General features: G+C 42.1%; 2 protein-coding genes across 8 annotated transcripts; both read left to right on the forward strand.

The window, feature by feature from the left end:
* Window positions 1–627: 627 nt before the first annotated feature.
* LOC144060903 (mid1-interacting protein 1-B-like) lies at window positions 628–2,423 on the forward strand. The gene is made up of 2 exons (XM_077580829.1): window positions 628–732; window positions 824–2,423. Exon 2 carries the CDS (start codon window positions 1,146–1,148, stop codon window positions 1,641–1,643), a length of 498 nt encoding a protein of 165 aa, XP_077436955.1. The 5' UTR covers window positions 628–732; window positions 824–1,145; the 3' UTR covers window positions 1,644–2,423.
* A 4,500-nt stretch (window positions 2,424–6,923) lies between these two features.
* Window positions 6,924–111,869, forward strand: LOC144060939 (cyclic AMP receptor 4). 7 transcript variants are annotated; one of them, XM_077580902.1, is made up of 13 exons: window positions 6,924–7,260; window positions 11,276–11,328; window positions 13,087–13,141; window positions 16,908–16,964; window positions 17,070–17,130; window positions 23,640–23,727; window positions 38,089–38,178; window positions 38,610–38,648; window positions 50,629–50,707; window positions 59,794–59,841; window positions 72,195–72,277; window positions 97,702–97,849; window positions 108,420–111,869. In XM_077580902.1, exons 1-13 carry the CDS (start codon window positions 7,180–7,182, stop codon window positions 108,588–108,590), a joined length of 1,053 nt encoding a protein of 350 aa, XP_077437028.1. In that variant the 5' UTR covers window positions 6,924–7,179; the 3' UTR covers window positions 108,591–111,869. The 7 variants fall into 7 exon arrangements, with proteins under 7 accessions (XP_077437028.1, XP_077437029.1, XP_077437030.1 ...); XM_077580903.1 differs by having other exon boundaries at window positions 16,911–16,964; XM_077580905.1 differs by lacking the exon at window positions 6,924–7,260 and adding an exon at window positions 7,495–7,820.
* Window positions 111,870–124,934: the final 13,065 nt, after the last annotated feature.

Genomic DNA, 124,934 nt, shown 5'->3' on the forward strand with positions numbered 1-124,934 from the left:
GTCCTGCAGCCTGCAAATGCCTCCCGGGCCGCAAGTTTGAGACCCCTAAATTAGATACTATCCATCCATTCATCCATGTCTATATTTCTGTTTGAGATGCGTAAATTGGAGCCTATTCCAGGTGACTTTGTGTAAGAGGCAGCTTATTCACTAAACTAGTCATGAAACCACTGTAGAATTCACATTTGTACTGATAAGGTTTTATGTTATGGGTTCTCTCAAGCACTTTGTGACAGCTGCGGCTGTTTAAAAGCGCTGATTAAAGATGACTATATTTAACGTGAAATAATATTGAAAATGCAAAAACCGGAAACTGCACCCTCATTAAAATGGTCATTATGGAAGCATTCTTTTTTACATCATCATGTCGCACCCTTTGAGGCGACTATTAATGAAATTAACTGCGAATTACGCCATAAGCTCTTTAGAAAGTGACTACAGCACATGAATCAGCATCTTGTTTTAGAAACTTTTTTTATTTTTATTATTATTTTAGCATTACAAAAAGACGGTTCTACACGCCTTTGTCAAACTTCAAACACCCATACTTGTTTTGCATACGCGCCCTCTGATTGGCTCAGAGGAGTCCAGCGCAGGTGGCCTGATGGCTCATGAATATTCATATCAATTGCCAGTTCTCCCACGCACGGATGTGTCATGTTTGGAGAATGTAGGCTGAGTTGCCGCAACTAAAGCCTTACCGCAAACGGAGTCGGGACATTTCAAGCTAAGGTAAAAAAGGAACATAAAAAGAAATGAGTGGCTGTTGTTGTTGTGTTCTTATTATTGGTTATTTACGTACTTTTTTTTTTTTTTGGGGCAGCTCGCTGTCACTTTGGAGCCCCTCCCCTCTTCGTTCTGCTCTGCCGGGTGCTATTTACGGTCACCCCGGCTCCTGTTAGGCTTGATTGAAGTCGAAGAACCGGACAAACAGGTCGAGCAGTTTGACGCTTCCTCTATTTAAAGCCGTTGAGCATTCTCTACTTAAAGCGGGGACAGAAAGTTAAACGTCAATACAACGACCAGGCGCGAAACTAAAGCAACCGAGTCCGGCCAACAGCGTGCCTTCCTCGGAGTCACAACCCGGAAATTAACCGCCACTTCAACTCTTGTTGGAAGTACAAGCAAAAACTCCGCAGACAAAAATGATGCGACTGCTTCCCGAGACGCCCGCTCAGAAAAACTCCCTCTTCAACGCCATGAACCGCTTCCTCGGGGCGGTGAACAACATGGACCAGACGGTGATGGTGCCCAGCCTGCTGCGGGACGTGCCGCTGGGCGACGACTCGGAGCTGTGCGGCCACAAGTCTGACGTGGACGAGGGCGACGTGGACATGTACAGCTACTACCAGCTGCTCAAGTCCCTCCGGCGAGACATCCAGTGGGGCTTGAGGGTCTCCCCGGTCGTCAAGGAGACGCCGCCACGGCTCACCCGCATGAACTCCATCGCCTCCACGGCCTCGTCGTCCTCCTTCGCCTCCTCGCTGTCCTCCGGTTCGTCAGAATACGACGAGGATGAAGAGGAGGAGGACCTGCAGAAGCAGTTCCAGTACCACCTGGCCGGGCTCCAAGGGGTTCTGAGCAAGCTCACCACGCAGGCCGACTCCCTCACCAAGCGCTACAACCAGTCGATTGGACTCTAAAAAGCAGATTGTTTTTATTATCAGGGGCCATTTCTAGTCCTTTGAGGGCCACTAAAGTTATGATGGAAATGGTTGCTACTGTATATCATGAGCATTTGTGGGTTACATGTTTTGTGGGGCTTTCCTCTAAGGGTTTTAAACTTGCAACACCTAAAGGCCCATCCATATTGTTACATTTTACCTTTGAAACTGGTTGAAGTTGAAAATGACTAACCCACGAATGGACAATGGCGGAGAAGATGGCAGCCTCCCAACTTTTACAAGTACGTTGGGTGTTGGCTTACTGGATTGAGGATGTGTCGAAAGTGAATGCGACTCGATGCTTTAACAATTCTTTTTGCACTCACGGGCATTGAGAGTTTTTGCTTTGATTTGCAGGTGAAACATATTTAAAACTGTTATTTAATGTGTAATTTATTACCTCAGGGCATGTGAATGTTGAGTTCAAACAGCCAGTGTGTGTGTGTGGTATGAATCGCCAATTTGACGATAGCTAATGTGTGCGTATGACCATGCAACTTCCACGCTGATGTCTTAAAACTAAAAAAATAAGGAAGGAGGCATCTGCTTAAAAAAATGCCTGTGATTTCCTCATTTCAAACTTTGGTCAATGTACTGGAATCAGCTGATAGTTCTGCTTTGAGAACAATGACGAATTCCATGAGATCACTTTGTATGTCAACAAACTGACTGGATATGTGCCTAAAAGATGCATTCTTTGCACTGTTTTTCTACTGATATGTCAAAATAAAGTTTTGTATTAACTAATTCAATTTTAAATGGATTCTGACTTCATTTCATGCAAGGATCTTACGATCATAAACAAAGTATACAAATTCAATATTAGCTCATTCACTACCATTGATGGTTATAGAGACGTCAAATATTAATTTTTAACTATTTTATATTAGTTTAACATTTTTTTCCACTTTTGTTAAGAGTATGAAAACCTATTTTTTTATTGTACATTTAGAACAGATATAATTTTTTTGATTAATCATGAGTTAACTTGTGAAGTCATGCAATTAACTACCATGAAAAAATTTAAACTTCCGACACTTCTAATTTTTAATAATCTTTTCTTCTTTTTTTAAAATTGAATCAGGCGATACATTTTTTTAATTGTAATTAATCGCATGACTTCAATCGTAAACTCATGATTATTCATACATTTTATATCTGTTTTAAATGTCCAATAAGAAACATTTCTAGGTTTTCATACTCTTAACAAAAGTGAGGGAAAAATGGCAAACTAATAGAAATAGTTCAAATGAATTTTTGACGTCAATAGCCGTCAATGGCAGTGAATGAGTTTAGCACTAGCAATCAATTATTCAGCGAAAGTATCCAGAAAATCGGACATACTTGCATTTAGTTAACGGCACAAAATATATGCAATATTCGATTTTTGAATGGTGACAGTTTAAACCAGCAACTGATTATTTCTAGTTGCCATTTATTTCCTGTGGGGGAAAAAGTGCTCAGAATAAATCAGAAAGCAGTTGAGAAGTCTTTTGGGATGTCACATTCCACGCACGAGACTAAACAGACAAAATAAAAACATGTTTTTGTTTTTGGGAGCGCTGCGTCGGTTACGTCCCAACCGCCTTAAATTATTAATCACTTGAAACGACAGCCATTCAGCGACGTCTTATCCGCATCGTTAGCCACTTTGTCGTTCCATTTCTGTCGTCTTTCTAGTGGCACAGTATGTTTTTATCGCGCTCATTGTTACGACGCCGACAGCCTGAAACGACTCTGGATCATTACCTCACTCATTTTCATGTCATAATTATACCCATGAAAAGCGTGCCCGACCGGACGAGTGCATTCTAAAACGTCTGCACAATATGGAATGTCATTTTCCAAAAAGGGGAAATCCAGTCAAATTTTTTCTTTACAAATATGGTCGATGTGCTCCCACTAGTCTGAACACGGCATTCTGATTAATAATGTGTTTGTGGAATATGATCTAAGCAGCAAAATCCACCCCTTTTTATCCATCTCAGGAGGCGGCCATTTTACCAGTTCACTGCGACTGAACATGACATCACAGTGCCAAGGGCTCAGATAATGACCAATCACGGATCACCTGTTCTCCGGGTTTGGTCATGTGACGTTGACAAGCTGAGCACTTATGCTGCATTCGAAGAAGGTGGGAAGTCGGACTTATCCCACTCGGATAGTCCCAGTTCCGAACTCAAAGCGTTCCAGGTGAATGTAAACGTGAATGTAAAGATGGCTGAATATCTTATCGTTCTAAGCATTTTATGCTTTTCACTAAATAACTTAATGCGATAACAACAAATCTTCGCACAGTCAGTACAAATTACGTTGTGTTATAATTTTGAATAACCAAATTCATTTAACTCAATTGCTCCCAAAAACGTTCTATTTTAAACATTGCCATGGTCCCAAAAACGTACTTATACATTTTTTAATGTTTTTTTTTTTAATGCTTAGAGCATACAGAAGGGTTTGATGCAACCTCTGACTTGAAGAGGTTGCTTAAAGCAATGGTATTTATTACAAAAACGGCCAGCAGGTTGCAGCCGGGTATAAGAGATCAACCAGGACCATGGTGCAAAAAGCTCATTTACCCAGTTTTAAACAGATTTGTGCATAATGATGAAACTTAGCTATATTCTAATGCTAATTGCTGCAAAACGGAAACAGATACAAATATACTGTTTTTCCCGAAAAAATAGACTCTTATCTTTCTTTTGGTAGGTTCTATGTTTTTATAGCAATATAAGACAATATTCTGTGCGCCTGGCAAAATCTGTCATAATCCAGTAAAACAACCGGGAGCAAAGGGGGTTGCTTCAGTGAAAATGGATGGTAGTCAATGAGTTAATAATAAATGAAGAGATAAATGCATGTTTTTAATTTTGTAAATCATATTTTGCCATTCACATTCTTTGTCCCAACAGGGGTCGCCATTGTTGAGTGACGTCGGGTTGAAGCCGAAGTTAAGTGAAGGGTCTTTTTTTTTATTTCTTCCCGACTATGCAATTCAGACCACCCACTTCAAATGGGCGTTCCAGTGCACTTTTCCTGGTCAAAGGTCAGAAAAACCTGTCTTCCCACCTTCCTCGAATGCAGCATTAAGGTTCTGTGTTGTCATTTTTAGTCGTCAGCAAGTGGCAAAATGGCCGCCCCCCTGAGATGGCTAAAAATGGGTGGATTTTGCTGCTTTGCTACAAAATTAATTTAATACAATTTCTTGTGGCTAGAAAAAGGCCTTAATTTACATGATTTTGTAAAATAAAAAAATAAAACTCAGAAATGTTTTAAAGTGATATTGTTTGGCAATATTTGAATTTGCACATTTCAATTTTAAATTTGAGTCAATGCGCCATTTAAAAATTAATTAAGAAGTTACTCAGTACTTTAAGTTTTTTTTTCTTTCTGCTGAATACTTACTCTTTCTCAAGTAATTATTTGGAAGACTACTTATTTTTACTTGAGTGTTTTACTTTTTTAAAGTAACAGAAGTCTTACTTGAGTACACATTTTGGATACTTCCCTGATCATTCCCCCCGGCGTGCGTCCGCGTTTTACCTTGTTCCTCATCAATTTAATCAGGCCTGTTGGCCTTCTTGTCTCCCTTCCAATCGACTCCCTGCCATCCCTTGTGTTCTCCCAACCTGTGTCTTTGTTGTGTGCCATTAGTCTTGTTGTACCTAGTTAATTGGTTTCTTTCAATCTGTGTCAGATCCTTTTGTTCATCCTGTAAATTCCGTTGTGCAGATCGCCATTGTCTAACGCTAATCTCTGGAAGCTTTTTATCTCAGGCAGCTTTATTATTTATATATATGTTGTTTGTAGAGGTGGCTTTTTTTAATTTTAATAAGGCTTGTCAGCCCTTTAGCTTTGCTTGTAAATTGGAATGACCAAGTTCCCAAGTTGTACAATTTCTAATCCGACCCAAAATTCTCGAGTGCCATTTTGAGCTAAACGAGCACCTCAACTATGAACTCTATAATGTGTTTAGACAACAGTGATGAAAACACCAAGAATAGGAAATGGAATTTATTGCACCCAGCACTCTAAAACAGTTGGGTCAAAAATTGACTGATCAACTACTTTGGTCAATTTGGCCGAACTTTCTGGGTTGTTTTGCACAAAACAACAAAAATTGGTTCCTTTTGTATAATACCCCCCCCCCCCCCCCCCCAAAAAAAGGATGGTTTTGTACCCAACAACACAAAACATAAATAAATCAACATTAAGGTTAAAGAAAGCATTCATGTAAAAAGACTCATTTCCCAGGTACTTTCCTCCATCATTTAAGGGTGAGTCCACAATCTATATTTTTGTTTTCATTTGATCTACTCTGAATAATATCCACAAAGGTTGAGTTATTTATTCAAATTTACCTTAGTCTTTTGTTATTTTTACTTGTGTATGTTGTTACTGCTAAAAAGCATGATTCATTTATTGCCTTAATCAGGTTCACCAAGTTTTCTCAAAGGAAGAGCAGTTTTACTTTTACTTTTATCAGATGTAATTATCTTATTTTTTTACACTTACAAAAGGCATTTAACTGTGCTAAAATGTTTGATGCATGAAGCTAACTGCCTTACTTTTGCACTTGTATGACAGTAATAACCTTAAAAAGTGGGATGGATGTCGTCGACAGCCTCACTGCAATCCTCCATCTCCAAAGAAACACTACGCCTGCTAATGCGTCAAGCATTGAGAATGGACGAGTTAGTTTTTTTTCTTTCTAAACACTTGTACGACTGTAAATGTTACTTTAAAAGATTGCAGTTCATAAAGGTTTTAGGATGGGAACAGTTTTACGCTGAAACACATTATTTGTATTATTTCCTAAGGGAAGAAACTGTGTTCAACGGCATTTGTTATTTTTGGTCTATTTCTTGCGATATAATCAACACATCCATCCATGTGTTGCAATTTCACCTGACCTAAGGGGGGGCAGCTGAGCCTGAAACACTCACATTGTCATTCTAGCGCAACACGTCAAATTGCAAAGTAATTAACCCCCCAATTGTGCAAATAGCCCTCGGACATTTTCAGCAGACACACCCTGTGTGTGACATTTCATTCTCTTCTCTGATTCTCAATGTTTTTCACTCACAGATGCCACCGTTTTGGACAAAGGTCACACACGCATTGCTACATTTGACTGTAAATGAGCTGGCTTGTTTTGGAATCATCGGCATGTGGAGAAAGCGCCACCGTGAATGGAAGGGGGAATGCCAGAGATGTTGCTGGGGCAGGCCAACTTCTAACTACCTGGCATTTGAAAACATTATGTCTTTAGAAGAACTGCTTCTATTTATAGCCAGGCTCTGCGTGTTTCTCTACTTAATGCAATAAAGCTAAAACGAGTGCTGGTTAAAAGAAAAATATCGTGCAAACGAACGTTAAGAGAGGCAAAAATTGTTTGCATTTTTAGTATTTTTGTCCTTCGCGCGTGCCGTAGACCAGGAAATGGTGTGCGACGCACAGCCCAAAACCTAAACAAATCGAAGCTGAGTTTGTCAATAAACGCATGTGAGGTGAAATGGACAATCCAAATATAAAGCCCGCTATTAACGACTCACGCTGTGTAATATTTAACACGCAATCTGAGGACTATCGATGCGTAAGTAGCGGTTTCAGTTCTGACAATTAGCTCGTTAGCAACATGCCTCTGCATCAGTGGTTTCTCTAGCTGTGGCAACACTAGCACCGGTTTATTAACAGCAGAATTATTAATTTGGAGGTTGTTTTAGTTAGTCAACGGTTACAGTTACACATAAAAAGAGCAATACTATGTGGCACGGCCATGAAAGTAACCCAGGTGTTGCAAACCTGCACGCTGTCATTAGTTCCTGGTTAACCAAAACACTTTGCCTTCGGATATTTATAGCTTATTTAGCGAATTATCTGCTCAGCTTTCACTGGACAACACGTTTCCGCTCTCCTGCTGGAAGCAATTTATTTGTTTTGGCAAGATTGTGAAAGCTAATAACTCCTTATCTGCTCGAAACGATAAAGTGAATTCAGCCAGAGAGGACTGGGAGGGCAACGTGAGTGCACGCTGACCTTTTATTACCAAAAAGTGCTCATTATAGTTTGTTTGAAGTGCAGATATTCGCTAATGCACTCTTTGGTTTTTCCAAAGTTACACTAATAATATACCAGCAAGTCCTCTCAAAGAAGGTAAGCAAGTAATTAAATCTCTCTCCTTATGTCAAATATTACAGATGAATGAATTGGTAAAGCTGGTTTCTACCTCAAATAGAGAAACAATTGTTTCACTATTCCAAACATGCAAAACTGCAATTTGAATTATCCATGGCTGTTGGTTTAGTAGAGTATCTTGTTCTACCTTAGACAATTTCATAATGATGTTATTTAATGTTCCATTGGAGGTCGCACGATGGACTAGTTTGTCACAATTTGGTAAAATTAGGGTTTTAAAAAATACTGTAAAAAAAAAGAGGAAGTTAAATGGCAATAACATGTAAAATCAGGGAAAAATAAATGATACCACAAAAATGAAATGCCACATAAACCTCCTGTGAGTCTGCTTGAATCTGCATTTACTCATTTACTGCCATTGACGGCTAAAGACGTCAGAAATTAATTTTAACTATTTCTATTGGTTTAACATTTTTTCCCACTTTTGTTAACAAGAGTATGAAAACCTAAAAAAAAAATTGTACATTTAGAACAGATATAAAATTTGTGATTAATTTTGAGTTAAGTCATGCGATTGATTACGCTTAAAATTTTTAATCGCCTGACGACCCTAATTTTTAATAATTTTTCTTTTTTTCTTCAAAAATTGCATCAGGCGATTAATTTTTTTAACTGTAATTAATTGCATGACTTCAATAGACTCACGATTAATCACAAATGTAATATCTGTTCTAAATGTACAATGAAAAAATTCTAGGTTTTCATACTCTTGTTAACAAAAGTGGAAAATATGTTAAACTAATAGAAATAGTTCAAATACATTTTTGACGCCTGTAGCCGTCAATGGCAGTGAATGAGTTAAAGACGCTTTGACCACATAAGGTCTTTGATTGTGCACACTGCACAGGTTTGCAACATGCAGTTTAATCAATCAAAGAGATTGTTTATTTAGTTGTTGCTCCTGTTTTGGTTTGCAACAGAATTCAAATAGGCTCAGCAGTTAACTCTTGTATATGCATTAATGATGAACTAAAATCGTCACAGTTAGTACCTTTTTGTGGCATCTATTTGACAAAGTCATTTATTTGTGGATAACAGCGACTAATTAGGACATGGCATCCATTAGAGTGGAAATTCGGTCATTTTGGGCCATTGGCTGTCTTATTTCCTCCTTTGCCTGCCATGGTGGTGTAAGATAAGAATGATAGCGGCTGTGGGGAAAAGGCCAAAGCAGCGGCAACGTAGCACAGGTGATCATGCAGATATTGGCGCTTTTAAAATGCAAGACTGCCGCCGGCGCGCCTTTCATTTCCGGCCAGGCGCGCACGTTTTTCATTCTCGTCATTCCTGCGCTCGCATGTTGAAAACGCTTGTCTGTCTCTGGTGGTAGTTATCAGATCAGTTTCGGGCTGCTTCTAAAGACCTGTCAAAATAAGCTACATATGCATGTGAAGGTTACATTCAAACATTGTTTAGTGTCTGTTGTATAACCACGTTTGCCTGAATGGAAGGAATGATTTTATAGTGCATTCTCGAGTTGTTATGCTCTTCTTAATTGGTCGGATCAATTGCAGGCTGATAGCGGGTCACGTCTCGGCCCTCTTCACTTTTATGACTTGTTGAAATAGGTCACGCAAGCATGTAAATGTGGTTCAGACATACTCGGCTCGAATGGGGACGGCGTTTATTGTGAACTCTCTCGTTGTTAAGGACAAACAACCTCGTTGATCGTATCAGTTTCATGCCGGTAAGCGTCAGCCTTCTTGGGTTTTATGATGTAAAAAAAATGGGCTCGTAGGTACAATTTTTGTTAAGTGTTGGTTGTGAAATGTGTGTGAATCCAGTGATTTGTTTTATTGTACGTTTTGTAGCAGAACAAGCACTCGTCCTAATTGGCCAGTTCAGTTGCAGGTTGCTAGCATGTCACAGCGATCCTGAGTTTGATAACATTCCGAAATAGGTCACATAAGCCTGTAAATGTTGTTGTTAAATGCTCTGTTTGAATTGAATGACATTTATTTTATTGCATACCCTTTATTATTCTGAACAAGGGACCTTGTTAATTGGTCAGATCACTTTCGGTTGCAATATGAAAAAAAAAGGCTATCACAAAATAGGCCATTTTATATCACAATGACAATATGCCACAATGTAGATATTTTCAGTTATACATATAAAAAAAATATAACGCACAAGACTAGGGGTGGGAATCTTTGAATGTCTCATGATTCGATTCCGATTTTTGGGTCTGCGATTCGATTCATAATCAATTTTCGATTGGCAGCGATTTTTGGTTCGAAATGATTGATGTGCAAGGAATCGTAATGATCTACTCCAGTCTGTATCGCTAATGCTAATTAGCGGGCTACTCGCGGCACTTTTATCACTCAAAAGCACGGCTCCACGCTGGGAAAAAAAGCTTTTATCTGAGTAACTTGATCGTTGATTTCTACAGAAATTGCACTTTGTCTAGTTAATATTATGGGTTTGCTGTTGTTAAAATTGACCAAAGTAGAAATATTCGTTAAGTGCGTTCACCCATCATGTCATTTATATATTTATTTAACACAACTGTTCGATTTAGTTTTGCATCTTAACTTTGTCATGTATGATCATGATTATCACTTCCCTAGTTTATTGTTCAGTCTGCCACCTGGTGGCAGCTGTGTGGAACATGCATGTTAAGTAAAATATGTTATTGTTCAAATAAGCTCCTTCTGTCAAAATTATTATTGACCATTTGCGGTATTCCGCCATAAAAAAATTAATTATTCACCTAAAATATATATCGTCAAATCGCCTAGCTCTAGTATTGTTTGTCGTAAACACGTTTACCCGAATGGAAGGAAATTCACTCTTTGCACTTTGTGGTTATGGACAAAAATGTTGAATTGGTCAGGTCATTTGCAGGCTGCTTGCATGTCACAGTGTTGCCTGCTACGTAGAAATAGGTCACATAAGCATGTAAGTGTGACACAAACAAGCTTTTGCTTGAACGGAATGACATTTGTCTATTGTGCATCGTTCTACCTTATCAATTGACCCTATCAGTTTCCGGTGATTATTATCACCCTCTCGAGTTGTATGAGATGCAAAAAATCACAAGGCAAACAAACACTGTAGTGTTGATTGTAAACATGCTGTGTTTGCTTGAAAAGAAAACAATGTGATTGTGCATTCTCTAGCTATTATGAGCAACATTCTTAAAGGATTAGATTGGTTTCAACAGGGAGTGTCACGGCGTTTTTGGCCTGTAGGAGTATGCCATCAAGAAATAGGCTCATGGACACAGTTTTAACTGTAAACATATTTAGCTTGCTTAAAAACCACGTTGTAGCACATTCTTCACTTATTGCTACGGACAAACAACCTTCTCATTTGCAACCGCTGAGGTTACGATCACTTACAGCGCAAGCTTGCACACTTTATTTATAGTAAGAGCCTCATAATAACTAATTGCTTCTCATTTCCAGGCGGTGATATTAACAGTGAAAAGAGCCACGGGAACGTTCTCATTGGTGGGATGGTGAATATTACTTTAAATTACCTCTCAATGATTCCTCTCGGTGACCTTTATTTAGTTTGGTAGTTACAGCGGAACTCTTCATAACTGAGCGTGGTTAACAGATAAAATCCTTGCTCATCATTATATATATATATATATATATATATATATATATATATAAAATCTTTTTTTTGTACAATCTTGTAATTCACTGGCCACAATATTAGGTACACCTCCACACTCTAATGCGATCCAATACATATTGGTTTTACAAAAATAATAATGCATATGGTGAACTTTTTCTCTATTTATCTACTGATAAGTAACTTTTCCTTATTTTTTTTTTCTCGCTTGCTTTTTGGTAGAAAATGCTTATTGCCGATATGTCCCCGCTATAAAAACAAATGTCCTTTTTGTTTTGAATAAAATGAAACATTTTTGGGAGATGCATGTTTTTCATTGGACAGTGCTGCCATTCGCTTTGTCCAATGAGATCATGTTTCACCACATTTTTTATACATGCTTTATTTGATCTGAAATGCAACAAAGAGCTAAATCAAAGATTATGAAAGACAGTGTGGACTCAGGTACTTTTTCGTTGGCATTTTCTGTACTTGTTTTTCGTTAGTTTTAATTATGCAGGGGCAGACATAACAAGTTTTACTTTTACTTTCTGTCCCTATTATTCTCTTGCTTTACTTTTGGAATTGGAATATTGCTTTTTATTGTCTTTCTTTCTTTTAACTCATTCATTGCCATTGACGGCTATAGACGTCAAAAATTAGTTTGAACTACTTCTATTTGTTTAACATTTTTCCCCACTTTTGTTAACAAGAGTATGAAAACCTAGAAAAAAAATATTGTACATTTAGAACAGATATAGAATTTGTGATCAGTTGTGAGTTAATTAGTGAAGTCATGCGATTAATTACGAAAAAATTTATGGCCCTAATTTTTAATAATGTTTTCTTTTTTAAAAAAGAAAAGAAAAGATTATTAAAAATTAGGGGCGTCAGGCTATTATTATTATTTTTTTACCATAATCGCATGACTTCACTTGTTAACTAATGATTAATCAAACATTTTATATCTGTTCTAAATGTACAATAACAATTTTTTTCTAGGTTTTCATACTCTCAAAAGTGGGAATTTTTTTTTAACAAATAGAAGTAGTTCAAACGAATTTTTGATGTCTATAGCCGTCAATGGCAATGAATGAGTTAAAAGAAAGAAAGACAATAAAAAGCAATATTCCAATTCCAAAAGTAAAGCAAAAGAATAATAGGGGACAGAAAGTAAAAGTAAAAGTAAAAGTAAAACTTGTTATGTCTGCCCCTGCATAATTAAAACTAAAGAAAAACAAGTACAGAAAATGCCAACAAAAAAGTACCTGAGTCCACACTGTCTTTCATAATCTTTGATTTAGCTCTTTGTTGCATTTCGGATCAAACAAAGCATGTGAATGAGCAAAAAATGAATGCAATAAAGTTGATTGATTGATTGATGCACATATTATCTTGAATAATAATCAGAATTTAAAAAAAAAACTCAATTCAATTTGATAATAATAGGACAGACACCCATGAAATGAGCTCTACAGCACTTTATGTTGTGCAGGTGTACCTAATATTGTGCCCCTGGTGAGTCTTGCCTTAACAATGTGTTACATAAAGCATTCTTTTAACATGTTACCATAGTGCTTCTGTCTACTCTAACACAATTTGTTTACTGCTGCTAACTGTTCATTTGCCCCCCCCCCCTCTTTTTTTTTCCCCACAGCATGTTCATGCTCTTTGTGATCTGGCTGCTCCGCCGCCACCACTCCTTGGCGCAGGTGAGGTGGCCTGTCTTCTTATTTACGTTTGTGTTTGGCGTCGTAGCCACAGCAGATGTGCTCAATTAGTCCTAACAAATCCTTGGGCGTGTTTGAGCCCAGCTAAATGAGGAGATTAATCACACGTGTGGGGTTAATTGACTGGTGGTTGTTCCGCGATAACGACCTGTAGCCCTTCAGCAACCCCCCACCCCATCCGCAAATCCTCGCTCTCTTTCTTGATTGCAATGCTTTCCATTTGTCCTGTGTGCATGTATATTAATTTTTCCGGACCTGCAAAAAAAAAAAAAAAAAAATGCCAAAAAGCTTTTATTAATAAGGAAAATAACACTCTGTTATTGTGCTTTAAAATATATTTATATTGTAACATTTAACATAATTAAATGGGATGTAAAGAATTAAGCAGTTCATGCTTCAATGCCAATGACATTGTGCTTCTTCTGTTGTGTGTGTCTAGGCCACCGGGGGGGCAGTAAAACAAAGACATACATAATACATGAAAAAGAGTTTCACAACTAGTAAAATTAGACTCCGTAAACTGCAGTAATATTACTCGTTTTTCGCAGAGTATAACCTGTTAGTGTTGTTAGATGCTAGTTTCATTAGCGCATATTCAGCCTTTTGCATTGTCTGTTAGCATTAAGTTAGCATTTTGGTTAAGTACACAACATGTATATTTCTATGTATAATGTTGAAACTACAACTGGGAACGTCCATAAACACTGCAAAAAGGACTGTATAAAATATAGTAAAATAAGAAAATTATTACTTAAAATAAGCAAAATGATCTGCCAACAGAACAAGAAAATTTTACTTAAATTTACCTGTTTTGAAAAATAAGAAAATAATACTGGGCCCATATCAACCACTGCGGTCTTGAAAATATTTTCAGACTAAAAACAAGTAATGTTTAGTAAGTAATTTTTTCAAGCTGTAATAAATCAAACTATTTTCTTAAAGTATTTGAGGGTTTTTTTCCCCCCGCTTGGATAACTTAGCCTGAATGTCAATCAGGGATTTAACAGGTCCCATTTTCTTTGTCATGACCCAGCCAGGAATTGAACCCACAACCTTCAAGTCTGAGGGTAGGCACTCTACCACTAGACCACTGAGCTGGTACTGAAACAAGGAAAAATGAGCTTAGTAAATATAACGAAATGAACAATATTGCACTCGTCTGATTGTTTTCATACTTGTATTTTTTTCCCATTTATCTTATTACAAGATTATGTAACATCTTAAAATAAGAAAACTTATGAAACCCCAGTTCAGGGCCTTTGATGTTAGTTAGTTATCATCTTAAAATGTGGAAAATGCTTGTTTTAATCCTCACGGTACTTAAAACTGGCTGTTAACACTCAATGCCAAGACTGCTTGATTAAATAAGATAATTAATAAGTATCATAAAATAAGCACAGTGATCTTGCCTGACAATTTCATTTTAAGTAAAAAGAACTTGTCAAATCAAAATAAGCAATTTTAGGTTAAATTTAAGAAATTATATCTTACTTAAGATTTCAGTTTTTGCAGTGAACAGCTTGGATGGTAATGACTTGAAGAAAGCTTTTGTATGTTACAATTTAGCCGCCTCACTTTAGCAGTTTCTGTTTGAGTGTTCTTTTTTCTTGGTTTTGATTATGCATTAGTTGGAGGTGTGGTGTTAAGTGTTCCCTGCTTATGTTTTCACTTACACTTACAGTATGATTAATGCAACAACAGCGCAGGTGAAGTTATCCCTTTGAGTTTGCACTTGCTGCTCTGCTCGGCTGTTAAGAATATACTGTTGTGTATTTTTGTTTTATCTTTTTTATCCAGCTGTGAAAGCACAGATTAATTTAACGTGTCTTAACGTTACTTCTTTGACTTATAAATCGTGCTGTTATGTTTTATTAACATGTCTGTTTTATGATAATTTAACATATTATGTGCTAATTGATGTCACGCAAATGCTAGTTAGCTTCTTCTTTTTAACCATGCTAATAGCTTAATCAGAGTTTAACGCGAGTTAACGTTCCTAATCCGACGTGTAGCCTACAGACCACTTCCAATGACGTTGGATTGTATTAAATATACATAAAAACAGAATACAATGCTTTGTAAATCATGTCAACTTATATTTAACTCATTCACTGCCATTGACGGCTATAGACGTAAAAAAATCATTTAAACTATTTTTATTAGTTTCACTTTTTTTCCCCACTTTTGTTAACACTAATTTTTTTATTGTACATTTAGAACAGATATAAAAATTGTGATTTATCTTTTTAGAGTGCGTTAACTCGCGAAGTTATGTGATTAATTACAATAAAAAAAAATAATCGTCTGACACCCCTAATTTTTTAATAATCTTTTCTTCTTCTTTTTTTATTAGGGGCATCAGGCGATTACATTTTTTAATTGTAATTAATCACATGACTTCACTAGTTGACTCACGATTAATCACAAATTTTATATGTGTTCTAAATGTACATTAAAAAATTTTTCTATGTTTTCATACTCTTAACAAAAGTGAAAGAAAAAAAGTGAAACTAATAAATAGTTTAAATGGCAGTGAATGAGTTAATTGAATACACTACAAAGACAAGACAGTTGTGGGTTAGTTATGTAATGTTTTGCTTAAGTTAGCTTAAAAAAATTTCCGTTGCTAACAGCGATAGCTTAAATGACAATTTCCCTCAAAGTGAAATTTTATTTTATGTCTCTGACTTGTTACCTAAATAGAGGTCTGTGTATCCTAATTACGACTCATGTTAATTTATGTGACACTAAACATAGACTTACCATAATTTGAGTTAAATAAATAAATAACTAAAGTTGGATGCCTGATGTTCAGCTAAAAGCTAACTTGCTTTTTTGTCTCTGTACCGTCGGTAACCTTGGATGATAATGATTGCAGTTAACGGCGCTGCCACATTTGTTGGATCTGAGTGTCAGTCCACGACTGAAATGAAATATTTGTATAAAAGATGATATAAGACAAGGCCGGTATTTATAGAAATCTGGTCAGTTTTATCCGCCATAGGTGTGCTGCTGCCGTGTGTTTATGAGCAGCAGGTTTGTCAGGTTGAGCCGCTCTCCAAAGTCATCCTGGTAATCTGAGGTAAAATGACAGCTTAACACGACGCTCAGGATGGATCCTCTTACCTCCGGACTAGGTCGCCACGTCGCCCCCTCTTCCTCCTCCTCCTCCTCCTCCTCTTCCTCTTCCTCCCCCACCTCCATCTCCTTGCAAAGGTTATCCGTCAGTCAATAGTCTTTAGTGCTCTCTGGCTCTGCTGAGCTTGTTTCCTCCCCCCGTCTCCATCCGGCAGCCTTGGCGAAGGTCGCCGTTGGACGCGTATTGATGAAAGATCGTGTTTATTTGCGTGCCTCACTCTCCGCTGGGCCCCTGCCAGCCGCGCGCGCGAAGCCCGCTTAAAGCTGTCGATTATTGTGATCACGCAACCAAATGAGTTCAGCGTGCGGCGGAGGGGGAAACGAGGGGAGAGACTCTCCTCCAACGGAGCTCGGAATGACCGCATATCCTGTTTTGCTTTTGTCTGCCATCATTTCCCGCGTCGCCGTTTTGTCCGTTGCCAAATTCTCGGGGACTGAAGGCCCTTTCTACCTCTGCCAATTGGTGCATCTATTTCGAGGGCCAGATAACTCACGCGGCTCCGCGAGCATTGTGTTGTAATTAGCTTCACTCTGATTGGTCTTTGGAAAGCGGTGTTGACAGCGCTTCTCACGCACATGAGACTCATTTTGTCCTTTTATTTTGTCACAGAAGATGATTCTCAGCCTGACTGTCGCCGCCTTTTTTGACAGCCTAGCATATGTCATGGTCAGTCTCTCTTTGCTTTTTCAAATAAACACACAATTGTTCATGAGTCCTCCTGCCATCCACCCGTACTTTAATGTTCCCCCCCCCCCCCCCTACTTTGTATAGGGTGAATCCCATCCCGAGGGACCCCTCTGTAACTTCCAGGCCTGGTGGCTAACATACTTTGGTAAGATAAAGCTCCAGGAGACTGGTAGACTTCCATTTTGTTTTTCCCACAGGAAGTAACAGAAATAGAGATATGTTCCAGAGTCAGCCTTGATGGCATACCACTGCATTATACTAACAGGAACATAATAGGAATCCAGGCTTGTCAGAAAATACAGATTTTTATATACCAGGAATTCCTGATGATTTGGAATAATCAAGTAGGAACTATGTTCTTGTTTGTGTGGATACTACTCAATTGAACAACAGTCAAGGAACAAAAGTAATGGGACACATACTCCCCTGTGCACTTATGACAGCTCTAACTATTTTGAGAATTTTTTTGGCGTGCGTGTGTGGGAATTTCTGCTGGAACAGAAAAGGGCCTTCCCCAAACTGTTCCCACACCAAGTTGGAAGCATTCATGTCAATATAGTGTATTCCTCACACTAATCACACTTTAAGCAAAGTGGGAAAAAATTGCCATGAGCGAGGGACTTGCCACCACATGTGTTGACATCACTCTGGCAAGTCCGCGGGCTTTTGCGTTTTATAATCTAATTGCCGGTGCACTTTAGAGCGCAAACCTCAACTTGGCTCAGTTGAGCACAATCTGTGACGCTGGTTGAGTATTTGAATGGGAAAAAAAGCCTCACATTGTCCCATCTGCTTTTTTTTTTTTTCCATTGAAAATATTTTCCAAGTGTTTGTGTTGTTTGTGATATGCTTTTGTCAAACTACACTTGGGATCAAGAATGATAGCACATTTTACACACCCTATCTTTTGTCTGAAATTAGCCCCTTTCTATACTGTACATCGCCTCTTACTGCTGGGCCAATGGCATGTCCTACTGTCATTACCATGACAACCGTAGGCGGAGCCCAGGCTTTGCCAGTCGGTGCGGAAAAAGGCAAGTGCCTGTAAAGGTACTTGTGGAGGCAGAAGTTCATACACTTCGCCTGTGTGTATGTGGCGCATGAACACATCACCTCACAACAACACGACTTGCCGCCACTAATGCATCAACAATTTTACACCACTTATAAGATAAGATAAAATGGCGGTAATCTGTGCATCTGACAAAACTCAATGCAGCTTTGCTTACCTTTTGGCAACCTGAGGGGGGCTGTGAATAATCCTACATGGTAATGCCTCTGTATGATGAGTAGTAGTGTAGTGGAAATTCAGAATTGTTCACTCACAGACACATTTCTAGAAATGGTCAGATGACAAAATATTTACTTGGTTGTGCAATTTGATGAGGAGGCAGGCACTCCAGAGACACTATTTCTATACAAGCAATTTAAAAGTCTGTTTTCCGTAACATGGCCTTCATGGCCATTGTTATAGCTGTACAAGCAATGTTTTAACATGGCATTCAAGTGTAAGGTTAACTATTCACATCACATAGTAGTCTCGTACCTTTGAGGCAGATTTTTTCCACAACCAAAGGTGGCAAATCTAGATCCAGAAAGTAAAAACCCTGCCACAGTTTGGCTTTAGCCCCAGGTGCTTGCTAGCTAGCCAGCTAGCTGCCTAGCTAGCTCCCATGGTGCTCATTTACCTGCTAGGGAGCTAGCTATCTAGCGTCAATAGCTGGCTAGCTAGCATCAGGGGCTAAAGCCAAACTGTGGCAGGGTTTTTACTTTCAGGTGCTAGCTAGCTAGCTCACTAGCTAGGGAGCTGGTTAGATAGATAGCTAGCATCAGGGCCTAAAGCCAAACGGTGGCAAGGTTTTTACTTTCTGGACCTGGATTTGCCACCTTTGTCCACAACAATATGGATGAACTCTAAATTGCTCAGTTTTGGAGGTTCCACTGTATAAAAAGGATATCTGCTCATGCTTACTCCCAGTCTGTTCCTTTCCCACACAAGTGGTGCATTATATCCTGACGTTCCCAGGCTAAAGGAGCACATATGTGCTCTACATTTGCATAGAAAGCCTATAAAGCAGCCATTAGGGTGGTGATGCGGCACTCGACTATTCAGCAGTTTTCACACACCCTCGTCAGGAATGCCACGCCCGTGGGGATGGTGTAACACATGGGAGTGAACGGTGGGCGCTTCTTTATGGAGAGATCATTTTCCTCCAATCACAAAAAAGCAGACACCCAGGGCGATTATCATACCATACACCAAAAATTTAAATGATACCAAAATGTAACAAGCCTATATCGTGTGAGTTTTCTTGTCAATACAGACTAAGGGTGGGACAAAATATTGGTGTGATAATACCGTATATACCACAGGGGTATTCCGACCGTCTATGGATGTCGTCAATATTTGTCAACTGTGTGCATGTGAAGTCCTTTGAGACTCTTGTGTGATTAAGGGCTATATAAATAAACTTGACTTGACTATGATCTTTCAAGATCCGATGAGATGTTGATTTAGCCCAACAAAATCATTTTTTGTTAGGATAATTATGTTTATCTCTATGATTTAAGTGCTTCAAGTATTTATTAGATTTATGTTTCTTTATACATAAAAGGTGTCTCTCAACCTGAAGTTGTGGCGTTGTTCCTCAACCCTTGAGTGACTTCCCCAATTTTTTAATTTTTTTTTAAATTTTACTCTCTTTAAGTCTAAATTTGACTCTATTTAAGGTGGGACCAAATAGATTCGATTTAGAGTCAAATTTACTCTACAGAATTTACTGTGTAGTACGAAACCTGACCTGTGAGAGGCAGCAAGGTGCCACAGTGCATCCAGGCTGCTGGAATATGCAAAGAAGAAAACGTTAGCCTGACTGTTACTTTATCTGGTAACTGCATACAGCACCTTGTCATTTTAATTGCGTTGAATGACTTGACAGACACGTCATACACACATTCAACACAACCAGTTGCTCCTCTTTTTGTGTATTGAAACAGCACAAGCTTCACGTTGCTTCCTAATAAGCTATCGTTCCATCAGCGATCTCAGGTTCGTCCATTTTTCATTCAGATAAACTAGGAATTTTTTTTTTTAAAGTTTTTTTTTTTTTTTGCACAAACCCCACAACAGCATTATTAGTCAGGTTAATCTTTCACCTGTTTAAATTTTGTGGTAAAATGTATTACCCCTTCCTATATTATGAAGATTTATCCCAAAAAATATGATAATACAGTTTTGATGCCATATCGCTGCACTGCCATTCCAATTGCGTCATTCAGGAACCTATTGCAATTTAGATGTGTGAGCGCCTTGTTTTTACACTAAAGCTGGCCATTTTGACGGCAATTATACGGCCACTTTAGCCCCGCCGATTAGCATTCGAATTCTTAGTTAGGGCTCGGTGCTAATACGCCTTTTCGACGCTGCTCTTTTTTATTGCTCTCACAGGCAAACACGCACACTGAGGCGGCCGCGGCGTAATGGGCAGTGAGTTAGTGCTGCAGGGTTGCCGCGTGTCAGCTCGCTTTATCACGAGCATCCTCACGCTGGGGACAAACGGCTGTACATAAACCTGAACAGGCACTTTGTTCTGTGTGGCGTCGAGCCTGGTGGGAGCTGCACGGCGTAGCGCTGCTTTTAAATTCACACCAATAAAATGTTATGAAATGTGTTGGGAGACGGGGCAGGTGTGCTTTGGAACGGGTGGAGGAATCTTTTTCAGGGCCTATTTCAGTTTTCATAAAGTCGTCTGAGGGCCATACAAAATTTATGGAAAAAAAAGGATTTATATATTATGAGTATTTGTGGGTTAAATGTTTGTTGGACTTTTTCATAACGTTCCTCTGTGGTTTTACTACCTCCACCAAGTGTAAGAATGGAAAAACTTTGTTTCTTTGCCTCTTTTTTTTGAAACAAATGGAGAAAATCAGAAAATGTTGCATAGCCTCGTATGTTGGTGAAAATTTTCTTTTTTTTACGCATCCAATGCCACCCCCCATAATTGACTAGCTAGAGAATTGCAAAGCGGAAATAAAATTGCCCCCAAGACTAGTTTTACAAGATAAAAATGCAATAAATGTGTTACTTTAAACATTTTTAACTATGGCAAGAAAAAGTTTTAATTTCCCGAATATAAAGCTGTCATAATTTTATGATAACAAAATTATAGGTTATGAATTTTTTTTAAATATGAGAAAAATGTACTGCTACGAAAAAAGTTGTACTTTTACTAGAAAGAAGTTGAAATGTTCAAAAATATATAGAATAGTATGGTATAAAAAAAGTACTATTTTAACTAATTCACTCCCAGCCATTTTTACAGAAGCAATCCCCTTCACTCCCGGCCGGCTGTTATACTGGATTTTGACTGATTTTGCAAGGCCCACAGAATATTGTGTTCTATTGCTATAAAAACATGGAACCGTCCAAAAGCAAATTTAGAGACTCTTCTTTCATCAGCCAAAAAGTATATTCTATCTGTTTCCGTTTTGCAGCAATTAGCATTAGAATATAGCTAAGTTTCATCTTTATTCACAAATCTATTTAGAATTGTGAGTAATTGAGGTTTTTTTTCAACATGGCCCTGGTTGATCTCTTTTGCTCTGCTGCCACCTGCTGGCCGTTGGTATAACTACCATATCTTCAACCGTTCTTTGCAGTACAGAGGCTACATCAAAGCCTTCTGTATGCTCTATCATAAAAAAACAAACAAAAAAAAACATATAAATACTTCTTTGGGACACTTAAAACATATAAAATAGAATGTATTTATACGTTTTTGGGAGCAAATGGGTTTAGAAAAAAGGCAATTTAATGAGAAAAAGGTTATTATATTAGGAGAAAGAAGTTGTGTAATATTACAACAACAAAAAAAAGAATGACGTAATATTACAAGCATAACCGTGTACCTGCGTCACGTTAATGGCCGTACAAATTTGTTGATGTTTTGTTTGAATCCCCACTAGTTTTGGGAGATTTTCAGCCATTTCCAAGGGTTGTACTTGAACAAACTCCTCTGAGGGAATTAATCCGATCTTTCATCATTGCTTTCTCTCTTCTTTCTTCCTTTTCTTTTTTTGTATGTGTGTGTGCTCATTAATTCACCTAAAACCTATTAAAAATCCCATACCGTTCACCGAAACCGAATACTTCAGAATCTCGCTAGAGTCGTGAAGTTGTCAGGAGACCCGAGGAAGGATCAAAGAAAATAAAAAAAAAGTTAAATCCAACACCGACCAGACATCACCTACTACCAACCAGAATCTTTCACCAACCCCAGAAGCATCTAAATTCCAACAAATTAGGGAGCCCTCAAGAGACCAAAGGAAAGACTGACGAGAGGAAAGGAGGATAGATGAAGCAGAGTGAGATCCACAGACACCAGCCTCCACCGATTCAACGACCAGAGGAAGAAGCAGATTGTGTTTGAATTTCGGTAGCTGCTCGTGTGGTGGATCTGGCATGCATGAAAACCTCCACCAAAGAGGGGAGCCGTCGACCCCGGCCAGGACAGAGCAAGCGCCACCCCTCAAGGACCCCCAGGCCGCGGCAGCCCAAGGCACAACCCCGGGCCTCACAGGGGCAACCGGCCGGGGTGCCCAGGAGTGCCCCCCACCCCAACAGGGCCCGCGCCCCAAGCCCAATGCAATCATTTTTCCGTGGCACACCTGATGGTCTTTCTCTCACGGCACAGTAATGTGATGCCCTAACCTTCGCTAACGCAGCAGTATAGCTATGATTACAGTAAATATTTTTATGAAAAACAGTTCCTGGGCATAAATTTAAAACAATCAATTTGAGTGAGGATAAGCTTGTACAGAAACCGAATGGATGAAAAACACCAAGTACGGCGCTAACCTTTTTGTGCCGCGTAATGATGTACTGTATTGGTACGCTACTGCTCAAACTTGATCACAGCGCACAGTTTGTCACTTTGAAATGTCAGCAGCATCAAAAAACTGACGGCCTCCAATATATGTCGACCAGTTGTTTAGGTTGCCCACCCCTGAATTAAAGCACCGATCTGGTGGCGTTCCGATTGCGTAAAATGCATTTGGCTTGTCCCGGAGACGGTGATTTATTGCGAAAGATGACAGAGACAGCCAGCCAGCCTACTTTCTCAGTCACCGCACGCTGCTCCCGCTTCGTTTTGGTGCGCGTGGTTGTGTTGTGTGAAAGCGAGTAAGCTGAGCACGCAGCTCCGGGAATTCATCATTGTGACGAGCGGCCTTGCCTGTCCTGTCAAGAAAAAACACACGCACACACACAAGGACACACAAACAAAAAAAAAAAAGCAAGGCTGAAAACCAAAGTACAACAAAAGACGCGAGCGCTTTGTTTCACGTTCTCCCTTTTTTGTCAGCCTCTTTACATCCACCATGTTGGAATCCCACCATAGTCTCTCTGCAGCCCCCCGCCCCCCACCACCTTCCCACGCACCCACGCCGCCGTTATCTCGCTCGGCTTTTTCATAGTTCATCATTATCTCTCTCCGAGCTCCCCCCGCTCATACATCACCATAAGCCACAGGTTTCCCTCATATTACTGCAGAATGGGCTTCCATTCATCAAAAAATGTCACATATACATACGAATGTGTGTGCGTGGTTGGGAGCTGTGTTGCATTCTGACCTTGTTGTTTTCCCCCCTCTGCAGACTGGAGTGCCTTAGCCTGGGTTTGCCTCATCACACTGAACCTGTACTTCAACCTGGTCAGGGAGATGAGCACTAACGCGTACGAAACGTGAGTAAAGGGTCACATTGTCTGCTTTACACAAACACGCACACTACTTTTTGGAAGGGTGATGTTTTGATCATTTGTTAAGTCATGAGCATGGAAACGCCAAACCCAACCGCGATCGATTTCCTTTAAGCCCTCAAAATGCATATTGAAGAATTTATTTCCTCTTTTTTCTGTTTGAGTTGGGAATTATTCTCCCCCCCGCTTTAGAATGCTAATGGTAGAGTCCTGTCCGGCTAATCCGAAAACCTTACATCATTCTCTAAGCCGCTTTCACACTGGCTTTCCCGTAAATTGCCATAACGGTAGAGCCGGGATTCATTCTCCGTCCCTTTCAGGCTGAACTGACCTGTTTCAATGTGGAATGCAGGAGGTACATATGAATTCTGTTGAAACAGGTCTGTGATTAAAATGTTCGTATTCTTCAAACTAATATGTGCACTGAAATGCAAACAAAATCTAGGTGTTACTCCATGATCCCCCCCCCCCCCACACACACACACACACACACTTCACTAAATGAGTTATTCATTATTTAAACTTGGGAAGTCATTATTTTTAGATCCTATTCGTCCGACAGAACTTTTTGAGTCCCGATCGTTCGCATGATGCTCCACAGGGTTCAATTTTAGGCACCCTGCTGTTTTCATTGTATTTGCTGCCCTTGGGTTCCATCTTAAAGGCACTTTGTATACAGCAATGGTTGCTCTAATAAAAGTTGAGTCGAGTAGGGATGGGCGAATTGGGCCGATACCTGGCTGTATTTCAAGGTAGTGATACACGGGACGGTGGCCGATGCCAGTACCAGGTAGATACTAAGCCGTCCTCTGGTTGACATTTTACAATCATTACCTTGTTCCAGTTTTACGGTCATTCCCTAGAAACTAGAAGAATAGAAAATTGACATTAATTTCATAAAATTTTAACTCATTCAATCCCAGCCATTTTCACTGAAGCTACCCCCTTCACTCCTGGCTGTTTTGCTGGATTTTGACTGGTTTTGCAAGGCCCACAGAATATTGTGTTCTATTGCTATAAAAACATGGAACCTACCAAAAGCAAAATTAGAGTCTCGTCTTTCATCAGGAAAAAAAGTATATTTCTATCTGTTTCCATTTTGCAGAAATTAGCATTAGAAGATAGCTAAGTTTCATCAATATTTACAAATCTATTTAGAATTCTGAGTAATTGAGGTTTTTTCCCTACATGGTCCTGGTTCATTTTCTATGCTCTTCTGCCACCTGCTGGCCATTTGTGTAATAACTACCGTTTCTTCAACCGTTCTTTGCAGTTGAGAGGCTGCATCAAAGCCTTCTGTATGCTCTAGCATGAAAAAAACGTATGAATACGTCTTTGGGACACTTAAAACATCTAAAATAGGACATATTTATACGCTTTTGGGAGCAGATTAGTTAAGGAGAAATGCTATATTGTAACATGTCTTTTATTAAAATTACCTCATTGGTTTTTAGAGGAAAATTTTATGCTTCAAAAGTACTAGTATCATTACTTGGTATCTGTGTTGGTGACTACTCAAGAGTTGAGTACTCCCACTGTTATTGATCTGGAAAAAAGTGGCATCGAATAGAACATGCCTATTATGGCAGCACGGTGGACTGGACTAAAGTTCATCACATCTGCCTCACAGTGGAGAAGTTCTGGGTTTGAGTCTCGGCTGTGTGAAGTTTGCATGTTCTCCCCATGCTTGTGTGGGTTTTCTCTGCTTACCCGGGATTCCTCACACATTCTATACACATGCATGTTAAACTCACCAAAGACTCTATATTGGCCATGGATGTGAACATAAGTGCGAATTTTTGTTTTTCTATATGGTGCCCTGTGGTTGACTGTCCAGGGATCATCCCGCCTCCCACCCAAAAGTCTGCTGCGATAGGCTTCAGTTCACTCGCGAGCACAATGAGGACTTTTTGTGTGGCTTCGACATAAAGGCCATTCATTGTTGTGGATCAGAGCACATGCCACTGTGTGCAGAAACGGTACTTTGACACAATGTGCTCGGCCAAACAAACACAAATATGGAGCAACAACAGCTTTTCATTTTTGGTAAATGAATAAATAAATACATTAAATTTTCTGATGTTAAGTTATGGTTGACTTGAGGGTTCTTGTTGGCGTCTTTTGCTTTGCAATTTCAAGATTATTTGATAGAATGTTCTTTACCATCTACTGCCTCGTTCTTTTTAGAGCGCACATCGCTGATTGCAGAAACAACCGTCATCATCCTCTTTACACCACAGGCTTGTTGGTCCTTTGTTTACTCGCAGTGTGTTAACTCATTCAAACCCAAAACGTATAAATATGTTTTTTAATACTTTGTCCTTCACTCCCCAAAACGTATTTATAAGTTTTTTTGTTTTGTTTTAATGGTTCAGCATACAGAAGGCTTTGATACAGCTTCTGACATGAAGAGGTTGCTTAAAGCAATGATAGTTATTACAAAAAATGGCCAGCAAGTGGCAGCAGAGTATCAGAGATCAGCCAGGGCCATGTTGCAACAAGCTCTTTTTGCCAGTGTTTGTGAATAATGATGAACTTAGCTGTATTCTAATGCTAATTGCTGCAAAACGGAAACAGATAAAAATACTCTTAAGAGACTCCAATCGTTCTTTTGGTCGGTTCTATGTTCTTATAGCAATAGAAATGCAAAATCTGTCAAAATCCAGTAAAACAGCCAAGAGCGAAGGGGGTTGCTGCAGTGAAAATGACTGCGAGTGAAAGTTAAATTGAGGACCTTTTTTTTCGTTTTTACATTGTTGCATTTTGTGTTATTTTTATTGTCGTTAACAGTTGGACCTTGGAGGAGGTCTGCTCTCCATCGGGTGCTTTTATATTTTTCTGGTTGAGGCCGGAATCGCCGCGTTGCTTTTTTTCCGCCTCACAGCTCCGTACAGATACGCGAAGTGGGGCTGCCGATGTAAGAACGGCGCCGGCACTGATGTCTGTGTAATTGGGACAGCCTTGAACGGCGTAGCAGCTCATTAAAAACGCTGATGCGAAGGCGCTATTCAAATTCACCCGCTGGGGCGCCATATTGCTGGCGTTGATAAGTTCCGCATAAACAAGCGAGGCGGAATAGCGGTTGGACTCGCTTTTCGCCCCTAAAAGAAGAGACTTATGTGTCTTCTTTTGTGATGGCCGCTTCCCCAGGAGTGCGCCCGTGTGCGTGCGTTAGGCCTGCCAGAGCATGTGTTTCCCCGCAGCGCCCTGACAGCCATCTCCCGTCCGCCCCCCCATCCCTCCCTCCTTTTCCGTTCCAGCCAGCCGCCACTCTAATTGAAAAGGGAGTGAGTGTCAGCCGCTAAGTGCGAGCTTGTGTGGCTGCGTGTGTGTGCGCACATCTTCACGCTTTGTGGCTCGGCGTCCCTGTCGCTCAAACTCCCCTGAGCGCTTTCCGCGGAGCAAGTGTGAATTTATTTGTGCGTGTTGGACGTTTTAAAAAATGAATGCGCACCGTGGGTGGAAGAACAAGCAGCTTTAACAAATTAGCAGCCACTCTGTTCGCCCAGCCAAGTCGATTGTTCCTGCTCCTATTCTGTAGATGTGCTTAGGTGTGCACACTTGTTCGACACTCCCGTGTTTGTGTGCGTGCGAGAGGCAGGTGGGGGTGTTGGGTTGGGCCCGCCAGCCCTCCCCTTGGGAGTCCCCGTGCATTGATTAGCAATAAGCCGGAGGATATAATGGCGGTATAACTCAGAAAGAGACGGGTTTATGAGCGCAGGGATGATGCCTGCTTGGGGGTCCAGAATGGGCTCACTACCGATGCTTATCAAGAGCCCCTTTCACACTGCCTGTAATTGCTGGCATTTTCTTTCCCGCGTTGCTGTTCTGTATAAACGAGCACTCGCATAATTGCATCAATATTCTGCCTTGCTTGGTTCTGCAGAAAAATCTTCTATTAAGGGTGTGATGCGCTCATTTTGTTGGTGGTTTTTGTTGAAAGTGGATCTTGCCTGTTAAAACGCGCAACATTTCAGCCTTTTCCTGTGGCGCTTTTCTGTGATAACGTCACAGACACGGAATGTTTGGGCGGGAGAAAGGCGGGGCGGGGGGGCAGTGATGACTTGACAACTTTACACCCTCTGAGGTAACGTCAAAGGTGCTGTTCCTCAATGCTGGTAGGCCATGCGATGTTTCACAACCGGATTACACTTCTCCTGTGTTGAAAGCAAATGTCACTCTATGAAAGGATTTTATGCCACACTGAAGGTAGCTCAAAAAATCACCAGTGACTTTCTAGGAATGTTAGATGTGATCATTTAAAAATGTAAACAATGGCAGACATTTATAGGAATAAAGTGTTGATTAGTCTTCCCTCGTTTATCGCTTGGGTTACGTTCCCAAAAATACCCGCAATAGACAGATTCGGCGGAGTAGTCAGCTTTTGCAGCCGTTTCCGTACGGCATCCGCACAGACTGCAATTCACACCGAGTGCGTTGCGTGAGATCACGGGGTTCAATTTCAAGTTCAAGTTTGAATTCACGCGATAACAACCGTGTATATAGAGTCTTATTGGTAAACAATAGTCACGCTTGCCTGTCATCACATCAATATGCTTTTTGGACATTATTTGACCATGGCTCTTCTACCATGCATAAGTACGTTTTGTGTTTAAATAGTGGTATTTTGTCACAATTAATTTATTCTGAGCTTGTTTGTTGTCTTTTAAATGTCTGACTCATGTCAAGCTATGTATCTAGCTTCCGTCCCAAAAAACGAATTCGCAAACGGTTTTATTTTGAAATATACCGGATCTACCTTGATGCCGACACCTGACTTCCTGTCTGGCTTGTGTAATTTCTTCAGCTTCATGAAAATCTGTAAAAATTTGAAAGCTTGGGTAAACCTTCCGCATCCGATCCACTCTGCATATACACCGCACTGCAGCTGGTGTGAATTGACAAGCATACTCAAATGCTTTTTATTCCTTGCGGCGTCCGTATGGATGCCGCTCCGCATCCGTTCTGTATTCAGTGTGAATTGGGCATCAAACCCCTCACCATACAAGTTTTGCACTTTTCTCTCGTTTAAGTACTCTCGATTTTCAGACCTTCATAGATTCTAAAAGAAGTACACTACTGGTACGTAAAAAAAAGCATACAAAAAATCGAGGTCATGAACAGTTAACCACATTATAGCGAGGGAATACCATATTTTGACATTATTCAGTTTCCTTATTATTGTGAGAATTTATTACCCCTGCAATTAGATGCTGTCACAATTGTGACGGTATCCTGCTTCAATGGTTTCATTTTAAAAGTTGTTCCGTTAACTCATTTTGCTGGGTCTTTTTTGTGAAAGGGGCTACTGCTGATAAATGCAGAATTTTTCCACCTTTGTCCATGGTGTCGCTAAAGTTTAACACTTGATACTCACCCCTCCCGCTCTGTTGTGTCAATGTCTGTCACACCAGACGCTGGCAGTGACATCAACTACCAGTAATTATGTGATAGCACCTGATGTGAAAGTTCGCACAGTCACTTGGTTTTGTATAAAAGGCACAGGCGGATAAATGCCAGAGCGTCTATTAAGGCTGCGATGCGCTAATTGTGATGGGTCTGGCTGTGAAGGAGTTTTCTGCTTGTAAATGCCAAAACCCTAACTCATTGACATGGAATGGGGGGACAAAGTTGACCTGGCAATTTCCTACTTCTGAGGCAGTGTCAGACCCTAAACAGAGGCACTCAGTAACATATTTGATGTCATTCTTGCCTTGTGCAGAAATATATCGCTTCACTGTGTTTTGTAAGAAAGGTACCAGCAGATATTGTAAACCATCTGTAATGCGATCGTTTTGATGGAACTTTCGGTGAAAGGGGCTTCAGCACATGTCCTGCCCTGTTGTGTTGTAAGCATTTGTCAGTGTTTGTCACTCCAGACAGTGGCACTAACGTCATCTGATTATCGATTGCGAGGCGCCGTGTTGCTGTATGAAAGCCTGCACACTTGCGGCAGTATCCCGCGTCACAGGGTATAAAAAACACAGACCGATCATTGCCAGAATTGAAGCTGTGATGTGCTTATTTTGCTGTGTGAAAGAGACTACTGCCAGTAAAAGCCTGTAAAAGCAGACAACTTGCTGTTCTGTATAAACGGCACTGATGCAGAATCGTGGGACAAAGTCAATAATGCAATTTTCTGTTCCTGCAAAACAGGCGGGGCACTCCTGTGTCTTAAGTCCTGGTACGCGTTATTCAAATATTGAAAGATTTTGTTTGTTTGTGTAAGACCCCACACATGAAGATAGAAAACCAGTTTTGGACATATTTGTGTGTGGTGTACAACTTGCTTTGGAAAATACCAATTGCCTTCATTGTAACACACTTTTATACAAAAGAATGAATCAGGTAGGGATTTTTTTAAATTTTATTTACCGCCGCTGCTGCTTGATTGCTTGTCCGGCAGGGCGCTTCTTTGATTGGCTACATTCTGTTGACGACACAGAACCACTGAATCCAATGACTCTAGAGCAGAGGTGGGCTTTCTGTCAATATTGGCGGAAGGTCCGTCAGTCTGTCCATGGCGGCCACCCATTTTGGTGACGAGTAACGATTGACGAGAAACTCCGAAGAATTGACAGACTAAGCATTGCCAGAAGTGGGTTATCATTCATTAATGTAATCATCAATAACCGGTCAGTACTATTGCTGATGAGTGATGAAAACATTGACGGACGTCCACTTCTTCACTGACACACTGCAGAATTTCCAACATATCATTAACATTGACGGTTTCCAACATCGAATGACCGAAACTTTGCCGGACGGCCATTTTGCTGGGGGATGACGGATTGATGATTATAATGCGGTTCGGCTTGAAATATTGACAGACCGACGATGACGGAAGGGTGTCCCGACTGTTGACAATTGACGATTGACGGATTCTCAAAATTCATTAGCTCAAGAGTAGTCGACTTCCCCCACACTCGTGAAGGTGTCAGAATAACAGGCCAGCAAAGTGAGTGTAGGGTGTTAAACTTGTGTGTTTGTGTCAGCAACACATGAAAAAACAATTGTGGCTTTAAGTGACAATGTGTTGCGCCTCTGTTATGCCGTTGGTACTACCTCCAAAGGTGGCGATTCCCAGGTTGACTCCAACCCCCCATTCTGTGTGTGTGACAATCAAGTGTTCGGGACTAATGTTAGGGTATTAAACGTCACAATTGCGAATGACCAGAAGGCTTGACAACGTAAGTGCCAATTGCAACTTCTTAACAGACATCCTGAATTGGTAAACGTGTGAGTGAAAATGAAACCAATATGCTTTGTTTATGCTTTAGACATTCTGCAGTTGGAGAGCGTCCAGTTTGCGGGTTGACAGTGGAAAAAGTCAGGAAATTTGTAGCTCTCATTGTCAGTGCTGAAGTTAAATTACATGCCCCTTAAGCACAGGCACCATCCCCCGCCTCTGATACGACCTCTGAAGGTGGGCCAGTTTTCAGGTTGCCCCAACCACCTGGATCCTCATTCCGTCTAAGTAACATGAACAAATGTGAAGAATTTAGTCAATATTTGGGTTAATGTCAATTCCGTTTTTTTTTTTTTCGTTCTGGAGAGCTCAGTATTGTTCATTCGGTAATTTTACCGATTTGACATGTCATCATCATTGCTCTCTCTCTTTTTTTTTTGTGTGCGTGCGTGCGAGTGTGTGTGTATTCATTAGTTCACCTAAAACCTATTAAAAAATCCCATACCGTTCACCTAAACCGAACACTTCCAGCCAGAGTCGTGAGGCCGTCAGGAGACCCGAGGAAGGACCAAAGAAAAGAAAGGAAAGTGAAATCCAGCACCGACCAGACACCACCAACCAGAGTCCTTCACCAACCCCAGAGACATCTAAATTCCAACAAATCAGGGAGACATCAATTCCGGTTTCTGAAACATTCGAGATAACCCGTTTACATGCGTGGCATGTTACTCCCGTATACGTGGTCATTGTGCTCAATTGGAATACATCGTTCATAAGCGCGACACACGGACGTCATCACGTAAATAGACACCATTTCCGCTTTTAACTTTAGACGGTCAATAAAAGACATTAAATTCATGTCAGCATGCTAAACAAAGTAGTCGGTTTCCTCCTCGCTTCAAAAGTGTGATTCCTTTCTGCGTCGTCGTGTTTGTTTATATCTGCTTGAGTACTGCCGGGTTGCGGGGCAGAAGCGCGGACTTATAGACACATACATGCGTGTAGAGATACGAACTGGCATTGTCGACGTAGAAACAAAAAATAATGTGAAAACACCCCCGGAGAAATCTATGTATTCAAGCGAGGCTCGTTTCGTGAGTCATTCATGTACTATAAAGACCAAGATTCCTTGCGACTAGAAATAAGCGTATAAGAAAAGAAGACAAAGAAGAAGAAGAATAGAGCATGCGCACAATGCAAACCAATGCTCCATTCAAACGAGGTATTCTGATTGCCGATTATATGAACCAGAGTTCGGGTTATCAAAGGGATAAGGGTTATCCCTTAAAAACCCGAATAAGCTCTTATTCGGGTTTTGCGTGTAAACATCGTCTTTGTGAAAGCCGTTAGTCTCAAAGTGTTAAACGTCAGGCGTAAACTTACGGCTCTGACACGAACGACCTCAGAAGGCTTCAAATTTGCAGCTTGAATTTTCTGGCTTTAATAGACACTTTGAAATGCTGTAGTCGGGGTGTTAAACCTCGCACCCCTTACGCAAAGGCAGTGTCCTGCCTTTGTCACACCTCAGATACTACCACCAGAGGTGGCAAATTCGTGAGTCATGTCAGCACTACAGGAAGAAAAGGTTGAACATTCCTGGCTTTAATACTCCGAAATGGGCTATAGTCAGTGGTTTTAGACTTCACACCCCTTACACACAGGCAGCATCCCATCTCGGTTACGACTTATACTACCTCAGAAGGTGGCAAATTTGCAGGTCGGCTTCAACTTCCCATAAAGGTAAAAAAATCCCAGGCTTTAATTGACAGTAGTATCAGAGTGTTAAACTTCACACCCCCTATAACAGGCAGTATCCCACTTCTGATATTACCCACTCTGAACGCAGAAAATTTGCAGGTCGACTCTAATACCCATTCCACATTAACGACACTAAAAAAAGGTAGAAAATTCACGGCTTTAATAGAGCTGATTCTCTCCGGAAATTGGCAAATTTGGACACCAGCTCTGCCCCCCCAAAATTCTGCGTGTATTTATACACACCACCACACAGGAAAATGTTGGAAAATTCACGGCTTTTCCAGGCAGTGTAAAATGGGCTAAGGACAAAAGTGAGAGGCGGGGGAGGATGCGCCTTTGTTTTTGTGCGTGCTGTGAAGAAGAATGAAAAAAAGGAACGGTGCTCCGCTAATCGGTTCGTGTGTTAGCGGCAAGCGTCGAGGGGCTTTTTCGTGAATTGACTGCACATACGTAAGCTGTGTGTGTTTAGTCGGGCGGGGATGTGCCTTTCCACGCATGCACAATTACCCTTCAGCCCCCAAACCCTAAGCCCCCTCCCCCCCTCCCTCACACACACACACACACACACACACACACACACACACTGATGGCTCATTGTGATGGTTTATGAATGAACAAATTGCCAGAGGAGAGGGGGAGCCGAGGCGGGATGAGCCAAGACTGATTGAAGTGCATGCAAGAGAGTGAGGGAGGGAGGGAGAGAGAGAGAGAGAGAGAAAGCAAGAGAGAGAGAGAGAGAGGGAGGGAGAGAGAGAGAGAGCGAGCGAGGGAGAGAGAGGGAGGGAGGGAGAGAGAGAGAGAGCAAGCGAGGGAGCGAGAGAGCGAGCAAGCGAGGGAGAGAGAGAGCGAGCAAGCGAGTGAGAGAGAGAGCGAGAGAGAGAGCGCACACGTATGCTAATGCACGTTTGAAGGGCGGATTCAGGCTGAGGGCAGAGAGATGTCAGCAGGAGGAGGTGTAGGGTGCCGGGCGGGTGGGTGAAGTGTGTGTGTGTGTGTGGGGGGGGCGGGGGGGTACTGGGGATGAAGCTGGGGGATATCCAGGCAAGCCATACATGTGTGTGTGCACGTGCGGCCGTGCGCGCGGGTGTGTGCGTAATACGGAACGCGTCGTGGCCCTGCTGTGCCTCATTAAGCCCATGTTGCGCCGCGCTCTGGACCTCGTCAGCTCCCTCTCGCTGTGCTGCGAGCGAGCGGCGCGTGTGTGCGCGCCGCAGCCGGTGTGTCTGCGAGCTCTCGACATTGATTTCCTGACAAGGCGCCCTCCCTCCCCTCTCCCTCCCCTCACCCCCCCTTCCTCCGGCAGGCGTCACACCAGGGAACGACAGCGCTGATTTCACCATTTGTATCTCTCCTGCTGCTGGCGAGCGCCTTCTCACCGTACTTTCTCGTCCCTTTTTCGTTGGAATTAAAGTCTTTTGTCCGCCGCCAACATCCTTTGTGCGCAAAATGTGGGTTTTTACTTGGAATAGGTTCAAATTATTCAGTTACTTTCCAACTTTGCCACTAGGTAGCGCTATTACGCTAATGGTGTTTCAGCCACTTGCTCTTCTTCCCTTTCGTTAGTTTATGTGGAACGCATCTACAAGGTTACCTTGATTTACGTGATTAATTCATTTCGTAACCAAGCTCATTACACATTTTAATCATATCAAATCAATTTTCCCCATTGAAATGAATTGAAATATCATTAATCCGTTCCAGGCTCTTAGGAAAACACTGCTGTTTTTTTTGTAACTTTTTTAAAAATAAATACAATGGTAGATGGACTGCTTTTTACATAGCGCTTTAACTACACCATATGATGCCCAAAGAAATTTTCAACTGAAGCCTCTCATTCACCCATTCACACACCAGTGGTCGGTTGCTGCCATGCAAGGCGCTGCCAGGTCCGCTGGGAGCAAATTGGGGCTCAATGTCTTGCTTAAGGACACTTCGATATGGTCACCATTGGTGAGGATCGAACCCACAACTTCACGGATGGGAGACGACCACTCTACCACTGAGTCATGCCGCCCCATAAATTAAAAATAGCACTGACTCACTTTAAAGAAATAAACTGGTTTTATAAAGTGTTATTAAGTTGAATATTATACACATTTAGAGTTCCACGGTGTACCGGTACTAAAAAAAGTACCACAATGCCTAGCGTCAAAGACAGTCCTGTACCACTTTTTTTTTTTTTTTACTACCGGGGGTTTTAAGATTGACCTTCCTGAAGATGCTCTGTGCATTTCGACAGTGGACAATCCTTCAAATAAGAGGCAAAACCTGCTTGCTTCAAACGATTTGTCACTCTAGCTTGAAGTTTACCGCGAAACCAACGAAACAAAATACAAAGAGCTTTCTCTGCTAGCTTAGCACTAACAATATGCAGCGCCATAAGCAGGCTAGGAGAAATTAACATCAATGGCATGGTAATTACAGTATAAGACCTTATACAACAAAAATGGAGTGGCCCTGTTAGCATCTTCTTCATGCTCTTTGCGAGTCTTTTCATTATACAGGATGTTCTGTGTTTGACTGTTTGACCCATTCAATACATAGAGCTAAGTGCATCAGCAACTGTTGCTTTCCCGATTGGATGTAATCCTCCCTCGTAATTAATATTTTTACTTGCAACTCACACACACAGTGACAATTCTGTCAGTCGTTGTGTCAATTAGTGGATCGCAGTGATCGAGTTATCCTATTTTGTATCGGACCAAGTGGTTCAGTACACTTTTTTTTTTTTAAAGGCAAACAGATTACAATTTAATTGGAACATTTTTTTCTATACTCTTTAAAGTATAGGTCAAAATCCCCTTCTTCATTTCTCATAAATTTAATGAAATTCCAAAATGTAAAAGCTGACACGTCCCAGATCCTCTGTCACAGCTCTGATGCCGTTCTGCAGGCTGCCTGTGTGATAGAGGCTATTGACAATCCAATCTTAGTTTCCGTAAACTTTCAACAAAGCAAGAACAAACAAAAAACAAAACGCTTGTTAGAAAGCCGTCTTTGTTGTTTCCCCTCCCTTTTGTCTGTTTTTTTTTTTTAGCTTTCTCTCACGCTCCCTTGCTGGATCCCAATCTGTGCGTCCCTCTCCCACACTCACCGCCCTATTCTATTTAAACCACCAACCTGCACTTTTTTCTTTTTTTTTTTACGCCATCGCCTCCCACATATTCACACTGGTGTCCATCAGACGGCTGCAGAGGCGGGGAATGCAGCAAAATGGAAAAAGGGAGCTTCTGTGTGTGTGTGTGTGTGTGTGTGTGTGCATGCGTGCCTGCGCGCGCTACTCCCAATCAACACATGCACACACGCGTGTGTGTGTGCTGATTGGGAGTAGCGGAAGCGCGCACACATACCGAATCGAATTGAGTGTGTGTCAGCCCTGTCGCATCTGCTCGATTGACCACGCTCGGAAGATGTCAGGGTAAGACTTCCACTCTATTGACCGGCTGATGCTGCTCGCAGTATAAAGTATTGATGGACAACCCCAAAAGACACACAATGTTCACATCTAACAAACACACATATGGCGCTTGAGTTTTTTTCTTTAATAGCAGTCAATGATTTTTTTTTTTCCTACCCCTTAAGCAGTTTTAGCTCTTTGAGCTTCCTTCAAATGTTTCCATGAAGGTAAGCTGATTAATGTCTGGGAAAAAAAAGAAAAATAGAGTAGATTCTTTCCTTGCCTCGCCTACATTCTTACCTCATCATTTAACCAGCTGAGCTCTTAGATTTAATTATCACTGCAATGGGGGTAATTGCAGGTGGTATTTCCTTAATAAGCAATAAGGAACAATCACAATTTGGATTGGCAACAAATTTCCTACCATTTTCTACTCTCATCTCCTACATTTGCCTGGATTTGGTCAACCAAATTCATCCATTCTTCCTCCGCTCTTTGTCCAGTCTTCCTTGTTACATACATAGAAAAATTGCATTGAGAAGTTTGTACTTCATTAGTGAAGTGGTTCTAATTTCAATTAATTTGACAATTTTGCATTATTGACAACATGAAAGCAAACGGCGATTAAATTGTAACTGCATTAGCATTGTGAATCATGTACGGTATGATGAAAATTTCAAATTTTGCATAATCCTGCGTAACCTCGCCAGCCAGATTGATAATTGTGATTCACTCGAGGGAGTTCTTCACATTATCAATCTGGTACTTCACTAGGCAGACCCGTTCGGGAAAGGCAGGACTCGCTGTACTATACTTCAAGCTGATTGGACGATGCGGAATCTTTGCACATTTGTTTTGACCAATCAAGGCAACGGATGAAAATCTCGTCTTGCGTCTCGCTTAGGGAGTGGTGGAGGAGAAGCACGAACATCTTTACCAGATAAAAATGCACGAAACGCCTCTCGCTGTTCAAACTCAACAAGGAAACGGCGAGTAATTCTGCGAGAACAGAATTAATTGCAGCATCCATTCGTCTGTTAGGCTTGTTTCCCCCCCCCGCCATCGGCGATTATTGGTTTCGTCCTGCCTATCAAACGCCTGATTGGTCCGACCTAAAGAAGGTCGACTGCAAACATATCAGCGTATTCTACGGAGTTCGTGAACTCACAAATACCGCGAGAATTCATCTTGCTGGCAAGGTTAAATCTTTGTATTGTTAGAAATAATATTCCATAAAGTTATTATTATTATTTTTTAAATATGGAACCAGCATTTTGGGGGGCCAAAAGTGATATTTTTTATAACAATCTCCCAACATGAATAGAACTCAAAATGCAATGACCTTATGAACTTGTGATGCTAAGTTTCCTCGCAATTGGTTCCAAAAATGTTATGTAACCCTTCTTAAAGAAAAAAAAAATACTATACAAGCATAACCTCATTTGCTTTCAAATTTAAGTTGAAAATTCAATACAAATATCCTACCTAATCTTGCTGACAAACAAACAGCAATGAAAACATAACTCTTGTAAGTGGAATTGATGAACTGAGTATCATAGAAGTTGGTTGGTAGTTGGTCAAACTTTTAAAAACCCAACAGCAATGAAAATAGAATGTATTAAGCGTGATGTAATGATGCTCAGTTTCCTGGAGGCAGGTTCAGAAATTTGTGCCAATCCTTCTTAGAAGCAGGCAATAAAAAGATAAGGAGCAGAAATAATTTCATTTCGGTAGAAACTGTTTACAAAATATTTCCAAAATAAAAATAACCAAAGCATGAAAACATGACCTCTTAATTGGAAATAAATCTGCTCAGTTCTTGGAATCTTTTTATGTAATCTTGCTCACAAGAAAACATCAATGGAAAAAAAAAACGTCATCGATGGAAGAGATAATGCTTTACTGTGTGCAAATCGGTTGGGAAAATGTTGCTAATAAACTTCTTTGACATCAGAAAGGACTTCCACAATCAAACTGTTGTCGTTGTTTTTGTTTTTATCAGCTTCTACCATCTGATAGCGTGGGGGGTGCCGCTGGTCATGTCATCCTTGCCGCTCTTCAAAGGTTACTACGGCCCAGCAGGAGCCTGGTGGTGAGTCCCAAACCGTCGTCGGCGCCGGCGCCGTTGTTTTGTCGGCAAGCAGCTTTGGCCTCCTTCCAGCTCCCGGCGGGCTCCTTTTTCCCTCATAAGACCCAGCGTTGTAAAAACGGGCAATTATCAGCTCATCTTTAAACATTTGGAAACGCCTGCTCCGTCGGCGAGCAGGAGAGGCATCATTGTTTGTTTGGAGAGTCGTTAAGGGGCTGAGGGAAAAGACGACGTGGGGCCCGAGGAGAGCCGGACGCGGAATGAAAATTGGGACGGAGCCTTAATCTCCAGGCTCGACGCTCTCTTTTTCCACTCTTGGCTTATTAATAGCTACAGCTGTGCGGCGCCCCCCCCCCCCCCCCATTCGCTGTCACAAGCCTCCCTTCCGCTCTCCCTCTCCTCTAACCCCGCTCTCTCCTTCTCTCTTCCTCCAGCTGGATCACAGACGATCACGTAGCCTGGAGATTTGGGATGTAAGTAGACCCTTTCAGCCCCGCCATCAAAGCCTGCTGTAGGGGTGGATGGTCTCTGCGGGGAAATGTGAAGGGTTGCGTATCGAGGGGAGCCTGCGGGTTATTTTTCCCTCCCCTCAGCATGAGGCTAAAAAGTGTGTGTTTTTTTTTTGTGGTTGCGCTTTTTGTTTTTCTTTTTCTTCCTGCTCCACTCCTACATTCCATTTTAGCACCGAAGTGGAAATTTACCATGTTTAGCATATTCAACTTTACCCTACACAAGCGAACAGTCAAATGGTTTGAATATTTAGGGACTTCTTTACAATGGAAACATTGAATAACGCGTACCATTCTCAAGTGAACCAGTTTATTCCTGTTATCTGTTCAGTAATAAGAGGGTGTTAAAATGTGGGGTGGTTTAGGATTTTGGGACCTTGAAGAGTGGAAATGCTTAATTGATCTGAATCGTATTCCTTGGTGGAAAATTCAAATGACACAATTTTCTTTCAATCAGCCTTTGGACAACTGCATATTTCGCTACACGAGCAACACATACCATACTACAAATGAAAAGCTGAATGGTTCAGATGGAAACACTCTAAAATTTGCATTGTACCAAGCTGAACTATACTGCTTCATGCAAGTGGGGCTGAACAAATAATTCAAATAATGCAGTTTTCTGTTGACCAGGCATTGGACATATTTCACGTCCCCTACATAAGCAACCATATTCAGGGTTTCCCCCCAGTGCTTTATAGGCCTGTTGATCGATAAATAATCATAATTCATAGTAATCGCCGGCAGCCGTGCGCACGCCCTTTCTTCATCAACAAACGGCGAATACGAAGCGCTGGATATCAAATTTCTTAGAGAGCTTAGCACACAATAATGTAAATTACAGTTCTGCATTTCCTTATTATTTTGCCACTTCCAGAAATTACTTTGTTCAGGCTTCTGATAGGGTGAAATGGTTTACATGGCTTTGGCATGAGTTTGGCAGCCTATACAGTGTAACTGCTAGAAGATGAGTAGTTCCACTTTAGTAATTTGGGAACTTATACGATGGAAACACTGAAAATTAAATACAAACACATTTGTTGGTATTAGTGGAAATCTGTTACCGGTACTTTGTTTTGTTAGACTACAGATAATTTTAGCACGAATCAGTGAAATGTTCTGTCCTTATCTTTTCACCTTTTCCAGATGTGACTTTCTTTGGACGTCTGCTCGAGTAAAATGGCTTTATGTGACATGCGTTTGTCGACTTATTCTAGTTGACTATATTTAGACCTATTATATAGAAAATCGATAAAAAAAAAACAAAGTGCGCATTCACAGTCGCTACCATTCTGACATGACATGTCAAGGAAGCTGAAACATTCTCATCGTAACACTCTAAGCCTAACTTCAAAATAAAGTTGACCAAATACATTGACGGCAATGCAAATAGCCTTAGTACACTTTTACTTTGAAGTTTGCCCACGTCGTGGCGAAATGGCTATCTTGACTTCTCTTTTAGACGTTTTTTTGAGTGGCATTGTAGTTGTGACCAACATCAACACAACACTATCTCGAACTCATGTTCAATCGCTAATTTAGGATGCCGTCATTGTGGCTAGCATCTAGCTGTTAGCATGACCATTGTGCTTGAGTGTCTGGCTGCCGGCTGGTGAGTAGGTTTGACAGCTAGTACCTTACTTACTTTAATTATGGGACTGCTGAAAGCAGCACATATTACTCTCCACCCTAGAAAATCCCGAGATTTTTCCGCAAAAATGCGGCCCGTACCGTAGATCGCACCGGGACAAATGAGGTATCAAACGATGCGGCTCGATCTGACTCGGTGCGGCATTACTTTTCTAGGAATTCCGAGTTACCATGGCGACGCAATTCCCCAAAAACTCCCAAAAAACTCCCATAGGAAATGAATGGAGAAAGGGGGAACAAATTACAGATCAAGCACCTTTTTCCAAGACACGCTGCGCACGCATACGTTATCCGACCGATACGAATTTTAGCTCATTTTGTAGGAATTTTTCCCATCTTTAGCTCAGTGTCGAAATCTTTTTTAAGGAATGTAAGCTCTCCCCTCTGTGCGGGTTCAAAGACAGTGAGCAAACAGCAGACAAATAGCCTTCTCCCATTATTGTGTATTGCAAGTGCCAGAGTGGAGCAATTAACTTTAGAGTGGCGGCAACAAATAAATGTACTTCCAAAAGTTTCACTTCAACTCGTCACCATGGCCACAATCTTTGCTCACTAGACATCAAATTCTCACATTTTGTAGTCACGAGTGTCTTCTTTCAGACAAACTAACTTTTATTTGGCTAAGGTGTCATTTAGTACCTTTATTTTCACTTTAAGCTCGGACAAGTCGGACGAACTCGCCTATCTCTTCCATGTTAAATTCAGGCGCCTTTACCCCTGCATTTCTGATAAATCATAAGTTTTCAACCTGCTCTCATTTGGTCATTTTTCATCCGATTAAAAAAATGAGAACATGCTCGTGTTCCTCAAACCCTTGCCGTTCTAACGAGCCATTTCTTGAATCTGCAGCTCGAACCGTTAAGTAGTGAGAGGCTTTTGTTCAAGGGGTGCGTCTCTCATACAATCTCAATGGAATGTGGGGCGCGTGACGGCTCCAAGTCAAAAATGTGTGTGCGCTCTTAAAGTGACAGTGAGATATTTTTAGTTTCTGTTGATTATGGTTAACTTCCACATTTCTTGACTGATTTTTGTCGTTTGAATTTTAAACTCTTCAGCTCATTTACATTTTTTTAAATACATTTTCAGGGACAGTGAGATACTTTTAGTTGATGTTGATTATGGTTAACTTCCACATTTCTTGAGCGATTCCAGTCGTTTAAATTTTAAACTGTTCAGCTCATTTACAAAGTCAAATGTGTGTGCGTGAAAGTGCATTTTTCTTAAAGGGACAGTGAGATATTTTTAGTTGATGTTGATTATAGTTAACTTCCACATTTCTTGAGTGATTCCAGTGGTTTAAATTTTAAACTGTTCAGCTCATTTACAAGTGTCAGCAGTCCCATTCAAAATTTCCGCGGGAATTTTTCTAGTTCTATTTCAATATTCTGGACCAAGGCTACTTTGTAATTTACTCTCCATGTTTAAAGGAAGGGAATGTGCCTCAAATTGCACATTGAGGTCTTTTCATTATTAAAAAAAAAAAATAGAACTTTATCTTCATTTATTTTATAAAACACTTTTGCCCATTAAAAAAGAAAAACTTTCAACTGAAAATGTCAAACTTAGCTGTTTAGATTATAGGAACACAACTTTAAGACATTAATACTTATTTTACACATGAACCATGTGAAAATAAGAATGTTTCTGCCTCATATTGCACTTAAAAGTTGTCTTCCTTAATCCTAAACTACTATATTAGACATTTCGGAAAAAAAAAATCATTTAATAGGAAAAGGCGATTTACAAAATAAATGAAGACACTAAATCCTGCACGGCTATATTAGACATTTTCAATTGCTTTTTTTTTTTATTTAACGGAAAAAGTGCTATTTATTAAAAAAAAAAAAAATGTTTATGCTGTTCCAAAAAACGATCCGATCCGTGACTCAAATCCGCGATCTGATCCGAATCGTGACTTTTGTGATCCGTTGCACCACTACTGTACTTGGTAAACTTTATTTTGAAGTTTAGCGTGTTACGTTGAGTATGTTTCAGCTTCCTTGACATGCTTGAATGGTGTCCATGGTGATTGCGCACTGTTGTTTTTTTCCCCCACCAACCAGTCCCACGATCGTGGGCGATCCGAACCGACCACGGATCAATGATGATCCATAGCACCACTAGTTTTACTGCATACTACAATGCCCTCACATGTGGGAAAGGAGAGACACAGTCAGTGATGCAAATCGGGGAGCCTTCGGGTTATGCTTCAATTGGCTAAAAAGTGTTCTTTCCCACCATCAGACAAGTCGCTGCTTGTGTATTTAACGTTCAGAACGGCTATGAAAGATTATTCCTGCTTGGCACTTTTCGCAGCCGGCCCTAAGTCTGCGAGCGCGCCGCCAATCAACCCCCGACACTTTAGCACACACGCACACACACACACACACACAAACGACAACGCTTCGCTATGAGGCAAGGTAATTGCGTTGCTGCTCGCGGCATCAGCAGGGAATCAATCTTTCTAAACAAATAAGCACACACAAGGCAGGCGCATACACACACACACACACACACACACACACACAACATGCTATCAGCTGTGCTAAACGAGCCTGTGTCTCTTTTATCAGCCCTCTTCTGCTCCCCGGCTCTTTCTAGTTTTCCTCGCTGTTGTGGCCCAGGGGGACGAGCCGCTCAGAGGATCAGGGAATCATCATTAGCTCTAATTACATCAAACCAGATGAGAGATTAGAGGCCAAGGCAGCGCCCGTCAAGGAGGAAGCGCACGCGTTAAAACACGCGCGCCGCTGTTGGCAGCCGGGCGAAAGGTTGCTGCATTAAAGGTGAAAATTAGAAAGATGGAAGGCGTGAGAGGGAGAGAGCGGGCATAACTCAGCGGGAGAGGGAGGGAAAAGGGAGGGAGGGAGGCTGGCGGCGCCGTAGCGGAAATGGAGATGAGCCTAAGAGAAATGGATGGCCCCTCGTCTCTGGCCACGCCGCGCCGTGTGTCTTCATCAGCGCTCATCCGAGCACGCCGACGCGACAGGCTACGCTCGGCAGGAGCGAGGCGCAGAGGACGGGGCCTCGTGAGGCGGAGGTGCTGAATTTCAAGGGGTTGACTCAGCGCGTCGGAGTTGTGCTGAGTCAGCGTTCCCGTGTCCCTGTCGGCGGCGTGTCGTTGACCCCGTGCGATACGAATGAATGGTAATGACCACAGGGGGGATTTTAGCTATGTTAGTTATTGGACCAATTGACACAAAGCATTCATGGGTCCTGGAATTTTAAGTATGATGACACCAATGATATATGGATGCTTCCTAGCATTCACAGAACCAGACCTTGAATTCTTCCATGCAATGTCATTGTGACTTAGTTGCGCATAGTTGTCAACTGAGCTCCGTTTCCCATATAAGTTTAGTATGGTAGGCTATTTGTGGAAGGTTGGTTGGGTGCAGCTTGACAAATTCTAGGTAAACTATTCTGGACAATTACATTTTCAAAATGTTCATTAATGTTGCCATTTTTTCCCCTCAAATTGGTTGATTAATATATATTTCTTCATTTTGTTCACTTCTCATCTATCTGATTAACTAATTTGCTCCCAAAAACGTATAAATATGTTTTATTTTAAATGTTTTAAGTGTCCCAAAGACGTATTTTTATACATTTTTTATGTGTGTGTTTTTTAATGCTAGAGCAGACTTTGATGCAGCCTCTCAACTGCAAAGAACGGGTGAAGAAACGGTAGTTATTACAAAAACGACCAGCAGGTGGCAGCACAGTATAAGAGATCAACCAGGGCCATGTTGAAAAAAAAAAACTCATTTACTCACAATTCTAGATTTGTGAATAATGATATAATATATAACTATATATTTTAATGCTAATTGCTGCAAAACGGAAAAAGATATATATATATATATATATATATGTATATAATTATTTTTATTAATTTTTTTTCTGATGAAAGAAGAGACTAATCTTTCTTTTGGTAGGTTCCATGTTTTTATAGCAATATAAATGCAAAATCAGTCATAATCCAGTAAAACAGTTCGGAGTGAAGGGGATTACTTCATTTAAAATGGCTGGGAGTGAGTGAGTTAACTGTTGGAGAGTTTCAGGAACACACCTTAGACAAGTTTGCCATCTTGTTGGGAAGTCCCTGGTTTATGCAAATGTTGTAACTCAGTCTGAACACTAGGGTCATCATGTAAAGTGTGTACGTAGATAAGAAATGTTGACACATGAGAAAGAAATGAGAGATGAAAAAGTAGTGTCAGTAGTGACTTGCTATACAAGTAGATGTATGGATGTTGGCTCTGTGCGTTGAGGTGTAAATAAAATGAATAAAAAAGAAATACTAGACAGCTTCTTAAAAATACCACACAGACCGAACCCGACTCTCCAAACAAGTGGCCCAGCCAAGCGACAGATGTCCCCACCCAAGCAAAGCTGTGGTGTATTTATATAATATTTTTAACATAAGATAAAACAACTTTTATTTGTTCCACAATGGGGAACATTTGTACAAGAAGTGCACTGCACATGTAGTCCAATCTATCAGCAATATTATTTGTTTCATTCAAAATAGAGTGCTGCGTTTTAATTTTGAGTTTTGAGGTCTGATGAATCAGATTTATTAGACCTGCATTATTTACGTTTGAAAGAAGAATCGATCCCTTTGAGTCGAATTGCTGGGAATCAATTCACATCTATAGTTATGATTTTGCGTTTCCATTGATACTTGCAGGATTTCACTTAACAATGATTCATAATCTAGGTAATTTTTATGTGTTGTTTTAAGGTGAAAGTAAGAGAATATATGTCGACCAATCACTGGGCAGCAGTGTGTTCTAGCCAGAGGTGGGGCATTTGACTAAATGTTGCTGATTCGTCATCGTCAGTCCGTCATTTTATTGTAACCATGCAGTTGTGGAGGGATATCACTAGTTTTCGGATCACGGTGACAATGATGAACAATTACCAGAAGTGATCAATTTTGAACGTCCTTCATTCGGCAATCGTCAACAGTCGCGACATCCTTTGGTCATTGTCAATCCGTCAATATTTCGAGCCGAACCGCCAATCCCTTATTCGGCGATTGTGCAGCAAAATGAGCGTCCGTCAACGTTTCCGTCATTTGAGGAGGGAATCCGTCAACATTCTGTCAATCGTCAAATATGTCATTAACATTTTGTGGAATTTATTGACGATAACATTTACGGACGAAAGCCTACTTCCGTTAATGCTAACTTTGACATTTTTTTTTAAAGTTTCTCGTCAATCGTCAACAAAATGGGTGACCGTCATTGACGGATTAAATATTGATACAATGCCCACCTTTGACAATTACTACAACAAAGACTATGTTCACACTGCAGGCAAATGCACCCAAATCAGATTTTTTCTTGGCTTATATGTGACCTGTATCTGATTTAAAAAAAATATATTTTAAAAGTACATTTGTACGTGTGAGTCTGGTGAGATGCAACCTTTGGCCTATACGTGTTCCTTTTTTTTTTTTGTCTCTCAGTTTGTCCCAGCCCTTGTGCAAGTGGTTGAATAGGTAGATTTTGATCTCTGGCGGAGCAGTGGGTCAAAGTTGAGCCGCCGCAGTCGAGCGCTAACCAGGAACGACGGGTCCCTGCTGCACTCTCATCTTCCGCTGAGCGCTTCCATTAAGGCTCCTTTCATCCGCGCCACGTCCTTCACTTCAGAGGGAGGATGGAGGGATTGGGGGGGAGGGGGGGGGGCGCAACGGTAGGCTGAGGCGGAGGGATTCAATCTACGCGCGTGCCTCTGAAGATCTTTCTCCAAGTTTCAAGCCCCCTCACTCGTTCTCTCTCTTTCTCTCTCTCCCTCAACCGCTTGCTCACCAGTCCTTCCCGCCAACTCTCCTCCGCTGTTATCCGTCTTTTTTTAGACATTCATCTCCCGTCAGCCCCTTTACGCCACGCTTGCTCTATTTTTAATCACCCTGCGCCGCTTTCTAATTTCTCTCTTTTCTGCTGGCGACCTACTATCCTCTTGTCCCCCCAATCCCCCCCACCATCTTCACCTTTATTCCTGTCCTCATCTTTGTCATGCCCTACCCACTCAGAATCTCCTTTTCTCCCTGCCTCTATTTGCCTCTCTGCTTCTTTTCCTTCCCGTCTCGCTCCGGGTAGAGCACAGCTGTAGAGCAGGGCTCTAATGGCAGATCATTATCATGCTAATTAGAGCACTTTGTAGCTGCCGCCCGTCATTCTCTCCCTCCTCGCCGCCAAGCCCCCCGCCTCCCCTCGCTCGCTATCGTTAAAAATGCCACCCCCTCCCATTCCGCTCGCCGCCATCCGCCCACCCCGTCCCTCCGTCATTAATGGGACGTGCGCTGCCGTAATTGGACGCTGTTTATTCCGGAGAGCGGGTTATTAAATCACATGAGGTGACGCTCGCATCGGTCCCCTAACACCCCCTTCCCTTGAAATGCTTTCATCATTGTCCCATGCCATTATTGAACCCGCGTGCGCGCACGCACACACACACGCGTGTTCAAAGAGACTCTTCTTTGTTTATTGATGTTTCCTACCAGACTTGAGGGAACGCATATAAAACAGCGTTGCTTCTCCGCGGCGCGTTTCCCGCTGTGAAAATAGTGCCGCCGACCATCCTGAATTGCCGCCGCCAATGAAAAGTTTTGTTTGAATTTCATTTTTCCATTTTAACGCTAAGGGAGTGATATTTACCTTTTGTACATGTTGCTTTAAATGACGGTTTTATTTTTATTCAGACAGTGAAATCTTTGAGTTGAAGCCCCCTAAAATTGACCAGTTTCCAATTCAAGTAAATTTACAGGAAAAATGCTGCCGATAATGTTGTACAAAATCGGACCTTTGTTATGAATGACATTAGCGTTTCACACCAAAAGTCAGATCAGCGTGCATCAATGTTTGAACGTTTTTGGGGCCGCCATTGATGATGTCCCGCAATGTTAACATCACGGGATTTATTTTAATGTTTTTTTTGTCACTGATTCATTGACCTGCACATCTGTCTCACAATTGTGAGCTTGGGGGTTCAAATCCAGATTCCGCCTTTCTGGATTTTCGCCAGATACTCTATGTCCCAGTTGACGGGTGACCAGACTAGGACATAGTTCACCTTTCGCCTGAAGTTAGCAGGGATAGGCTCTGAGCTTACTGTGAACAGGATAAGTAGTCGGCTATGAAAAATGGATGAATGCATCCATCCTGATCCATCCATCAGGTTGGATGCATTAAGATGCGACAGGTGCGGTCTTGCCAAGTCGGCAACCTGCGACTAACTGACTAACAATGCATGTCCGTGCTTGGGCTGCCTACCAATGCCTGAAAGTCTCGTTTGATACATGTACGGCAATATCACAGTATGACAGACACTCGTGCATGAAGACTATTTGTGAATGTATTTTTCGGAAACATCCAAAAGATGACGATGAGCCAAAATGACTTGGTGGTCCCCCTGGCTCTAGTGTTATCATAGATGTCCTCACTTAAGTGAATTCAGAAATGTGTTTTGAAATAAATTGTATATGTCTGAAGGTTATCGCCGATAATGTGCAAAGACTGACAACCATGTTGTCAATTATGGAGATAGCGTTAAACATTTTTCACCATTTCTCGTTTCCAGATTTTTGGGTATGATTAAAAAAAAAAAAGGCCCTTTGTCACACACTTTGGAGTCAGGCATGAGTCTCCACTCCCAAACTGTATCCGTTACTTCTAATTGCAATTGTGTCAACAAGCTGTCTACACCACGAAACTGCATCTTTTTTTTGGATTGTCCGCTTATGCCTGTCCGCTTCCAAGTGCCTTGTTGTTGGCCATGAGTGCACGCACGTCACACAAGAAAAGGCAGAATAGGGTAGATGCCACGGACTTCCGACTTCACACATCAGCGTCGTTTCCGGCCACTGATGGCCGCGTTCCAACACTCGCACCCTTACCCTGCGCCCCCCAACCGTGTCTCAACTCAGTGAAATGCTTCGGACAACTGAGACAGACACATTACACACTCGCACCCGTCCACGAGAACGCGCAACAGAGGGGCACAAAGGTGGAAGCGCAAGAACTGGGAAACAGAAACAAAAGCTGATGTGTGAAAACCAGGAAGTCAGAAGTCCTGCCTCCCCACAATGGGGCATATACCCCATTGTGGGGAGGGGGGTTTCAATTATTATTTTTTTGTCTGACTTGACGGGCTGGCTTGGCTTATTTAGAGCTCCTCGTTGTCAGCTGTGAGTGCACGCACTGCAGAGAAAGGTGTAAAAGTGAGAAAGGGTGAATAATAAAATGTCCAATGTGAAAGTCAGCATGTCGACCAGGCTTTTGTGCTAGCGTGGCTGTTTTAGAGCGCCTTGTTGTCGTTGTGCAGAAAAGCCCCACGGCAAACTGGTAGGATATGTTCCAGGCAATTGAGGCTTTAAGCGGATATATTTTTGCGGCTCAAATATCCAGTTATGTGTAGGCAAAGTAATTAATCCATGTTGGAGTTGCGTTATTTGATTGACAGTTGAACGGGGCGTGGTTTCTACGCATGCAGCAGACACTCCCCGGCATTTGACAGCGGAGAGAATTGCTTGAGTTTCCACAATTTTGAAACCTCACTTTATATACGTGTGGACTTCTTTTTAAAAAAATAAAATAAAATAAATCTGTCAAATTTGACAGGGTTGTTAACAGACGATACATTTATTCTCACGTGAGAGGGAAATTAAAGAGTTAACACGGTATTTCTTGTTGTTTTTTCCTTTGTCGTGGTTAATATTTTCTACACTTGGGTGCCAATTAAGAATGTTCAAATTAGAAATAGCTGAGGTAACTTTAGCACTTATTACTGAAGTTGTTTTTTTTAACGTTGTTATATTGTAGTAAACTTCTTTTTGGAATGTGAAAACTTTACATTAAACCTTGGCCATGCAAACTGATTTATTTCCAATTGCAAAAATGATTTTGCAACTGGAAGTCGGTGAGCGTCCTTCAACAAATTGCTTTTTGAGGTTCCATTGTATTGAACTTGAACTTAAATAAATTTCTAAGATTTCATATTTATGGCGTAATTCTTTACGTACTAAAAAGGTTTGCGGCTCGAGCTTCGTTCAGCTGGTGCCGGATGTTCACACTGGCTTGGGCAAGCCTGTATTTTTTGGCACGGCACTTGTGCAGAACAGACGAGCAGCGTCCGCGAACCTGCCTATCAAAGCGAGACAAAGGCCCCGTTTTGTGATTACAGGGAGAGGTTGAAACACCTCCGAGCTTACATCACCTCCCGAGAGGTTGCATAACACAAAGCTGCCATTCCAACAAAGCCATCACCACCCCACCTCTCTCCCCTCCCTTCGCCTCGTTTCTCTCGCCTGCCTCATTTTTTCTTTCATCCGGTCAGAAATACCTGACTTTTTTTTTTTTGCTACGCAGCGCCTCCCCTTGATTGTCAGCGCTTCATCTCAAAAGAACGCTGTGTATTTCCGGTGACTTTGCCGCCTTTGTCTCTCCGCGCCTCACTAAAACGGCGCCACACGTCGTAGCTCCTGCGACCTTAATTAACCAGCCGGATGAGTACGACGCGAGCGGTCAGTTAGAAGAAGAGTTTTGCGGGTGCTTGAAATTCTTCAAAATGCTTCAATTGTAATAATCCGTTTTTAGGTTTGAGAAGTGCTTAGAAGTGTTTTCTGTCAAAAACTTTCATTTAGAACATATTGTAAGAAATAGCTGAGTGAATAGTTCACTAGTGAGATTTCAAAATGAAATCAAACAGGGATACGGATATAAAATGCATTATCATCTTTAAAGGTAACCTGCTCTAAACTTTAGAATGCACGTCCAACTGTTGGAACTTTCAGTACTTTTTTTCTTGCTCTAACAATGAACTAAATGGAAAAATTCACAGCAGATGTTTGATCAATGACCGTAGGTCGAGTAATCACTAATCATATTACATAGATTGTGCCGCACCTTACAGGAGGCCGCCATCTTTCTGCTACGGGTACCCCAAGGAGAAGAGCTTTGCGATAATGCATGTGCTTCGAACTTAGGTCATTGCATTCTATTAGTTCACTACTAGATGTCCCAAAAAAATTATACATTGTCCCTTAAATATAAATGTGTGGCTCTATGGCTCATTTGATGAAAAAAAAAAAGCAATAATCCAACAAATTCTGTGAGTTAAATGTAGTTTTATCTGTGTTAAGAATTGCAATGCGAGTCTTATCAAGTGCTCTCACGGGTTGCTCACCCCTTGTTTACTGTATGTGTTTAATAATTAAAACCCTTGCATTGGCCCTTCCTGAATCCTGGTTCATGTTTTTTTTTCCCTCTCTGCCGTCACATCGCAGATGGTACGTGCCTCTGTTCACTCTCATCCTGTTGATGATCTGCTGCTACGCCAGGATCATCTGCGTGGCCAATAACCGGGTGAGTGAGTGCGGTCATTAGGCCGCGTCCGTATGCTTTGTGACCTTTTGAAGATGCGTCAAATCAACGGTGAAAATGAGATGGAAGTATGTGTGAGTGAACAGAGGCAAACGCGAGTGCTCAGCCGGGTCGGCGTCCGGAAGTGCGCCTATAAATAACTGACATTTTGGATAATTTGCCTTTGTTGCCTCCTCCGCCAGGTTAGTCTGACCTGCCCGGAGGCTTTCAACACCCGACTATGTTCAAGCTTGCAGCCTTCGCAGAACTTGGCAATGAACCTTTCCCCATAGTCTTATTTTTAAATTCCACTTTTTTTTTCATGACCTTGATTTTTGCGCTTCTATGCAAGCTGGAATAGAAATGAGCTTTTTTTTTTTTGCATTTAATTTTAGTCTAAGAGGTCTATTTACTTCAAGCTACCTCCAAAACCTGGTTTGGACAGGAAAAGCAATTACAATTTGATTTTTTTTCCCCCATAGGAAATAATCAAAATACAAAATTTGTTCCAGGGCGTCATATAACCATTAATAGCTCTATGAGCTTTGTTTAATTCATATTTTAACATTCTTAACTGCCAGTGTAAAAGGTAGTTAACAACTACTAGAACCAGAGCTGTTAAATATTATGCATAATCCATATTTTGTTACAGAAATCACTGAATGATAACTTGTTACGTCTATAACAGATTGTTCTAGATATTTAAAGAGAAAAAAAACATTTGTCACATTGTTCAAACAGTTTGAAAACGCCGGCTTAGCACTGTCATCGACCAGCAATGGCGAATTGAAACAGGGTGTGGCGATATGAATATTTCCCACGTTAGCCCTTGAGTTTAGTTTTCTCTCCGCTTCATAAAATGTTTCAATTCGGCACTGAGTTGGGGACTCGGGAGGAGCCACCGCCCAGCCGCTCCTGGCTGAGAAGACAGGCTCACGAGCTTTCCCAGCTGTGGGTCCCTCATAACCAAGATTATTTTAGTTAACTAAAACTAACTAACTAAAAAACTCAAACTTAAATTCAAAAAACAATTCCATTAATTAAATTAAATTACGAAAATGCTTAAAAAAAATAAAATAAAATAACAAACTACATTTTATGTTTACAAAACTAACTAAAACTATAATTATAGCAAAAATGTCCTTCGTTTTACTCTTTGGTAATCAATTTAATGCATGGGACTTTGGGGATGATTTTAAATGTGATTTTAAGTTTATTTATTTTGATATTAACCGGAACAAGGACGTTTGAAAGTGTGTCACGCTAAAGTGACGTCATCAAGCAGCAGCCAATAAAAAAGCACCTTCAGATGACATTAATCCCATGGTGTTTTTTAAATATTGCGCACAAGTAATACACACTTTAAAAAACAAAACAAAAAAACTAATACTGAAACTAACTAACACTAAACTAAAACTAAGCATTTATGGAATAACTAAAACTAATAAAAACTAACAGAACCACCCTGAAAACGAATTAAAACTAACTAAATTTAAAAAACGCTTGAAAAAAATATTGTTTGTAGTGATACTGCCCCCTAGTGGCGTTTTATAGGTATTGCTAGATGCATTTTTAAGTGTATATCTTTTATCAAGTATTGTATTGCATCAGTCCGCAGATTGCGATGCTAGTACATGACGTGAGTAGGTGACGTTGACCATATTATTTACCAATGTTAGTTGATGACATTGGTTCACGATGCTGATTCATAAAGTTTGTTCACAGTGTTTGTTCGCAACGGTTCACGGCAGTGGCTCACAAATTGGTTCACAGAGTTGAAAACATTGGTTTTCATGTGTTCTGATGTTGCTTCACAACGTTGATTCACAACAATATTAAAGACATTATTTCAAGACATTAGTAGACGGCATTAGTTAATTGAGTCAAAATCTCACAAGTTTTGCTGAAATGTCATGTGGCAGGGGTTTGACCTTCAAGGTATATAATTGTACAGCTTGTGGCATTTGACTGAAGTTTCACACACACACACACACACACACACACACACACGTGTGAATACAGATACAACTACAGCTATAGATGATTAACAGCCTGAATTCACACTGAAAGTCTTTCAGATTGCTTTTCATTTTCCTTATTCCTTGATGCACAGTAGACAGTGAACAATCCAAATCTCCTTCATTCCAGCCTATTGTTCACTCACGCACTCCTCTAATGTAACGTTTTGCCAATTGTCTTTACTCGATAAATAGCATTGCTCTTTGGGCGAAGTGTTTGATTGGATCGATCTCCCCTCTGGCTCGCATCGAGGCTGTGTTCTTTTCCATTGAGGGCGCAGTCGAAAAGCCCGGAGGCGGCATTCCACAAGGTCCGCATAGCTGACATTCCTGCGATATGACAGCACTGTGCACAAAGCCCAGTGGCGCACTTGAGTTTAGAATCCAGAATCGGATTTCTTTTATGGAGAATTGAAAGTGGGGTTCAAGCTACAACAGAAAGCCGGCTTTAATGTTGCACATTCAGTGAGCACTCAGTGTGAGTGTGAATCAAATCTGTTTTTTGCCCATTCAGACATTTTTTAACCTGTATTGATTTCAATTCTCAGACGTCGCTAGTTGTGTAGTCAAGTTGTGTCTTACAAGTGTATACTGAGATGCAGAGCACACTGTACAATTAAGTCCCATGCTAACATTATCTATTTACATTGTGTATTTATATTGCGTACTAACGTTGCATGCTACTCACGCAGAGGTAGCAATTCCAAAACCCTACCCCAGGTGCTAGCTAGCAAGCTCCCCAGCTAGCTCCCCGGGTGCTTGGTTACCTGCTATGGAGCTAGCTAGCTAGCACAAGGGGCTAAAGCCAAACTGTGGCAGACTTTTTACTTTCTGGACCTGCCAGCATCAACATAATTAACTATTGTTTTACTAATCCAGAGCTAACACTGAGCTAACCCTGTAAGCTAACATCATGTGCTAATGTTGTTGACTAAGTGATCGCTATATGCAGATTTTGTTGGACGCTAGCGCCCTCTTTGTGAAAGAGAAATCCTCAATATAGCTATAAAAAAAGCCGCCACCATTTCACACTTTTCACCTGTCTTGCCCTCCCATCTCTCTACCCCGTCATTCTTCCCCCGCACGCTTTCCCGTCTCGCTCCACCTGTCTCGCCCTTCACTCTGCCGTTTTGCATCCTCTATCACATTTATGAAGAGCTGCGCCTTTATCTCCCCCTCCGCTGCAGGCTGTCTCACTTGAAAGAATCTCAAAAAGCTTTGAAAGCGGGGAAGGTAGGTGGCGCCTCGCTCGACGGAGAGGCAAGGAGCGAGCATTGGGAGGGTGGGATGGAGGAGAGGCGGCGACAGCACAGGCTGGACGCAGACGTTTTTTCGCATAGCGAGGCAGCGAGATTGCGGGAGATAATTACCGCGTAGCTCATTAGTCTTCCAAGCCTGTGTCGACGCCGTGGCTTTCAAGAAATAAACACTGAAGGGCTGTGTGCAGCTTGAGAACTAAATTGAATGTAATTTATGATTCCTCCGTCTGTGTGTTCCTCAGTCATGTCCAACTAAAAGCCTTTGAGATTTGTTTTTTGGGTGTTAATTTATCTCGTTTGACCTCCATTTTGCGCAACCAGCCATATAGTCACACAACCATTCGGCCAATCGTTCTTTTAGACGCCTTATCTTATTCAGGTGGATGGTGGGTATATCCCATCTCATGTAAGTTAAGCACACTCTCTGCTAATGATACGTGCTAACACTGAACCAATGGCGTGAACCAATCTCGTAAACTGATTTTAATGGACTACATCGTCCGCAAGGGAAGATTTTGCAGTCAATCATGGACCTGATGTACAATATACAGCCAGACCCTTAACACTCACCACCAAAAAGAAAAAACAAAAAAAAACACTCACCACAACATCTTACTGAAACACAAATAAAGCCTTGTAGCATCTTATTTATATTTTTTGAACACGTCTGCTCAGTTTGTGTCGCAGACATTTCTGACTAACACTCCGTGAAAGAGTTTGTCCTGTTACATTTGAAATTAAGTTTTTATCAGGCCGTTACGGTGGCTGAGCTTCTATCACTATTAAGAGTGGCCCGACTCCAGTGGCTCATCCCCTTCCTTCTTATTTTCCTTGGTATTTTTACAATTAAAATAAAGCCAGCATGCCAAAAAAAACTAATAAACTGGAAAATGTTTCTGTAGCATTGCGCTAATTAGCATGCCATGCATGTATTGCTGGTTATCTTGTTAATTTTACGTTTATTGGTTAATTATTCAACTAATATGGTGAGCTAACGTTGTGTGCTAACGTCGCGAACCAATGTTGTGGGCCAACCAGAGTTGCCAACTTGATGACTTTCTGGCTTAATCTGGCAACTTTCCAAAACCTCATGCCGACTTTTTTTTGGTCAAAAGCAACTAGCGACTAATCTAACATTTTTTTTCTGGTGGACAAAGCATTTAAGTCATTAAGTTATTTTGAGAAGTGAAGTGATGGCCTATTTTAAAGGCAAAATAAAAAAAATTAAAAAAAGATTCATTTGTAGTTCTAAACATATTTAGGGTGTTTTTTTTAACTCACTTTTTTGCCTCTCGCACGACGTTATTCCTCTCTCCTACAGCGGCCATTACAATTACATGCAAATTGCTGATTATGCAAATTAGGCGATGACGTCATTTAGCGATTTCTAGCAAATTTAAGATACTTTCCTTACTTGCAACACGTGGGCTAACATCAGGAGCTAACGTAGTGAACTAAGGTCGTGAACCAACTTTGTGAACTAACGTCTTGTACTAACATGTTTTGCGCAACGCCAATGTATACTGTATTAACTAGAGGTGTCAGGCGATTCAATTTTTTTAGCCTAATTAATGGCATGACTTCAATAGTTAACTCATGGTTAATCCTAAATTTTATATCTATTCTAAAGGTTTTTATACTCTTGTTAACAAAACTGAAAAAACATGTTCAATAGAAATATGGCTGCATTTTTGTCATTGATACAGTAATTTCATAATAATTCATATAATTGAGTTAAAATTAAAAAGATGTAAAACATGAATGTGATATTGATTTGTGTTGTGGTCATTTTTCTGCCACTAGATGGCATAATTGCATTTGTAAGACGGTGTCAGCTCGGTGCATTTTTTTTTCATATTAAGAGCTATCTAATCTTTAACATGAAGTAACTTGCACATTTTTTAAATTGTAAAATGCAACTTGACCCCAGTCTCCACAAATATATTAAATAATTTATTACTAAATTTATTACTGCTAAATTTTGACATGGACGTATCTGCTGCGTTGCGACTGGAATTGCCCCAGTACACGCTTTCCAAGTAAGGGGCAGTCAGTAATCACGTTAAAAAAATTGTGCCGTTACAGGAACTTTAAATTTACTCAAAATTAACTCACTCATTTTGACACCCCTAATATTAATGTTGTGTACTAACTAACACTGCAGTGAAGTCCTGTTTGAACATTTTTGTGCACTTCAATGGATTTCAGTCAAGCTAACTTTATTTATGCTTTTGATACCAAAACATTTTTAAAAATGTGACCCAAAGTTTACATAGTTAAAAATCAGCCATAAGCACACTATCTAATGTTGTTTACTAACGCTTTAATGCTGTGATCTTACTGCAGTGATCTTACTGCAGCAACTACTGGCCAGGTATACATATAGTATTGCAAAATATTCAAACCTTTTTTTATAGGTTCTTGTGAACAGGAATTCTACTATGTGAAACCTAAAAAAAAAAATATGTCTTGTAAAAGTAGCACCTTAGTTTGCAATTTTAAAGCTGCAAAAAAATGTAGGAGGAAATCAGCAAGGGAGCCATTATCAGTTCCGACAGGGTGGTCCTATAGCGCGCTTGAAGTGTTTACGGATGTGATTTGTCCGTGCCCGTTCCTTCCCTCCATCACATCTCGACACTTAATCTGCTGATGTGCTCGCCTCGCCGTGGCGTGGCTTAAGAGAAATTGCGGCAAAGGTCAGGCAGGCGCGTTGGAGACTTGGCGGCGGCGTTTGTTGATTCTGATGGATAGCGGCGCTCGGCGCGGAGGGGGCCGCCGCGCAAACACGCCGTGGTCACACTCGCATTTGCAATGACGGTCAGGGCGCCCGGAAACCATGGCAACATGAAGTTAATAAATAGCTGAACGAAGGAGCCATGCGCATCGTTGCTGCTTTCTTTTGTGCGCGTGTGCGGCTGTGTGTGTTTGTGCGCGTGTGTCACACTGCCCCCCCACCCTCAAAGATTTGCCTCTGATGTCTTGCGTTACATAAAACTTCTGGCTTCCTCCCCCACCGCCGCCTCCATCCTAGCATTACAAATCCCACTCATGTGTTTGGGCGTGCACGTGCGTGTGTTGACATTTCCCTGCATTCCCCCAAGAGAGGAGACAAAAGGAAAAGTATTCCCATATTCTCTCCGGAGGAAGCAGTCTGCCGTGTTTGCTCCAATTCCCCCCCCCTCCCTCCTCTCTCCCTTTAATACGTCTTCAAAGATTCCCTTTTTCCTAGTGTCACCTCGTGAGCAAGGATGCTGATCATTTCCCACTTCATGTCTGAATGCTAACAAGGTGGGAAGTGCTCCCGTCCGTCCTATTCGTCGATGGCTTCATGAGTAAAGGATTTTGCATTGATGCCAATTTCAGGCCCAGACAACATAAAGTCGACCTGAGAATTTTCTCTTTACCTTAACTCATTTGCTCCCAAAAACGTATAAATACATTCTATTTTAAATTTTTGAAGTGTCTCAAAGACCTATTTATATGTTTTTTTTATGTTAGGCTTTGATGCGGTCTCTCAACTGCAAAGATCGGTTGAAGAAACGGTAGTTATTACACAAACGGCCAGCAGGTGGCAGTAGAGTATAAGAGATCAACCAGGGCCATGTTGAAAAAAGACTATTTTACTCACATTTCTAAATAGATTTGTGAATAATGAGGAAACTTAGCTATATTCTAATGCTAATTGCTGCAAAACGGAAACAGATAGAAATTTTAGAATTTTTTTTCCTGATGAAAGAAGGGACTCTAATCTTTCTTTTGGTGGGTTCCATTTTTTTATAGCAATTGAACACAATATTCTGTGGGCCTTGCAAAAGCAGTCAAAAACAGCCGGGAGCGCAGGGTATTGCTTCAGTGAAAATGTCTGGGACTGAATGAGTTAATAGAAGCCCCTTTCACTCTGCTGTTTTTCACGTAGCAGTATCCTGTATAAACGGCGCAGACACATAATTGCAGGGCAGCCTCTTTGAAATGTCCAAAATCAAACCTCCATTTTGTGTCCTTCCTGCTCGGATGCAGTTTTCACACTGCCATCATTTTTCGGGCACCGGCAGGGAATTGGTTCGGTAAAGGTGACCTGCAAATGTTCTGCCTTAATATCAGAGCCATAATGGATGCCCCTTTCATAGGGCCTGTAAAAGCAATGATCTTCGGTTCTGTATAAACAGCACCCACATGGAATCTTGGGACTGCATTTGGAAGGTCCAAATCAAACCTCCATTTTGTGTGGAACTTTCCGCCTTTAGAAGTAGTGGCTAATGTGAGCCCTTTTCTGACTGCCTGTCGACCGTGTTTGGTGTCACTCCTTTGTGTAAACGGCACCAGGGGGAAAGTATTTTTGGAATGTCTGAATCAAACCGCTAATTTGTGTCCTTGATGTACAGATGCAGTCACACTTTCAGTAAAAGCCACCACTTTGTGCATGTATTTTTTTCAATGTTGCTGTTCTGTATTAATGGCGGGACAAAGTCAACCCTGCATTATTTTTTTTCTCCGCCTTGAGTCAGTGTCATGTTCTGTGTAATACAGAATGGGGGGGGGGGGGAGAGATTGGGCTCAGAAATTATCTGATTGTTTCGCGTCAACGATTTTCTGATGACTTCCTCACCACTAACACGGAATAGCAAAGTGTGTTTGGAATGTCCAATTGAAATCTGTGCTCAATTATGTGTCCTTCCTTCGTGGATGCAGGAAGGACACGCTTGCCAGTAAAAGCCACCACTTTCTGCCTTTTTCCAATGTCGCTGCTCTGCATTTAATGGCACAAACACAAAATGGAGGGACAAAGCCGCCAACCCTTCAATTTTTAGAATTTTCGGGGAGCCCCTTTACACACCGTTTGCCACTGTTGCATTTCTGTATCAATGGCATGCAGACGAAACTGGCGGGCTAAGTGTTTTGGAATGTCCAAAAAGAGCTATAATGGATGTCCCCTGAACACTACTTTTAAAAGCAACCATTTTGTTGCTGTTCAGTATAAATGGCACCACCATGGAATTGGGGTGTGAGATGTTTTTAGAATGGCCAGATGAAATATGTCCTCCATTTTGTGGGGAATTTTTACACCTTGTGAGCTAGTGTCAGAGCCCTAACGTGAAGTTGATCTGTGATTTTTATTTATTTATTTTTATTTTATTTTTATTATTATTATTTTTATTTTTATTATTTATTTTTTATTATTTTATTTTATTTATTTTTTATTATTTTTATTTGTATTCTATTTGGGGGGGAGTCACCATCTAAATCAGGGCTGTCCCAACCGTTTTCTTCCGTGGGCCACATATAGAAAGGGCCACGTTTAATTTTTTTTAACTTATTTATTAACCACGGTAAAATCAATGAAGAAATCATACATTGTTTATGTAATGTAGTTATTTTTTTAAAACTGCTAACGGTCATATAGCAAATAGTTCAGGCTTATTTTTGTGTGCCACTATAATAGAGCCAACTCAACATTCTGAACCACAACAAGAACATTTAATCAAAAGCCATTAATGGGATGTTTTCACAAATCGGACCTTGACACTAAGCAGCAAGTGGATGAAACCATTTTTGTTTTTGAAACGGAATTATTTTCATCTCCACAGTGTTACAAACAGTAATTCAGTTACTATTTGGGCAGTAATTTGTGTGTCTTTGCATAGCTAGAAAAGTTATATATATAACATAGCATTGTGGCCATGTTAAAACTTATTTTTAGTATATGCCGTGGACCGGCAAAAAATGTATGGCAGGCCGCAAATGGCCCCCGGGCTGTAGTTTGGACACCACGGGGTCTAAATGAAACCTGTCCTCCATTTTGTGTCCTCTCTAGATGCAGTCATGGCTGGGAACGTTCAACCTGGAGCGAGAGAGACGAAAGGTAATGAATGACCCGTCTGACCGCCACTTCCCCCCAACACGCACACGCACACACACACACACACTGACATTGCGCACACACCACACACACACACACAGTGAACGTGAGGATCAGAGCGTGTGCAGGATTAGTTCCTGCAGTCACGCTGAGCTGGTTTCAAAAAACAGCAGGGAGTGATTTGAACTCTTGACTCGCCTACTGCGCGAGTGCTTTTGCATGTATATGAATGCGGATGTGCACATAAACGCGCGTTTAAATCGGAGCTTGTCGGGGCCTGGTTTTGACCTCGCTGGAATCGCGAGGGGGTGCGGGGGGGAGCATGGCATACAACATGTAAAGGATTCATTCAGTACAACATTTTACTCTGCCTGTAAAAGCCAGCATTTGCCTGTCAATTTTCCGTGCCGCTATTATGTATAATCGGCACCGACACGGAATGAGGGGACAAAGTCAACTCTGCAATTTTTCAGCTGCTGAGGTAGTGTAAGAGTGGCAACGGATGTGAAAGACGACATGTTCCCTAATTTCTGTTTTGCTTTTCTGCATAAAATGCACCAACATGGAAAAAGTTGGACAAAATTGACCCCAATTTTTTTTTTCCCAGCTAAAATATCAAAGTCGTACCAAAAAGCAGGATTTTTTTCTCATTGTTTTTTTTGTTGTTGCCACATTTGCATGTCAACACGAATGGGTGGGGGGGGGGGGGGAATGAACTCAAACGGGCAGTTTTCCACGTCAGCGATTGTAACACAAACTCCTTTTTCACATTTTTCCACGTGTTTTTTTCATATGAGCCGAACCGAAGGAGGGAGGACGACATCGGCGTGGCCATTTTCCAGCTTCGCGGGTGGTTGTCTGCGGCATCTCTTTAACAATACAGAAGTAGAGACGGGGCTGGGAAGCATGACGAGTGACATGTAAAGGATTTATTCTGGACAACCTTTTATGGTGCCTCTAAAAGCCAGCCAGCATTTGTCAATTTCCCATGTTTCTCTATTATATATAAACGCCACTGACACGGACGGAATAGCGGAAAAAGTCACACCAGCATTTTCAGCTCCTGAGTTGGAACCAAACCATATTTCACACTGCCTGACCAAGTCGGCATTTTCTTTATTTGTGTTTGGCTGATCTGCGTAAACTGCAACAACACGTAATGGGGGAACAAAATCTACCCAAATTTTTTATTTTTTTGCTGTCCAGCCAGCCTTTTTCCGTCTTTTGTCTGTATAGCCATTCTGTTTAAACGACACCCACATGGAATGGAGGGGACGAAGTCATATCAAAATGTATAAAAGAGCTAATTTTTTCCCCACTTTTTCTCATTATCAGCAGTGTTGTGACAAATACTTTATCATACTTTATATGTCACCCCTGATGCTGATGCAATGCATGATTGCAAGATTTTGTGTTTTAGTAAGTAAGTACTCACAGTTGCGACAACATCCCTCTTCTCTTTGCATCTAAAGTGCAAATCTTATATTACAGCTCTTAATCGATCATTTTGCAGGAGGCTATTGTGAAACATGATTGCGAAACAAGGCGATCATTATGTAAAATAATAACTGGTTTTATGAAATAAAATAGCACGCATCACTTTAGCTTTTTAACGCCATTAAAATGAGTTCCATAAGCCTTGGCCGTAAGTATCATTGTGATGATGTTATTGGGTATGTCAAAAGAATTGCAGGATTTTGTACTGACCCATGTGACACATATCGATGTTATATCCACCAAGTCTGGCATGGGAAGAAGAGAACTATCAATTTGGGTACTGGTCTGTTTTATACACTTTTAGCCCTTGCTTCCAGACACATCATCATTTCAGACAACCCAAAATTTCTGGGATGAAAATACCTTTTGCACAAAAAATATTAAGCTTTTTTTTTTCTTTTTTTTTTTAGATGCTGCAACTTAATTTGTTACGACCCTCGGGAAACGGACGCTATTTTTGCCATTCAAATGAATGAAAATAAACGTATCCATTCAGCCTAGAGTTAGTCTTTCACAAGTTACATTCCAAAAATATGTTTCACTACACTTCGATGCTTGTCCGTGCACCAGCGGTGACCGATTAGCGGAACTGCATTTCTGCCGTCGTAGGGATAGAACTCCCTCCCCCCTGCATTACAAAGCAGAGCGTTTCCAGCGCTTCAGAAGAAACAACTCGGTCAAAACAATATGTAGCGGCACGCATCCAGCCCCGCCAGCGGGAGCTCACCGGATGCAGACAGAAACGTGACACCTTCCAGGGGCTGCCTAACAACACAATCACTTGCACTTTTCGCTTTCTTGGGAATACGGACTGAAGGCTAATTTAGAGTAAAAAAACTAAAAGATTGTCTTGGCGACCATAAAATTGAGATAGCAACGCTGTGTGATGGCAGGTCTCATTTTAAACAACTGTATAGACTCAGCTACCTTAATGCTAACTTACAATGGGAAACTGTATTTGCTAATAATTAGCATGCGGTAGTGTTGTTACCCTATGTGAGCACAAATGGTGCAGCAACACACATAGACAGCCAATATAACAATACTCACAGGAAGATATTCTTTATCCTCTACGAAGAATGACTATTACTGAGGCTCCAGTACACTATATCCGTATGAATGAGTGAGTGAATGAATGAATTGAGGGAGAAAGTGTGACAAAATGTTTTAATTCTTGTGTATTTAATGTCATTACTGTATGTTTTATTACAATAAAATATAGAGTGCTTTTTTTTAATCATTAAAAAAAAACACATTTTCGGGGCGATGCTGGAACAAATTAATGGTGTTTCCATTTATTTCAATTCAAAAGAGAACGAATGTGGTCAAGCAACAATTAAACTCATCGCCAGAACTGATGCCAAGCGTGTTCACGAACTGAAGCAATATTTGTCTTTTGTTCCTCAACCAATGTTCTTGAACAAGGGAGTTTGTGAACCAATGTTCCACTGTATTTCCATTCCTTCCTTCTGGAAAAAATACTTGTTTGGAAAACCGAACAAATGATCCTGCAATGGATTGTGTTAGGTCGTACAGCCTCCACTGTTTGCTAATTATCATGGCGTCTCCTCTAGCCTCTTAACGTAATCAGGCAGGCCCCATTATTAAAATGTGAACTCCAGCGCGGCCTCGCATGGTTAGCGCAACACAAAAGCGTTGCGCACTCGCTGGCTGGCTCAGCCTCCTCCCTCATTTCTCTTGAATGCACCCTCTCGGCCTCCATGCTTGTGGGGTTAAGGTGTGGAGGGCAGGTTAGGGTTAAGGTTATGTAAATGCTGCCCCTAAGTGGCAGTTGTAATTACTGCATGCTGAACTGGTCTAACCCTGCTGTGTGTGGGTTTGGGGGGGGTTAGGGGGGGGGGGGCGAATTGTGCATGTGTGTCAACAACAACACACTCCTGGGCAGAGTGCAAATAAGTCGGTGCTGGTTTTTGTCTCTTAAGCCGCCGCCCCCCTCCTCTTCTTCAAACACACACACAACCTACCCCACCCCAATCCACCCCTCCCCCCCTCCGCCTCCCCCGCTCTCCCTCCGCCTCTGTCACTCTTGTACGCGCAACCCGGCATGAATAAACCAGCGTGCCAGGTTCATGCGCATGAATATTGATGAGAATTTATGCACGCGCTGCGACGCTTTAAAACAACAACAACAGCCTCGCCGGTTGCGCTTGCCAAGACGGCAGGCCTCTCGTGTGTGTGTGTGTGTGGTTGCGCGCGCGTGTGTGTGTACCAGCAAGTGTAAACGACAGAAAGCGATTCCGGCTGGGCGCACCTCTCTGTCTCTGGCGATTTCCGTTCACGTCAACACGTCTTCCTCCGTCTTTCTGTTTTTCTGAGTCAGCCTGGCTGTCGTCCCCCTCCCGCTCTTTCTGTGTGTGTGTGTGTATATCGGAAGAGCGATGACGTACATAACAAGTGTCGGCAGTTATCTGGGCCGTCAGTCACGCGGCCGCGACACATCTGTGTGTGTCTTGACTGATTTGTTGGAGGTCACGCTTGAACGCACGGGAACTCACACACACCCCCACACACACACACACGCATGCAGCAGAACAGGTCAGCGGCGGGGTATCCAGAATTGAGTATTTAAGTCACACGCACCAGCGTAGTCCCGTCGGGTTGCAGAAAAGCTGGCTGAGCAAACAGACGTCCTCGCTGGTGTTTGTTGTGCTCGTTATCGTCCCCGAGAGTTTGCTCCGTGATCCGCGCCGACTTTGCCTGGAGCGCCAACGCAAATGTAACCATGTCAGTGCGCCTGTACGCGGTGCTCTTCAGACCGTCAAATGCGTTCTTTTAAAGAAAGACAAACCATCAAGACTGGTATTTTGAAAAATGCATGTTTTTCTGGGCCGTGTGGCCTTTTGTCCGCAAACTGCATTTCAGCTCACTGGAATTTCACCCCACCTAGTATGATTATTTTTTCTTAAAATGTTTCACGTACCGCTGACAAATTCCAACTTTATTATTGGCTTTATTTTTTTATTCATTACTTTGCAATGTCAAGACCAATTATCAGCCAATTATCAAGCCAATTATATAGACCAATTTAGATTCAGGGAACTATTTATTTCAGTTACCTTAGAGATGTTCCTGACCCTGCAAACTCTCTGCACCTTTTGGTTTGGTTTGAAATTTAAAAAAAAGGAAGTATAGAAAACAATCTAAAGCAATTGACATGTTTTCATTTAATTTGTTAAGACATGCCAATGACCCCGGGAGCAACTTTTTGTTAGCATTCTTTAACAAAGATGCCTAAAATAATATATATATAATAAATAATAAAAAAAAATAAAATAAATAAAAAAAGAGTGAAAAAAAAACCTGCTCCAAAAACTCATTCACTGCCAGACATTTTAGTAAATTTTAAAGTGTACTTCTTCTTTTTTTGTCCTCTCTGAGAGAGCTCAGTATTGTTCATTTGTTAATCTTACCGATTCGACATGTAATCATCATTGCTCTCTCTTTTTTCTTCTTCTTTTTTTTGTATGTGCAAGTGCGGGTGTGCATGCGTGTGAGTGTGTACTCATTAATTCACCTCAAACCTATTAAAAATCCCATACCATTCACCTGAACCGAATACTTCAGAATCCCGCTAGAGTCATGAGGTTGTCAGGAGACCCGAGGAAGGATCAAAGAAAAGAAAGGAAAGTGAAATCCAGCACCGACCAGACATCACCTACTACCTACCAACCAGAATCTTTCACCAACCCCAGAAACATCTAAATTCCAACAAATTAGGGAGACCTCAAGAGACCAAAGGAAAGACTGAGGAAAGGAAGGAAGGAAGGATGGATGAAGCAGAGTGAGATCCACAGACATCATCCTCCGAAATTTCCAATACCCACATGATATATGCGGACAACAATGTGAAATTGCATATTATTGTCTGTTTCTTAGCAGATATTAAACTTGGTAGTCGCTTTTTTTGAAAAATAATCGCTATAGGGGTTGGAAAATTTGTTATTTTAGTGACCAATCGCTAAGTTCGTAAAGATGACTTTGTTTTGTAATCTAGCTCCTTTCATCCTTTTGTTTTTTCGCAGCCCTGTTGTTCGTGTCAACTGTGTAAAAGCGGGGAAAAAATCATCCTGACGAAAACTGGCATTATTCTATAGAATTAATTAATTTCCCATCGCAAAGAGCTCAATGCTAATATCAATATTTCCACGTTGCCATACTTGTGAAGAGCTCCTCCTTGGTCAGGCGCGTTCACGTCCAGACTGAACAGGTCGGTTTAAAAATCAGACCCGCTTTGTCTCTGCGGGCCGCTTGCACAGGAGGAGTGCTTTTGACAACACACATCTTTTATGGGCATCAGCCCTGCAGCTAGTATATAATCAGCATTAGTGCTCGCTCAGCTGTGTCGTTTTATTGTTTCCGCGCTTGCGCTTGGCCAATTTCCATTTTCTCGCCGTTGTTGTTGTTTTCCCGCCAGAGTCCCTTTTGTCCCCGTTGTCGGACATGTTTGGCATTGAAACTCGACCTTGGAGAGCGCAGCTGCGAAAACAGTCTGAGAGTAGAAAATTAGAGCGTCTGCAAAAGTTTCGGACAGATTGTAAGGAGGTGGAATATATTTTTGAACAAAATTAGAACACAGGCAGATTATTAGAATTACAAATAAGGACAAAAAAGAGCAAAAAAAAAAGTCTTTACTGTATGTGTCCAGATGTATGGGAAGCAATTTACTATTAACCTTTAACCACGTTTTCACGAAAATCTGATTTCTTATCTTATACCATTTTTTTATCATCTACGCTTACAGAAAAAGCAATTGGCAATGGCAATTTTGCTTTTTTTCCCCCCATTCTCAACATTAACTTGCCTCTCATGGCTGTGTATGTGTGTCTAATAATATCCTAAATTTGAATCAAATGTGCACAATATTAATAGTACAACTACTAATGAATTAATAATCAATTACATATACAATTTAGCTGAACAGATGCTAATGTAAATAGCATAGAAACGTGAGGCTTCTTAAATCTCTGTCATGTATCCATCAAGCTTCTTTAAATGTTAAGTTTTATTATTTTTGTTTTATCATGCAATTGCAAACGAGTATAATGCACTTTGGTGCAAAACATTCCTTACCCACATTGAACATATTGTTCTAACTGTTACTGTTTAACTTCATTGTTGATGTTCTAAAACATAGACAAACCTTTATTGTTGCAAGTATTGCTATAAAAACATGGCACCTACCAAAAGAAAGATTGGAGCGTCTTCTTTAATCTGAAAAAAAGTGCATTTGCATCTGTTTTGCAGCAATTATCATTAGAATACAGCTATGTGTCATCTTTATTCGAAAATCTGTTGAAAACACTGGCAAAAAGAGCTTGTTTCAACATGGCCCTGGCTGATCTCTTATACTCTGCTGCCACCTGCTGGCCGTTTGTTTAATAACTACCATTTCTTCAACCGTTCTTTGCAGTTGAGAGGCTGCATCAAAGCCTTCTGTCTGCTCTAGCATTAAAAAAAAACATTTAAAAAAAATGTATAAATACGTCTTTGGGAAACTTAAAACATTTAAAATAGAACGTATTTATACATTTTTGAGTATAAATGATTTTTACATTTTCAAAATGTCCTAGCCTGATGTGGCGTCCCTGACACGGAAGGCTAGCGAAGCAGATGGGCCGGCCCTGTTTCCCGTCTGGAGTCTAGCATGTGTCATTAATGTTGGGACCGCTGCGCCCGCCTCGCATAATTGCTCTTTCGTTCCCGTCCGCTTCTTCAGATGTGCGGGGGTCCACGCTACGGAGGGACTTTGATTAAAAACACGAGGCTCTTTAGCCGCACTCCCTCTTACCCCTCCTCCCCCTCCTGCATTTCGCTGTTGCACATCCTGTCTGTAAGCGCACCGGAATTCCTCAAATGCTTGTAACTACATTTCACCTAAAATTTTATATCACCCTTCTGGCTGCGCTGTGTCTTTTTAAGAGCCGTTTCTGGAACACTACCCCACATCCCCCTCCCCGTCCTGTGGAGGCTCACTGGTGCTGACATTCCCGCAATGTCCTCTATCACGTCGGATCCGTCAGCCTCGTGGTTTGCCCTTTCAGTCGGACGATGAGACATTCCTGCCGGAGCAAGTGCGCGCCAGCGTGCACGCATGCCTCGCTATGATGTCAAATCTCAACTCTTAATAGGCCTAAGCTTCGCATTGGCCCCCAGTGGGGGGGTCTGTCGAAAGCACGCATACGTTTCTCCGTGGAAACTTGGCTTTAAATACTTGCCGCCTAGCAGAGATAAAACGCCACTGTGGGGATCTTGTGATTTTCATTTGGATTGTTTGGAAGGCCTGCGTCGGCGCTCGTACGCCCCCCAGGGTCTTTCTGGTGACTAATTAATTTCCAGCATGCAGGGGTAGAGGCCAGAGCTCGTGGGCCTGCCTCCTGCCACTGGCTGCGTGTTTGCGTGGAGAAGGAAGACGAAGAAGGAAGGGAGGGAGGGAAGTCAGGCTTTGCTCCAGCTTGACTGCTGCGCCTCAGCCTGCGGGGAAGAGGAGGAGGGAAGGGAGGCAGCGCGGGTGGGGGGCGGGGGGAGGTTTTGACGAGCAGAGCGCAGAAAATCGATCCGGGGGCCTCGCTTCTCAGCCTCTTTCCGGACGCACGAGTCCTCGTCTCCCGGGAATTAGATAACAGCTTGTAAAAGCCCTCCACCGCCAGGCGCTCGCCGCCTCGATTCTGCCGCCGTCGCACCTCCCCCACCCCTGCCTGCCTTTCCCAGCCCGCCTGCCCGCTTGTCCACCAGATATTGAATTCATCCCTTTCCAATTGGCTTTAATTGGACGCGCCGCTTCTGCCCATAACTGTGTGGATATTGCATATTATCAGCACGTTAATATTTTATTAGATTTTAATTGGCCTTTGTTGTTTGCCTCAGCGCACCACTGCGCCTGTGAATGCGCCGTCGCCGCTGACGCCTGTGTGCCTTTGTGTGTTTGTGTTTGGAAAATACCAAACAATGGCTTTCCTTCTATGCCTCTGTTGGTCAGTATCCTCTTTCACAGAGGTTCTGCAAAACTGCCATATCAGGGACGTAATAGAAGCCCAGAGAACATTTCTCATCTTGTGCCTTTCACACAGCGCCCACCAAAGCGGGACATTACTTCTGTGTGTGCGTTCACTCATCAATGTGGCATCTCATAATCCAGGGGTAGGCAAGTTTGCTCCTAGAGATGCATGTTTTTGATGTCTCCCTCCTCAAACACAGCTGAGAGGCCTCTACAGAACGTAATTATGAGCTGATGATTTGAAACACCTGGGTTGGAGGCAGGAGACACCGAAAACATGCAGGACTGCGGCTCTCTAGGACCGAACTTGCCTATCCCTTCCATAATCAGATAATTAGATGGCGTCCACATCAGCGTTGGAAATACTTCATACTGCTACAGACAGAAAGCTGGGAAATGGGTGGGTTGACTTGAGTCCCCCATTCTTTGTCAGTACCTTACACACAGAACAGAAATTTGCTACACAAACGGCCAGTAGAATTAAACCTTGGATGTTGAACTTCATACCCCAATGCCAGTTTTCCGCTAGTCCCTTATAAGTGCTGACCCCGCCTCTTTTATACATCCGGCACCTTTGCAGGTTGATTTCAACTCCCCATTCCGTGTTGGTACCTTTCATACAGAATAGGAATGTAAAGTGAGCGTCTCCACTTCCCAGTCGCGGCTTTCCACTGTTCCCTTTCCGTCTCATTTTTTAAACAACAATTGAAGCAGGCAAATTTGTGGGTCAACTTCAGGGCCATTCAATGTCAGTACCCTTCACCCAAACTAGCAGTCTTTGGAAAAAGCTGAAAAATAGTGTCTCATCCATAAGCATAATGGTGTGCACATGTTGAATGAGAATGAGTGCAGTTTGACGATCGACTTTGTGGTCTATGGACCGGCAGTTGCATGTCTTGGACACAGAGGTGAAGCGAGGGCTGGAGGTGTCCATTGGTCACTACTTGGTGGTGTGTTAGCTTTAATATTGTGGACGGATGCGGGTCAGACCTGGAAAGCCTGAAACTAGTGTGAGGATTTACTGGGAACGTCTGTCAGAGTTCCTCGCAAGCAAAACTATGACCAGATCCTGGGGTTGGTCCATGCCTAAATTGTTGAAGTGGCCTACTGAAGCTGGTGCCTCTCGTGGTCATAATGAACAAACCCGTTGGCTGGCACGACAGTAACATCCGTCAAGCTGAAGTCGTCCTTACCGGGCCTTTTTGACTCAAAGGCCTAACAGCATGTCGCTTTGGCAGTTCCTAAGGAAAAAACTGGGATTTTGGTGAGGCCACGGAGAACAACTTTCAAATGGCTTCAAGGAAATTCTGGTTCGCCATTTGGCGGCTCCGGCCCGGGAAGAGGCACCCCATCATCATGTAACAACATGGCTTGCTGACCCCAACACAGGATGTTGTGAGTTGGTGGGTAGAATACTAGAAAGACCCCAATTGCACTGACACGTCTTTCAATGGGCATTCTGAGGTCGGCTGTCCTAAGCTCTGGATGTTATGGGGCTGTCTTGGTTGATATAACTTTGCAGCACCGCATAGACATAAGGGACAGTGCCTCTGGTATGATGGATTGGGGTGGTGTGCTCTAATTTAAGGGGTTCACACACATGACACTTTGGGGAATGAGATCCTGCCCCAAATGGAAGTATCTTCATGAGGGAGGGAAGAAATGAGTGGGAGATTGACATGATTGGTGCATTTTTTCCAGTGATGCAGACTCTGCATTGGTTTGCTGTGGTGAAGAAGGAGTTGAACAGAAAGGAAAAGGTCTTGATTTAGCCGTCGATCTACTCTACCATCCTCACCTGTGGGTACTGAGAGAAAGAACAAGATCACAGTCACAAGCATCCAAAATGCATTTCCTCCGCAGGGTGTCCATAGCGCAGTTATCCAATTGGGGCTCACAGTAGAGCCGTTGTTCCTCTGCATCGAGAGGAACCCAATGAGGTGGGTCGAGCATCTGGATAAAATGCCTGTCTGACACCTCCCTGGTGAGTTGTTCCGGGCACATCCAACCATGAGGAGGGCCCCAAAGACGGCCCAGGACACACTGGAGAGAGTCCTTGCTGGCCTGGGAACACCACGTGAAGAGCTGGACGAAGGCACCCATGGCTGGCGACGTTTAAGTTTTCTCCTCAGGCCGCTGCTTCTGCGACCCAAACCCAGATAATTGGATGGATGGATTTCAGTCCCCTATTTCTTGTCAATATCTTTTACACAGAACTGCAACACTGGAAAGAGTTGTAAAAGTGAAGCCACAGGTATTTAACTTTGCACCCCACGCCAGGATTTCCATTATTGCCTTTCACATAGCTGTGGTCCCACCTTTGACCTCTGAAGCCGGCAAATTTGCGGGTTAACTTTAGGTCACCATTCCACATTGGTACCTTTCACACAGAACAGTGTCATACAAAAATCTGTTCAACAACTAGGGGCGAGAGATGAGCGCCTTCACACGCCAGTGATAATACCTCAGTAGCAGGTAATTTTACGAGTCGACTTCAACTCCCCATTCCGTGTTTGTGCCTTTCACACAGAAAAATATAATCTGAATCTCAGTCCATAGTTTTCACTAGTGCCTTTCACACAGCCATTGTCCCACCCGAGTCATCATCGCTCTCTTTTTTGTGTGTGCGTGTGTGTGTGAGTGCGAGTTTGTGCTCTTAAATTCACTTGAAACCTGAAACCCTTCACCTTAACCGGATACTTCAGACCCCCAATAGAATTGTGAAGATGTCAGGAGACCAGAGGAAGGGTCAAAGGAAGGAAATATGCCGCAAAGTGAAATCAAACACCAACCAGGCATCACCCTCCATATGGGCCATAGAGTTACAAATCCAGAATCTTTCACCAACCCCAGATATATCTGAATTCCAACAAGATTAGGGAGACATCAAGAGACCAGGACCCGGTTGTTCAAAACTCGGTAATATCTTTAACCACTGGTTAAGTAGATTTAACCGACGGTTAACTTTAACGGCACTGCTATCTTGTTGTTCAAAACTCTGTTAATTTTAACCTTTTTGCACCGAGTGCCAGGGGTCGTTTGGATAGTATCCATTTCTTTGACCGACCCGGAAGTAAACAAAACAAGAAATTGTGAGATATATCAATGCTAACCAGTGAAGTAAACGGCATGGTTAACTTTGACGGACAGCGTGACTAACCGTGTTTTTGAGCAGCGCATAATTAACGGCCAGTTAGTTAATGGCGGGTTAAGAATTTAACCGCCGGTTAGGAGTTAAACAGTGGTTAAAATAACCGAGAATTGAACAACTGGGCCTAGAAGGACAAAAGGAAGGACGTAAGGATAGATGAAGCAGAGTGAGATCCACAAACACCATCCTCCACTGATTCAGCGACCAGTGGGAGAAATAAATTATTTTGGAGTTTCAGTCGATGCTGGTGTGGTGGATCTTAGCATGCATTAGAACCTCCACCAAAAGACGGGAGCCGTCGACCTCGGCCCGACAAGGCGAACACATCCCCCAGGGCCACCCAGGCCACGGCAGCACCAGGGCACAACCCCCCGGGCCCCGGGTCTATTATTCGATTGATTCTATTTCTAAAGCCAGAAAAATTGGCTTCACAGTTCACACACGAGACATACTTTAGGGAAAACACGAGATAAAAGTTGCAAAAGCTAAGTGTGAGGTGTTCAACTCAACACTCCAATTCTGGCTTCCACTTTTGACTTGCACTCAACCATCGTCCCACTTTTCATATTATCTCTGGAGCCGTCAAATTTGCCGGTCGACAGCAGTCCACCATTCCGTGTCGGCACCTTTTACACAGAACAACAAGCCGGGGGAAAACGTTTCAGGGGAGCTAAGCATGATTCTCTCCTGCAGGTTTCCCTGGCCGAGGAAATCAAGCCGCTAAAGTGGTATCCGTCTGTTTACCTGCTGGTGTCTATCTTCCCACTCATCAACAGGTAAGGCACGAATGCACACACACACACAAACAAGGCCGCATGTGTAGACCTTCACTCGCAAGTCTTGTTGTATTTGCATATTGGCGTCACTCGTATCTTTTCGCCGCCTCCTCTCTCGCTCTCGCTTATCAGCAGCTCTTAGAAGCCCCGCTCTCCGTGTAGCAGCCAAGCAAGATTGTGTGTGTGTGCATATTTGTGTGTGATGGCCGTATGGAGCATTTTATTGGCTTTTTTAAAGTCGGGGCTTTGTCAGGCGAGGGTTGGTGTGTGGGGGCGGGTGGTCCAGTAAATGATAACCTCGGCCCTGTTATTACTTCTTTGCCCACCCCCCTCACGTCCGCCATGTCTTCCCCAGCAACCCCCCACCCACCCACCCTCTTTCCACGTAGAGCCGCTGGCGTGATTGACAGGTCAGGGTTACTAAGTGATTAGCTGCGGCGGCTCTGCTTGTCGCCACGGCGATGTCGGCAGAGACGCAGGTCAATTACAGGGTCAACGTCTCTCAAAGGCTTTCCTCCTACGCCGCTCGCCCCTCCCCCTCCTTAACCTCTATGTCCATTCCTCCGTCCTGAACCCCCAGCCCCCTCCCGTTGTCATGCCCCGGCTGTCAATTGACGGAGACGATCCCGCCCCCTCCTTCCCTCGGTAAATGTCACTTTCCCTTCCGCTCTCCCTCGTCTTTTGTCGCCGCTCCTTCCCCTAATTTGCGATTTTCCGTCTCCTCTTTTCCCTCTCCTCCATCACACAAAGCCGCTCACCCCACCCCCCACCCCCCTCCCACTCTCCCTCCCTCCCCTCTCATTCTCTCTCCGCCTGTCTTGAGCAAACACGCGCCGCTCTCTGCCTTTCTCCCGAGAGCGCACGGGGGGGATAAAACGGGAATGAATTGCTCTCTCGTTGTCGTCTTCCGCCTCCTCCCGCCGCTCGGCTGCGCCGGCTGTATATATCCCCAGCTCCTATTAATTTGTTAGCCTCCCCTCCTGCACCCCCACCCCCCTCCTCCCCCTCCTATTTACTCGCCTCCCCTTGGCTCATATCCTCCCTCCATCCTCCTCCCTGCCTTCAGCTGAGGGGCTGGAGTGTGTAAAGTGTTTGTCACGGTGCCGTGCCGATGCTGCCGCGTGGAAGCGAACGCACGGGAGACAGCCTCAGTGTGTGCGTGCGTGTGCGTGTGTTTTTTTTTTTTTGTTCTTCCCCGCTGGCGTGCGTAGGCGGCCGCTTGGTTTCGTGTCAAGGCAAATGTGCTGTCGCCGCATGTGTGCGCACTTGTTTGTCTGGCTTGACGTGAGTGCGTGCGTGCTCGCCAACGCGCACGGCTTTTTCATCCCGTGTGTGTGTGTGTGTGTGTGTGTGTGTGTGTGTGTGTGTGTGTGTGTGTGTGTGTGTGCGTGCGTGCGTGCGTGCGTGCGTGCGTGCGTGCGTGCGTGCGTGCGTGCGTGCGTGCGTGCGTGCGTGCGTGCGTGCGTGCGTGTGTGTGTGTGTGTGTCTGAGTGGGGGATTATTTCTATCTGAGCTCCAAAGCCTCCTAAACAGGGCTTAGAGAGACGGCCCAGGGCAGCAGCTAAAGCTGTCGGCTAGAGCGCTCCCTCTCTCCCCCTCTCTCTGCCATTTCTCCCGGCCTGATCCGTCCTGTTAATACGCAGGCACTCCCACACACAAACACACTCTTGTTTTGGCCCTCATCTGCTGCCACACACACATCAAATGCGCAGACAGTCACACGCCACACAAGCAATTTTAATCTGTTCCAAATGCACAGTGGTAAATGTGTTAATTCGACACCAGCTGTTGCGAATTGAAATGGGAAAGCGCTCCTAGTTTTCCTCCTCGCCGTGCTCTGCCTTCCTCTCTCGTCCTCTCTCTCTTCCTGTTTTTGTGTGTGTGCTGCCCGGGCACGCCGACTCCAGTTTTCACAGTCTGCTTCTCACATCGCCTCCCCTGTGTGCTTTTTAGTGTGGGTGTGTGTTTGTTTACAAGGCTTGTCTAGATTCCTACTGTGCGCGCCTGTACGCCTGTTTGCATAAATAAGCCCTCTCCTCGGAAACCTCGCCGCCGATTTCGGTGGCACGTCGCCGCTTGACGAGTGAGTGCTCCTCCCGGACGTGCGGGCGCGTGTTATTTCACCGCATTTCACAAAAGCCCCTTTTCCACCAAGCTTCACACTTTGGTTTAGTTTGACAGGGTACACTTTTTATATTTGGTTTCCATTGTCAGACATTGTGAAGGATACAAAAACAACAAGAGCCGCTTTCACAAACTCTCCAAGGCGGCTTTTTCCGGGCTCGCTGTCCTGTGTGAGGGTTCGGGAAATTTGTATCTGTTTCCGTTTTGCAGCAATTAGCATTAGAAAATAGCTTTTTCAAGTTTCATCATTATTCACAAACCTGTTGAAAACACTGGGAAAAAGAGCTATTTGCAGCAGGGCCCTGGTTGATCTCTTATACTCTGCTGCTGGCTATTTTTTGTAATAACTACCATTGCTTTAAGCGACCTCTTCAGGCCAGAAGCTGTATCAAAGCCTTTTGTATGCTCTAGCATAAAAAAACAAACATTGAGAGTGAAGGACAAAGTATTTGAAAAAAAATGTTTTTGAGTTTGAATGAGTTAATAAACTAAATCATTGAACCAGTTACTGCCCTGGCAAATTAATTAATTTGGAATTTAATGTTTGTGGAGTTTATATCATGTACTTGATATTTAAGAAGAATTGATGCTCCATAGTTAATAAATCGAAATCGAGTCAAATTGAATTCCTGTGAATCAAAATTGAATCGATTGAGGAAATTAGAATCAATTCCCTGCCCTAATATAAACACACACACACACACACACACACATATATATATATATATATATATATATATATATATATATATATATATATATATATATATATATACAGACGCTCCCCACCTTACGAACGAGTTACGTTCCGGACGATTGTTCGTAAGGTGAATTTGTTCGTAAGTTGCTTCAGTGCTATATTTTGTATTATAATTTATGTTTAAAGCCTATATAAGTATATTGAAGGTTTATATACTGTAAGTATGTTTAAGGCTTGTACAAGTAACCTGCATTGGTTTGTACTGAAAAAAACTTAATAAAATGGAGAGAATATGTACAGTACTGTACTGTACTACGTATGTTAGAGAGAGAGAGCGAGACACACACACACAGTATGTACATGTACGTAATAAGATAAATAAAATGAAGTTTAACTTACTTTTGGAAGATGTACTCGATGCTTAAGGAGATGATGGAGGAGGAGGAAGAGGAGGATTTTATATCATGAGAGATTCTTCGTCGTCGCTGGAATCGGCTTCAAAAGTTATTTCCTGCTTCATGGGGACCGCCGTTTTCTTCCTCCTCCTCCTCGCCACGTTGCTCAGCATCCAATGAGCTCTCACAGCGCCAATCGTCGGTATTAGCGGCGGAAAGAAGCACTACGCGCAATACAAAATCTAACTTACAGCATTTCTTTCCAAACATTTTTCGACATACTGTACGCGCAGAAATGTTCGTATGTACCGTTGTTCGCAACTCGAATGTTCGTAAGTAGGGGAGCGTCTGTACCTTCAATTACTGATCTATAGTATAGTACTTTTTGGCGCCCTCCTGTTTGGGTACTGTTATGGCAATATTACAGGGTGTCCTTGGTTTGTGGCAATTCAGAAATGTGCAGCGCAAAATGGATTCTGAGTGACTGTGAATGTCCTCGACGGTTTTCCAAGCAGATCGGGGGAGAAAGAATCACGCTTGTGCATTTCAGCTTTGTTCAGACTCGGGGTGGGTGAGTTAGTCAAGTGAGGCTTAAGACCGCAAACTCCCCCACTCAAGAGTGTGTACACACTTGATTGATAATATTTTCAGCAGGGTTTTTCCTATGCCTTTCTGTCATACTGCCACTGGCTCAATCACTTTTGCTGCAACGTATTGATGTATATTTAACTGTTGTTGTTTTTTTATAGTCATGTTTTGCAAAATATAAATAATACTGTAACACTGGAAAAAAAAAATGCGTTAAATCTACAGTTAAATATGGTAGTTGAGAGCATTTCAGAGAACCATTATATTACAATTTAAGTACATAAATAATAGCATATGGAATTAGATTAGCCCTAACGAGACAAGCCAAAAGAAAAAGATGATACTACATAATAGCCACTCCAACTCTACAGTCTGCACAGGTACTGTAAAGGTGATTGCAGCAGCAAAGCTAAGGGCTGTAAAAAAATACTTCATTTTTATTACAGAACATGCCTTCCTGAGTTTGTTTGCAAGCGGACGATACCTCTTGGACATCAGTTGGCATGATAGCGGTTACACTTCGGCAATCCAAAAGGCAATAGCAAATAGACCTGAAGTTCATTTTGGCCGGTGTTGAAATGACACAAAACAAAAAAAAACACGAATAAACTACAAATATTAACTTATTTTGACAGTGAGTAGGTAATTTTTTCAGAAAAAAACTAATTGCGAACATGAGCTCCTTTTTTTAAAAGTATAAATATGTTTAAAAAAACAACAACAAAAACGTTTTTGGGACCACGACTATATTTAAAATAGAAAGTTTTTATGAGAGCAAATTAGTTAATTTAACTAAATTTTATGAATTATTATGAAATAATCAATGACTAAAAAAATGCAGCCATATTTCTATCAAACATTTTTTGCACGTTTATGTTAAGAGTATGAAAACTTAAATTTTTTATTGTACATTTAGAACAGATATAAAATCTGCAATTAATCGTGATTTAATTTATTGAAGTCATGGATTAATTAAGATTAAGGGGCAGTATTTTATTTTGAAATGGCTTGGTCAAAACCATCAAAAAGCCCCAAACGGGTCACAATACCACCTAGGGGTTAAAACAATGTACTCGCCTGACACCCCTAGTTTAAACTAACTTTTAAGCTTTTCGAAAACAGCGTTTTCCGGATGGACTGGTTTGGGATTGTTGATCCCTGGCGGAGGTCTGCTATGTGCCATTGTAGTTGTTATCTGTTCACGGTTCCTCGTTGTCGGGTTCAGCGTCGGGTTACGCTCCTTTAATGTCAGGCTATCCACATAGCGCCACCTTATCAACATCCCCGATCGAGGTTTATTGTTTAAAACCATACTGTGGCGAGCGAGGATAAGCGCTTCTGGCAGAAAGGCATCTAAAAGCATGCGCTCAGAAAGAAAAAGCTTCCCCAATTTTGGTGATTTTTTTTTTCCCTCCCCCATCCCCCTCCGTTTACTTTTCCGCAAAAGGCGAGGCACGAGGCAGGCGCTCTAGTTGCCTTTGAGCGATTGAGGTTACGCTCCTTTCCGCGGGGCGCCTCCGAGCCGACGGATTGGTCCTGGCGGCGGGGGCTTGAACTGCCGATGTGTCTGCATAACCTTGAGTTCACCCTGTCGCCGCGGGACGCATCCGCCGTCCTCTTCGTTGTCCCTCCATGTTTTTCCCTTTGTGTGTGTGTGTGTGTGTTAGCACACACGTGCTAGCAAGGGAGTTTTGTATGGGCTCCCTGCAAGGCCCGAACCCCCCTTTCATCCCCTCACCACCCCGCCGCTCTTTGGAGGAGATCTGATTTCCCTGCTCCAGGCGAGCAGAGAGAACAAGACAGCGCGTACGTGCGTCGGCGCTTTGCCACGTGTGTGTGTGCGTGCGCGCGCTCCGCCTTGTGTGTGTGCGTGCGCGCGCACGCCGGGGCCAGGCAGACCTTCCCCATCTCCGCTCGGCGCTTTGAAAAACGAGGAAGGAAATCTCAGAGCAGCAGTTATTATTCATCCCTCAAAGAGAACGCGGCGGCGGCGGAGGAGGAGGGGAAGGATGGAGGGAGGAAGAAAGGAAGAGAGAGGCGAACAGGAGGGAAGGTGGAGGACGAGTGGTGGTGGTGCTGGTCGGGATACATTAACGCTTATCGCGCTGTATTTTGCATCCCAGGATGTGTTCTCTCTCTTTCCTCCCCGCTGCTCCCTCTTTCCGACGCTCCCTTCCTTCCGCCTCTCAGAATAACTTGTGCGGCTTGGCGTGCGTTTCATATTTTACACCCTGTAACGTCGGCAGTGAAACGTCTCAGATGCAGAAATGTCCCCACTTATCTTTCTTTCTCTCTTTGTTTACTTTCATTTGACTGTGTATGATATGAATTCAAAAACGTATTTAACTCTTGAAGTATTTTACAGGTTTTCTCCGGACATAAATGCGATTTTCTTTTGTCATCTTAACCTTTTTTTTTATGTGAGAGATCCCACATGACTAGGGGAGGAAATCTGCACACACACAAATTTGCAGGACTTTAAAAGTTTTCAAGGCTTATGTAAAGGGGGTTGTTGTCACATGTAGGACATAGCGAGGACTTCCTAACTGTTGCTGTAGTTTTTGTCTTTATGGCCTGCAACGGCCTGTCTTTATGACTTGACTGCTGCGTTAGCGATTTAGTTAGCGGTTAGCAAGGCTGCCGTATGTTCTGACCGTAGGATTAAAACTCAGAAACCTAGGGCCTGTAATAATAGTGTGTATGAGTGAATCAAAAAGTACATTTCAAACTGATAGCTCATTTGCTCCCAAAAACGTATAAATGTGTTCTATATTAAATATTGCCATGCTCCCAAAGACGGATTTATACGTTTTTAATGGGGGTGGGGGGGTATGCTAGAGCATTCAGAAGGCTTTGATGCAGCCTCTGAACTGAAGAGAACGCTTGAAGCAATGGTAGTTATTACAAAAACGGCCAGCAGGTGGCAGCAGAGTATGAGAGATCAACCATGGCCATGTTGCAAAAAGCTATTTCCCCCACCGTTTTAAACAGATTTGTGAATAATGATGAAACTTAGCTATATTGTAATGCTAATTGCTGCAAAACAAAAACAGATGCAAATATACTTTTTTCCCTGATAAAAGAAGAGACTCTAATCGTTCTTTTGGTAGGTTTCATGTTTTTATAGCAATAGAACACAATATTTTGTGGGCCTCGCAAAATCTGTGAAAATCCAGTAAAACAGAGCGAAGGGGGTTGCTTCAGTGAAAATGGTTGTGAGTGAATGAGTTAAGCATTATGAGTCATTATCATTGTTTTGTCAAATCTGTCGTCATATGTCGCTTTCTTGTGCTACTTTGATCATAATTCCCAAGTTGTAGTTTTAAATGATGAGGCAATGGAGGTCGCCAGTAAAGTCAGAATTTTCTTCATGTTTTGCAACAATTAGTCAGGCTTTGGTGTTTGCCTTAGTAAGAAAAAGCTTCACCATGCTCTGACAATACGTGGGATTGTTGTCACATGCCAAATACGCGCCAGGAATTCTGTTGCTTCAGGCCCTCTTTTCAGCCTCTGTCAATGACTTTTCTTATTTTTCTGTGCGTGTTTGGTTTTAATGGTTTTACTGCGTCTGAATGAACTAAAAATACTGTGCATCGAAAACTTTAAAGAAGAAAAAATGCTGTCTTCTCTCTTTTTGTCTTCATCAGCTTTGATCTACAATCATTATTCCCAAATTGTAATTATCAATGATTTACTGTGTCAATTGAGCGGCTGACACTTGTTACTAAAAAAACTGTTGTTTGTTCATTTATACCTCAAAGGTGTTTTGTCAAAAATGGTTAAAAATGTGTCAACATTCTACTTCTACTTTACAATTTGACTAAATGGTATTCTACACAGATGGCCTAAATTGCAAAGCCCCCCCCCCCCAAACTAGCTAATGTGGGCGGAACATGTTGTCAAAGTTTGATCATTTATTTTGAAAACCAACTCATCCTAAACACGTGTCACTAGTAAACACCACATTGGTAGACATGTCTGTCATAACAGGATGCACAAATAAATGTAAAAAAATAAACAACAAATAACAGACGTGAAATTAAACAAGAAGTCAGCCATTTTAGTTTAAAGCGGCCATTTTGTGGGTGAATTGTAGGACTTGTTCACCAATCAGAAAAGTGTGTTAGACAGTTTGGCAAAGCTCAATTCTGAAGCTTTTTTGCTTGTCATGCGATATAGGTGGAACATGTTGAAGGTGGAAGATCATTTTGAGGTTTTGGAGTGTTTGTCATTTAAAAATCAGACATCTCCAATGAATAGTTCAAAAATGGACAAGTCCAAAAATTTCACATGTAACTAAAATTACACTGAAGTGGTAAGCATGCTTTTTGAAAATAAAATAACAGGTGCGTGTACTAGAACTACAATATCTTGAACTAATCCTTGGCTACCAATGTGTAACATTGGTTACTAATTTAAAAAAAATGCATTATATTGAATAAGCATTATTTAAATTGATTGTTAATTGACATTCGCATGGGGCGGCATGACTCAGTGGTGGAGTGGTCATCTCCCACCTGTGAGGTTGTTGGTTCGATCCTCACCGCTGGTGCCCATGTTGAAGTGTCCTTGAGCAAGCAGCCGACCACTGGTGTACGAGAGTGTGCGGGTGAATGTGCGGCTTCAATTGTAAATATTGTTTAGTTAAAAGCGCTATATAAAAAGCAGTCCATTTACCATTTTTTACATATTCAGAATGCTACAAAAAACTTAAAATACAACTGAACTCAATTTGTAGAGAACCAAAGCTGAAACAAAGTAATGTCCATTGGATCAAACAGAAAAGACAATAAATAAATATAATACACATACAGTATAAATACTAATGCATTTCGATCAAATTTCCTGACAAGTTAAGAACCCCAATTTTTTTTTTGTAAATTGACACAAGCACCATATTTCCTAAATAATGACAGTAATTTCCTTTTATTGGCAGCCTGCGTGGAGTGTGTGCGTTTGTTGTATGCCGCGTGTCGGGTAGCGGTCGGTGTGTTACCGGAGACGAGCGCCCTGTAGCCATTCGTCTCCCGTCGCGCGGCGGCAACGCTCCGCTATTCATCCCCATTTAGCGAGACCGAGCTTGGCCTGCAGGGCTGAGCGAAGAACACGCAAGGGACCTGGGGGAGGGGGCGGTGGTGGGGCAGAGAGATGGGGTGGCGGGGGGGTTGTTTTTGCCCAGTCTGGACGCACAAACACACATGCATTGCAAAAAAGCGGAAATGAATCAGAACTTGGCGACACGGGGTGATAATTAGTACCTCGCAAATCCAGCATATATAGTGAAGGCCGTAAAGATGCTATACGTACGCTCTATACGCGGAGTATGCATGCAGGCACAAGCAGAGACGAGATAGCCTCTGTCACATGCTCGTGGCCACTTTATTTTTGTGTGCGACGCAAGCACACACACGCACACACCGTCCGCTGTATACCCCCCACTACCACCACCTCCCCACCGCGCTTTCAGGCACGTCTTTAAATATTCATCACTCTGGCTGCTCTGAGAGTGCCGTAAACGCTGCCTCACACTCCGGGGAATCGCTAAAGCCTACTCTATCATCTGCTCTACCTCCCTCCCTCTCTCTTTCTCTCTCTTTTTCGCCCTTTCTCTCTCGCTCGCACACAAATTGAGGCACGACGCGCGCAAGGCGACGCTCACGTGCGCAAACACTTGAATGCCCGGGCCGGGTTGTGCGCTGGACACACGTCGGAGTCGTTACGTGAACGCGAAGAACTCATTTGGTATGGGGGGCTACACTGGTCGATTGGTGTTATGGGTAAACCCGCCATTTAAAGTGCCCCACTTCTGACACCGTGGGTTTCTGAGATTGGGCACGTTTTCACATTCCAATCATTTTAGTGTCTCAAGCTTTTCAGAGTTAATTTATGGTATGAAGTGTTTTCAATGCAAATATTGACTGAAGGTATGACATTACGTCTTCATGCTTACGGCATATTCGAACTTACGTACAAATTCTTGTGCAGGAGTTGTACTGTATTGGACCCAAGGACACTGAACTGACGTTTTTCCCAAATGTATTGAAAAATCCGTCTGTCTTCATTTTTTTTGTACCTTCATGATTGCTAAACTCTAGTTTTCAATGAAAAGGCTCTAGTGTGCGCAACAAAAATTTCTTTCATGTTTTTGTAACAATTCGGCAGGCTTTGATGTTTATCTCGTAAGAAAAGTCTTCCGTCATTTCCGCCATACCCAGACAATACAGGCGATTGTTATTACATGTAGGACAACAAAATCGGTATTAGCCAGAAACTCTGTTGCTTTTGAGGCCTCTTTGCGGCTGTCTGGACAGTTTTCTTATCTTTGTTTTTTTGTTTGTTTCTGTTTAGTCCACTGCGCATGAATGAACAGAAAAGATAATACATTATTCGAAATCTTTATTATTATTATGAATAACTCATTCACTCCCAGATATGTTCACTGAAGCAATCCTCTTCGCTCCCGTCTGTTTTACTAGATTTTGACTGATTTTCCAAGGCTCACAAAATATTGTGTTCTATTGCTATAAAAACATGGAACCTACTAAAACAAAGGTTAGTCTCTTCTTTCAAAAAAAGAAAAAAAAGTATATTTGTATCAGTTTCCATTTTGCAGCAATTAGCATTAGAATCTGTTTAAAACAGTGGGGGAAAGAGCTTTTTGCAACATGGCCCTGGTTGATCTCTTATACTCTGCTGCCACCTGCTGGCCGTTTTTGTAATAACTACCATTGCTTCAATCGTTCTATTCAGTTCAGAGGCTGCATCAAAGCCTTTTGTATGCTCTAGCATAAAACATTAAAAAAACGTTTAAATACGTTTTTGGGACACTGGTAATATTTAAAATAAAACGTATTTATAACGGACCTGATTCCCAAACTGTCGTTACGATTAATTCATGATTTCCATTATTTTTGTGACTGGATTCGGGTTTGAATTTCCCGCCCTCTCTCTGTGGATGTGACGTCATGTGCTCATTGTGTACGTGAAGAAGGGTGCAGTTTCATTTGTGGGCCACAGGTGGCAGTAGCGATTCGGAATTTGCTGCATTCAGCAGCTTTAAGGTTCACCTTGTTGGACACCTTTTACACCTTGTTTAGGGAAAAGCGGCAAGTCAATCCAAAGATAGTTTTATCCTCGGAAACATTCCAACATTTTGGTTCACTTCAGTAAATGGCCTTAAATGCGGTCATGTTTCGAGGGAGCTACGGAAGTCCGGAAAGCACACACACCCACCTCACCCAGCAGTCAAGCGTTGTCATGTGTTGCATCGGAAAAGTCCCTTTCATTTAGAGGGTTTGGATTGACTCTTAAAAGCGGCGTTGTGGCCAGCACAGGGACCTCCTTGTTTTGGCATTTTGAACCGTATGATTCGTCTGGAGTGAAAGAGGGGGAAAAAAAGAGAAACGAGTCAGCCGAGGAGAAGAGGAAGTGCAATCAGGGTCAGGATGACTGTTTTGGCCGCCTTCAACTCTCCGGAAGGAGGCTCTCAGGCGAGCGGGCTCTCATTGGCGGCTCCGCGGATGTTTGACGCCACAAACGGGTTCCGCTCGCTACGATACGATTTGTAACACTAAACGCTCATCTTGACTGATTTGTATCTAGCAAGCAGACGAAGAACCACTCAAATGTTTTGAATTCTCTCTTTTTCACAATGATGCATCGCTGCTGACTGCAATGTGTCTTTTTTTCATACCCAATTGAAAAGTGTCAAAAAGCGCCACAGATTGCCTATGCAATAGGATTCATTGTTCTTTTGCTAGCTTTTTTGTACACAGCACAGGTCGAGGTCTTATTTGAAATGCACTTTCAGCTTGGCCAGAAAATGAATGAAAAAAGACTATTAATCGCTCTGCATGGAAATCCACTGTAATTTTTTAATGCCATGATTTTTGTTTTCATCCTATTGCATTTCTGAGCAGAAGTGACTATTCTCGGTCAACCACTGCTGAAAAGTGATAAGAATTGGTTTTAGTGGTTCCCTTACAAAACCCAATAGGCACAACTTCAAGTTTTGTTTGAGGGACCCACTCCTTGAAAACGGTGTCAGAAATGGGATGCCTTAGAGGTGCGTGTTTCCGGAAATGCAGAATAATATAAAGCAAATTGCACTGCTTGGTGGAAATGATGCATTAGATGCAGCCACAAAACGATAACAGGGAAGAGATGGTCTGACTGGCACGGTGTGGGCTACTGGAAGGGATTGTGGGGAAGGATTTTGCAAGGATGAAGCGCTTGAATAAGTGAGCGTAGCCTTCAAAATGTTGTGGCGGTCTCATCGGCTTGACTTCCTGTGACCCAGTGTGCAATTAAAAGCCAGTGACTGCTCTCAAGTCTCAAATGACCTCCAGAACGTGTGGCACCGTCCTCGTTGTCTGACCAGCCAAGTGTGAGGCTCGCTATTGACACCTTATTTGATTTTGTGTCACATTCTTCCTGTTTTGTTTCCAAACAACACTGACAATTCTGTCTTACCAAATAGAGTGCTACAGATCCATTTGTTTGCTTTATAACTGCATAGACCAGGTTTCAAATTCAGCTTCAATTCACGCTCCCAAACACTCAGAGCCTCCTCGGAAAGTCATATTTCAAAACCTTTACACCACCTTTCTTTAGCTTTTGTGGAAAACATCTCCAGGTCAAGGTGAGAAGACAGGATGCTTCCATACACTCTAAAAACAAACCTATTATGGGTCAAAAATGGACAGACTCAACTTTGGGTCAAAATTGGGTCATATTGTATAAAACAACACAAAGTTGGGTCAGATCGTATTTGGGTCAGCTTGACCCACCTTTGGGTCAAACAATTGGGTCATTTTGTATAAAACAACCTAGAAAGTTGGATCAGATCCTCTACTTGGGTCAAAAATTGGTTCATATTGTATAAAACAACACATAAAGTTGGGTCAGATCATCTATTTGGGTCAGTTTGACCAAACTTTGGGTCAAAAATTGGGTCTTTTTTATTTATTTATAAAGCAACCCATAAAGTTGGGTCATATGTTCTACTTGGATCAATTTGACCCAACTTTGAGTAAAAAAATATATATATTGAGTCATTTTGTATATAATGACCCATAAAGTTGGATCAGACCCTCTACTTGGGTTTATTTAATGCAACTTTGGGTCTAAATTTGGGCCATTATGTATAAAACAACCCGGAAAGTGGGGTCAGATCGTCTATTTGGGTCAAGGTAAAAAAAATAAAAATAGGCCATTTTGTATAAAACAACCCAGAAAGTTTGGTCAGATCTGCTAGTTGGGTCAATTTGACTCAATTTTGAGTCAACCTAGAAAGTTGGGTCAGATCCTCTACTTGGTTCAGCTTGACCCACCCTTTGGTAAAAAAAATCGGGTCATTTTGTATAAAACAACCCTGAAAGTTGGGTCAGATCCTCTACTTGGGTCAAAAATTGGGTCATATTGCATAAAACAACACAGAAAGTTGGGTCAGATCATGCGATTGGGTCAGTTTGACGCAACTTTAAGTAAAATATTGGGTCATTTTTTATAAAACAACCCATAAAGTTGGGTCATATGTTCTACTTGGATCAATTTTACCCAACTTTGAGTAAAAAAAAAAAAATATTGAGTCATTTTGTATATAATGACCCATAAAGTTGGATCAGACCCTCTACTTGGGTTTATTTAATGCAACTTTGGGTCTAAATTTGGGCCATTATGTATAAAACAACCCGGAAAGTGGGGTCAGATCGTCTATTTGGGTCAAGGTAAAAAAAATAAAAATAGGCCATTTTGTATAAAACAACCCAGAAAGTTTGGTCAGATCTGCTAGTTGGGTCAATTTGACTCAATTTTGAGTCAACCTAGAAAGTTGGGTCAGATCCTCTACTTGGTTCAGCTTGACCCACCCTTTGGTAAAAAAAATCGGGTCATTTTGTATAAAACAACCCTGAAAGTTGGGTCAGATCCTCTACTTGGGTCAAAAATTGGGTCATATTGCATAAAACAACACAGAAAGTTCGGTCAGATCATGCGATTGGGTCAGTTTGACGCAACTTTAAGTAAAATATTGGGTCATTTTTTATAAAACAACCCATAAAGTTGGGTCATATGTTCTACTTGGATCAATTTTACCCAACTTTGGGTAAAAAAAAAGGAAGTCATTTTGTATATAACGACTCCCTAAAGTTGGATCAGACCCTCTACTTGGGTTTATTTGATGCAACTTTTGGGTCTAAAATTGGGTCATTATGTATAAAACAACCCGGAAAGTGGGTCAAATTGAACCATAAAGTGGATCCGTCCGTTTTTGGTCATAGGACAAGACAGCGCTGTTTAAAATGAATTTGACAAAAATTTTCCTAACAGACGTCATCACCAATGGCGAGTATTGCTGACGTAAGTCTCTAGTGTGAAACTCAAACATCTTTGCATCAAGTTAGCAAAGTATAGTTTTTACCCATACCAGATGGATTTGGAACATGTCCGCCATGATGAAGGGGGTTCACTTGTCCCCTGGTTTTAAATTTGGTTGCAGTGCATTTGGAAAATGGTATCAGAAGTGACGTTGTTCAAATGCAGAGTAAAATGAAACAATTAGGGCTGTCACAAGCAAATGTTTTTGGAATCAATTATCGTATCAATCATTTCACCAATTACTCAGGCAAGCACACGCCCAGCCACCAGCTCAAAGTCACGCGTTTATGTCCCCATCTTCCTGTTTCCAAGCGACCACAGCAACAAATGGCCGTGCAGAAACACAGAACATTGGTTCCGGGCATCGCAAATGTGGTTTAAAAAGTGCTAATTGCTAATGTTGTTAGGCATTCAATTTTGTGTCGACCAATTTTTGTGGCGGACACAACCAAGTAAGTTGAGTTGTTTTCCCAATCCGAAAATCACAACACCATAACTGGAAAGACTTGGTCTGTCAGGGCAAAAATTTTGGAAGAGATTTTGTACGGAATCTAATGGGCAGGCAAGACAAGATGTCTGACACCTTCCGGCTAAGTGTGAGATTTTCTGTTGGCACTTAAATACATTTTGGGGAGAATTGCACGTTATTGTGTTCTTTCGATTCCATTCTCGAACGGAAGTGGTATAGATTAAAAAAATTTGAGGAACTTGTACAACTTTTGTACCCAATAGTTAGAAGGGGCACAATTTAGACAACTGCCTGTAAACTTATGTTTATGGATCCTTTTTTTTTTTTGTATCCTTTACAACTTTTGAAAACCCAATGGACCAGGGATGAAATACGTTTTACTACTCCAACACAAATGGCGTCAGAAGTGGAGCGTCTTAGTTGTGATGCATTCTGCGGCTTTCATTTGAGGAAACTGCTCTGCTTGGCGAAATAGGGCATTAGGAGCAACCGCAAAGTGGTGACTGAAAAGCTGTTGGGACTGGCAGAGCAATACGGGGCTTTCTGACGGGGGGGGTGCGAGGAATCTGACAGACAGGTGAGACGCTGACATTATTGATGAAACGCTTCTTGAATAAGTAACTTGGTATGAGGATGCTTCTAATTCATGAAAATTTGTCACAAAGTGGGATGCCTCAATCTAACGCATGCATTTGCCATTCTCTTCCAATGATTGACCAATGATTAAAAATGATACAGATATTTTGTTTTTTGTACCATTACAACCTCTGAAAACCCAGTAGACCCATCTTCAAATTCAATTTGAGAGTTCTTCTCTGTTAAATCGTGTCTAAAGTTGAGTGGCATTCAACCCTGGGGAAAAAAAATGGATGGAAAAAGGAGCATCTGGTGCATCCGCAAAGCGATGACTTGAAAGGATGCTTCGACTGATATTGTCTGAGAAGCGGCCCTGTGGGTGGGATTTTGCGCGGAATCTGTTGAGCAGGCGAGGGGCTGACATGATCGATGAAGCGCTTCTACAATAAGTGAGCGAGAGTGGCCATCGAGACGCCATCCATTTGAGTTCCTGCGGGCCGGCGTGCGGTTAAAAGGCGGCAATCGCTCTCAGACGAGTGACCTCCGGCACGCGGGGTAAAATTAGTCAATGGACTATATGCCACGGAGGAGGCGGGACTTCCGACTTCCGGTTTTCCACCCATCAACTTTGTTTCCGTTTCCAGTTTGCGAAGTGTGGGCCGCGTCCCAGTTCTTGCGCTTCTGCCTTTGTGCCCCTCGGTTACGCGTTTCCGTCGACGGGTGCGAGGGTGCGAGCGTGTAGTGTCTGTCTCAGCGTCCGAAGCATTTCAGATAGCCGAGACGCCCTCCCGCCGATGAGTGGGAGCGTGCGGTTAGGGGGCGCAGGGGTGGGGGTGCGAGTGTTGGAACGCGGCCAGCAGTGGCGGGAAACTGATGTGTAAAACCCGGAAGCCGGAAGTCCGTGGCATCTACCCCATTGCATATCTTGGAAATGTGCAGTCGACGGCAGAGTGACTGCAAAGATTGTCAGATTGTCATGACTTTGTATTGGGCTCGAAGCGGATGCCGACGGGAGGGCGGGATTTAGCACGACTGACATAATCGATGAGGCGTTTCTTGAGCGGCCTTGGAGGCACCGTAGCTTCGTTTGACTTCCTGTGAACCAGCATGCGATTGAAAAGCGCCGATCGCTCTCATGCGAACGCCGTCCGACGCGTGCCACGCCGTCCTCGTTGTCCGGCACCTGCCAGTCAAGTGTGACATGCACACGCAAACACACACGCTTCTTTTTTTAGCCTGTACAAAGTTTGAAAATCCAAAGACCCGTGTTCAAATTTGCTTTGAGGGTATTCTAACCCGAACCCTTTGGATTGTTGTCATGTTGCATGATCCATCGTCTACCAGGCTGTAACTTCACAAAGGACGGCTTCAGGTTATGATCCAGGATTTCACAATATTCCTCTGAATTCATGATTCCCTGGATTATGTGGCGTTGTCCAGGTCCTGAGGATGAAAAGACAGTCCAGAACTTAACATTCTCACAACACTGCTTCACTGTAGGGAGAAGGTTCTTTTGTTGGTATGCATTGTTGACTTTTCACCAAACATGACTGTTTTAGTTGTGACCAATTTTGGACTCATCTGTCCACAGAAGGAACTTCCAAAAAGCTTCAGTGTTGTCCAGGTACTTGGCTGGCAAAGTTGAGATCTTTTTTGCTTCTACCTAGCAAGCCTTCCATGAATGTCTTGTCGATTGACTTTTCTTCTGTTTGTTGAAACATGCACATGTGTCCCAGATCCAGCAAAAGAGGTCTGCAAATCCCTCGATGTAATTTTCAGGTTGGCTTTCACCTGAATTATCATTTTTCTTGTGGTTCTTTCTGATATTTTAGAAGGTCGTCCACTTCTAGGCAGTATTGTAGTGATTTTCAGTGTTCTCTAGTTGCTGATGATCTGCTTCACAGTGGATGAATGATGAAGCTCAATTTTTTTTAGATGACTTTATAGCTTTCCCCAGACAGATGTGCTGTCACTACCCACTTCCTGAGGTCCCCTGAGATTTCTCTTCCTCCCAGCATGACTGACCTGTATGGGTTCACCTGGGTAAGACTAAAGTGACGTGGTTTTGTCTCTGTTTCAGTCAGTGATGCACAATTTCTTTGCTAAACCTCTTATTTCATTGGTCCATTTCAGTGGTTAGTTTAGCTACCAATTTGTCCTACTTGACAGCTTGTTTTAAGCAATGCAGCTTAGGGTTCACTTACTTTTGCATCTACACGAATTGACCAAAAACTCTTTTTAATTCAGTTTTGACTACACAATTGTTTAAAAAAAAAAATAACAATGCATTGAATTGTTAAACCTACACCTGTTGTTTCATATAAAATGTAATGGTTCAGATTGAACAAAATCAGGTTGAAACAATTGGAAAGTCCAAATTGCTCAAGAGGTTCGCAAATTTTTGAGCAGCACTGTATATGCCCTAACGTTTTTAGTCTTTTTTTTCATAGGGTGTGTGGAAAAGGAAGGGGACAAAATGTGACTTGTTCCTTAAACGAATTTAACTAAACAAGTGTATGCGTTAAAATGTCATTCATGTTAAACACTGATGTTAATTATTTCATAGACTTTGAAGGTTTTTGTATATTGTTAATAAACAGCACATTATCAACAAAAATCTCCTGCATGCTTAATATGTACTTAATATTTTTCAACATTTAGAGACTCCGATTGGAATTAATTTATTATGTAACAAATTATTGGCATAATCTTTGGATACCCTGAAGCATCGTTGCCCCCCCCCCCCAAGACACCCCCCCCCACCACTTTTTATTTTTATTTTTTTTTTATAAAAGCCAGTACCTCAGAGATACAGCGGCGCGGACATAATCCTCAAATTTCTACATTAGCACTTGACTATACCATTGCATAAGACGCCTTATACTGTGTAGTGCGTGTTTGTTTCAGAATGAGACGGGGATGTGCTGTGAGAGTTACAAAATAATGTCATGCAATTTTAAGGAAAAGTACTATATTGGGATTTATAGGTCTGTCTGTTTTGGGGAGGGATTTTTATGTACCAGTGGTATCGATATCTGGTATCAGTATCTGACTACTCAACAGTTGAGTATCGGTATCGGTCTGGAGAAAAAAAAAAGCGGTATTGAACATCCCTATTTCAAATATACGTATCTGTCTTCTCATTCGAAAGCGCCCCACGCCCACCTTTGCCTTCCTTAAATCCGCCCCTGAGTTATAGTACAGATTATTTTTTCAGTACCCTTAACAACATTTTCCGTATTTTGCACGGAATCTGGCGGGCATGCTGGAGACCGACATGATCGACGACGCACTTCTCCAACGGCCTCGGAGACGCCGTTAATGCGACTTCCCGCACGCCGCCTTGCGATTAAAAAAGCGGCGACAGCTCTCATCAGACGAGCCAACCTCGGGCGCGTGCGACGCCGTCCTCGTTGTCCGACACCTGCCAGCCGAGTGTGAGGCACGCTTGACTGCGCGCGCACACACTTTGACACACATTTGTGCACACATCAGCTTGGGCTGGCATCGCCTGCAGACACGCTTCCCACCACTGCCTCCCTCATTCATCTTTCATTAGCGCGGCGCTCACGGGAGAAAGCGGCGCACACGCTCGCTCGCACTCTCACACATCCACGCGCCACCCTCCCTCTATCGCCCGTAATCTCCCGGTTTGTCTCGCTCGTGTCTCGCAATCTGTCTTTTTTGATATCGCTCCTCCCTCGCTGCCTCCTTCTTCTTCTTGTCGCCTCGGCCTCGCTCGGTGCGTTCACCTCCCCCAGGGGCCGCTCAGCGCCATCTCTCTCTCTCTCTTTCTCTCTCTCTCTCGGACCCTCGTTCCCCTTTCGCAGCCTTGCTCTTGCACGTTCTCACCTCTCTTGTGTTCTTCCTCTTCCGCCACCTCGCCCCCCCCCCCTCTTCCTGTGCAGCGCCGTTTCTCTGACACTCGTCTCTACAAACCCGCCGCCGCCCGCCCCCGTCTCTCTCTCTCTCGCTCTCGCTCTATCTTCCTTTCATTTCGCTCTCCCTCGATGGAGGGGAAAGGCTCTTTGCCTCTAATTGCGGCTGTTCCGTTGCCATGGTGCATGTTGCTCGGCGCTGCGCTCGTTTGTGTGTGCGTGTGTTTGTGTGTGTGCGTGTGGCAGGCAGATGATTGCTTGCTGCCAGCTCTCGTTTCCCGGACGCCGATCGCGTTTCTTTGCGGCAGCAGGAGGGGGGGAGGGGGGGGATGCCAGAAATAGCCACCTCGCACACACATATACACGCACACACGCACACACACGCTAGCTTGCTCTCACCGCTGAGCTGTTCAGAGTAGCGCACACACAAATGCACATTCACCGCCTTTTCCTCTCCATCTGACATCCTTGACACATGTGACCCTCTCACATGCACAGACCTTTCTGTGTGTGTGCGTGTGCGTGCGTGTTTTCGTCCTGCGGAGGTTGTGTGGGGACTGCTGATTTATTTCACCTTTAATGGGAAGTGAAATGAATGTGAGCAGCAGCTGCGCCGCTCCTCTTGAGATACGGCGGTTAAGGCTAACCCAGAAAACACGCGGCGCCGCTCGCAGCCAGGCCGCCGCCGCCGCTTTCATTAGCCGGCGCGTTAAGACCCTTAAGACTTGACACGACTGCCCTCGGGTTGGCAGGTCGGATGCGGCTCGCTAGGCCGATTTTCAACCTGTTGCCAACCCTGCGGTGGGCGCGAGGTATTCTCTCTTCTCTCTCGCCGTCACAACTTTTTCCAAAGGTATTTTGGATGGTAAGTGGCGACCGATTAATAGAAAAGAAAACCTTCCAACCTTCTGCCGCAAAAGAGGATAAGAGGGGATTATAAGCAGATTTGCAAAGAAATCTACATAATCATCTTCTGCGCTTGTTCACCTGCAGTTCTGTCTTGAGTTTTTGTGCGTTTCCAGTAAAACATGAGAAAAATCACTAAAGAATAAATACCATTAAACGGGATAAAAGATGTCATGTTGACATTTGTTCTGGATTGGCCTGTATTGAGGCTCTTTGTTTACCTGTTCATTGTGCACTATTTGTCGTAAACCAGGATTGACATGTTCCAAATGTCAACAGCAGGCAGCACTAGGTCATCTTTCTAGTAGAGGTGTCAGGCCATAAATTTTTTTAATCGTAATTAATCGCATGACTTCAATAGTTAACTCACGATTAATCGCAAATTTTACATGTTCTAAATGTACGAAAAAATCTACAATAACATATATATATATATATATATATATATATATATATTTTTTTTTTTTTTTTATATAACTTTTCATACTCTTGTTAACAGAGTGTAAACAATTTTAAACTGTAAAAAGACGAGTGTGATATTGATTTGTGTTGAGGTCATTTTTCTGCCACTAAATTTGCATATATGCATTTGTAAGACATTGCTGACAGCTCAGTGCATTTTTCTTTTTATGTTAGGAGCTATCTAATCTTTGAAGTAACTTGCAAAAAAAATTTCAAATACACCTTGACTTTTACTGCTAAATTTTGACGTGGATGTGTCTGGAAACTGGAATTCCCCCCAGTACAGGCTTTCCTTTCCAAATAAGAGGCGGTCATTAAATGCACATTTAAAAAAAAAAAAATGTGGCGTTAAATTGTGACACCCCTACTTTCTAGTTACTATTCTTTAACTGGATCCATCCCAAAAACAATCAAAAATGCAGACTCATGTTAACATACCTTTATCTCTGGATGTCCTCTTAGATGAATTACAGGAAAACCTCATTTTCCTCCGTTTGATTCGTCTTCTTTGGACGAATATGTTCAATGCAGCATCATTTTTGCAGTTTCACCCCGAGTGACGCAAATCACTGCTGATGATGGCTCAATAGTCAAGCAGATTTGTCAGTGTAATAAGTGTGAGGATGCACGGCTGGAAATGAGAAAAATAAACGCAGGAGGAGGCTGCGCAGTTTCCACTTTCTTGGATGAATTACAAGAGACAATCGTTCGTCTCATTATGACTTTTTGCAGTTTTTCTCGACTGCTGAAAGTTCTTTGTTTTTAATCTGAATGCCAAACTTTGTCCTGCTCTGTTTTAACGAGGCTTTATAAAGCCCTCGACCTGATTGATCCATCCACTTTCCTTGGAGTGTTATGGTCCGCACATTTTTTGATTCTTTACCTAAAAACAAATACAGGAAAGCCTGGTTGTCGTTTTGTTCCGACTGATGCGTCCAATGTTCAAAAGTAGGAACTCCCAGACACTATTTATAGAGCCTAACCTGGGTTCCAAGTAGATTAATCATTGCGCCGTCATTGTAACATTTGAGCATACACAAGGTGAGGATTTACAAAAATAAACACAAATGGTACCATTAGCTTAGCGCGTATGATGTATTTTTTGTAAAAAAGTACATTGAGTAACCCATTTGAGTTGATTTGGTCTCTCTACCTTGAGGATTTCCACCTACGAGCTGGTATGGTTCGTATTCGCTAAATGGGAGTTCACAGAATTTTGGCTACCCTGTTGATTGCGTAATGCGAATAAATACGGAGAAAAAGTGTCAGTGGTAAAAAAAAAAAGTCGCAGCATCGTCTCCAAATGGAGCTTTTGTTGTTTTTCCACGGATGACCAAGCTGGTGTATTCCTCCCAGGCGGCACACAAGTAGCCCGGGGATGACTTTCCGATCGCCGAGGTCAACCGCGGCGGCCATTTATTTTCACCCCGCTCGCGCCGAAATCACCGCCAGAGCCGTACACATTGATTCCCCGGCTAATAGATCGATAAAAAAAACATTAGGGACACGCTAACCCTGCGAGGAGGACTAATGCGAGGTTAATCCAGGGTCAATTGCTGGCCGGCATCCTTGGAATTTGTTTCGACGGAGCAAAGCAACCTTGAGCGGGGCGGGATGTCGAATGGAGACTCAACAGCCAAATTGGCGATAGAAACGGGGGTGATGGGGAAACGTGTGCGCGGGACGGGGAGGATTTGGACGGGACGAGCGGGAAACGGCAGCTGGGAGAAGGAACGGAGCGCTCTGCCACTTTTCCGCCTCTCTGCTTCTCGCCGCCCTTGTAAAGTGCTGCGTGCTGTCGAAGCGGCAGCCAAGAATGTGTCAGCCCAGACGTCTCGCGCTGCCTAATGGGCTCTTAAACGCTGATATAAAGCTCGCCTCGCTCCTTTTCGCCCTCCCCCGTTTTCCTCCGGCTCGCCTCCCCCGCCCTCCCCCCTTTGCCGCCCGCGACGCTCGCTCTCATTACCTCTCGTTTTCACCCTTCCTTCTCGCTCTGTCACTCACTTGTCCTCTTCCTCGCGCTTCCTTCCGGTTGATCTGTCAACCTCACGCTCGCTGCCTTTTCACATCCTCCCCAAATCCCCCCCCCCCCCTTCCTGCTCTGTCTTTTTGGGCTCTATCCTTATCTTAACATTTCAGGGTGAACGGCTAGAAAAGGCAAAAATAAACAATGCTAATGTTAGCCCACCCTGTTGCTGGGCCTTAGCTCTGGACGCTACAGTGTTACACGCCACTAGCTTGTTTTTGGTTTTCAGTTGGGGTGTCAAAATTTGTGCGATAATTTTGAGTTAATTTAAAGTTCCTTTAACCCCACTATTTTTTTTTAACGCGCGATTTACCGTACCTTTCTTGGAAAGTCTGTACTGGGGGAATTCCAGTCACAATGCAGCAGACACGTCCACGTCAAAATTTTGCAGTAATAAATGTAATCATAATGCATATATTTGTAGGCACTGGGGTCAAGTGTATTTTACAATTTTAAAAATGTGCAGAGTTTCACAAGTTAACTCTTTCACTGCCAGACGTTTTCAGAAACGGGTTGTCCCCACTGCCAGCCGATTTAAGCATTTTGAGTGATCTTTCAAGGTCCACAGAAAATGTTGTGTTTGGACTATGGAAACGCGCATACTACCAAATGAAAGATTGGACTCTCAGCTTTCATCAGAAAAAAAAAGTTTGTTTCTACCTTATTTCGTTCTTCAGTAATCAACAATAGAAAATGGTTACTTTCACCGAAATTCTCTCTTTTGAAACAAAAAACGGAGAAAAAGAGCTTTTTGTGAAACGATGTTATTTCATGCACTCTAGTGAATTGTACACTTCTTTTTGTCCATGAATGATGCCACAAACACCTAAATAGTGCTTTACTTCTGTAAAACGCTTTCACCAACAATGAAAAAGTGTTTTTTGATTGCAAAATACGTTTATTTCCATTCAACAGTGTAACAATTTGACAAAACAATTTCGCAAACTATTTCCAAATGTGTGCAACTGTGGTACTACTTACAATTATGTGGATGTTTCAAATACAGTTTTTCCTTTTGTAACGCTCCCCTGCGTGCAAGGAGACGCCGCTGGACTCGCACAACAGTTCACTTTCACTTTCACATTGGTCCGTTTTGCGTGCAAACGTTACACTTTCTTGACGGCCTTTTTTTCCGGGGAATAAAAAGCAAGTAGCAGACTGTACACACTTCCTCCGATGAATATGCATTGGACTCGGGGCACTCTCCGTCGTCCGATCGAACGTCCGCCTGTGCGTGCTCGGTTGCGCTCCGCGTTACGACACCGTCATAGCAGCCGCGTCAGCGGTTCCAATTTCGCCGTCAAGCTCGGATTCACCTTCATCATCATCGAGTATGATCACCGTCGTCATCAATGCACTATTTTAGCGTTGGTCGATGCCTTTCGTCTTGTAAGTGTAGAGCTGCTTGCAAACGCTCGCCATTGCCCGTTCCCTCCTCCATCTAGCTCCATCTAACGTCTTCTACTGCCACGTCAATGCTTTCCAACCACGGAGTCACCCTCATCTTCATCATCTATGATGATCATCGTCAACAATGTGCTTTTTCAGCGATGCTTTTGGTCTTTGAAAAAAACGTCTCGGGTGTGAGCTCCTCGCGACCGGCCGCCATTTTTCCTTTGTCTTCCATTCTCATCTCCTGCTCGACGCTCTAGCTCCGCCTCTACTGACGCCCACCCGATCTTGTCAAAAGAGAGTCATCGCTGCCCTCTAGGGGCCAAAAATAGTCCTTAGGCACAACAGACAGACTTGAAACTTTGACCAGACATGCGGGAGGGTTTCCTCTACCCGTTTCAAAAAAAAAAAAAAAAATCATTGGATGACGTCTTTTGACGTCATTGGCAGTGAAGCGTAGGTTTTTACTTGACGTCTTTAAACGTCAGTGGCAGTGAAAGAGTTAAGTAAAGATTAGATAGCTCTTAGTATGAAACGAAAAATGCACTGAGCTGTCACCAATGTCTTACAAATGCAATTATGCCATCTAGTGGCAAAAAAATGACCAACACAAATCAATATCACACTAATTTTTTTTACAGTACAGTACATCTTTTTCATTTTAACTCCACCCATCCATCAATTATCTACCACTTAATCCAGGATCGGGTCCCGGGGGCAGCAGCTTTAGCAGGGAAGCCCAGACTTCCCTCTCCCCAGCCACTTCAACCAGCTCCTCCGGCGGGATCCCAAGGCGTTCCCAGGCTAGCCGAGAGACATAGTCTCTCCTGCGTGTCCTGGGTCGTCCCCGGGGCTAGATGCCCGAGCCACGTCAACTGGTTCCTCTCAACGTGGAGGAGCAGCGGCTCGACTCTTGAGTCCCTCGCGGATGGCCGAGTTTCTCACCCTATCTCTAAGGGAAATTACTTTTATGCTAACGAAGAAAAGAAAAAAATATTATTGTATATTCTGAACAGATATAAAATTTGTGATTAATCATGAGTTAACTATTGAAGTCATGTGATTAATTACGATTAAAAATCTGACACCCCTAGTTTTCAGTCTTGTTGTTGTTTTTCATGTGACGACGACTTATCGGTTGGCATATTTTATTGGTGTTGCTGGCTAAATTGAATCATGAGTTACTTTGCGATTCTCATTTGCGGATTCACTGGTGATCACTTAATGAGGCTAGGAATGACAATAACTAACACATAAAGTTTGCTAATGTTAGTTTACGCAATTACTGTGCCTTAGTCTCCATTTAGCTGCAGCGCTCCGTTTTCTTGCTGCCCTCAGTCTCCCTTTGATTTGATACAAGGCAATCAATCTCCTGTGTTGTTTTTCATCATGTCTTGTCGTCCATGTTTTTTTCTGTTTCCATCAATCAAGGCATGTCAAAACGTTTGTGAACCTACAGTATGTTGCCATGGTAACCATTGTCCTACAACTTGATTTTAAAATGAAACATTGTCCCACTCTGTTCCGCCAGGCTGCATAACGCCCTCTACCCACTGGATCCGTCGTTTTCCCTCACCCTCTTGCACGTGCTGTCTGCTCCACTGCACGGCTTGGCCAACGCCTTCGTCTTTGGTCTGGATCGGGATTGGTGGAGCCTACTGACCCCCACCGGCATGCAGGTATGTGTCAACCTCATGCTGCAAATCATGACGTTCGTCATTTGTTGCTTGTTTTGTTTTGGTTTAGCAATCATGGATCTCTTAGGAATCAGTTTGGATGGATGGAAGGATGGCTGATGGATGGATGAATGGGTGGATGGATAGAAGGATGGATGATGGATGGAATGATGGATGGATGGATAGATGGATGGATAGATGGATGATAGCTGGATGGATGAATGGGTGGATGGATGATGGATGGATTGGATTGGATTGGTGGGTGGATGGATGATAGATTGATGGATGGATGGATGGGTGGGTGGATGGATGGATAAATAGATGGATGGATGATAAATGGATGGATGGGCGGGTGGGTGGATGGATGGATAAATAGATGGATGATAGATGGATGGATGGGTGGATGGATGATAGATGGATGGATTGGATTGGTGGGTGGATGGAAGGATGGCTGATGGATGGATGATGGATGGATGAATGGGTGGATGGATGGATAGAAGGATGGATGATGGATGGAATGATGGATGGATGGATAGATGGATGATAGCTGGATGGATGAATGGGTGGATGGATGATGGATGGATTGGATTGGTGGGTGGATGGATGATAGATTGATGGATGGATGGATGGGTGGGTGGATGGATGGATAAATAGATGGATGGATGATAAATGGATGGATGGGCGGGTGGGTGGATGGATGATAAATAGATGGATAGATGGATGATAAATGGATGGGTGGGTGGGTGATGGATGGGTGGATGGATGGATGGATTGGATTGGTGGGTGGATGGATAAATAGATGGATGGATGAACAATACTGAGCTCTCCAGAAAAAAAGGATAAATAGATGGATGGATGATAGATGGATGGATGGGTGGATGATGGATGGATTGATGGATGATAAATAGATGGATGATGGATGGATGGATGGGTGGGTGGGTAGATGGATAAATGGATGGATGTTGGATGGATTGATGGATGGATAAATAGATGGATGGATGGCTGGGTGGGTGATAGATAGCTGGATGGGTGGATGGATGGATGGGTCGATGGTAGATGATGGGTGGATGGATAAATGGATGGATGATAGATGGATGGATGGATGGATGATAAATGGATGGATGGGCGGGTGGGTGGATGGATGATAGATGGATGGATTGGATTGGTGGGTGGATGGATGGATAGATGGATGGATGATAGATGGATGGATGATAAATGGATGGGCGGGTGGGTGTATGGATGATAGATTGATGGATGGATGGGCGGGTGGGTGAATGGATGATAGATGGATGGATTGGATTGGTGGGTGGATGGATGGATAAATAGTTGGATAGATGGATGGCTGGATGATAGATGGATGGCTAGGTGGGTGGTGAGTGTGTGGTTGGATGGATGGATGATAGATAGATAGATGGATGGGTGGGTGATGGATGGATGGATGGGTGGGTAGATGGATAAATGGATGGATGATAGATGGATGTATGAACAATACTGAGCTCTCCAGAAAAAAAGGATAAATAGATGGATGGATGATAGATGGATGGATGGGTGGGTGAGTGTGTGGATGGATGGATGAATGATGGATGAATGAGTCGATGGTAGATGATGGATGGATTGGATTGGTGGGTGGATGGATAAATGGATGGATGATAGATGGATGGATGGGTGGATGGATGTCATATTAGCTTAATTTCAAACAATTCTTTCAGTATTACGCAATAGCTCTGTTGTAATCTTATCAGTATTGCTGGCAAAACTATCTTTCCAATTCCCACCCCAAGAGACTTTAACAGCTGCTGTCCTGCCATTGGTCGAGCAGATTTGTCGGTTGCACGGCTGGAAAAGACAAAAATAAACACGCATGCTTGGTCAGTGATGAGTCACTGTTACCCAGCAGACATCAGTGCAGTCAGCGTGGGTTCAATTCCGACTCGGAGACGGTGCGAATGTGAGTGTAAATCGTTTCCTATCTCTGAGCTCTGTGATTGACTGGCGACAGGGCCAGCCCAGCAGGATCCAAAATAGATGGATGGAAACACGTTTGCATTAGCTTAGCCCGTTGCTGTGGACGCTCGCGGCAGTCTTACATGCTGAAGTTTCCACCGTGCTGTTTTTTTAGATGGATTTTTGGTTTTGCGTGAAAAAAGTAGGGATTTTTTATGCCACTTTTCTTCTACTACTTATTGAGTAGTCACCGATACCAACAAACTGATTAGAGATACCACCAGTATATCATTTTCTTTTCCTTGTAATTTCTAGTTTGTGATCATTTTTTGGTCTTTTTTGAGAATTTTTAGTTTTTAGATAATTTTTTTTCTTTTTCCTCCAAAAAAAATCTTTTGTTTTTTTTAAATATCCACCTTTTTTGCACAACTTTTTCATGTCAGCCTCCATTGTTCTTTCTTGTTGTTTGCTAGCATGTGTCTGATTCTGATTTACACGTTGAAAGTGGCGTTGTTTTCAAAGTTTCCCGTGACTACCAAAGCGGCGCCATTTTAGCACCACGTCGACTACAGAAAGCTTCACCATCAACTTGCTTATATTTGTCACTCTTAGTTTGTGCTAGTGAATTAAAAAAAAAAATCCTCAGCCTCACTTCTCTCTCTCTCTTGTCGGCGACCATGTTAGGATGTTTGCGCGTTTGAACCGTCGTCGACTGCACTTCAATAAACGCCGCGATCAATACCGCTCCCCGCTGATTTGTCTCAATCTAGCAACATTGACAGTATTTGCGGATATGAGCCGGCGCTAATATCGAACCACGAGAGGCGGGGGATCAAGTAGTCTCTTGTCTTCGTTTTGAGGACGCGCACGCACGCACGCACGCACGCACGCACACGCATTGTCACCCAGTCCGCATCGCCAGCCGGCCTGATAAGCGGCCATGAGCGCAAACTGGAAGAGAGGAATGTGTGGAATGACCTTCAACGCAAATGTCAATGTTTCGGCGTGGCGAGCGGGGGCGTGAGGGAAAAGAGGACGACACAAGTGAAATGGAATCGCGGCGCCTTCGTAAATCACGGGGAAAATGATGTTTGTGTCAGGGAACGAGGGTACGGAAATCGGCGACGCGCGCGCCGGTGCCAGTCAGACAGGCTCCGTGTGCGTTCGTGACTAACAGCCGGTTGTTATTCATCTTGGCATGCGACTCCCGGCAGCCCCCCTCGCATCAGGTGCGAGATTGGCAGGAGGGGGGGGCGTTTGGGCGACAGGGAGGTGGTGACGGCGGAGGTGGGCGCTTGTGAGAGCGTCAAAACATTCCTTCCTCGGCGCAACCAATCTACGCTTTCATCAGACACCTCATCGCCAGCTCAACACCCCCCCCCCACTCCTCTCAGCCCTCGTAGCAGCTGCTGGCTGGCTCGCTCGCTGCCTCCCTCGTTCTTGCTCTGCCGCCTATATTCAGCCTTCACGCGCCTTTCCAGGCGCCTTCGCATTCTTTCAAATTCAAAGATTGCACCTTGACTTGACCTCCAAGTAATTCGTGACCCTTAGCCTGGCGGACCGCCGGTTGTCGAGCTAAAATCTAGAGCTGTCAAAATTCATCGATGAATCGACAAGTAAGCAATTATCAAAATAATCGACAACTATTTTAATAATCGAGTAATCGTTTGGGTCCAAATCCAAATCCTCTGATTTCAGCAGATCAGTAATTGTTCACTGGTTTCTGTAGTGTTTAATCAAAATAAGACATTTGCAAACATCTGTTTTTACTTTGGAAAAACGATGACCGAAATTGTAACACAGTCAACAACAATCCTCCTTTTTTTTTTTTTTTATCTCTATACGAAGTACGAAATAACCACCAATCACTGCTTAATAAACAGTAATAAGGGGGGAAATGCACTTAAATGCCAAATTAAAATGAATCCGATTAATCGATGGAATAATCGATAGGTTAATCGATTCTAAAAATATTCGATAGTGACAGCACTATTAAAATTTACAACCAAGTTTATGGTGTACCGAACTACTACTTTAATATTACCGCTTTGGTGATCGTGTGAAACTCTGAAAAGCGCGTCACATTGAACATGCTAATCAGAATTAGCCACATGCTAACAAGGAAGGACCATTTTATTTTGTTTCATGAAAAAGGTGTTTTGCAAAAAAAAAGGTAGATATTTTCCCCCCAAAACAAATATGTTGTTGCCAGAAACATCGGACATTTTTGGGGGGATTTTGGTAATTTTATTTCCCCAAATGACGACTTTATCTAAACTAAAAGATGACTTTCATGAAGAAAAAAAAGATCTAACTTTTTCTCAGGGCTGAATGGAGTAGGCAGTCCACCAGGCTTATAAAGCATCGGGGGAAACTCTGATGTTTTCTTTGAAGTTTCACATGACTACCAAAGCAGTCCCAAATTTAAAAAAAAAGAAGTGGGTTTTGCTCGTAAGACATTGCCAGGCGAACTGAAAGTCAGCACCCAAGAGACCCGTAATCGGATATTTTGTCCCGCTTGTGTGAACGTGCTGTGCTTCTTGTTGGAATCAAGGCCTTGCGGTGGCGTCTTTTGAACGTGACCTATTCTTGGTGGCGGCAAAGTCATTGACAACTCCACATCTTTTCTCCCTCCGGTTCTAATCAATGCAGATTTGAAATGTTGCACGCGCTAAGCAACTGCTATAATAATTACGACGCGGCAAAGTATGCAAATGAGGACCATTTCTCTGGGGCTGTTGTTCTAACAGCAGATTGTACAAGCGTCACCTCCGCTTCTCACGGCGTTTGTCGGCCGGCGCTTTCCACTTTGTTTTGGTCCGCACCAAACAACCGCTCGAATGTCTTTCATTTATGACCAGCGTGGGAGCAAACGCCAGCCCCGATTGCGACACCCTTTTGGGCCGTCTTCTTGGCCCCGCGTCGCCTTCCAAATGTAGGCCACGTGTTTTGCGGTTGTCTGGACCGTGACGATTCTCGGAAGGGAATCAAATGCCGTCTTTGTTGTCTCTGGTGGTGAAGCGTCGATATTAAAAATAGTCGCTGATGTGCGTGAGATCAGAGGGTTATTTGTAATTAGGCCCTTGTCTGACGGTCTAAATGTCAGCCAGCCAACGCACGTCTGTAAAAAAAAAATAAATAAACATGAACTGAAAACACTTTCTTCAGCGCGCTTGAACAACACTTGCGTTAATGCGAGAGGTAATGCTAGCTCGATATGCTTTTGGCACTAGCTCGTTTACTCATTCCAAATGGCATCGTGTGTATATGGATATCGTGATACGGCATGGAAAAGAAAAAAAAAAGCTAGCACAGTGCAAACGCAACTTGCAGTGGCATTTAAAAATCGTCTCCCGGGCTCTTCAGATGGAGCCAAAGCAATAACAAATGCCAGTGGTGTTTTTTTTGTGTAATAATTCAAACTGTTACTGTTGCATTTCATAACAAGAAGCCCCAATTCTGAAAGAAAATATACCCGCTGTTCTATATATTTATTTAATATTTGGTTTATTTGAGAATCGGGCTAGACCCGGCCGATAAGCGGCGCCGATTTGAGACATTTTGACAAATATCGCTATTTTTTAAACATCTGACTGGCGATATAAAGTCAATCTCAAACCATTTTAATCTTACGGATGTATTTCATTAAAATTTTCAGTTCACTTTATGGGAGATGCTGCTGACTTTGGGAACCTTCTGAACCTTTTGTTTTGTTTTTTTTTTACATTAAAACAAAGAAATGTGAATGTTTAAGATTCCAGGTATTTTTAAATTTTGGAATAAAAAAATATTTACAGTCGAAAACTATAGAGAGATATGGCATTTACGTGTTTAAGTTAACATTTAACTTTTTATGACGTACTGATAACTAGGAGTGGGTCTCACGTTTCGATTCCGATTTTTGGGTCTGCGATTCAATTCGTAATCGATTTTTGATTCAGACTGATTTGACTGACAATGATTTCTGCTTCAATTTATAGATGCGCAAAGAATCGTAATGATCTACTCCAGTCTGACTCGCTAATGCTAATTAGCGCGCTACTCGCGGCACTTTTATCACTCAAAAGAACGGCTATTCATACAAATCGCTTCAGGAATGCGTACAGAGATGCATCTTAACATTACTCACTGGCCTCTGCTCTTCCTACACTGCAAAAAAAACACAACTTTTATTGGAATAACTGGATTGTAACTTTTTCCTTCTACTCTCTAATGTGGCTACAACTGCATCGTATCAGAACGCGCGGAACCACACTGCCCCTAAGTGGCCAAATCGTGTACAACATGAACAGCGTTCCCAATAAAGGCACACACAAACAAGGGCAAGACAGTATAAAATCATATAAATTAAATCAATTTTGAGACATTTAAAATTGATTCTGAATCGTACTAAATGAGAATCGTGATTCTTAAGAGAATCTATTTTTTTATTTTTATTTTTTTCACACATCCCTGCTGATAACCTTGGGAGCTCCCTGAACATTTTGTTAGAAATTTAAAAGGATGTCTGTTGTCTAAAGCTAAAAAAATAAAACATTTTATTGTTCAATAAACATGCTTTAAGACATAACAAAGTCAAGATTTGCATTTGTATTTTTTTTTTTTTAATTGATGGCAATAATTATAAATATTGGCTCCAAATATCGGTTATCGTCCTCCTTGACTATTAATAATCGGCAGAGAGAGAGCGAGAGATAATCATTTCTATACTGAGGCTTTTTGCCCGCATTTCCTGTTTGATTGAAATGTTTTGACAAAAGATAAGCCACTTTAACGTTTCTCATTGTTTTTCCTCACTGCCTCTAATGCGAACCAAACCGTGACCTCAAAAGGCACGAGATGTTCATGTCGCTTCTCTTTTGATTGTCATGCTTATGTCTCCTTTTCCATCTAAGGAGCCGTAACGGCGACTTTTTTTTCCGCCACTTTTTGTTTTAGTTTGAGCGAGAGTCAAAAAACGGTTCAACTTGACCGCATGACCCGTTTGGTGTCATAGTTTGGTTTCATGTACCAGTCGTCTAAACAGGAACGGGCGCTAAAACAAAAAACGGTGGAAAGTCGTTAAGTGCGTTCCAATTCTTTGAGGCCACAAGATTCAATCAATAAACATCTTGCAAAGTCATCTTAGTGTCTAATTAAATATTGACTTTGTGGCAACTAGTAGATATCATATTAAGTTGAAGTTTTCAACAAACATCCCGTTTGTAGTGAACGCTCCCTATCAACTTTCACAGCACGGAGGCTTTTTTTCCCCGGGGGTCCCGTTTTATGACTTTCTGGGGGTGATTTTTGGGGTGAAATTTGTCCGTTTTCACCACTTTTCAGAATCAAAAGGCGTTTTTTTTTTCCAGCAAGGAGTCATTTCAAGAGGGCTCGGCACCGCTTGCTCAGGTTCTAATAATAGGACAGCATTCCAGGAGTCCCCTAAATAAAGATGAAGGAAGAAAACGGAACAACGTCATGTCTCATGCAGTCGTCCCACATTGAGGAATGAGAATAGCACGGAGCCGACAACCAAATGTGAGCTTTAAAAAAATATATAAAAAAAAAAGTCGGAGTAAATAAAAAAATTTAATCGTAATTTATCGCATCACTTCATTAGTTAACTCACGATTAAGCACAAATTTTATATCTGTTCTAAATGTACAATAAAAAAATCTATATTTTCATACTCTTGTTAACAAAAGTGGAAAAAAATGCTAAGCTAAAAGAAATTGTTCAAATGATTTTTTTACGTCTATAGCCGTCAATGGCAGTGAATGAGTTACAAACTAAATCCTTTAACCAGTTAATTTTTTTTTATTTAAAATAAAATATAATATAATATTTTTAATTATAATGTACTTGATATTTAAGAAGAATTGATGTTCCATAATTAATATCGGATTGAAGTGAATTGATTCAAATTGGTGGTAGGGGATTGAAATCAAATCAAACTGAAATCATGTGACTAAATCGATACTCAGCCTACTCTTTTTCTGTTAGAATAAATGTACATAAGTTATCCCATATTTACTCTTATAGTATTGCAATGCACATTTTATTTGTATCTAATTTAGTGAACCCAATTGTTTGTTATCATCCATTGTTGGCATGGATGGACGTCAACAATTAAGTTTGTCATAGGAACTCCCCCCCAAAAAATCGGTGTGAGATTACAATCTGTAACTTTGTCATTATTTGTAATATATTTTATGAATAAAAGTAACCACTAAACAAACAAAACAAAAAAAAAACACTCTTTAATGCAATATAAAAAAATGTATAGAAAAAAGAAGAGCTGCTGTCATTGTTAATGTCACAGAGGCTGCCACTGAGTTCAAAGCACGTTTTCCATTTAGTCAGACAAATCAACGCTGATTGAAACGTAGCCTCCCATTAGCGGAATTTACAAATTGGGGCCATTAAGGAAAGCGTCGGACTCAAATTGTCTGGAAGGCTTTAGAACGATGCCCTGTTGTTTCATTAATGACAATCATATATATATATATATATATATATATATATATATATATATATATATATATATATATATATATATATATATAGTTAAAGAGTTAACTGATTAATTAATCGCAAAGAAATGATTGCATTAATCATGTATTAACGCAAATTAATGCCACTATTCATTTTGAGCGCCGATGATCCGTTAGCTTGACAGCGGATGGCTACGTTTAAAGTAGCACAGGTTGTGTTTTAGCAATAATTATTATTATTATTTTTTATTTATTTTTATTTTTATTTTTTCTGGAGAGCTCAGTATTGTTCATTCGGTAATTTTACCGATTTGACATGTCATCATCATTGCTCTCTCTTTTTTTTATTTTATTTTTTTTTTATTTTGTATGTGGGTGAGAATGTGCATGTGCGTGCGTGTGAGTGTGTATTCATCAGTTCACCTAAAACCTATTTAAAAATAAAAATAAAAAGTCCCGTACCGTTCACCTAAACCGAACACTTCAGAACCCAGCCAGTTTTAGCAATAATTATAATTAAATGCATTCAAAGTAAAGCATTTAATAAATGCTCGCGAATCACATTTAGAATATTTGTTCATGTCAAAATATTGGGATCTTTTTTTTTTCACATTTACAATTATGCAAGTAATTAATTGATTAGAAAAAGAGGGAAATGAGCGTGCGCAGTGGTTAAAAAAAATGTTGAAGACGTCCTCATAATATTAAAAGAGTTAACACATAACCGGTGCTCTTCAAATTTGGCGGGACATTTTTTTGATAAAAAAGCCTTTTTATATTAACTCATTCACTGCCATTGACGGCTATAGACGTCAAAAATTAATTTGAACTATTTAGATTTTTTAAAAAAATCTCACTTTTGTTAACAAGAGTATGAAAGGAAAATGTTTTTATTATACATTTAGAACAGATATAAAACATTTCAGGCGATTACATTTTTTAATTGAAATTAATTGCATGATTTCAATAGTTAATTCCCGATTAATCACAAATTTTATGTCTGTTCTAAATGTACAATCATTTTTTTCTAGGTTTTCATACTCTTGTTCACAAAAGTGGGGGGTGGGAAATTTAACTAATAGAAATAGTTCAAATGAATTTATGACATCTATAGCCGTCAATGGCAGTGAATGAGTTAAGCAATTAATGATGATTAAAATGTGATTAATCTGATTTTAAAAAAAATATCGTTTGACAGCTCTTCTTTTCATATTAAGAGCTTTTTCATTTTTAACATGAAGTAGCTTGCGAATCTATATATATATATATATATATATATATATATATATATATATATGTATATGTATTTATGTGTGTGTGTGCGTGCGTGCGTGCGTGCGTGCGTGCGTGCGTGCATCCCAGTCCAAATATTGATCTTGTGGCTGACTTCGGCTGTGGGAAACATTCAAGTGGGTCGTTCTAAACTGTTAGATATCAAGAGCCCTTTTCACACTGCAGTTGCAGCTTGCCCTATTAAGATAATTGGATGTGTGGCGACATCAACCCATCAGTGATAAATGCTTTTGTCACAAAGGGGTGTGCACACTTATTCTCGGGCGTTAAACATCACACTCTGGTCACTGGCGTCATTACACCTCACACGATATCGGAAACTATCAAATCCTTGGGTTGACTGTGAACATCCAATTTTTGGGGGGAAATCTGTGAAAATGCCAAATTTGGGCCTGATTGACTAAAATCCCAATCAGCGAAGATGGCTGAGTTTCCATCGGGTCAATCCCACGTCTGAAAGGCAGGCAAAAAGTTGCACGTAGCAGCTGGCGGGCTAACTTTTCCGCTCATGGAAACATTTTTGAAATGCCAGAAACAAAGAAAATCAGCATAACATATTCAGCAACGCCGTTTCGGAGATTCCGAATGATCGAACTTGGAGACGGTCACAAGAAGGAGTCATGTCATAGCGGCTCTGTTTATTTTTGTACCTTAAATCTGGTTTTGATATATTAAACTCCAAAATCTCCCATTTGCCGCAGAACTCTGAGCTTTACTTGCAGCCCTTATTCTCCTCTTATTTTTTTGGGGTCCTCCAATTTTGTTTTTCTTCCTTAGTGTGTCTGCTAATCCAGTCAAAAGCCCCGTCAGGTATCAAGCTATCAAATCCCAGGTGATTGTCAACTTTGTGTATCTCTCAGCTGGCCCTGCGGTCACGACTGTGTGACGGGACGCGGATCGGCGAGTACCACGCCGGAACCGTGCGCTACACCCAAGCCCAATTGGCCGACCTGAGCGGCGACGACGACGAGGACGCCAACACACTTTTCTACGCGCCTGACATGACCCTGAAAGAACGAGGGGGGCCCTGAGGGAGACAAAGACGGCGAGGATCGTGCGGCAGGAGGCGGCGGCGGCAGCGGCGGCGGCTTCCTGACAAAGAGAAATGCGGTGGATTAGAAAGCGAGAGGGAGGCAAAGGAGGTAGGCAGAGAATGGAAGGCAAGATTGGGGGGAAAGTCAGGCAGATAGAAGCCGGAGATGAGCTGTCAGGTTCCATTATTAATCCCCTTCCTTTACTATTTAATATCCTAAAGACGCGCGCGCACACATACTGAGCAGGCCCGCCTGCAATACCACAACCTCGGGACAAGGAAAAAAAAAGAAAAGAGAAAAAAAAGCGCCTTGCGGTGTTAAAAAGGTTTCCGCCGCATCCCCGAGGTCTTAAAACGTTCCTCATCGCTGCCCTCAGGACTCCCTCAATCCGCACTTTTGGCACACCACCAAGATAGAGGGGGGAGGAAAAAAACAAGGGGGGAAAAAAAGCCGCTGAAAGGCAATCATAACAAGGTGCAATTACCTTTTCACCTCGCTGCAGGAGAGGAGGTGGAAAAGCAGGCCTTTTTTAAAACGCCGGCGCGTGCCGCTCCGCTCGCCGGCGCACGCACGCTCGCATAATTCACGGCGACTTATTTATACATGAGGCGGATGCACAGCGGACGGGAAATCTGCATTCAGGATTTGTTTCTGCCTTTGCCTCCAAAAAAAAAACCATACATGTCCATTTAACCTTGTTTCTTTGATAAGCAATTGCACTAAATTTCATTTGGTCAATTAAGAGAAAATGAGCAAACAATTAGTCCATTTGGGGGATTCCATTTTCTCGAGCGGGGTACATACATACTGATTTTTAACATTCTTCTTTTTTGCTGAGCTTTCTACAAATGTTCTTGATCCACACATCTTTGTCAGATTTAATAGTCTTTACAAATGTTTGTACATCTTAACTCTTTTCCTGACAAACATTATCCAAAAAAGTGCCAGACGATTTTCAGCATTTTCACTCATCTTTCAAGGCAAACAGACTATCGTATGACATGGTGGATACCATATGAAAGATTCGACTCCATTCTTTCATTAGAAAAAAAAAGTATGTTTTTACTAGGGCCACTGATTATAATCGGCCGATTATTTTCCTCTTAAAACGTTATCATCGAAGAAGACCGAAGTTTCCAATGCTGTGAAAGTACCCTGAATGCACCATTTTGCTTGCATAGCATTTGCAATTAGCAAGTGTGTAGCGTATGTTATTCTGTTGTCCTTAAGCGTTCTTTAAGCTGTTTGATCACACCCCAGTTGGAGCTAACTGTAAAACGAAACACACGACGATAAGAATTACATCCACTGTATATTTAAATACAAAACATGCTTCGTTTTGAAAACATCGCTAGCCTAGCACTAATGCTAAAAGTGAAGGGAGGATCCCATTCAAATGCTAACAGGAAGTTAGCATCAACTTCAGGAGTGTTTTTCCTTCAAACAATGAATATTTACACACAAATGCTGCGGGAGAACAATGCATTAAATATATTTTTTTTAATAATCGGCAGATTAATCGGTAATCTGTATTGGGGGTGGTTCTCAGTCATTAACATAGCCCGACCCGACCTTTGCTAAATTTGATTGAAAGTCGAGGGAAATGCTCAAATGTACCCCCGTTATCAATATGCCCGATCCAATCGACAAGATCAGAAATCACGGCTAAACACATGATTATCATCTGAAAAAGATCTGATTTAAAATTGTCTTAATTTCTGAAGTTAGGTATAACATATTTTATTAATTTACTTGAACCTCTACTGAATTGCAGCTATCTGTATAAAAAGATATCATGTTGGCATACAGTTATAAATCAATAGTAATAATAATTATAGAAAATTAATAATATTAAAATAAATAAATAAAATATCTTGGCATCATCTTGGCATACAGTTATTAAAAAAATATTTAAAAAATATAATAATAATAATAAAATAATAAAATACAAATAACGAATAAAAATAATAATAAAAAGATAAATGTGAGCACTTGGATATGGGCTTCATTGCATAGGTATTGGATTGAGACTCTATTGGCAAATACTCCAAATCAAGTGACTTGGACTAAAAAAATAATAATAATGCAACGGGATGTCCCTCATATGTGTACCCCACCTTATCAACAATCTAACGATGGCTAACACTTCCATGAAGTTTCTAATGTCATTGAAGCCTCGCAGTAACACGGGACGTTGACATCAGCTCATTTCAAAGGTTAATGACTCATTTAGGCTCAGCCAAATTCGACCTTGATTGACGATGATTGGTTGAAAATATAACGGTCATTATCCCAGATGTCAACATACATAAATATGTAGTATACAGACGACAGTAAAGACCTAGTTAAGTGGACACGTGTTGACCTTTGACCTTTGTTTACTTGTACACGGTTCGATGTCCAGGGAAAACCACATATCTCCAAATTTTTATTAATTTTTTTTCCGTCCGTAAATGTATGAAAATCCTTTTTGGATTCATTGTCTTTCCTGTAAGTGGTCAGTGCACGGGCCACATTTGAATTCAAATATTTGCTATCTGTGTAACTGTAATTATTTTTTTTCACAAATCTATGCAATTGGTTATTTTTGCACATTTTTGACCAATCAAAAGTGTTGAAAACGTCTGCACTGTTTAACGGCGTCATGGAAATAGTTGAGCAAACAGCGTTTTGGGGGTCACCTGAAAAGTGATGATTTTGGAGGTACGAGTATTATTTGATATTCGGTGTCCAGAAAAGACACAGGAAGTGTGCTGTTTGGGTTCGAGGCAGCTATTTAAGCACCACCTCAAAACGAATTTCATTCTGCAAAATGAAGTCATGTCTGTTGAGTAGAACCACAAAAAAAAAGTCTCAAGGCACCATGGCCGAAAAACACAAAGGAAGTCTGCCATTTTGATTTCTAGTGGCCATTTTAGTTTCATTTCCAATTTCCTTTTAGAAAGAGCTCGTCCTCGACGTTTTGATTCTAAATCTGAACCACAAATGCTAACTAGACAGATGACTGATGCTCGATTTGAAGGAAGTTGAGCTTTGGTCATTGCTTGTGGGTACGCCGTGACAGAAAAATGACACGCAACTCTTAATGACTGACTATTTTGTTTTTTAAGCATAAATTCAAAAAGCAAACGCAACATTTGAAGCAATTTAACCTTTGGGCAATGACAATGGATTTCTTCAAAATGTGTTTTTATTTTTATTTTTATATGAAATGTTACATGTTTTTGTTATACTGTATTTATTTAAAAAAATAAAAATAAATAAAAATTAAATGTACATTCTATTTTTGTATGTGCCTGTGAAGATGACGGTCATCGAGCTGCCTTACGAACAACTACACAAATATCTTGCCCCCCCCCCCCCCCCCCACACCTCAACGGTGTCCGAGTCCAACAAAAAGGTAAATGATGCCACGTGGCGAGCGCTGCCTAGCAACAGCCTCTGCTAGTCCATCATCTCACGGCCTGTGTCAGCGTTGGCGAGCAGTGATTGGCAACATAATCATTTAAATTCAGCCTCCATTTTGTTGTTGTTGTTTTTTTTTAAGGCAGCTGCCGGCGTGAAGTGACCACTGTCACTCGCCTCTTCCTGACGACTTGAACTAATGACCCGGCACTTGACCCCTTTTCACCCCCTCGAGCTGTTGAACTTTCCCGCCGGGTGTCAGTGACACCGCCGCGCGACTGAGTTTGCACTTTAACGCAGCTTGGCCACCATCTTAGTCCAATACACACACTGACTGGCATCCTTTTTTTTTGGGGGGGGGGGGGGGGGCACCGTGGCTTGACTTTCACTCCATCAAATAAATGAGCAGCAGAGCCGTTTCATAACAAAGCTGCGCCTCAGTGTGTTTATTTCATTCGCACGCCGCTGGCTTTGCAAAGTGTGCCGAGCATAAATGGAATACGTTATATCAGGGATGCTCCAAAGTGCGGTACGAGTACTGCTCGTCGTACGCAGGTTCCCTCTAGTGGTAAACAAAGGGATCACTAAATTAGATACAAATAAAATGTGCATTGCAATACTATGAGAGTAAATATGGGATAACTTATGTACATTTAAAAGAGTAGGCTGGGTATCGATTTAGTCACATGATTTCAGTTTGATTTGATTTCAACCCCCCACTGCCACCCCCCACCACCACCAATTTGAATCAATTCACTTCAATCCGTTATTAATTATGGAACATCAATTCTTCTTAAATATCAAGTACATTATAAAAACTCCTCAACCATTAAATTCCTAATTAAAATATATATTTTTTTTATTTATTTTAAATTAAAAAAAATAATAAATAAACTGGTTAAAGGATTTAGTTTGTAACTCATTCACTGCCATTGACGGCTATAGACGTAAAAAATTCATTTTAACTATTTCTATTAGCTTAACATTTTTTTCCACTTTTGTTAACAAGAGTATGAAATTATAGATTTTTTTTATTGTACATTTAGAACAGATATAACATTTGTGATTAATCGTGAGTTAACTAATGAAGTGGTGCGATTAATTACGATAAAAAAAATTTAATCGCCTGAAGCCCCTAATTTTTAATAATCTTTTCTTTTTTTAAATCGCATCAGGCGATTAAATTTTTTAATTGCAATTAATTGCATGACTTCAATAGTTAACTTACGATTATTCACAAATTTTATATCTGTTTTAAATGTACAATATTTTTTCTAGGTTTTCATACTCTTGTTAACAAAAGTGGAAAAAAAATGTTAAATAGAAATAGTTCAAATGAATTTTTTACGTCTATAGCCGTCAGTGGCAGTGAATGAGTTAATGAAAGTAACTTGTGTTATAATCACTTTGTTACACAAACATTGACATCAGCAAGGATGAGATTCTAATTCAATCATTGTAAATACAAATTTAAAAGATTCTGAATTGCCTTAAAGTGCAATAATAAATCAGGTCTTTCTAAATGTAAGAAAATACTTTATATTCACGTGAACAGTAAATTTCAAGAAAACTGTAAGATACAAAGAATTCGGCCTTTAAAATTCTACTTCTTATGAATTTAGGCTCAAAAGGTAAAATCGATTTAATATTGTTTATTGGATTTATTAATTTTTTAAACCCAACCCTGAAAAAAATAATTGAGGCAAAAGTCACATGCAGGCACTGTAATATTTCTATTTCTAATATCTCCCCCAGCGCGTGCTTGACTTTGCTTCTGCTTGCTTAAGGCATGCGTAGAGCTTCTATTATGGAGGGGAAAAGCCAGCGCTGCTAACGACAATAAAAACATTTGAACTCACGGAGGCAGCAGTTCACGCTATTCTCTGTCCAGCAGCAGCACATCACTGTTTACTAAAGTGCAGAAGGGCTCGCTCACAGACACATTTTTCCAAATCGGCAGTCAACAAAAACATTTACACGGTTGTTTAATTTCAGACTTGATGGGTGGGCCGGCACTCCAGACACACAATTTGTATTTGTATATGAGCCATTAAAAAGTCAATTTTCCATAATATGTTCTCTTTAATATATGCCGTGTGTGTCATCCACTCAGGACAAATAAATGCCTTCCTGTCTGGAACACTAAATGGCTAGTAATTGCAATTATTTCACTTCTTTGGCACTATTGTTCACACGCAGCGTTAACTGCTGACTTCATTTGAACGCCATTGCTTACCAAAACAGCAGCACCTACTGAAACTGACGTGTGGTATCTTCCCAAATATCCTGCAATAATTGTCATTACGAGAACAATGTTGTCATGTCATGTGAAAAAAATCCCTGCTTGGTTAATATTAACAATGAAGTCTCAACTTTATTTATGCAGCGCTTTGAAACAACATGCTGTACAAAATAAAAAGACAAACACAGTAAGAAAATAATAATCACAAAACCCTCCTTTTTAACAGAAATATCTCTCAAAATGGGGGGGGGGCGATGCCAGCGGGACGTGTGTGGCCTCAGGCCACATGTTTGTTTTTAGTTGTTTGTTTTTTCCCTACGAGAATAAAGTGTAATTGCACATCCACTGCAGTAGGTGGCAGTGGCGCTCTCATTGTCAGATACTGTGCAAATCAAATACATTTTATTTGTATAGCACATGTAAAAATCCATAATTTAAAAAAATATAAAAAGGGGTGTTTAATCGTAATTAATTGCATGATAATTTTATATCTGTTATTAATGTACAATAAAAATATATAGGTTTTCATAAAAAATGAAATGAAAAATGGTTAAACTAATAGAAATAGTTCACATGAATTTTTGACGTCTATAGTCGTCAATGGCAGTGAATGAGTTAAAATATGTACTGTAAAAAAGTGTGACTGATTTGAGTTTGTTATTTTTCTGTCACTAAATGGCATAATTGCATTTGTAAGACAATGGTAACAGTTCAGTGCTTTTTTCTTCTCATATTACGAGCTAACTAACTTTTAACTTGAAGTAACTTGTGAAATTATGCACAATTTAAAAACTTTAAAATACAACTTGACCCCAGTCCCCACAAATATATGCATTGTTATTCAATTTATTACTGCTAAATTGTGTTGCAGTGACTCCTTTGCACAACTTTCAATGCTTTTATTTTGTTAAGTTCTCGGATGCGCTGTGACGCCGCTCTATTGCAAGCGAGCACATCGACACTTTCACTTTAAACCTCACGAGGTATTTTGTGACGTTTGCTGGCTAAAACATGCTTCACATCTAAAGATCAAGTGGCTTGGGCGTCACTCCAAGTGACAAGACGCCGTCCATTCAACTCATGAACACCTCTTGGAGAGAGAGCTGGAGCAACAGTTAGCTCGTTGCTAACGGCTAACCGAGTGCGTTCTTTCAAGGAGGGAACGGGTGGAAGTGCTACACTGTCAAAATGGCTCCTTAGTTGAGGCTTACCAAATAAGGGGCTTTCGTTAATCGAGCGTTAAAAAAAAATGAATGCCGTTAAAGGCATTTTAAGTTAACGAGATATTAACGCGATTATTTTGGCACCCATAGTGTGAAGTAATATCCGGTCGAAACATTCAACGTTTATCCGGACTTGCCAGCGGTTATTTGCAAAACTTGTTTCCATCGGCAAAATTCGCATTTTCTTCTTTTTGATACGCTAACCCTTCTAAGCGTAAAAACTTTTTTTGCAAATGTTGGGCCCTTTTTCGAATTTCTAGCGTTTCCATTCAGTTTTATTTTCGCATTTCTTGAAAATTTGAATAAAAATGGGTGGATGGAAACCCAACTAGTGGTAGACAGGAAGAACAACATGCATAACATTATGAGAAACAATAATGCGGCAGTAGCAAAGTTGTGGTGTAATAAGAAAGGTCGTAATATTATGTGATCACGCCGGGCCATGAGAAGAAATTCGTAAGACTATGAGAATGAAAGTGCATTGTTACGAGAGAGAGAAAAAATCAGTGTTGTGAAAATTATAAAGTAAGAACTTTGAAAGTTGTAGTTCAAGAAAAAGTCGTAATGCTGTAATGTTATGAGATTATTTCATGAGAAATAGTCTTTCTACAATGAAAATCAAATCTGATGATCTGGAAAAATGTCAACAGAAACCCAAGCCACGGCATTGAGGAAGAATTCATGCTGACTGACGATTTTAACACCTCGGTTGTATCCTTTTTCCCTCATGCGAGTTACTGAGATGTTCATGGTTCTAATATTACCAAAACTTTTTATTCATAGAAAAGATCCAGTGGCGTAATGGTCTTAAATCATGGCTATTAATTACGGGTCGCACCCTGCTGGCCCCCTCCTTGTCTGCACATCTGCTTAACTGGATTTTGATGGAAGAAAATTGAGCGTCATGTCCTCCAGAAATCCCGTCTTTTCTTCATTGGCAGCACCCGTCTCAAAAAGGAAGGACGGCGTACACATGCTGCAACATTTCACGGCTCGCGCCACTGAAGCCGAGGAAATAAGCGAATCTCCCCGTCATGCGGGAAGAATTATTATTCGCCCCCCCTCGAATCGTGGCATGCTTCGTAATTGGATACAATTTAACAGCCGCGGCCCACGGGCATGTCGGCAGGCGCGCGGCCTACTATTAGCTCGCCTCGCCTCGCCGCCCTATCATTTGTCACATCTGTGTTTGTGTGCTTCTGTGTGTGTGTGCGCGCGCGTGACACCAGAAACCCGAGCCATTGTTGGCGTCCGGCCATGACGCACAGAGGAGGGAGGGAGGGGGCAAGGAGGAGGGGTGTGGGGGGTGTTAGGCAGAACGGCGGCAACAGCCGACTCCAAAACAAGGCGGAGCTTTGTCACCTCAGCACGGGCCCGACGGCTGCTCGGCGCTCCTCCGCCCGCCGGGAGCGCAGCCTGTTGTTTATTACGGTACAGCCATCAAACAGCCTCCTCCCTGGACGCTTTCGCTTAACAGCGAGATCACAGCCCGCACGCAACCGCCGCTTCAAAGCGCAGCGCCTCACATCAAATAGTTCAATTAGCCGCTTTGACTGGGGGCTGTTTGCCCTTTGCCTCGTCCAATCATCAGCGAGCTCGTTAGACGCAAGCAGCGAGAACAAGGAGGAGAAGAATGACAGCGTGCCCGCCAAACGACACAACTCATTTGACCGGAATTGAGACGTAAGGGTACGAGAATGTCACAAGACAAGAAAAAAAAAACGTCTCACCGCGAGGGAAAATAGAAGACTAAAAAAAGCGGTTGGCGATTTTTGTCGACAAAGTTAAAAATGCCACAAGAACATGTTGCGAGATGATGTCACATGACTGTAATGTTATGATAAAGTCGTAGCAAACCAGCAATGTTACAAGAATCAAATTGTATTTTTAGCAAAAAGTTGGAATGTCATAAGAAAAAAAACTCTTATTATCTCATTCATCCCAGCTATTTTCACTGAAGCAACCCCCTTCGCTCCGAGCTGTTTTACTGAATGTTGACTGATTTTGCAAGGCCCACAGAATATTGTGTTCTATTGCTAAAAAAACATGAAACCTACCAAAAGAAAGATTAGAGTCTCTTCTTTCATCGGTAAAAAAAAAAGTATATATCTGTTTCCGTTTTGCAGCAATTAGCATTAGAATATAGCTAAGTTTTATCATTATTCACAAATCAGTTTTTTTTTCTTTTTATTTATTTTATTTTTATTTTTTTATTCCTAAGAGAGCTCAGTATTGTTCATTCGGTAATTTTACCGATTCGACATGTCATCATCATTGCTCTCTCTTTTTATTTTTATTTTATTTTATTTTTTTATTTTTTTTTTATTTTGTATGTGCGTGTGTATGTGTGTGTGCAAATCTGTTTAAAACAGTCGGGAAAAGAGCTTTTTGCAACATGGCCCTGGTTGATTTATTTTTCTCTGCTGCCACCTGCTGGCCGTTTTTGTAATAACTACCGTTTTTTAACGTATAAATACGTTTTGGGGGGACCATGACAATATTTAAAATAGAACGTGTTTATACATTTTGGGAAGCAAATGGGTTATAACAAAAATATTCGTAAGGTTTTGAGAATTTTTTTCTTATTCTTACATGTCATAAAACTACAAGAACGTTACGAAAACAAAAAAAAAGAATGTTAGGATAAATTGCATAATAATAATGATAGTAGGAACATCAACATATTGCAATAAAAATGTAAAGTTTATCAAAAAAAATTGTAATAGTAAAAAAAATCAGTTGTATCCGTATATTTTTTCATCAAAAAATCTTAAACATACTGATTTTTAATGGCACAAAACTATACAGATATATGGATTGTTTCATTAAATGTCAATCTAAATTATCATAATTATATTTTAATATTATGAAATGAATCAGTGAGTTGTAATGAAGGTCATGGACCCATTTAAAAAACATAGTATAGTGGCTGTGGTCCCAAAACAAAATGGCATCGGGCAAGCAACAGGTTTTTAGAACATGACGTCATTAAAAAAACAAAAAACAATCGGGATGAACACTAACGGCGTCCTAATGACGTTAAAGGGCCACGTTCACGCGCCTCGCCACGTTCTCTTGCTCGCGCGCAGAGCTACGTGACGTCAGCGCCCGCGTCCTGCTTCCTGTGCGATAACGGCGGCAAAGGCAGCCTCGCTCGCATCCGTCCTGGAAAGAGTTAAATTCGTCGCACGCGCGCGCGCACGCGCGCGCACACACAACACAGCCTGCCACCGCCCCAGATAACGGAGGGGCGCCTCTCCCCAGCCAGCCTGCCTCCGCTAATCGCAGTGGCGGGGGGGCGGAGGAGGAGAGGCGGGTGGGGGGAGCGAAGCGAAGCGCCGGCGGCCTCCTCACATCGCTGGGCTTTTTATTGACGCCGCCTGCCTGCCTGCCTGCCTCTGTGTGTGCGTGTTGTGTGTGTACGTGTGTGTGCGCACTCGCGGCTCAGCGCCAAAGAGGTGCGCGTGCGTGTGTGTGACTGTGTGCGTGAGCCGAGCGCTAAAGAGACGTGCGCGATTGTGTGTGCGCCGCAACACAGGCGAGCCGGAGTGTGTGCGTGTCTGTGTGTGCGCAGCGGAGCGCTAAAGAGAGGCGTGTGTGTGCGCTGTGCGTGTATGTGTGTTCCCCGCCAGCAGCGGAAAGCAGGGAGAGGCGGGGAGCTGCGAGGGTGGGTGGCGAGGTTATGAGCGGAACTCGACAGAGGCCGACAGACGCGCGGGAGGGAGGGATTGGGGGGTGACGTGACGGAGGGAAGGGGGAGGGGGAGAGTGTTTCTTGTGCTGCGCTGCTGAGAGCCACCACCGCCGAAACTCAGCGTAGTTTAGGTGGCGTTTGAAGGTTTATCGTTTTGGTTTCTTTCTCGGAAAAAGATGCTTGCGTTAAGGTTGTTAAAAGGGACGAAAAGAAAGGAAACTAATGGGGAATTTGTGGTTGTGGAAAGATGGTATTGGCGTGGTTCTTACGCTGGCAAAACTAAATAAATCGGAACGTTATGAGAAAATGTCATCATGTTACGAAACAAAAAGTCTAAAGGTTGGACAAAAAAGTGTACGGTTTCGAGAATTGTTATATAGTTAGTCATATAGTTCCGAAAATTTCTGAGAGTAAAGTTGTACGTTTATGTAACAAAGTATTCATGTTTAACGAAAAACGGGCTAATGCTATGTTCAGACAGACCCGAAAATATCGGGACGCTACGCTAGTCTCGCGCGGGTTTCTTTGCGGGGTTCTCAATGGAATTTGATTCGCTCAGCGCCGCAACAGAGGAAGAGGAGGGATTTCCGCTTCGGTAGGTGGCGCTAACTTAAGTGTAGCATTGCTAGCTTGCTTCACACTTCGACAATTAAACAAACAAACTCCCCAAATAAGCCGACTTCCACGCCCCTTACTCCAAGCAATCTCCTTTATGGCCCGGTCCCGGTCAGGGTTATTATAGTTTTGGAATTTTCATTTTAGTTCGTTTTTATTTTGTTTTGAGTTATGGTTTTTAAATTTAGTTAGTTTTAATTAGTTTTCAATTTGGTTCTGTTAGTTTTTATTAGTTATAGTTATTTCATAAATGCTTTGTTTTAGTTAGTTTCAGTATTAGTTTTATTTTTTTTTAAATTGTGTATTACTTGTGCGCAATATTTAAAAAACACCATGGGGGCAACGTCATCTGAAGGTGCTTTTCTATTGGCTGCTGCTAAATAATGATGATGATGATTCCTAAAATTCTGGGGGAAAATCTTAAATCATAAACTGAAGGAAGTCACAACATAAAAAAGTAGTACGTTAACAAGAAAAAAAATCCAGGGAAAAGCTGTAATTACAAGAAAAGTTCGAAGGTTACTAGAATAATGTCATAATGTTACATGAAAAAGTCGGAATGTTCAGAGAAAACATTCACGAGAAAAAAATCGCAATGTTCAAAGTAAAAAAACGCAAAGTAGAAAAAGAAAAAATAAGGATGAAAGAATAAAATCAAAATGTTCGTCAAAAGGGTATAAATAAAGTCGTAAACTGTGAGGAAAAAAGTCATAAGGTAACATGCAAATGTTGCCTGGCAAGAATCAACTTAAAAGAAAATGTACGTTTACGGGAATACAATCGTAACGTTATGGAGTAAAGTTGTAACGTCACTAGATAATGTCGTAACATTACAAGCATTAAGTCCTATTGTTATGTGGAAGGAAAAAACATAATTTGATGAGAAAGTCGTAATATTCTGAGAAAAAAAATTTCGAAAAAAAGCTCAAGGTTATGAGAATAAAGTTGTAATGCCACAAGATGGAGTCAAGGAAGGATGTCACAAAAAGTCGTAAATTTATGCAAATTATATTTTTCACTTCAACATAATTTTCGAGAATAAAGCTGTATTTGAATGAGTTCTCAATAGATCATAAAGCGGCGGTGTTGGAAGCAGCCTCTGTACGAATGGTCCTCGCACATTGAGGTGCGCCTCTGATTGATCGCGCACCGGCCCCCTTTGATTGATCGCATCGATGAACCTATAGCAGTGTATGGATTAGATCCTAATCTATAGGCCCATCTCTCTCCCTCGCTCTCTTTGCTCTCCTTTGGCTTGGAGCCTCGCTCGCCCCGCCGAGCCTGCTTGTAATTATCCCCGGCGAGGCCGCGCTAACTCAGCGTGGTGCGCCTGTGGGGAACAACCGGTTAGCTCCACACCGGAGGAGGAAAGGGGGGGAGGGGCGCGTGTGCTCATGCTTGCACGTGCTGCGCTGGAGAAAGAAAAAAAAGAAGGGAGGAAGCGGTCGCTGTTGTTGTTTTTCTTCAGCATGTCCTTTCACCAACCCACACGCTGAGTCCTAGCAAGGCAAATTAGATGCCGTTAATGACTTCAAAACAAAAATGGGAACCTTTTCACTGCTCTCGACGTTCTGACCGATATTGAAGCATTTAGGGATTCCTAGTTTTCTTTGTCTTGGCATGGACAAGATTCATTTTATTCATAATTACCACTCAACAGTCAACGCTACATCACGGTTCATCGTTATATATTACATTTATAAGCATGTTGGCGTGTTATACAGGCAAGTCGAAAAAAAATTGTCACTTAATGTCGGAAAACTGCAATCAATTGTCGCCAAAATTTATGTGGATATCTCTACTTATACCCACTTCAACCTCAGAAAATATCAGAATGATCGCCCCGATATTTCAGATTTGATGGACATTTTCTGGCCTTTTCCTGTGATTATGTGACCTTGAAAGAGCAAAGCTTAAAGGAACACACTATTTATTAAAAACGAACCAGCTATTCTTTTAAATGGTGAATTTCAACTCTTCCCTGAAAAAAAATCATCAGTTTCTGTTGAGCGATTATAATTTTATAGTACTTTGTATTAATATTTTTGCACTAATGAAGTACAGCATCTGCCATTTTGGGACAGTCATGTGATCATCGTGACGTATCGCGTGCTGTAAACACGCAAAAATAACATGGCCGCCAGCTGAAAGTGAAGATAAAACTGTGGTGATAAGGACACACATTCAGCCAGCCCATAGCGAGTAGAAGTTAGGGACCGTCTGCAAGTTGCCAGGCTCAAGTTACCAGACCATTTACATTGGTCACCCTGGAAAAGTAATTTGTGGACGGTCCCTAACCTGGACGGTAAACATCTGACCTTTACTCGCTAGTCCAGCTCCATGTTGTTGTGCTCAGCGCGCTTTAGCCCACATTAGGAGAGGCCACCCCCCCCCACTGCCCCACCCCCCACGGAAGGATATGGAACCTGACGTGCTGAGGATTACTACGATCAGAATTGGCGCAGTATTTTGCAATACAAGACGGCATTTTTCTTGACCATTACGTCAGCAAACTCCCATTCAGAAAAACGAAGGCGGCTGTCGTTTACGCACCGGATAAATCATCGCGATCACATGACCTGGATAATGGCATTGCATATGATACTTCATCTTTTTTTTTTATTCAGAGAATAAGAAGCAAGAGATATTTGCACTTTTATTCTTTATACACAATGCCTAATCCAATATTGGAAAATGAGTTACAAGAGGTGTGTTCTTTTAACGTCAGAAAACTACTATCAGTTGTCACTTCAATTCATGTGGACATCTGTTTTTATGCCTACTTTAGCCTCTGAAATTATTAGCGCTGTCACCTCAGTTTAGATCATGCCACCTGCCACCATGGGGACCCCGCTTCAAGACCATCCCCCAAGTTATATGTCCCTTATCAGTATAATTGTGCTATATCAAATCAAGAACCCTATTGATTTGTAATCTTGCACCAAATTAGCATAGTAGGCGGATTCTTAGGTCAACTCAACTAGTCGCCGTGCGGGGGAATTGTGCAAGAAGGAAAAAACTGGTCGCTACAGCAGGGAGACAGCTGTGATGAATTAAAACAAATGATCCTCGTGATGGTGCAACGTCGACGAGGCTCTGCGCTCGTCCGGCCGGCATTAGTGCGCAGTGCGTGCGCGCGTGCGTGCGCGCGGCGGGGCTTTCGTGCGTTGGCTTGCGCCCGTGTGACTTGCACTAAGCGATCCATAACAATCTGCAGGTGGATCGTGCTGATTAGTCCCGGCTGCTGCGGCCTGACCTGCGTGCAAAGAGCTTCCTGCAATCTGAGCCTGTGTGTGAGAGTGTGCGCGTGTGTGCGTGTTGGCAGGCAGCCCTTCCTGAATGTGTGTCAGCCTGCTCTCTCAGTGTGTGTGTGTGTGTGTGTTTTTGAGGACAGCATGCGTATATTTACTAAAGGGGTGTTTTTGTGCAAATGTGCAGTCAGTCCAGTGCTCCGGTCTGATTGCGGCAGCAGATGGCGGGATCACTGTGACCTCCCAGGGCGTCGCGCCTTCGCCGGGGTGCGCCCGTCTAGATCCCCCGCCTGTGTACACGGCGAGTTGCTCTTTTTTACGAGGCGCGCACCTGAATCGGCGCACGGAGGACACATGTGGCGGGAGATGGAAGGACGGCGGACTTTGAAGCGCATTCCTGCTCGCCGCGCTCCGACTCAAAGAGACACGTGCGGGCTTTTTCAAAACCGCCGACGTCGCTCAGGGTCATAAAAAGCGCAGCTGTTGATGCGTCTCTGTCCAGCTCTCGGCAAAGGTGGTGGTGGTGGTGGTGGTGGTGGGGGGGGGGGAGTTCTGTTTCGCGGAAGAAGAAAGCCGCAGTCATTCAACAATCCAGTTTTCCAGTGTGTATTCCCTGAGTGCTGGAACCAGGACCAGGAGGTTAAAACATGAAAGATCTCTTGAAAACATTGGCATCTGCTTTGCTTTTTCTCTTTTTAGTGAACATTTTTTGCAGCCAAAGTCGATACAACCCTGCCTTGGTTTAAAATCGAGTAAACCCACCACATTTGCAAAGAGGCAAGCCAACTGACTTGATAGCCAGATTCCGCGGCCACTCCCAGCCTCTCCCCCCTCCAAGAAGGTTGATAACGACCCCACACAGGGTGCCCCCATTCACCTTTCCCTGGAGACTCTTGCACACGGGGTTGATCTTTCCAAGGGTCAGTTTTCAAAAGGTCATTCCAACTGGAGATTGACTGGTCTCCAAACTTAAAAAGTTCGACACCACCTGGCCGCTGCCTCAACCTGGAAAAGGCACAGATCATGGCTTGGTGGCCTAGTAGTCCAAAGAGCCCCCCCCCCCCCCCCCCAAACTTGCACTGTGGAGAATCTTGTGACTTGTCAACTTGGAGTTCAAACTGAATCTGTCCACAATGGCTAAGGATCAAGAATGCCAAAGAACCAGGCTTCTTCGGTTGTCTCTGTCCCTGGTAGAGGGAAAACCTATCAAAGGTCTCCTCACAACTGAAGGTCAACTGGCCTCCCAACTTGCAGCATTTGACACTACCTGCAACAGAAGAAGAGGCTCTGGAGTTCAATGAGAATGAAACTGACCACGATGTGGAAATGGTCAGGATCATTGGCTCGGTGGCCAAGAACTCCAACGAGTCAAAATGATTGGCTCGTCACAGGGGCCACCTCTCCAACTTGACCTCTTTTGACTGAAGGTCAACCGGTCTCCCAACTTGCAACATTTGACACCACCTGCGACAGAAGGAGATTCTGGTGACCGCAATATGGAAAGGGGGAGGAGCATGGCTCTGACTCCCAACTCCAAAGAGACAAACTTGCTGGCATGTGCCTGAAGCCCACAATGCAGGAGTCGCCTTCCTGATGTTGTCCTTGTAACTGGACTTCTTCCAGCTGAAGGTTGGCTGGCCTACCAACTTTACAACGTTTGCCGCCTCCTCAGAAAGAAAGACTAGTGAGTTGAAGCTGTAATTGAAATGGAACAAGAATCAACTAGATTGGTAACCAAGATCTCCAAAGAGCCAGACTTATTGACCAGACCCTCGTACAGGGGCTACCTATCAAATTGGTTCTTCCAACTGGACTCCTTCCAACTGAAGGTCACCAGACTTACTACTGATGCCACCGTCTGCAACCAAAAAATAAACTTATGAACTCGACATGGAATTCAAACACAGAATCT

The sequence above is a fragment of the Vanacampus margaritifer genome, chromosome 11 (genome assembly GCF_051991255.1).
Source record: "Vanacampus margaritifer isolate UIUO_Vmar chromosome 11, RoL_Vmar_1.0, whole genome shotgun sequence".
Classification (NCBI taxonomy): Eukaryota; Metazoa; Chordata; class Actinopteri; order Syngnathiformes; family Syngnathidae; genus Vanacampus; species Vanacampus margaritifer.

Bases quoted from the DNA above. Each gene is read 5' to 3' on its own strand.
- LOC144060903 (XM_077580829.1), top strand. From the start codon at position 1,146: ATGATGCGACTGCTTCCCGAGACGCCCGCTCAGAAAAACTCCCTCTTC.
- LOC144060939 (XM_077580902.1), top strand. From the start codon at position 7,180: ATGGACAATCCAAATATAAAGCCCGCTATTAACGACTCACGCTGTGTA. The intron at 23,728-38,088 runs GTGAGTAAAGGG...TGTTTTTATCAG, and splicing joins AGCACTAACGCGTACGAAAC to CTTCTACCATCTGATAGCGT. The intron at 50,708-59,793 runs GTGAGTGAGTGC...TGTCCTCTCTAG, and splicing joins TCTGCGTGGCCAATAACCGG to ATGCAGTCATGGCTGGGAAC.